Source organism: Astatotilapia calliptera, chromosome 17 (genome assembly GCF_900246225.1).
Source record: "Astatotilapia calliptera chromosome 17, fAstCal1.2, whole genome shotgun sequence".
NCBI classification, from domain to species: domain Eukaryota; kingdom Metazoa; phylum Chordata; class Actinopteri; order Cichliformes; family Cichlidae; genus Astatotilapia; species Astatotilapia calliptera.
This window is the reverse complement of record NC_039318.1, coordinates 5,022,784-5,166,962: the sequence shown is the minus strand read 5'-3', so window position 1 is coordinate 5,166,962 and position 144,179 is coordinate 5,022,784. Positions and strand designations below refer to the sequence as shown.

The 144,179-nt window shown below is 41.9% G+C and overlaps 4 protein-coding genes and 1 long non-coding RNA gene across 8 annotated transcripts; 3 read left to right on the top strand and 2 right to left on the bottom strand.

Moving 5' to 3' along the window:
* Positions 1-17,596: 17,596 nt before the first annotated feature.
* On the top strand, positions 17,597-28,185 carry LOC113009429 (mucin-2-like). The gene is made up of 11 exons (XM_026147707.1): positions 17,597-17,724; positions 17,938-18,042; positions 18,146-18,313; positions 18,434-18,550; positions 18,750-18,929; positions 18,981-21,243; positions 24,532-24,636; positions 24,740-24,807; positions 25,028-25,144; positions 25,344-25,450; positions 25,565-28,185. Exons 1-11 carry the CDS (start codon positions 17,676-17,678, stop codon positions 27,842-27,844), a joined length of 5,559 nt encoding a protein of 1,852 aa, XP_026003492.1. The 5' UTR covers positions 17,597-17,675; the 3' UTR covers positions 27,845-28,185.
* Positions 28,186-47,658: 19,473 nt separating this feature from the next.
* Positions 47,659-59,553, top strand: LOC113009373 (uncharacterized). The gene is made up of 3 exons (XR_003270169.1): positions 47,659-47,814; positions 50,403-50,537; positions 59,446-59,553. It is a non-coding gene; the product is annotated as an uncharacterized LOC113009373 (long non-coding RNA).
* Positions 59,554-73,445: 13,892 nt separating this feature from the next.
* LOC113009427 (interferon-induced protein with tetratricopeptide repeats 2-like) lies at positions 73,446-74,887 on the bottom strand. The gene is made up of 2 exons (XM_026147704.1): positions 74,883-74,887; positions 73,446-74,745 (listed from the first exon to the last, which is right to left on the bottom strand). The coding sequence occupies exons 1-2, from the start codon at positions 74,885-74,887 to the stop codon at positions 73,446-73,448; spliced, it is 1,305 nt and encodes a 434-aa protein (XP_026003489.1).
* Positions 74,888-76,581: 1,694 nt separating this feature from the next.
* Positions 76,582-97,384, top strand: pomgnt1 (protein O-linked mannose N-acetylglucosaminyltransferase 1 (beta 1,2-)). Of its 4 annotated transcripts, none has more exons than XM_026147213.1 (22): positions 76,582-76,926; positions 77,039-77,218; positions 78,036-78,138; positions 82,121-82,236; positions 82,902-82,967; positions 83,352-83,465; positions 83,567-83,684; positions 84,312-84,410; positions 86,136-86,263; positions 87,045-87,115; positions 87,208-87,283; positions 88,269-88,352; positions 88,514-88,555; positions 89,042-89,100; positions 91,382-91,454; positions 91,602-91,730; positions 92,088-92,213; positions 92,374-92,438; positions 92,529-92,573; positions 92,674-92,809; positions 92,898-93,007; positions 94,595-97,384. In XM_026147213.1, exons 2-22 carry the CDS (start codon positions 77,099-77,101, stop codon positions 94,674-94,676), a joined length of 1,962 nt encoding a protein of 653 aa, XP_026002998.1. In that variant the 5' UTR covers positions 76,582-76,926; positions 77,039-77,098; the 3' UTR covers positions 94,677-97,384. The 4 variants fall into 4 exon arrangements, with proteins under 4 accessions (XP_026002998.1, XP_026002997.1, XP_026002995.1 ...); XM_026147212.1 differs by having other exon boundaries at positions 77,018-77,218; XM_026147210.1 differs by having other exon boundaries at positions 76,997-77,218.
* A 2,202-nt stretch (positions 97,385-99,586) lies between these two features.
* Positions 99,587-115,019, bottom strand: tspan1 (tetraspanin 1). Its single transcript, XM_026148267.1, has 7 exons — positions 114,963-115,019; positions 109,095-109,301; positions 107,958-108,032; positions 102,513-102,611; positions 101,037-101,180; positions 99,788-99,871; positions 99,587-99,703 (listed from the first exon to the last, which is right to left on the bottom strand). Exons 1-7 carry the CDS (start codon positions 115,017-115,019, stop codon positions 99,644-99,646), a joined length of 726 nt encoding a protein of 241 aa, XP_026004052.1. The 3' UTR covers positions 99,587-99,643.
* Positions 115,020-144,179: the final 29,160 nt, after the last annotated feature.

Sequence of the window (144,179 nt, the reverse complement as noted above, 5' to 3'; positions counted from 1 at the left end):
TTCTTCTCATGTAACTAAATGTGTGCCTCATTAAAACTTCTTCACACACCAGAAACTCACAATCAGCTCACTCAGCTCACTCATTTAAGACCTCTCATCAGCATTCTGTTTTCTCCTCTATGATGCAACCATCTGTCCTCCTATAATATTCAGTCCACTAGTCTATGTATCACTTTCATCTTACTAGTGACTTGGACAAGATGGCAAACAGAATCTCATGCTTAAGATGCTGTCTGGTCTTCATGAATATCATTGTACATTCTATACAGGCGCTGTGGAGAGCATCCTCACACAGAACATGACATCGTGGTTTGGGAACAGCTGTGTGAAGGACCAAAAAGCTCTCCAGAGAGTGATCCGTACAGCAGAACGCTGCTGCAGGATTGCTCTCCCCCCGCTTCAGGACACCTACACCAGGAGATGCCGGACTAGAGCAGCGCAGATACTGAAGGACCCGTCCTATCCAGGCAACAAACTGTTCCAACTTCTGCAATCTGGTAGAAGGTTCCGCATCTTCCGGGCAAGGACAGAGAGACTCAAGAGGAGCTTCTATCCCCAAGCCATCCGTGCCCTAAACACACACACCCGCCCTCTCACATCATCTATAATTGACTGAGACAGGACTCTCTTCCAGACACTCTAAACCAAGGCACAATGTACATTTCAATTCCTTTAATTTTAAATATGTTTATATTGTCTATCCTGTAAAATAGTCAGATGTCTATTCATATTAATGTACAAAATTCACCTGCTTGCTGCTACTACTGCACATTCACCCAGTGTATATACTATATGTCTGTATATATATATATATATAATGTTCTTCCTCTACACCCCCCCCCCCCCAATTTTTGCACATGTCGAGGAGCGTGTCAGGCTACATTTCACTGTGTGTTATACTTGTATAACTATGCATGTGACAAATAAAGAACCTTGAACTTGAACTTGAACTTGTATGTATATATGCATGTAGGGTTAGTATAGTTAATGCATTTTCTGTATGTTTTTGTGTTCCTCTGTCATCACATTTGCATTATTCTCATCACTGCTTAAACAACACACATCTCGCTCTCTGTTTTTCTCCAAAACAGAAAATAGCATTACAGCTGTTTCAGGCTGAGAAACACCAAACACTCTTCATGTTATCATTCATCCACACAACTATTTTATTTCTTTTTGTCCACTGGGCAGGTGACCTTCAGAATCACATCTTCCCCAGCTGGATACCTTTTCACACACACCGTGACATCAGACACGCTAGCACTCACTTCTGCTTAGAGCACAATTTCACTTCATTCGTCAACGATCCACACACCACGTGCTGCCCAACAAAAGCTTTCTAGTGTATTTCATCCTCTTTCAAGGCAGACTTACACAGTTTATTCTCCATTACAAGACAACAATCAGCCACACCCACGCAGACCACGTCTGGCCCGCACACACACAACATAGGCCAATTGTCTCTACGCCCCACACAGCGGAGAAGCCTGCGTCTCTCTCACGCGGCTAGCGCGCTCCCGTACCTGCGTTCAATGCAGGGTCACGTAGCCGCTCTCTAAGGCCTTCTGTACTCACTGTTCGTGTTGTTTTCGTTCATGGGAAGAGTCTCTGGATCCCGTCAATTGCCATCCATCCCGAGTGGAGTTCAGGCGCAAACTGTCCGGCCGGGTGACAAAGTGAAACACCAGGGCTTTACGTCAATAGTCCCAGACGTTGCGGTGGCGTCCTCTCCCTCTCCTCGGTGGATGCGATGTGTTAGGTTCCGGCTCCGAAGGACCAAATAAATGTTGGGTCTGTGTTTCCACAAGCCCCGCTAATTCTAGAGACTTATTCATCATGAAGAAAACAAGACAGTCGATCGATCGATTAGTCGCGCAAGGGAGGCCTCGTCTGTGTCCACCACGGAAATGACCCCAACGACGGCCTCCTCTCACTGCCTTTTATTGAGAGACAGTTCACACAAAACACATCACAGCAAAGCAACACCCACATGGTTCTAAGACAAGGCATTGCATGTATATGTGTGAACTTCTGTAAAAATGTGTGTGTGTGTGTGTGTGTGTGTGTGTGTGTGTGTGTGTGTGTGTGTGTGTGTGTGTGTGTGTGTGTGTGTGTGTGTAAGAATGTGTGTGTGTTACCTCCTGCTGACCAAAGGGTCATAAAAGCAGGAGCAACATCACAAGAAGCAGATCTTCCAGATAGGATGTATCTGTAATAAAACATTACAGCCCCCCCACCCAGAACCTTGAGAAACTGGGGGGAAGGACACTGGAATTCCTTTCATCAGATTTGGCAAGCATAAAATGACAACATTTAACAATTCACTCTAACAATAACAACAGCTGCATCAACATCCATCACCGCAACTATAACTACAACCACTGTGTAGGTCTGCGACAAACTATTATTTTGATAGTCGACTGGTCACCGATTATTTTTGCGATTAGTCAGATCATGCATCCATTGGACGTAAAACGTACAGCTTATTGCACCAGCATGCACCTGCTTTTATATGACTATCATTAAATTACAGCTTTAAGTGTTTAAGGTATGTGCTAACTAAAAATAAAGAGAAGATGATAGTTTATTAAATTCTAATGAAATTTGCAGATTGTTTCGGTGGAGTTTAATAAACCTAGCTGTCTGCTCCTTGCTATCTAAAATATAACAGGACACCGGAGTATATTCTCTAGGATTTCACACTTCTGATAATCAGTTGTCTGCTTGATGTTTATTCAGCTGTGTAAAAACTATAACTTTAATCACAGCCAAACCGATTTACTCAGGAACAAATAAAACACCGAAAAAAAGGCAAACAATTACATTTTTAAGTCATCCGAGTGACTTATATATCATGTTTAACCTGAGTAGCAAAAGAGCGGGGATCTGAAAACGATGAAGTCGCGAGTCCGCTGTTCTTGCCGCAGAGGTGTGGACTCGAGTCACATGACTTGGACTCGAGTCAGACTCGAGTCATTAATTTTATGACTTTAGACTTGACTTGAAAAAATGTTCTAAGACTTGTGACTTGACTTGGACTTTTACACCAATGACCTGGGACTTGAATTGGACTTGAACCGGCTTACTTGAAAAGACTTGATATTTCACCCCAAATATAAAATTTAACATGCATATTATATAGAGATTGAAAATGTGACGTCATTCAGGCGTAAACCGCAAAGGATTCTGGGAACTCGTGGCAAGAGGTACTAGCGCACGCAGGCTTTCAATTGAAATCAGTGTCAGGTTCGACGGTGCCCCGACCGGCGACCTGTGTGTGTGTGTGTGTGTGTGTGTGTGTTTGTTCTCCCGCTCTGTTTTTGTCTCCGTTGTAGTTGTTACGCGGTTGCGTAGCAACGGGAGATGTCCGACCCGGAAGTTCCGCCACTCTGAGTGGTCCCACCTGCAACTGATTCCTCGCCAGCTGCTGCCAATCATCCACCATTGTGACAGAACTATTTAATGGTGTGGCTGAGTGACAGACAGCGCTGGAGTATTCCACCAAGCCGGGTAGTGACTCGAATTCAGCGAGTGTTAGACAAACGTTTGATAGCGGAGGGAGGCTAACCGCATCTGTTTGCCTTTTTTCCAGGCTACGAGTGAGACGGAGATACGAGAGGAGAGACGTCACTGTTTACGAAAGTCGTATGGACACACGAGGGGAGCACGGAAGGGACTTAGCACTATGGATTACTTTGGATTTGCTTCACTGTAAATAAAGACACTGTTCAATCTTAACGAGCGATCCGCGTCTGGGTTCTCTTACTCATCACTCCCGTAACAGAATACTCCAGCCACTTACATGGACCCAGCGGACGCCGCTCCGGTTCTGCGAGAACTCTCGATTCAAGGTGAAATGTTGGAACGCCATGAAAAAATGATGAAACATGTTGTTGAAGAACAAACTGTGTTACGGCAGCTGGTTGCTGAATTAAAAGGGATTTTGCTAACTCCCCCTGGGGCTGCAGCTGATGCTCCGTCGCCCGGGCCGTCTCTCAGCACAGCCGCGGCTTCTCCTCTGCCTCCTTCCCCTCCCACACTGCAGCGCGAGCACCCGCTGCCGGCCCCTGAGAAGTTTAGTGGGGATCTGGATAAGAGCCGCGGGTTCTTAACACAATGTTCGTTCATTTTTAGAGAACAGCCTTGGTCTTATTTCTCAGATGGAGCCAAGGTGGGGTTAATGGTGGAATCAATGACTGGACGCGCTTTACAATGGGCCCAGGCCGTGGTAAGCATGCAACCTGCTATCTCTTATGAAGATTTTTTGTGCAAATTTCGTTGTGTTTTTGACAAAGGCTCCAGCGCCGACAGCGCAGCACATCGCATGTTTTCCCTGAAACAAGGATGGAGGAGTGTAGCGGACTTCTCGATTGACTTCTGGATTTTGGCCGAGGAGACCGGCTGGCAAGAAAATGCACTACGAGGGGCTTTCATAAACGGCCTGAACGAAAATCTAAAACGTGAGTTGGCCTCAAGAGAACTGCCTAAGTCGCTCAGTGCTTTGGTGAATGTGTGCATTCAGTTGGATGAGCATAGGCGTGAGTTTGGACGGCGACCAGCGGGCGGCAGCAAAACCTCGGCAGGGCCCTCTCTCGAGTGGAGACGGGAGTGGGAGGAACAGCTGTTGGAAGAGGAGCAGCCCATGCAGATCGGTCGAGCCAGCTTTAGGTCTGTGGCCCGACGGAGAAGACCTCAGGGGGGTGAGTGTTTCACTTGCGGAAAGAGAGGACACTTTTCTGATAAATGCCCAGAGTCGGGAAAAGACGCTGCTCGTCAGTAGCCGTGGGCATACTGACGGGCGTTACCGCAAACATCTTGCCCCACCTCAGCTGTCCTGCCAAATTGATTTTCCAGTCCTGTATTCACCCATGTAGTGCTTTAATCGATTCGGGGGCCGAACAAAGTTTTATTGACGAAGCCCTGGCCCAGACGTTGGGCATACCTGTTGAACCCTTACCTGAGGTCCTCCAGGTGGCGGCGCTGAATGGTGCCCCCTTGGCCAGTATAACACATCGCACTACTGATTTGACTCTTTCTCTTTCCGGAAACCATGTTGAACAAATCAGCCTGTTTCTGTTCAAGGCTCCTCACACTCCGCTAGTTTTGGGCTACCCCTGGCTCGAACGCCATAACCCGCAGATCGATTGGGAGAACAGCAGGATAACTGGGTGGAGTCCTAAGTGTCATGAACAGTGTTTACGTTCTGCTACAGTTAGCCAGACGTCCACTAGCCCATCTTCACCTGACGCTCCTCCCGATTTGACTGCAGTTCCAGCTGAATATCACGACCTAGCCCAGGTGTTCAGTAAAGAAAAGGCCCAGTCTCTTCCCCCCCATCGTCCGTACGATTGTGGGATAGACTTGCTACCCGGCGCTCCCTTGCCCACAAGCCGTCTATACAGTATTTCGAAATCAGAGCGAGAGGTAATGGAGGGCTACATCACCGACTCGCTGGCGGCCGGGATAATCCGGCAGTCCACCTCTCCTCTCGCGGCAGGTTTCTTCTTCGTTGAGAAGAAAGACAAAACGCTCCGCCCCTGCATTGACTTTCGAGGTCTTAACAAGATAACCATTAAGAACAAATACCCGCTTCCTTTACTCACCTCTGCTTTTGAACTCCTTCAGGGGGCTGCCATCTTTTCTAAACTGGACCTCCGCAGTGCTTATCATCTGGTGAGAATCCGGCAGGGGGATGAGTGGAAGACGGCGTTCAACACGCATCGTGGGCACTTTGAATATTTGGTGATGCCTTTCGGGCTCACGAATGCTCCGGCGGTCTTCCAAGCCATGATAAATGATGTTTTACGGGACTTCATTAATCATTGTGTTTTCGTTTATCTAGACGACATCCTTGTGTTTTCTCGGAACCCGGCTGACCATGTCAAGCACGTGAGAATGGTGTTGCAGCGCCTGTTGGGGAACCGGCTGTTTGTAAAGGCAGAGAAGTGTGAGTTTCACGTGCAGACAGTCTCCTTTTTGGGGTTCATCATCGAGGAGGGACGGCTGCGGGCAGATCCGGCCAAAGTGAGGGCAGTGGTGGAATGGCCTGAACCCAAGAACCGTAAGCAGCTGCAGAAGTTTCTGGGATTTGCCAACTTCTATCGACGGTTTATCCGCAATTTCAGTCAGGTCGCCCTGCCTCTCACCAACCTAACCTCTCCTAAGCAGCCATTCCAGTGGTCTCCCGGCGCTGAACGGGCTTTTGTGAGACTCAAGCACCTCTTTTCCTCAGCTCCAGTGTTGGTACAGGCAGACATCAGTCAACCTTTTTTTGTGGAGGTGGATGCTTCAGACGCAGGTGTGGGGGCAATACTATCCCAACGAGTGAATGCAAAATTACACCCATGTGCCTTTTTCTCACGTCGCTTATGGAGACCGGGAGCTCCTCGCCATTAAGTTGGCGCTTGAAGAGTGGCGACATTGGCTCGAAGGCAGCGAGCATCCGGTGGTTATCTGGACAGACCACAAGAACTTGACCTACCTCCAAGCGGCCAAAAGACTGAATGCCCGGCAGGCCAGGTGGGCTCTGTTTTTCACTCGGTTTAACTTGACCATCTCTTACAGACCTGGCTCCCGCAATCTTAAAGCAGATGCTTTATCGCGCCAATTTTCCCCGGATCTCGACCCAGACGAGAAGGAGAGACCCATTCTGCCATCCTCGTGCTTCGTGGGGGCTCTGACCTGGGACATAGAGCGGGTTATTAAGGCTGCCCAGCGGTCAGAACCTGATCCGGGCACTGGGCCCGATGGGAGGATGTTTGTTCCCACGGCGGTCCGAAGTAAGGTCCTTCACTGGGTCCATACGGCCAAGTTTGCCTGCCACCCGGGTAAAAACCGCACTATCGCCTTTCTGCAACGTTTGTTTTGGTGGCCGACTCTAGGGAAGGACGCTCGGGAGTATGTGGCCGCTTGCCCCGTTTGTGCCCGAAACAAGGTCTCCTGTTCACCCCCTGCTGGCCTCCTTCGTCCATTGCCTGTGCCCAGCCGCCCGTGGTCTCATATTGCACTGGACTTTGTTACCGGTCTTCCCCCCTCCTCGGGTCACACAGTCATCTTGACCGTGATCGATCGCTTCTCAAAGGCTGTTCATTTCGTTGCTCTGCCGAAACTCCCTTCGGCCCTGGATACTGCCAAGATTCTCACGCAGCAGGTGTTCCGTCTCTATGGGGTTCCCCAAGATATCGTGTCCGATCGGGGTCCCCAATTCACGTCGCGAGTGTGGAAGGAGTTTTGTAAGGAACTGGGGGCCCAGGCCAGCTTGTCGTCCGGCTTCCACCCTCAAACCAACGGGCAAGCGGAACGGGCTAATCAAGAGCTCGAAGCGATGCTGCGTTGTGTGGTCTCTTCGAACCAGTCATCATGGAGCGATCAACTGGCGTGGGTCGAATATGCCCATAATGCTAGCACGTCGGCAGCTACTGGGGTTTCCCCATTTGAGGCCTCCCTGGGGTATCAGCCCCCGCTTCTCTCTGTGTCGGAGGGGGAATTGTCGGTTCCTTCAGTCCAGCACCACCTGCGGCGCTGCCGGCGGGCATGGCACGCCACCCGGACCGCCCTCTTGAGGACCGCTGAGCAGAACAAGAGACTTGCGGATCGCCGCCGTGCTCCGGCCCCTGCATACCAGGTCGGGCAACAGGTACGTTTCTCTCTTCCCCGTTCCATGAGAATTCACAATGTCTTTCATGTGTCCCAGGTGAGGCCTGTCCGGACCAGCCCTTTGTGCCCGCCCTCCGGGCCCCCGCCACCCGCCCGGATTATCGACGGCTCGCCGCCGTATTCCGTATCGCGGATATTGGATGCCCGGCGCCGCGGTAGGGGCTTTCAGTTTTTGGTGGACTGGGAGGGGTACGGTCCGGAAGAGCGTTCTTGGGTGCCGCGGTCCGCGGTTCTCGATGCTGCCATGGTGAGAGACTTCCGCCGCAGGCACCCTGATAAGTTTGCTGGGTCGCCATTCAGGGGTACCCATTAGAGGGGGGGTACTGTCAGGTTCGACGGTGCCCCGACCGGCGACCTGTGTGTGTGTGTGTGTGTGTTTGTTCTCCCGCTCTGTTTTTGTCTCCGTTGTAGTTGTTACGCGGTTGCGTAGCAACGGGAGATGTCCGACCCGGAAGTTCCGCCACTCTGAGTGGTCCCACCTGCAACTGATTCCTCGCCAGCTGCTGCCAATCATCCACCATTGTGACAGAACTATTTAATGGTGTGGCTGAGTGACAGACAGCGCTGGAGTATTCCACCAAGCCGGGTAGTGACTCGAATTCAGCGAGTGTTAGACAAACGTTTGATAGCGGAGGGAGGCTAACCGCATCTGTTTGCCTTTTTTCCAGGCTACGAGTGAGACGGAGATACGAGAGGAGAGACGTCACTGTTTACGAAAGTCGTATGGACACACGAGGGGAGCACGGAAGGGACTTAGCACTATGGATTACTTTGGATTTGCTTCACTGTAAATAAAGACACTGTTCAATCTTAACGAGCGATCCGCGTCTGGGTTCTCTTACTCATCACTCCCGTAACAATCAGTCACACAGCGATAAAAAGAAACACAAAAATGTCAAGAAGCAGTTGTATTATTAACTGCAATAGCCGGTCGCATGACAGCCACGGGAAGCCGACGGGTAAAGAGATCGGTTGTTATCGGATTACGTCGTTGAAGAGAAATTGTTCAAGCCATGTTTCCGAAGTAACAAAGACGCGACGGATGGCCTGGATTGCAGCCATTCAAAGAGCAAATATAACGTCCCAGAACCCTCCAGCTCACAGGTTAGTCTGCTCCAAGCATTTCCACAAAGGTCAATCTGCTGTTGTAGTTAATACGTCATTTTTCTTAACATAATTGGTGATATAGGTTACAAGCAAGTCTGGCGCTGAACAGAAATTGTCGCGCTATGCTCCTTTGTTTATTGTGCATAAATAGTGAATTGTCCTGACTCAATATTGCGTTTCGCCTCTGTTATTATGGTACATTGACAAAAACATATACTTTTATTCACAGGATAAAACAGGTTTTTTGTATCACTAATTGCCCAGTACGATTACAGCATACAATATTATTGTCACTGCTACATTTCTGTGATGTGTACCAGAAATTATTTCCACTACTAATTAATTACCCTTGAGCTCAAAGGTCCTATTAATAAACGGTTAACGAATGTGTATTTATGAAGACAATTTGTGAGACTGGTAAACTTATGATAGGTACGATGGTCTTTCGTTCTACACGGTGCATTTCAAGGTCCTGTACCCATCCATCGGTAAACTGTACCTGGGCTTGTTGCAGTGACCTGAAGTTACTAAACTTCATGAGTGTATGCACTCACTCCAAGAACCGTATGATTATAAATATGCATATAAATATGCTACGATGAGATAGCTGACTTCATCTAACTAGCAAATGTTGTCCAGGCTACGTTGGTGATGCAGTTTTTTTTAATATGTATGATATTTTTGTCATGCGATTTTAAAGCCGGTCCTACAACCGCATCCAAGAATAACATGCAGATTATCTCAGAACTGTCGGTGAAAATTATTCTTGGAGCTAGGTTTAATTGAGCTGCATTTTAAAGAGGTGCAATTTCACAATTTGTGTATATTTTCTAAGTTCACTATTTTGTCATGTGTTGAGAAAAACACAGATTTAAAAATTACATGGTCTAATATTTACATTTAGCATATAACTGCAACATTCTTTTTTCGTTTTTTTTTTTTTTTAAAGACTCGAAAGGACTTGAAATTCAAAATTTCAGACTTGTGACTTTACTCGGACTTTTACACCAGTGACTTGAGACTCGACTCTGACTTGCCTGACATTACTTGAGACTTGACTTGGGACTTGAGGATAAAGACTTGAGACTTACTTGAGACTTGCAAAACAATGACTTGGTCCCACCTCTGTCTTGCCGGCTCGAGTGACCACTGCACCCCCCGGCTTGCTATCGGTGGGTAACAGACGTCTCCGAAAACGTCGGCGCACTTTTGCAAATATGCGATGTCTTGATAAACCAAGCAGATATTTGAGATTTACACAGCTACATCTCGCCTGAAAATATGTTTTAAGTTTATTTTGTGACCCAGAAAGAGTAATAAGACTAATTTTAAAACTTAGCAGCGGCCGCCATTGTTGGCAGCTGAAATTTTGCTGGGCCGCGCTATGAATTCTGGGATATGGTGGGCCACGAAGGACACACCCGACCCATCCTTCAAATTCGGGGAAATGAAGGATGCATTTGTTGGCCGCATTTGAAGGAGTCGACGATTTGGGACAGCCTTCGTCGCCTGACTGTGCAGCCTTCGTCGCCTGACTGTGACGTAATTGGCCTTCAAATGCGGCCTCCGGAGGATGCAACCGACGTTTTGGGACACAGCGACAGACTCACAGGCAGGCACTACAACAGAGGGAACAGAGACGTGGGACCAGGGCAGACACAGACACTGACTGGACACGGGGATATAGCAGACAGGGGAGACAGCAACTAAGGATTACACAGAGACATAAACCACAAGACAGAACTCTAACAAAGAAACCAAAGACTAGAAATGATAAATAATATAATAAACTCAAAAAAACTCAGTGTATAAAGTGTGTAATGAGGGGTTTTACAGCCTTAAAACATCTATAATATTTTTAAAAAATAAAGCTGGCTACTTTGCAGATTTAATCTGTCGCAGGCTGTTTCCAAAACGTAACTCCTGCGATAAATGATGGACCATTGTGCAAGAAGTCCATTTACCATTTACCAAAAATCTAAGTTGTGTCAATTATGACTCATGAAACAGGACATGAAGTCATTCTTATTTAATGAAAAGTTAACAACGTAAAAGAAAATTTCTGAGCTTGTTTTGATGCATGAATACTTGTTGTTTAATTGAAGAAGAAAGGCGTGGTAAGATGCTTTGACATCATGATTTGACGAAAGAAGACTTGACTGTATGAATGATCATGCTGTAAAAATGTAAACACACCCAAACCTGATGTCACCTGTTCAGTATATAAAGTGCAGTGCTGCTCCTCAGCTTTAGTATCACAGTCCAGGGAAACTAATCTGCAGAACTGACCTGTTCATCACAATGAAGCTGCTGTTTTCTCTGTTTCTTCTCTGGGCACTCTCCACCACAGGTAACTACACTCATTTCACCTGCAGGTAGAAGGGAGTCTAATTTAAAGCTTTAAATCTTTTTTATCTTACATTGTAATTTTTTTCCAAAGTTAGTGAGTAGTATTGACTCAACTGTAACCTGCTGTAACCCAATATGAACTTTCAAAACATCTCCTATTTGCTATATATTTAAATTGTGATGATCATTTCTGTATTCCTCTCCTGATTGCAGCTGGAGCCCTCCAGTGCCAAACCTGCACAAATTCAGCATGTTCAAGCACAGCACTACTTACATGCTCCTCATCGGAACCAATGTGTGTTACAGCTACCATTCTAGGTAATGTTTTCTCATATAATATTTAATATTTTCACTAAATTACATCCACTGTGAAGCTATTTGTGTTCCATCAACATTAACAAACTGGACTTTGCCTTTGTAGCTACTTCATCTGGAACTCCGGTCACACAAATCTACAAGGCATGTGCATCTTCCTTCCTGTGTCCAGCCGTAACCTCTCAGACATTTTCAGTCGACCTGGGTTTTCAAAGTGCTCTGGCTTCTGCTCAATGCTGCAACACAGATAACTGCAACTCAGTAACTCTGCCAAGTAAGTTAAATACTACATTGCTCATTGATGACAAAAGAATAATATAAAGAAATAAAAACAATAATCTGATGTTGTAAGAGTCTCTGTTCTGAAATGAAATGGCCTTCTTTTCTGTTTCAGATCCTGCTTCTCAGTCAAATAATGGTGGAGTATGCAACTTTTGTGACCCTTCCACTGGTCAGTGCTCCTCCACATTACAGTGTCAGGGAGTGGAGAACCAATGCTTCCAATCAACGAGTAAGTCTTTATGTTGTATCAGTTGTGTCATCGGTTTTCAATCAAAGATGATTTCAAATTCTTTTGTGATACTTCTGACATATAAATGAGCGGAAAATTTTAAAAAGCTGTTAAGTTGTTTTTTGCATGAAATATATTAAGCTTCCTGGAAAGTAGCCAATTTAAAACATATCCTGAAATTCTTCTTTTTCATCTGCAGTCAAAAGCAGCACCGGCACGTATCCAGGTTACGGCTGCGCATCTGCAAACCTGTGTGCAGCTGCTTCAATGCTGGGTTCTCTACCTTTCATGCAGAGCGTTGGTACAGTATCAGGTGTTGCCTGTTCTGCAGCACCAACTACAACTGCTGCCCCAACTACAACTACAACGACCACCCCAGCTACAACTACAACCACCACCCCAACTACAACTACAACCACCACCCCAACAACAACCACCACCCCAACTACAAGCACAACCACCGCCGCAACTACAACCACCGCTTTAACAACAACCACCGTCCCAGCTACAACTACATCCACCGCCGCAACCACAACCACTACCCCAACTACAACCACTGCCGCAACTACAACCACCACCCCAACAACAACCACCACCAATGACCCAACTACAACAACCGCCGCAACTACAACCACCGCTGCAACCACAACCACCATCTCAGCTACAACTACAACCACAACCACCATCCCAACTACAACCACCGCCGCAACTACAACCACCGCAACTACTACCACCGCAACTACAACCACCGCAACTACACCCACCACCACACCAACAGCTACAACCACCGCCCCAACTACAACAACCGCCGCAACTACAACCACCGCTGTAACAACAACCACCGTCCCAGCCACAACTACATCCACCGCCGCAACCACAACCAATGTCCCAACTACAACCACTGCCGCAACTACAAGCACCACCCCAACAACAACCACCACCAATAACCCAACTACAACAACCGCCGCAACTACAACCACCGCCGAAATAACAACCACTGCTGCAACCAAAACCACCATCCCAGCTACAGCTACAACAATTGCCACAACTACAACCACCGTCCCAACTACAACCACCGCGGAAACTGCCACAACTGCCGCAACTACAACAACCACCCCAACTACAACCACCACCCCAACTACTACCACCGCCGCAACCACCACCACCGCTGCAACCACCATCCCAGCTACAACTACAACCACTACCGCAACTACAATAACCACCCCAACGACAACTACAACCACCGCGCCAACTACAACAACTGCCGCAACTACAACCACCGCTGCAACCACAACCACGATCCCAGCTACAACTACAACCACCGCCGCAACCACAACCACCGCCCCAACTACAACAACCGCCACAACTACAACCACCGCTGTAACAACAACCACCGTCCCAGCTACAACTACATCCTCCGCCGCAACCACAACCACTGTCCCAACTACAACCACATCCACAACTACAACCACCACCCCAGCTATAACCACCGCCCCAATTACAACAGCCGCCGCAACTACAACCACAACCACTGCCGCAACTACAACCACCACCCCAACAACAACCACCGTCGCAACTACAACCACCGCCGCGAAAACAACCACCGTCCCAGCTACAACTACAACCACCACCGCAACTACAACAACCACCCCAACAACAACTACAACCACCGCTGCAACTACAACCACAACCACCGCTGCAACTACAACCACCACCCCAACTACAACCACCGTCCCAACTACAACCACCGCCGCAACAACAACCACAACCACCACCCCAACTACAACCACCGCCGCAAGTACAACCACAACCACCGCTGCAACTACAACCACCACCCCAACTACAACTAGTGCTACGACAACCACCACCCCAGCGACAACCATCAACCCAACAACAACCACCACAACTACAATCACCGCTCCAACGACAACCACTACAACTACAACCACCGCTCCAACGAAAACCATTACAACTACAACCACAGTCCCAACTACAACCAGTACAACTACAACCACCGCCCCAACTACAGCTACATCCAGTATCCCAACTACAACAACCAGCTCAACAACAAGCATCCCAACTACAACCTCCGCCTCAACAACAACTACCATTGCAACTACAACCACTACACCAACTACAACCACCACCCCAACTACAACCACCGCCTCAACAACAACCACCGCTCCAACTACAACCACCGCCTCAACAACAACCACCACCCCAACTACAACCACGGCTACAACTACAACCACCACCCCGACTACTATCACTACAACTCCATCCACTACCCCAACTATAACCACCGCCCCAACTACAGCTACATCCAGTACCCCAACTACAACATCCGCCTCAAAAACAACCACCACAACTACAACCGTCACCCCAACTACAACCACGGCCACAACTACAACCACTACACCAACTACAACTACAACCACGGCTACAACTACAACCACTACACCAACTACAACCACGGCTACAACTACAACCACTACACCAACTACAACCACCACTCCAACTACACCCACTGCCTCAACTACCACAACCACTACCCCAACTACAACCACTGAAATTACAACCACTACCCCAACTACAACTTCAACTGCAGGATCAAGTACAACTACTGCCTCCACAACCAAAAGTGATGCTTGTTCCATCAGACTGGGAATGATCCATCTGCTGCTTGGACTCCTTCTCTTTACCTTTCATTGAAGTCTGAATAACACAAAAACAAACAAAAAAACATATGATGTCACAAACCTTTTCGAGATTTGAGTTGTTTAGAAATCACTGTTAAACTGAAGTCCATGAAAAAAGGTAATAGAGTATTGTTGAAGCAGACTTGGAATAAGTATGCAAGACTTCTTTGTTTGTTGGCATAGTCAATTGTGTCAGTTCAATACTTAATATTATTTATAATATTTATTTTAAATATGTGTTATATGCATATTGTTTTCCATGTATGTATATGTCTGGATTTTAGTTTATACCAAGTGGGTGAAACAAAGGAGTCCTTGTAATAATAGCAAAGCATGCTTTGTAAATAAAAGAAAGAAGCACAATTATATTTATTTATTGTTTATTTGTTTCCCTTTGTCCCTTTGATTTTCTAAATTTCTCTCTCTACTTAATCTGCTGTATATTACTTGTGATCAAGATACAATGAAGTGTTTCAAGGCCATTTCCTAAATCTGCTGTGTGACCCACGGGTCACACATGTATACCAGTCGGTTAAAATGGGTTTAATTTTAAAAATAAAACCCAAACAAAATTGACAGCCGCAGCCGCCACAATATGTCAGATTACACCAGGTTAAAACAAATTAAAATACACCGCTGTATCGGGTCCTCGGCCCGCAGCCAGAAATCCACTCGGCAAAGCAGCAGCTCTGTACTCTGTAAATAAAAGCAGGAGATCACTTATGCTAGACAGTAAAACGCAGCGGGAGTATCTCTCCAATTATTTTGCTTTCATTACCTGTCCACAAGTTCGCGTCACACTAGAGCAGGGTGATATGACCAAAAATATTTATCACGATATACATTTGAAAATTTGCGATAACGATATAACTGACGAAAACCAGCTCTGCTTATCAGGGGCAGTTCTCAGGACTCACCTATCTCACATGCATTTGGTGCTGGGGAGGCTGCTGCTTACAATCCTCTGTACAGTTTTCATGACCATCAGCAGGGTCATCTTCTGGGAGGAGGGCAGGGAACTCTCCACCACAAATCTGAGTGATATTTTGCAGCATTCTCTATTGTCCAGCCTTTAGTACTTAAATGTTATAGAGTTTATACACTTACACAATAAGGCAATGATCCTCTGTCAGGACCTTGAGGTTTGACTGGAAAGTTCCATCATTCACCCGAGTTCCTTGGTCTCCACCCCTGGGCGGAGCCATCATCTCTCCTGCACTCCTGTACACCTGAGGCTGATTCTGGGTAATCAGGTTGAGGATTTAAGCTCCACCTAGACTCTCGTTCACCACCAGTTCGTCAACAACCTCATGTTGGTATCGTTTTTTCATGCTCTTGCTACTTCTTTTTTCGTTTACTTTGAGATTAGATTAGGACATTTGGTCAGGGAATTTTATTCCCATATTGATTATAGGGTGGGACCCGGGCATCAGATAATAAACTGGCGGTTAGAGTCCACAGTGATGCTTCCAGAGTTATTTAAAGTACTTAGGACGGGAAGTTGGACTTCCTAGGGGCGCAAAATGTTCTGAGGGTTATGCCTCCCCTCTGTTCCGGATGCGGGACATTGTCCTTGGGCAAGAGGGTTAATTCGGTTGGCCACCGCGAGCACTAGGGACACACGTTAATAGCTAGTGGTCAAGCACCACTTTACTTGCACCATTTGATGTCACACTTCTGATAATCAGTTGTCTGCTTGACGTTTATTCAGCTGTGTAAAAACTATAACTTTAATCACAGCCAAACCGATTTACTCAGGAACAAATAAAACACAGAAAAAAAGGCAAACAATTACATTTTTAAGTTATCCGAGTGACTTATATATCATGTTTAACCTGAGTAGCAAAAGAGCGGGGATCTGAAAACGATGAAGCCGCGAGTCCGCTGTTCTTGCCGGCTCGAGTGACCACTGCACCCCCCGGCTTGCTATCGAGCGGGTGGGTAACAGACGTCTCCGAAAACGTCGGCGCACTTTTTCAAATATGCGATGTCTTGATAAATCAAGCAGATATTTGAGATTTACACAGCTACATCTCGCCTGAAAATATGTTTTAAGTTTATTTTGTGACCCAGAAAGAGTAATAAGACTAATTTTAAAACTTAGCAGCGGCCGCCATTGTTGGCAGCTGAAATTTTGCTGGGCCGCGCTATGAATTCTGGGATATGGTGGGCCATGAAGGACACACCCGACCCAGCCTTCAAATTCGGGGAAATGAAGGACGCATTTGTTGGCCGCATTTGAAGGAGTCGACGATTTGGGACAGCCTTCGTCGCCTGACTGTGACGTAATTGGCCTTCAAATGCGGCCTCCGGAGGATGCAACCGACGTTTTGGGACACAGCGACAGACTCACAGGCAGGCACTACAACAGAGGGAACAGAGACGTGGGACCAGGGCAGACACTGACTGGACACGGGGATATAGCAGACAGGGGAGACAGCAACTAAGGATTACACAGAGACATAAACCACAAGACAGAACTCTAACAAAGAAACCAAAGACTAGAAATGATAAATAATATAATAAACTCAAAAAAACTCAGTGTATAAAGTGTGTAATGAGGGGTTTTACAGCCTTAAAACATCTATAATATTTTTAAAAAATAAAGCTGGCTACTTTGCAGATTTAATCTGTCGCAGGCTGTTTCCAAAACGTAACTCCTGCGATAAATGATGGACCATTGTGCAAGAAGTCCATTTACCATTTACCAAAAATCTAAGTTGTGTCAATTATGACTCATGAAACAGGACATGAAGTCATTCTTATTTAATGAAAAGTTAACAACGTAAAAGAAAATTTCTGAGCTTGTTTTGATGCATGAATACTTGTTGTTTAATTGAAGAAGAAAGGCGTGGTAAGATGCTTTGACATCATGATTTGACGAAAGAAGACTTGACTGTATGAATGATCATGCTGTAAAAATGTAAACACACCCAAACCTGATGTCACCTGTTCAGTATATAAAGTGCAGTGCTGCTCCTCAGCTTTAGTATCACAGTCCAGGGAAACTAATCTGCAGAACTGACCTGTTCATCACAATGAAGCTGCTGTTTTCTCTGTTTCTTCTCTGGGCACTCTCCACCACAGGTAACTACACTCATTTCACCTGCAGGTAGAAGGGAGTCTAATTTAAAGCTTTAAATCTTTTTTTATCTTACATTGTAATTTTTTTCCAAAGTTAGTGAGTAGTATTGACTCAACTGTAACCTGCTGTAACCCAATATGAACTTTCAAAACATCTCCTATTTGCTATATATTTAAATTGTGATGATCATTTCTGTATTCCTCTCCTGATTGCAGCTGGAGCCCTCCAGTGCCAAACCTGCACAAATTCAGCATGTTCAAGCACAGCACTACTTACATGCTCCTCATCGGAACCAATGTGTGTTACAGCTACCATTCTAGGTAATGTTTTCTCATATAATATTTAATATTTTCACTAAATTACATCCACTGTGAAGCTATTTGTGTTCCATCAACATTAACAAACTGGACTTTGCCTTTGTAGCTACTTCATCTGGAACTCCGGTCACACAAATCTACAAGGCATGTGCATCTTCCTTCCTGTGTCCAGCCGTAACCTCTCAGACATTTTCAGTCGACCTGGGTTTTCAAAGTGCTCTGGCTTCTGCTCAATGCTGCAACACAGATAACTGCAACTCAGTAACTCTGCCAAGTAAGTTAAATACTACATTGCTCATTGATGACAAAAGAATAATATAAAGAAATAAAAACAATAATCTGATGTTGTAAGAGTCTCTGTTCTGAAATGAAATGGCCTTCTTTTCTGTTTCAGATCCTGCTTCTCAGTCAAATAATGGTGGAGTATGCAACTTTTGTGACCCTTCCACTGGTCAGTGCTCCTCCACATTACAGTGTCAGGGAGTGGAGAACCAATGCTTCCAATCAACGAGTAAGTCTTTATGTTGTATCAGTTGTGTCATCGGTTTTCAATCAAAGATGATTTCAAATTCTTTTGTGATACTTCTGACATATAAATGAGCGGAAAATTTTAAAAAGCTGTTAAGTTGTTTTTTGCATGAAATATATTAAGCTTCCTGGAAAGTAGCCAATTTAAAACATATCCTGAAATTCTTCTTTTTCATCTGCAGTCAAAAGCAGCACCGGCACGTATCCAGGTTACGGCTGCGCATCTGCAAACCTGTGTGCAGCTGCTTCAATGCTGGGTTCTCTACCTTTCATGCAGAGCGTTGGTACAGTATCAGGTGTTGCCTGTTCTGCAGCACCAACTACAACTGCTGCCCCAACTACAACTACAACGACCACCCCAACTACAACTACAACCACCACCCCAACTACAACTACAACCACCACCCCAACTACAAGCACAACCACCGCCGCAACTACAACCACCGCTTTAACAACAACCACCGTCCCAGCTACAACTACATCCACCGCCGCAACCACAACCACTACCCCAACTACAACCACTGCCGCAACTACAACCACCACCCCAACAACAACCACCACCAATGACCCAACTACAACAACCGCCGCAACTACAACCACCGCTGCAACCACAACCACCATCTCAGCTACAACTACAACCACAACCACCATCCCAACTACAACCACCGCCGCAACTACAACCACCGCAACTACTACCACCGCAACTACAACCACCGCAACTACACCCACCACCACACCAACAGCTACAACCACCGCCCCAACTACAAAAGCCGCCGCAACTACAACCACCGCTGTAACAACAACCACCGTCCCAGCCACAACTACATCCACCGCCGCAACCACAACCAATGTCCCAACTACAACCACTGCCGCAACTACAAGCACCACCCCAACAACAACCACCACCAATAACCCAACTACAACAACCGCCGCAACTACAACCACCGCCGAAATAACAACCACTGCTGCAACCAAAACCACCGTCCCAGCTACAGCTACAACAATTGCCACAACTACAACCACCGTCCCAACTACAACCACCGCGGAAACTGCCACAACTGCCGCAACTACAACAACCACCCCAACTACAACCACCACCCCAACTACTACCACCGCCGCAACCACCACCACCGCTGCAACCACCATCCCAGCTACAACTACAACCACTACCGCAACTACAATAACCACCCCAACGACAACTACAACCACCGCGCCAACTACAACAACTGCCGCAACTACAACCACCGCTGCAACCACAACCACGATCCCAGCTACAACTACAACCACCGCCGCAACCACAACCACCGCCCCAACTACAACAACCGCCACGACTACAACCACCGCTGTAACAACAACCACCGTCCCAGCTACAACTACATCCTCTGCCGCAACCACAACCACTGTCCCAACTACAACCACATCCACAACTACAACCACCACCCCAGCTACAACCACCGCCCCAATTACAACAGCCGCCGCAACTACAACCACAACCACTGCCGCAACTACAACCACCACCCCAACAACAACCACCGTCGCAACTACAACCACCGCCGCGAAAACAACCACCGTCCCAGCTACAACTACAACCACCACCGCAACTACAACAACCACCCCAACAACAACTACAACCACCGCTGCAACTACAACCACAACCACCGCTGCAACTACAACCACCACCCCAACTACAACCAGCGTCCCAACTACAACCACCGCCGCAACAACAACCACAACCACCACCCCAACTACAACCACCGCCGCAAGTACAACCACAACCACCGCTGCAACTACAACCACCACCCCAACTACAACTAGTGCTACGACAACCACCACCCCAGCGACAACCATCAACCCAACAACAACCACCACAACTACAATCACCGCTCCAACAACAACCACTACAACTACAACCACCGCTCCAACGACAACCATTACAACTACAACCACAGCCCCAACTACAACCAGTACAACTACAACCACCGCCCCAACTACAGCTACATCCAGTATCCCAACTACAACAACCAGCTCAACAACAAGCATCCCAACTACAACCTCCGCCTCAACAACAACTACCATTGCAACTACAACCACTACACCAACTACAACCACCACCCCAACTACAACCACCGCCTCAACAACAACCACCGCTCCAACTACAACCACCGCCTCAACAACAACCACCACCCCAACTACAACCACGGCTACAACTACAACCACCACCCCGACTACTATCACTACAACTCCATCCACTACCCCAACTATAACCACCGCCCCAACTACAGCTACATCCAGTACCCCAACTACAACATCCGCCTCAAAAACAACCACCACAACTACAACCGTCACCCCAACTACAACCACGGCCACAACTACAACCACTACACCAACTACAACTACAACCACGGCTACAACTACAACCACTACACCAACTACAACCACGGCTACAACTACAACCACTACACCAACTACAACCACCACTCCAACTACACCCACTGCCTCAACTACCACAACCACTACCCCAACTACAACCACTGAAATTACAACCACTACCCCAACTACAACTTCAACTGCAGGATCAAGTACAACTACTGCCTCCACAACCAAAAGTGATGCTTGTTCCATCAGACTGGGAATGATCCATCTGCTGCTTGGACTCCTTCTCTTTACCTTTCATTGAAGTCTGAATAACACAAAAACAAACAAAAAAACATATGATGTCACAAACCTTTTCGAGATTTGAGTTGTTTAGAAATCACTGTTAAACTGAAGTCCATGAAAAAAGGTAATAGAGTATTGTTGAAGCAGACTTGGAATAAGTATGCAAGACTTCTTTGTTTGTTGGCATAGTCAATTGTGTCAGTTCAATACTTAATATTATTTATAATATTTATTTTAAATATGTGTTATATGCATATTGTTTTCCATGTATGTATATGTCTGGATTTTAGTTTATACCAAGTGGGTGAAACAAAGGAGTCCTTGTAATAATAGCAAAGCATGCTTTGTAAATAAAAGAAAGAAGCACAATTATATTTATTTATTGTTTATTTGTTTCCCTTTGTCCCTTTGATTTTCTAAATTTCTCTCTCTACTTAATCTGCTGTATATTACTTGTGATCAAGATACAATGAAGTGTTTCAAGGCCATTTCCTAAATCTGCTGTGTGACCCACGGGTCACACATGTATACCAGTCGGTTAAAATGGGTTTAATTTTAAAAATAAAACCCAAACAAAATTGACAGCCGCAGCCGCCACAATTTGTCAGATTACACCAGGTTAAAACAAATTAAAATACACCGCTGTATCGGGTCCTCGGCCCGCAGCCAGAAATCCACTCGGCAAAGCAGCAGCTCTGTACTCTGTAAATAAAAGCAGGAGATCACTTATGCTAGACAGTAAAACGCAGCGGGAGTATCTCTCCAATTATTTTGCTTTCATTACCTGTCCACAAGTTCGCGTCACACTAGAGCAGGGTGATATGACCAAAAATATTTATCACGATATACATTTGAAAATTTGCGATAACGATATAACTGACGAAAACCAGCTCTGCTTATCAGGGGCAGTTCTCAGGACTCACCTATCTCACATGCATTTGGTGCTGGGGAGGCTGCTGCTTACAATCCTCTGTACAGTTTTCATGACCATCAGCAGGGTCATCTTCTGGGAGGAGGGCAGGGAACTCTCCACCACAAATCTGAGTGATATTTTGCAGCATTCTCTATTGTCCAGCCTTTAGTACTTAAATGTTATAGAGTTTATACACTTACACAATAAGGCAATGATCCTCTGTCAGGACCTTGAGGTTTGACTGGAAAGTTCCATCATTCACCCGAGTTCCTTGGTCTCCACCCCTGGGCGGAGCCATCATCTCTCCTGCACTCCTGTACACCTGAGGCTGATTCTGGGTAATCAGGTTGAGGATTTAAGCTCCACCTAGACTCTCGTTCACCACCAGTTCGTCAACAACCTCATGTTGGTATCGTTTTTTCATGCTCTTGCTACTTCTTTTTTCGTTTACTTTGAGATTAGATTAGGACATTTGGTCAGGGAATTTTATTCCCATATTGATTATAGGGTGGGACCCGGGCATCAGATAATAAACTGGCGGTTAGAGTCCACAGTGATGCTTCCAGAGTTATTTAAAGTACTTAGGACGGGAAGTTGGACTTCCTAGGGGCGCAAAATGTTCTGAGGGTTATGCCTCCCCTCTGTTCCGGATGCGGGACATTGTCCTTGGGCAAGAGGGTTAATTCGGTTGGCCACCGCGAGCACTAGGGACACACGTTAATAGCTAGTGGTCAAGCACCACTTTACTTGCACCATTTGATGTCACACTTCTGATAATCAGTTGTCTGCTTGACGTTTATTCAGCTGTGTAAAAACTATAACTTTAATCACAGCCAAACCGATTTACTCAGGAACAAATAAAACACAGAAAAAAAGGCAAACAATTACATTTTTAAGTTATCCGAGTGACTTATATATCATGTTTAACCTGAGTAGCAAAAGAGCGGGGATCTGAAAACGATGAAGCCGCGAGTCCGCTGTTCTTGCCGGCTCGAGTGACCACTGCACCCCCCGGCTTGCTATCGAGCGGGTGGGTAACAGACGTCTCCGAAAACGTCGGCGCACTTTTTCAAATATGCGATGTCTTGATAAATCAAGCAGATATTTGAGATTTACACAGCTACATCTCGCCTGAAAATATGTTTTAAGTTTATTTTGTGACCCAGAAAGAGTAATAAGACTAATTTTAAAACTTAGCAGCGGCCGCCATTGTTGGCAGCTGAAATTTTGCTGGGCCGCGCTATGAATTCTGGGATATGGTGGGCCATGAAGGACACACCCGACCCAGCCTTCAAATTCGGGGAAATGAAGGACGCATTTGTTGGCCGCATTTGAAGGAGTCGACGATTTGGGACAGCCTTCGTCGCCTGACTGTGACGTAATTGGCCTTCAAATGCGGCCTCCGGAGGATGCAACCGACGTTTTGGGACACAGCGACAGACTCACAGGCAGGCACTACAACAGAGGGAACAGAGACGTGGGACCAGGGCAGACACTGACTGGACACGGGGATATAGCAGACAGGGGAGACAGCAACTAAGGATTACACAGAGACATAAACCACAAGACAGAACTCTAACAAAGAAACCAAAGACTAGAAATGATAAATAATATAATAAACTCAAAAAAACTCAGTGTATAAAGTGTGTAATGAGGGGTTTTACAGCCTTAAAACATCTATAATATTTTTAAAAAATAAAGCTGGCTACTTTGCAGATTTAATCTGTCGCAGGCTGTTTCCAAAACGTAACTCCTGCGATAAATGATGGACCATTGTGCAAGAAGTCCATTTACCATTTACCAAAAATCTAAGTTGTGTCAATTATGACTCATGAAACAGGACATGAAGTCATTCTTATTTAATGAAAAGTTAACAACGTAAAAGAAAATTTCTGAGCTTGTTTTGATGCATGAATACTTGTTGTTTAATTGAAGAAGAAAGGCGTGGTAAGATGCTTTGACATCATGATTTGACGAAAGAAGACTTGACTGTATGAATGATCATGCTGTAAAAATGTAAACACACCCAAACCTGATGTCACCTGTTCAGTATATAAAGTGCAGTGCTGCTCCTCAGCTTTAGTATCACAGTCCAGGGAAACTAATCTGCAGAACTGACCTGTTCATCACAATGAAGCTGCTGTTTTCTCTGTTTCTTCTCTGGGCACTCTCCACCACAGGTAACTACACTCATTTCACCTGCAGGTAGAAGGGAGTCTAATTTAAAGCTTTAAATCTTTTTTTATCTTACATTGTAATTTTTTTCCAAAGTTAGTGAGTAGTATTGACTCAACTGTAACCTGCTGTAACCCAATATGAACTTTCAAAACATCTCCTATTTGCTATATATTTAAATTGTGATGATCATTTCTGTATTCCTCTCCTGATTGCAGCTGGAGCCCTCCAGTGCCAAACCTGCACAAATTCAGCATGTTCAAGCACAGCACTACTTACATGCTCCTCATCGGAACCAATGTGTGTTACAGCTACCATTCTAGGTAATGTTTTCTCATATAATATTTAATATTTTCACTAAATTACATCCACTGTGAAGCTATTTGTGTTCCATCAACATTAACAAACTGGACTTTGCCTTTGTAGCTACTTCATCTGGAACTCCGGTCACACAAATCTACAAGGCATGTGCATCTTCCTTCCTGTGTCCAGCCGTAACCTCTCAGACATTTTCAGTCGACCTGGGTTTTCAAAGTGCTCTGGCTTCTGCTCAATGCTGCAACACAGATAACTGCAACTCAGTAACTCTGCCAAGTAAGTTAAATACTACATTGCTCATTGATGACAAAAGAATAATATAAAGAAATAAAAACAATAATCTGATGTTGTAAGAGTCTCTGTTCTGAAATGAAATGGCCTTCTTTTCTGTTTCAGATCCTGCTTCTCAGTCAAATAATGGTGGAGTATGCAACTTTTGTGACCCTTCCACTGGTCAGTGCTCCTCCACATTACAGTGTCAGGGAGTGGAGAACCAATGCTTCCAATCAACGAGTAAGTCTTTATGTTGTATCAGTTGTGTCATCGGTTTTCAATCAAAGATGATTTCAAATTCTTTTGTGATACTTCTGACATATAAATGAGCGGAAAATTTTAAAAAGCTGTTAAGTTGTTTTTTGCATGAAATATATTAAGCTTCCTGGAAAGTAGCCAATTTAAAACATATCCTGAAATTCTTCTTTTTCATCTGCAGTCAAAAGCAGCACCGGCACGTATCCAGGTTACGGCTGCGCATCTGCAAACCTGTGTGCAGCTGCTTCAATGCTGGGTTCTCTACCTTTCATGCAGAGCGTTGGTACAGTATCAGGTGTTGCCTGTTCTGCAGCACCAACTACAACTGCTGCCCCAACTACAACTACAACGACCACCCCAGCTACAACTACAACCACCACCCCAACTACAACTACAACCACCACCCCAACAACAACCACCACCCCAACTACAAGCACAACCACCGCCGCAACTACAACCACCGCTTTAACAACAACCACCGTCCCAGCTACAACTACATCCACCGCCGCAACCACAACCACTACCCCAACTACAACCACTGCCGCAACTACAACCACCACCCCAACAACAACCACCACCAATGACCCAACTACAACAACCGCCGCAACTACAACCACCGCTGCAACCACAACCACCATCTCAGCTACAACTACAACCACAACCACCATCCCAACTACAACCACCGCCGCAACTACAACCACCGCAACTACTACCACCGCAACTACAACCACCGCAACTACACCCACCACCACACCAACAGCTACAACCACCGCCCCAACTACAAAAGCCGCCGCAACTACAACCACCGCTGTAACAACAACCACCGTCCCAGCCACAACTACATCCACCGCCGCAACCACAACCAATGTCCCAACTACAACCACTGCCGCAACTACAAGCACCACCCCAACAACAACCACCACCAATAACCCAACTACAACAACCGCCGCAACTACAACCACCGCCGAAATAACAACCACTGCTGCAACCAAAACCACCGTCCCAGCTACAGCTACAACAATTGCCACAACTACAACCACCGTCCCAACTACAACCACCGCGGAAACTGCCACAACTGCCGCAACTACAACAACCACCCCAACTACAACCACCACCCCAACTACTACCACCGCCGCAACCACCACCACCGCTGCAACCACCATCCCAGCTACAACTACAACCACTACCGCAACTACAATAACCACCCCAACGACAACTACAACCACAGCGCCAACTACAACAACTGCCGCAACTACAACCACCGCTGCAACCACAACCACGATCCCAGCTACAACTACAACCACCGCCGCAACCACAACCACCGCCCCAACTACAACAACCGCCACAACTACAACCACCGCTGTAACAACAACCACCGTCCCAGCTACAACTACATCCTCTGCCGCAACCACAACCACTGTCCCAACTACAACCACATCCACAACTACAACCACCACCCCAGCTACAACCACCGCCCCAATTACAACAGCCGCCGCAACTACAACCACAACCACTGCCGCAACTACAACCACCACCCCAACAACAACCACCGTCGCAACTACAACCACCGCCGCGAAAACAACCACCGTCCCAGCTACAACTACAACCACCACCGCAACTACAACAACCACCCCAACAACAACTACAACCACCGCTGCAACTACAACCACAACCACCGCTGCAACTACAACCACCACCCCAACTACAACCAGCGTCCCAACTACAACCACCGCCGCAACAACAACCACAACCACCACCCCAACTACAACCACCGCCGCAAGTACAACCACAACCACCGCTGCAACTACAACCACCACCCCAACTACAACTAGTGCTACGACAACCACCACCCCAGCGACAACCATCAACCCAACAACAACCACCACAACTACAATCACCGCTCCAACAACAACCACTACAACTACAACCACCGCTCCAACGACAACCATTACAACTACAACCACAGTCCCAACTACAACCAGTACAACTACAACCACCGCCCCAACTACAGCTACATCCAGTATCCCAACTACAACAACAAGCATCCCAACTACAACCTCCGCCTCAACAACAACTACCATTGCAACTACAACCACTACACCAACTACAACCACCACCCCAACTACAACCACCGCCTCAACAACAACCACCGCTCCAACTACAACCACCGCCTCAACAACAACCACCACCCCAACTACAACCACGGCTACAACTACAACCACCACCCCGACTACTATCACTACAACTCCATCCACTACCCCAACTATAACCACCGCCCCAACTACAGCTACATCCAGTACCCCAACTACAACATCCGCCTCAAAAACAACCACCACAACTACAACCGTCACCCCAACTACAACCACGGCCACAACTACAACCACTACACCAACTACAACTACAACCACGGCTACAACTACAACCACTACACCAACTACAACCACGGCTACAACTACAACCACTACACCAACTACAACCACCACTCCAACTACACCCACTGCCTCAACTACCACAACCACTACCCCAACTACAACCACTGAAATTACAACCACTACCCCAACTACAACTTCAACTGCAGGATCAAGTACAACTACTGCCTCCACAACCAAAAGTGATGCTTGTTCCATCAGACTGGGAATGATCCATCTGCTGCTTGGACTCCTTCTCTTTACCTTTCATTGAAGTCTGAATAACACAAAAACAAACAAAAAAACATATGATGTCACAAACCTTTTCGAGATTTGAGTTGTTTAGAAATCACTGTTAAACTGAAGTCCATGAAAAAAGGTAATAGAGTATTGTTGAAGCAGACTTGGAATAAGTATGCAAGACTTCTTTGTTTGTTGGCATAGTCAATTGTGTCAGTTCAATACTTAATATTATTTATAATATTTATTTTAAATATGTGTTATATGCATATTGTTTTCCATGTATGTATATGTCTGGATTTTAGTTTATACCAAGTGGGTGAAACAAAGGAGTCCTTGTAATAATAGCAAAGCATGCTTTGTAAATAAAAGAAAGAAGCACAATTATATTTATTTATTGTTTATTTGTTTCCCTTTGTCCCTTTGATTTTCTAAATTTCTCTCTCTACTTAATCTGCTGTATATTACTTGTGATCAAGATACAATGAAGTGTTTCAAGGCCATTTCCTAAATCTGCTGTGTGACCCATGGGTCACACATGTATACCAGTCGGTTAAAATGGGTTTAATTTTAAAAATAAAACCCAAACAAAATTGACAGCCGCAGCCGCCACAATATGTCAGATTACACCAGGTTAAAACAAATTAAAATACACCGCTGTATCGGGTCCTCGGCCCGCAGCCAGAAATCCACTCGGCAAAGCAGCAGCTCTGTACTCTGTAAATAAAAGCAGGAGATCACTTATGCTAGACAGTAAAACGCAGCGGGAGTATCTCTCCAATTATTTTGCTTTCATTACCTGTCCACAAGTTCGCGTCACACTAGAGCAGGGTGATATGACCAAAAATATTTATCACGATATACATTTGAAAATTTGCGATAACGATATAACTGACGATATAATTGACACTAGACAAAATACTTTACAACTCCACAATTTTATTAGTGCAAAAAAACCCATCAATGTATTTTCATTCAAAAACTGCAGTCGTGGTGCTTTCGATTGTACTCAGAACTCAGAAATTCTGCCTTCTGAATAGGAAGATGTAGGCAACACCAGACTGCAGATGAGCTGCATACAGGTCTGGACTGGGACAGAAAATTGGCCCGGGCATTTTGACTAGAGACTGGCCCACCATTATAGGAAAAATCTTAAAGCCTTTGAATGAAAACAAACGCTGTTGTGACAGTGATGTACACTGTTTTGATGGTATATATGCATCAATCTATCAATCGTTTGTTGTAAGATTCAGATAATTATTTTTTAAAAGCTAGACATTTTAAATGAGAATAAGAAAGAAAAGTATTTCCTTGTGCCCACCTCTCCCTGTTAATGCCCTACATTTACAAACCAATTCTGGTTCATCCGTTCCATTCAACGGTCCGCTTTGGCCCTTGTCATTTCTCCATCGCCGCCGTGCCTTTTTCGCCATGTGCGTATGAAAACAAAGGCACTGCGCATACGCGTTTTACCCATATTCTATCGCAATATTTCATTTTCTTGTCGTTGCCCAACATTATACCGGTATTAACGTGAATGGTATGATATGGCCCAGCCCTACGTCACACCCTAATAAATATTGGTCAGTGGCGGTGGACTCCACTACACATCTCTCTGCCAGAGTAGCGCAATGTTTCCCACCTACAAGGGTGCAAATAACTTTAAATCTCTGCCAAAGAGCCAGACCTCAAGTCAATAACAAAAGTTTGATTAGCCTGTAGAAATAGGAAAGAGAGAAACAGAAAAACATGAGTCTGTGTGGCGGTGTGTGTGTGACAACTTTGCACGCCCATAAAAGGACACTGGCTGATGTGCTTAGTGTGGGACCAGAGAGAGAGAGACTTAGTGTTAATACAGGTGCACTGAAAACGTGAGTACAGCGGCAAAAGCATAGATTAACAGAATTGGGAGTTAAACAGGCCAGGCTTTGGCTTAAATTTTGACAGCTTCACCACTCATTGTCTCCTTATCCTGAGAATAATAATAATAATAATAATAATAATAATAATAATAATAATAATAATAATAATAATGGATTGCATTTATATAGCGCTTTTCGGGGGCCTCAAAGCACTTTACAATTCCACTATTGTAAAGTGAAGAAAGAGAAGAAACTTAAAGGACAGTCAATCTCCTGATGAAGACAGGAGACAGACAGAACACTGTGTACTTGAATAATTACCAGCAGGCAAAAAGACAGTGCAATTGAACTCCCCAATCAACAGGACCAATTCTGTTTACATTATACATGCTTCCCTTAGGCAGTATCATTAGAAGACATAGCATACATTTTCACTGCTATGCAGATGACACCCAGCTCTATCTGTCCATGAAGCCAGATAACACACACCAATTAGTTAAACTGCAGGAATGTCTTAAAGACATAAAGACCTGGATGGCTGCTAACTTTCTGCTTCTTAATTCAGATAAAACTGAGGTTATTGTACTCGGCCCTGAAAAGCCTAGAAATATGGTATCTAACCAGATTCTTACTCTGGATGGCATTACCTTGGCCTCCAGTAACGCTGTGAGGAACCTTGGAGTCATCTTTGACCAGGACATGTCCTTCAATGCACATATTAAACAAATATGTAAGACTGCTTTCTTCCATTTGCGCAACATCTCTAAAATTAGAAATATCCTGTCTCAGAGTGACGCTGAAAAACTAGTTCATGCATTTATTACTTCCAGGCTGGACTACTGTAATTCATTATTATCAGGATGTCCAAAAAAACTCACTGAAAAGCCTTCAGCTAATCCAAAATGCTGCAGCAATAGTACTGACAGGGACTAGAAAGTGAGAGCATATTTCTCCTGTTTTGGCTTCCCTTCATTGGCTTCCTGTTAAATCCAGAATTGAATTCAAAATCCTGCTCCTCACATACAAGGTCTTAAATAATCAGGCCCCATCTTATCTTAATGACCTTGTAGTACCATATCACCCAATTAGAGCACTTCGCTCTCGCTCTGCAGGCCTACTTGTTGTTCCTAGAGTAATTAAAAGTAGAATGGGAGGGAGAGCCTTCAGTTTTCAGGCCCCTCTTCTGTGGAACCAGCTTCCAGTTTGGATTCAGGAGACAGACACTATCTCTACTTTCAAGATTAGGCTTAAAACTTTCCTTTTTGCTAAAGCATATAGTTAGGGCTGGCGATTTTGGTTCTGTTCTCCTCTAATTGGTGTTTACCCTGTTCCCCCCCGTGTGTTCCTGTTTTATTGTGAAGGTCTGCGTCTTATGTGAGTGTTTTCAGTTTGCCTCCCTGGTCTCGTCATGTTAATCACTCCCAGCTGTGTCTCCCACCTGTGTGTAATCTCCCTGTGTTCTCTGAGTGTATTTAAGTTGTATTTTCTGTCTTAGTAATCGCTGGTTCGTCTGTGTTGTTTCCCCTCGGTCTCCCGGCGTCTCCCCGTATGTATTTCTCCGGACCTCCCTGCATCCTCATTCTGGTTTGTCTTATTAGTTTACCCAGTTTAGGTTTCCGGTTTCATGTTTTGTCGCCACCGCTGTTTGTACTTACACCCCTGTAAATAAACACTCACCTGCACCAGAGCTGCTGCCTTTTGGGTCCTTTTCTACATTCCACACGGCTTGCCCCGGCAATCCGTGACAGTACGAACCAGCCACCATGGACCCAGCGGCAGTAAATCCGTCCGAGGAGCTCCGGGACGACATTACGTATAATGTGGAGATCCTCCTCGGGCTGTGGCTGGAGAACCCCCCAGAGGAGCTGCGTCGCGCCGTGGAAAGACGGCTACAACGGCTCTTTTCCGGCCTGCCATGGCTATTGGAATCGCTTCCCCCGACCGCGCAGGCCTTTCTCCACCTCACACCTCACCTTCTCTCCGCCACAACTACCTCGCAGCCCAACTCGCTGGATGTGATCTTGCCCGGCCCGTCGGAGCCATCTGCGGGGAGGAAACGCCGATCGCGCCGCGGGCGCGCCACCCCACAGCCGGACGTTCGGACTTCTAATTCACCGGCTGTGGTGAGTGAGGACTCTTTTTCATTTTCGGACTGTATGACTGTTCATTCTGGGGCGGTGTTCTGTGCAGCAGATGATATTGTGAATAGCATGTCACCTGCCCCGCAGCCATTCTCAGCTCAGCCTCCAGTGTCGCTTTCAGCTCAGCCTCCAGTGTCGCTTTCAGCTCAGCCTCCAGTGTCGCCTTCAGCTCAGTCTCCCGTAGCTCCAGTGTCGCCTGTAGCGCAGGCCCCAGTAGCTCCAGTGCCGCCTGTAGCGCAGGCCCCAGTAGCTCCAGTGCCGCCTGTAGCGCAGGCCCCAGTAGCTCCAGTGCCGCCTGTAGCGGAGGCCCCAGTAGCTCCGGTGTCCCCGCTACCCGTAGCTCTGGCTCCGGTATCCCCGGTTTCACTCATTCACTCCATGCAGGGAGAAAGTCTAATTTCACCTCAAGGTGCTTTTCATGGTTCAGCCGCCATTGGCACAGTTTGCCACTCCAGGGCTTCCCCAGAGGCTAGGTCTCAGTCCCCGGCTGATTCTGGACCCCTGAAGTCTAAGCAGCTACCTGAGAACTGCGCCATGTCAGCATTGCCTGTGCAGAGCCCGTGCTCAGCGCATTGCCAGTTGCCTTCATGTTTGCCAGAGGACTCCATGACTGCTGGCTTAGTGATGACTTCTGCTGGAGGGTCCGTAGGACCACTCCGGCCTTTGTTTCTAGTCTCCGCTGGTGGGTCCGAGGGACCGCTCCGGCCTTCGTCTCCAGTCTCCACTGGAGGGTCCGAGGGGCCCGTTCAGCCTCCTGCCTCCGCTGGAGGGTCCGAGGGGCCCGTTCAGCCTCCTGCCTCCGCTGGAGGGTCCGAGGGGCCCGTTCAGCTTCCTGCCTCGTCGGCTGGGGGGCCCGAGGAGCCCGTCCAGCCGCCTGCTGCAGCTTCATCATCATCCTCGCCTGCTGCAGCTTCATCATCATCCTCGCCTGCTGCAGCTTCATCATCATCCTCGCCTGCTGTGGCTTCATCATCCTTGGTGGCGCTGTCACTTGGCGTTCGCTCGCTCTGCGCTTCATCATCCTCGTCTGGTCCAGCCTCCGCGTCTTCAGCCTCGTCTGGTCCAGCCTCCGCGTCTTCAGCCTCGTCTGGTCCGGCTTCATCCGAGTCTTGAGCCTCGCCTGGTCTGGCTTCATCCGAGTCTTCATCCTCGCCTGGTCCGGCTTCATCAGAGTCTTCATCCTCGCCTGGTCCAGCCTCTGCAGCCTCACCTGGTCCAGCCTCTGCCTGTGCTTCGCCTGGTCCAGCTTCTGCCTGTGATTCGTCTGGTCCAGCTTCTGCCTGTGATTCGTCTGGTCCAGCTTCTGCCTGTGCTTTGCCTGGCCCAGCCTCTGCAGCCTCACCTGGTCCAGCCTCTGCCTGTGCTTCGCCTGGTCCAGCCTCTGCAGCCTCACCTGGTCCAGCCTCTGCCTGTGCTTCCCCTGGTCCAGCCTCTGCAGCCTCACCTGGTCCAGCCTCTGCCTGTGATTCATCCGGTCCAGCTTCTGCCTGTGCTTTGCCTAGTCCAGCCTCTGCAGCCTCGCCTGGTCCGGATCGCCATTGCCTGAGTTGCCGCCATTGCCTTCCGCGCGGTCGGCCCCCTGAACTGCTCCGTCGTCTCCCTCGTCGCCGCCGTTGCCTTCCGCGCGGTCGGCCCCCTGAACTGCTCCGTCGTCTCCCTCGTCGCCGCCGCTGCCTTCCGCACGGCCAGCCCCCGGACCATCTTCGCCTGAGTGGCCGCCGTTGCCTTCCGCACGGCCGGCCCCCGGACCGCCATCGCCTGAGCCTGAGTGGCCGCCGTTGCCTTCCGCACGGCCGGCCCCCGGACCGCCATCGCGTGAGTGGCCGCCGTTGCCTTCCGCACGGCCGGCCTCCCGAACTGTGTCCACGTCGCCGCTGTTGCCGTCCGCACGGTCGGCCCCCCGAACTGTGTCCACGTCACCGCTGTTGCCGTCCGCACGGTCGGCCCCCTGAACTGTTTGGACTCCTGTGCTGTCGGCCCCCTGGCCAGCCCCCTGAACTCTTCTGTTTTGGACTCCTGTGCTGTCGGGCCCTGGCCCCCTCCTGGGTCCTTTTGACCTAGCGTTTTGTGTTTTCTCTTCGCGATTTTGGTTCTGTTCTTCTCTAATTGGTGTTTACCCTGTTCCCCCCCGTGTGTTCCTGTTTTATTGTGAAGGTCTGCGTCTTATGTGAGTGTTTTCAGTTTGCCTCCCTGGTCTCGTCATGTTAATCACTCCCAGCTGTGTCTCCCACCTGTGTGTAATCTCCCTGTGTTCTCTGAGTGTATTTAAGTTGTATTTTCTGTCTTAGTAATCGCTGGTTCGTCTGTGTTGTTTCCCCTCGGTCTCCCTGCGTCTCCCCGTATGTATTTCTCCGGACCTCCCTGCATCCTCATTCTGGTTTGTCTTATTAGTTTACCCAGTTTAGGTTTCCGGTTTCATGTTTTGTCGCCACCGCTGTTTGTACTTACACCCCTGTAAATAAACACTCACCTGCACCAGAGCTGCTGCCTTTTGGGTCCTTTTCTACATTCCACACAGCTTGCCCCGGCAATCCGTGACATTTGGATTACGGACATATTTCCCCATTACATGAAGCTGGACCCTTAAAAAAAATGAACTTTGAAAAAGAAACTTTTAAAAAAGGACCAAAAGGACACTTAACAAAAGGACTCTTGCACAGAAAAAAATCACAGAATTAATTTATTAATTAATTGTGGGCAGGGGAGAGGTCACTGAGGCAGTTAAACAACTCCTTGGTGGCAGAGTCTCTGGTGTGGATGAAGTCTGCCCCGAGTTCCTGAAGGCTCTGGACGTTGTAGGGCTGTCCTGGTTGACACGCCTCTACAATGTTGCGTGGGGATCAGGGGCAGTACCCCTGGACTGGCAGACCGGGGGGGTGGTCCCCATCTTTTAGAAGGGGGACCGGAGGGTCTGTTGCAACTACAGGTGGATCACACTCCTCAGCCTCCCTGGGAAAGTCTATGCCAGGGTGCTGGAATGGAGAGTTCATCCGCTAGTCGAACCTCAGATACAGGAGGATCAATGCAGTTTTCGTCCTGGTCGCGGAACACTGGACCAGCTCTTTATCTTCTCAAGGATATTTAAGACTGCATGGGAGTTTGCCCAACCAGTCTACATGTGTTTTGTGGACTTGGAGAAGGCATTCGACCGTGTCCCTCGGGGTGTCCTGTGGGAGGTGTTGCGGGAGTATGGGGTGTCTGGCCCATTGCTACGGGCCATTCGATCCCTGTACAACCATTGCAAGAGCTTGGGTCGCATTGCCGGCAATAAGTCGGACTTGTTCCCCGTGGGTGATGGGCTCCGCCAGGGCTGCCCTTTGTCACAGATTCTGTTCATAAGTTTTATGGACAGGATTTCTAGGCTATTTCTTGGCTTCATAGAGTGATGGCCTCCAGCTCTCACCAGAACGGTTTGTAGCCGAGTGTAAAGCAGCGGGAATGAGGATCAGCACCTCCAAATCTGAGGCCATGGTTCTCAGCCGGAAAAGGGTGGAGAGCCCACTCCGGGTCAGGGGTGAGTTCCTGCCCCAAGTGGAGGAGTTCAAGTATCTCAGGGTCTTGTTCGCAAGTGATGGGAGAAGGGAGCCGGAGATCGACAGATGATTGGTGCTGCGGCCGCAGTGATGCGGTCTGTCGTGGTGAAGAGGGAGCTGAGTGTTAAAGCGACGCTCTCAATTTACCGGTCGATCTACGTCCCTACCCTCATCTCTGGCCACGAGCTGTGGGTAGTGACCGAAAGAATGAGATCGTGGATACAAGCGGGGGAAATGAGCTTCCTACGAAGGGTGGCTGGGTGAGAAGTTCAGCCATCCGGAAGAGGGGCTCAGAGTAGAGCCGCTGCTCCTCCACATCAAAAGGAGCCAGCTGAGGTGGTTCAGGCATCTGACAAGGATGCCTCCTGGGCGCCTCCTTGGTGAGGTTTTCCGGGCATGTGCCACCGGGAGGAGGCCCCGGGGCAGAACCAGGACACGATGGAGAGATTAGATCTCTCGGCTGGCCTGGGAGAGCCTTGGTGTTCCCCCAGATAAGCTGGAGGAGGTGGCTGGGGAGAGGGAGGTCTGGGCTTCTCTGCTTAGGCTGCTGCCCCCTCAACCCGGCCCCAGATAAAGCGGGAGAAGATGGATGGATGGATGGATGGATGGATATTTCAGTGCTTTTTTTCCCTGAGATGTCATACACTTCAGATTCTAGCCAAACATTTTACCTTTCCAAGGATAGTAGGCGGGCCCAGGTACATATGTTTACTTTTAGAGCAGAGCTACAGATTAAAAATGCCCAAGGAAAAGCGGTCAACAGTCTGGCTGTACTTCACAGCAAAAGATGCAAACTCAGCAGCCTGCAACAAGTGCTTTTAGGTGATACTGTGCAAAGGAGGTAACACCTCGAATCTGATAAAACTCCTGGCGACGCATAGCGGGTTTTTTTAAAGCCAAGAAATGCACGGTACCTACTACGGATGTGGTGCCTGTTATCGGACCTGGAGTTAGCAACATTTGTTTGTTACAGTCAGCTTTATAGAAGTGACCCCATCATAAAAACCCCATGGTGTGTTGGCAAACTCTGTGTTTGTGTGTGTATGCACGAGCACATGAGTGCCTGTGTGTGCGCATACCCGTATCGTTAGCTTCATAGCATAAGTGCTTAAGTCATTGACTTAGTCAAATGACTTAGGCACTTATGCTATGAAGCTAACGGTATGTCTATGTAAGTGCACGTAAGTGAATGTGTTTGCGTACCTGTGTGTATGTGTGAGTGCACGCCAGTGAGTGTGGATGTGTGAGTGTAACAGTTTAAGCACTGTGTGTGTGTGTGTGTGTGTGTGTGTGTGTGTGTGTGTGTGTGTGTGTGTGTGTGTGTGTGTGTGTGTGTGACTTCCTGCCGGTCAAAAAAGTAATCTCCCCTCTCCCAAGCTACACCAAATTCCTCTACACAACATACAAAACAGAGTTAACAGATTACAAACACTGAGACCCCCACTCTGCATCCACTGGGCCATTGCCCTCTTGTTGTCTTACATTTACAGATAAGGATGTGGAGAGTCTCCTGCAAACCTACTTCTAAGTTATAACAATTATGAGTTTTTATTAAAGGTACAAGCATCAGCATCAGCAACCCCCAACTGTAGCTCCCTGTCTCCTTTTATGACAGCAGACCCCCAGTGTCAATAAATGCCTTTCCCTCTAAACAATTACACACACTCGCAAGCCTACAGCTAACCCAAACTGAAACACACACTGTTACAAAAAACATCTTTTAAAAAATGGTAATATTCCGGCAGCTGGGGCGCCAAAATACTACCGTAACATAACAGAAAATGACTTCCTCATAAAAATACGGTTATTTCCAGTAATGACAATACAGTTTGTTGCGCTAATTTTACATGGGATCTTGCCTTTTCAATTAATTTTAAACATTAAATTAGGAACATGGTAATGTGATTAAACAATGAAATTATCTATAAATAGGGGGGGGAAAAACAAATCTTAAAAAAACAGTAATATTCCAGTAGCTGGGGCGCCAAAATACTACTGTAAAATGACAGAAAATAACTTTCTCATGAAAATACAGTCATTTTCAGTAATGAAAATAGAGTTTGTTGCGCTAATTTTACATGGGATTCTGCCTTTTCCAAGTGTTTTTAGACATTAAATTGGGAACATTTTAACGTGATCAAACAATGAAATTACCTATAAACAAGGTCAATGAATGTGGCAATATGAATCATAATACGTAAAGGTACAGAAATATACAGTTAACAGTTGGTTTAAATAATAATGGATTGCATGACAGAAGCAAGGCTGCCATATCGCACCATCGGCCCCTCTGGCCATCACCAGTAGGTGAAGACTCTTGACCACAAACACAATACCGAGCGCGTCCGAGCCGGGGCTCGAACCGCCAACCTTCTGACCACAAGGCAAACTGCCAACTCTTGAGCCACGATCGCCCTAAATAGTGATGATAATAATACTGTGATGTAACTCAAGCTTATAGGAATCATGTTATATACTTTTCCATAGCATTACATTTGAATTCAACAGTTCAATCTTTCAAATAACGGACAGATATTTGTGAAATCATGATACATTTGTGAATGTATTTTAACAATCTAAATATGCATATGTACAGACAGATACATTTAATAATCATGAAAATTATGTTTTATTACATTACAGTGATTTAACATTAATTTACATTTGAAATGTGAAATCACAGTCTATTTACGTAACTTTAATGATATTCTAGAAGAACAGAACAAAACTGTAAAATGCACAGTAAAATACTTTTATATTAGGATTTTTTCCTACAGTGCAGCCATACCCGCGACCTTGTGGTTGTTAGTTCACATTCATTGGCTGATGCTTAGCGTCATGTTATTATGTCTCCCAACACCCAATGGCATGTCACATTGTTTTCATGGCCACACCCTCACCCCAGGTGCAGAGGCCTACAGGGTGTTAGATTTTGTATTGTTGATTGTCATTTATGCTTAGAAATATTTAACCATATATGCTTAGAGGTGTATAATCAATTGTGTAGTGATAGGACTGTGATCTTTAGCAGGCTGTAAAGGCTTGGTGTGTATTCCACACTAGAATGCACACCCACAGTCTAGGAACATCAGAGAGGTCCTATCTTCTCATTGTTGATATATGGTATAGCAAACACACGTATATCTCTTTAAGTATAAGAGCCTTTTGTTTAGATAGATCTGCTAGACGCCTGGCACCAGCTTTGGGGAGTCTTCACAGGGTCACATCTTGACCTCACACAAATCATTCCACACACACACACACAGGCAAAGTACTCTTTGTGTGTATGTAGACGTCATATGTTAATGAACCTATGCATATTCATGTAACCTCAATAAAAGGGCAGTGTTACGGGAGAACGGACGAGAGCAACTGGGGTCAAGCGAAGGAACGGCGTTTGTCTGGTTATCTCCCGTGCACGAGAAACATGAAGAACTTTGCCTACTTCGTGTCTTGCTTTGCAGTGTAATTATATTGTCTCCAATGTTCCAGCGGATGGGTTCAAGCTACAAACCTATCATTAATTGGTCCTTCGATGTCGGATCCCTGGAGTCGGCATTCACCGAGGGGAGAAGAGGCACGCTGAAAGACTGACGTCAGCCAGGAAGTTCCTGTGGATTAACTGTCTATCTTTTCTCCTCGATGAATGACGATCGGCGGGATTCGAGGCTGTATTACACGCTAAGCAACGCCGAGTAAGTTGAGAGAGCGACTCTATAACCGCAGAACTGGGTTAGTGTCCCGAAAAAGAGGTTTTGGTAAAATTGCCCAAAGGCCCAAGTGTCCGGTGTGTGTCCGGTTTTGAAATCGCCCTGGGTGTGTGTCCCGAGCGTCCCTTCATTGGGTTTTGAAATCACCCTGGGTGTGTGTCCCGAGCGTCCCTTCATTGGGTTTTGAAATCGCCCTGGGTGTGTGTCCCGAGCGTTCCTTCATTGGGTTTTGAAATCGCCCTGGGTGTGTGTCCCGAGCATCCCGCATCCCTTCATTGGGTTTTGTCGCGCGACTGGGTTAGCGTCCCACAACTGGGTTAGTGTCCTGAGCGGTCCGGTGCGAGTCCGGATTAGGCCTATTTTGTGTTGTTGTCGTTGTCGTTGTTGTCGTTGTCGTTGTTGTCGTCGTCGTTGTTGTTGTGTGAGTGTGTGCGGAGCAGAACACGTGGTCTGTGACACCGACTGTTGTTGTTATCATGGGTTCCTAAGCAACCATGAGTGTGTCAGAGGGTGACAGACGTTTGTGCTGGACTTTGCTCCTGGCAGCACAAAGTATTTAAATAAAAATGAGAGAGAGTGACGGCTCCTTAGCTGAGCGGGTTCACGCGAGCGCGGTCGCGCGGGTTTCACGCGGACCTGAGCCGTGCGGTTAATCGCAGGCTTATAAATGGAAGAGATTCAAAGTTTTCAGAAAACACACCAGCCTTGAAGAGCGTGTGGAGAAGGCCTGCCACATCAGCAGCACTTGAGATGTGCTGTGGTGAATGGCTTTCCCCCACCCCCTTGCTGACACAAAATGTTTATTCTTTAGCTTGCCCTGATCGACAACAGCCTGTGTGCCAGACCATAGATTTAATTGAGGTGGATAATTGTTAAAAGTTGCTCAAATTTATTACAATGACATATGAGGTGAAGTGATATAGATAAATATTTTAACTAATGATGTGCATAGAGGCACTTGACCTGTGTGAAAGACTGTCGTCTTATTATGAGCCATTGTTGAGATATAGAGCACACCTGTGAAAACAACTAATATGTTGAACCCTGTATGAAACATCTAAAAGTACATGATGGAGAAGCTGAATTGAATATGAAAGTGTAAGACTTTGCCACTGTGGGCAGAGCATGCAACTACTGTGTGATGTTGCGTTGCAGTCTCTTCTGAGCTGATGAGCAAGCTACACATTATCAGATCGAGAGTTGTCTGAGAGCTACTCAAAGAGAGGGAAACAGAGCTATGATAACTGTGATAACTGGAGTGTGCAGCGTTTCCGTGAGCAGTTTTCCTGCATCTTGACTCATGTGTGTAGAGTGTTCATAACATCAGCATCATGTTTTGTTATTTGTTTTGTTGGGTCGAAAATAGGCAATAAAATGGCAATAAAAGAGACAGTGGGACAAAGAGAGACACAGGACAAAGCTGAAGGAGAACTGCCGGCTATTGGACTGTTGAAGTGGGAGAGGACAACAGAGTGAGAGGACAACAGACAACAGAGAGGAGTGGTGAGAACACAGAGGAATGCTGTTATTTAAATGTGGGAAATCAAAATTTGGGTTAGCAAACCTGGGGAAAAGAAAACTGACTGCTTAAGTTGGAAAATTGAGAAAGAGTCTGAAACACTGCGAAAATAGAAACATATACAAATCACACAAACAAGCAGAACATGCATTAACCCTACTAATACAAACAAAAGAGAGCTCATGAAGATTAGACAACATCTTAAGCATGTGAGTCTGTTTATCATCTTGTCCAGGTCACTTAGTGTGATGCCAATACCAGTGGACTCATAGCACATTGGTTAAGAAATGATCAAATAATAGTAGAGAAGTGTGTAGGAAAGGCAGCTTTAAGAACATGCCCTGCTGGAGATGCAGCTCCACAGACATGCATTAAACCTGCCTAATAACACAAACACATGTAATGAAAATCAGCTTGTTATCTTTCATCAGTGTTAAAATAGTGTCAATTTAGCAGACACTTGTTATCAAATACTGAATTTATCCAATTCAAAAAATTGACTCTCTAGGTTGCAGGGCAACAGTTTAACTTTTGTGGGAAAAAAAAAAAAGATCCTGGTTTGACCAACCAGTGATCAGACAATAACTTTAGTTGTTGATATAGTAAATTGGGAGATGCTTCCTGCTTGATTGATGCAGCACAAGTAATTTACTGTATGAGGGAAATTCTATTTTTGTGAGAACATTTTGAACATGCATTTCTGTTGTCCTGTCATCTTAGTGTGTTAATAGCTGATATGCAAATTAGTTGATCGTTCTTAGATTAATGAAAGGTGACTGAATTCTAGCACGAGTGAATGGAATGTGTTGGAGTTTGTTGTGTGTTGAGTGGAGACTCTAAAACACTGAGTTTCCTGTTTTGATGTGCGAGTGAATCCTGTACCTAGATACACAACTCTGAATACATAAGAATAAACATCTTTTGTGAAGTACATGACAGCATGTCACATGTTTTATGATGAAGGAAAAAAGGAAAATAGGACATTAGGCTTATGTTGTGTGTTGTGCAGCTGATGGTTGGTTTGGAGTTAATCTAGCTGATGATTTTTCTTTTGTTGTGAAGTTGAGCCTGCCAATTAGTATGATGGTATGATAAACCATGCTAATGGTATGATTTACCCTCCTGAGATGAGGAGCTTGTGTCATGACTTAACAAGGCCTTTTTATTTTGATACTTTCACAGTGCACTGAAAGTTTTGTTTGATAATCTCTGTCGTTTGAGCAGATCTGCACGATTAGAACAGAAAGCGCTGTACGACACGTCGTCGAGGAAATTGTTACAAGTGAGTTTCTCCACATTAAAATGGGCTCTGGAGAAAGTCACTTACCTGGGACAATTAGAAAGTAAGTTCCTGTCCGAAAAGGATTCAGCGATGTAATCCGAACAAAAGTTCTTCTTTTTCTTTTTGAAATGATGTCATTTTGCTGGAAGTGGAAACTAAATGCGACGACAGGTTCCACTATCAGCAAGGAATGAATGAATGAGTGAAAGGAAAAAAAAAAACAAAAACTGACTGACTGACTGGTAAAAGCTAACAAAAGCTGACAAGACTTTACTGATGTAACACGACTGTGTGAAGTTAACCCCCACTTGACAAAGGTGCAGATGAATCTATGTGTGTTTCCTTTTACAGGAGCAGAAGATGACAGCCACTTTCGAGGTTGTGTGATGATTTAACCTTTTAAGTGCCACTTTCTGTGTCGGTGCATCTACCAGGCGTGTTATTCACTACCTTGTGTTGCTCACAGAGGAAACTGTGAGAAAGTGTGTATACATCTGCGCAGCGCTAACATTTGCATTTCTTTTCTACAGCATGCCAGTTCTTCATGTGAATTGATGATGCGATTTATACCAGGACAACTGGTTGATGTTTTTTTCCTACTACAGGATTTCTGGGTTTATGTGTGAAGAAAACTGTGTTTATAGGTTATGAGTGGTGATGCTGTTACACTGTGTTTTTGGGAAAATGTGACGGTTACTTTGATGATATGAATAACATTCTTTCCACAGCAATGGATGGTTGATTTTATGGTCTTTTTTATGGCACCTCTGGAACCTGTTGACCTGTGTCTGACCTGCGTCTGACCACAGTCAATGTGTATTGCTAATGTTTGTTTTTCTGAGACTGCATGTGGAAGATTCAGCGGAAGCGGACAAGTGACATGAGAAAAACAGATAGGAGATGCAGTGTTTATGGAAAAGTTGAATATGGGCTCTTAGCTGGCCACTTTGAGCCCATAGTAATATATGAGCGGAGTGACTTTGCTTAAGAGCAGTCACCGATTACGTTAATGTTGCCTGAGTACATGGGATTATCCATGTCCGAGGCGACTTATGGAAATAATTGTAGTTTACTGATTTGAGAAAACCTGCACATGACACTTGTCTTGCTGATGTTGAATGCTTATTGTTCTTATGATACAATTGTTTACAAGTGTGAAGTTTGATTTCACTTCCAGATTTTGCTTTCCAGGCCATGATGGTGTGTATGCAGGCTCCTGGGAGAGCCAGGTGTTAAGCAAACTTAATATGCAAAACACACTAACATCTTTTATTGCAGGGTTACGGAGTTACTCCAGCGGAGATGCCCTGATGTTGCCTGGGACATGATCTAGCTAACCTTTTTCTTTATGACAGGGATCCAGGTTTGATGAGTTGACGCGTGGGAGTGTCCATGCGTCAAGAGGTGGAGTCCAAGGATTAACATTAAACAATGTTTTCTATTATTGTTGCAGTGATTTGTGTGATTAACCGTTTATTTACAGGTATTAAACCTATGCAAGTGGTGCATCCATGTTCAGATGAGGCTTTGATGGCCTATAAGTGAAGTTCACTGAACTAAAGAATGTGGTTTGATGATTGTTGACATGCTCTCCAAATAGAAGTTTTTGCTCCTAGCAAGGAAATACAGGTGCAGCAGTAATCTACTGAGGAATCTTCAGAGGCCCAGTGAGAAGCGAGAACCATTCCAGGCATAGCTGACAGCCCAGGCAGTGGTTGAGGTCAAAGGTCAAGCTGGTTGGGGCCCATCATGAGATTAAACTTCGAAGCCACAGCAAGGACCATGAAACTGCGTTGGAATGAGAGCTGTGCCAAGGGGGCTTTTCCAGAGGCCAACAGAGGAGATTGTGGACAACAGACGGGCACCTGAAGGATGAGGGGAGCGTGCCAAGGTCCATCGACAACGCAGAGGGAGTCTAAGGATGGCATCATGATTTTGTGAAAGCACAGGAACCAGAAGCTATGGTGGTGATGACAGCAGTTTCCTATGAACATCACCTAATGCTGTGCCACTATACTGTGCATACGATGACACTCTGAAGGCTGCTGGGATCATAACAGCAGTAAGATAACTGAACCCAGCACCCTTTCCACAGAGGTGTTTTTCTGCAGAGCGTGGACAATTGAGGAGTCATAAATATCCCCCTCGCAGGACGAAGGCCTGAAGTGAGGTGATGGGGGTTGGTAGAGGCCATAAAACTTGAGTGCTGAGAGGTCTGCAGCTTTGGAAATAGCTGAGACCCATGTTGACAAACAACAAAACTAACTGGTATGTTTGAATGTTTATTCTACAGGACTCTGGTCCTATGGACAGTCATGGAAACAACTGGAAGAGACATTCATGACGCCCTGCAGAACTCAAACCACTCTGCAGAGAGACATGTGATTTGCACACCCGGAGGAAGCCCCACCAAGCTGAGATGTTGTTGAAAATGTTACTTTCTTATTTTAACTATTAAATTAACAATTTCTTTGTTTGCCTGTAGGATGCAGTTTGCCATTGGATGAGATCAATGAGGAATGGGATCACTGCTAATACATTTGTTAAACTGTGTACTTTTACAGTAATTTACGGTGATTTGACATATGCTGTGTATAAAAATGTTTGCATTGAAACTGTCAGACATGAGGTATTCATAACTGGGAACTTTTCTAGCATAAAGGTCAATAAAGGGGGGAATGTTAGATTTTGTATTGTTGATTGTCATTTATGCTTAGAAATATTTAACCATATATGCTTAGAGGTGTATAATCAATTGTGTAGTGATAGGACTGTGATCTTTAGCAGGCTGTAAAGGCTTGGTGTGTATTCCACACTAGAATGCACACCCACAGTCTAGGAACATCAGAGAGGTCCTAACTTCTCATTGTTGATATATGGTATAGCAAACACACGTATATCTCTTTAAGTATAAGAGCCTTTTGTTTAGATAGATCTGCTAGACGCCTGGCACCAGCTTTGGGGAGTCTTCACAGGGTCACATCTTGACCTCACACAAATCACTCCACACACAGGCAAAGTACTCTTTGTGTGTATGTAGACGTCATATGTTAATGAACCTATGCATATTCATGTAACCTCAATAAAAGGGCAGTGTTACGGGAGAACGGACGAGAGCAACTGGGGTCAAGCGAAGGAACGGCATTTGTCCGGTTATCTCCCGTGCACGAGAAACATGAAGAACTTTGCCTACTTCGTGTCTTGCTTTGCAGTGTAATTATATTGTCTCCAACGTTCCAGCGGATGGGTTCAAGCTACAAACCTATCACAGGGAGTGCAGAATTATTAGGCAAGTTGTATTTTTGAGGAATAATTTTATTATTGAACAACAACCATGTTCTCAATGAACCCAAAAAACTCATTAATATCAAAGCTGAATGTTCTTTGAAGTAGTTTTTAGTTTTAGCTATTTTAGGGGGACATCTGTGTGTGCAGGTGACTATTACTGTGCATAATTATTAGGCAACTTAACAAAAAACAAATATATACCCATTTCAATTATTTATTTTTACCAGTGAAACCAATATAACATCTCCACATTCACAAATATACATTTCTGACATTCAAAAACAAAACAAAAACAAATCAGCGACCAATATAGCCACCTTTCTTTGCAAAGACACTCAAAAGCCTGTCTTGACGTTTCAGCTTGTGTGTCTTGTTCAGTGGTGGTCGTCTTTCAGCCTTTCTTACCTTGGCCATGTCTCTGAGTATTGCACACCTTGTGCTTTTGGGCACTCCAGTGATGTTGCAGCTCTGAAATATGGCCAAACTGGTTGCAAGTAGCATCTCGGCAGCTGCATTCTTGACTTTTCTCAGTTCATGGGCAGTTATTTTGCGCCTTGGTTTTTCCACACGCTTCTTGCGACCCTGTTGACTATTTTGAATTAAACGCTTGATTGTTCGATGATCACGCTTCAGAAGCTTTGCAATTTTGAGACTGCTGCATCCCTCTGCAAGATATCTCACTATTTTTGACTTTTCTGAGCCTGTCAAGTCCTTCTTTTGACCCATTTTGCCAAAGGAAAGGACGTTGCCTAATAATTATTCACACCTGATATAGGGTGTTGATGTCATTAGACCACACCCCTTCTCATTACAGAGATGCACATCACCTAATATGCTTAATTGGTAGTAGGCTTTTGAGCCTATACAGCTTGGAGTAAGACAACATGCATGAAGAGGATGATGTGGACAAAATACTCATTGGCCTAATAATTCTGCACTCCCTGTATTTCTGTTCAGGAATGTTGTGAATACTTTGAGATTTATTGCAATTGCAATTCCTACCTCTACATTTATTTTTTTAAATATATAATTAGAACAGCGTGGCCGTGCAATGTTTATATGTTTTTTTTAGTTTTTATTCCTATTAATTATATTTTCACTTGTTACCTCTGAATTATTGAGTCAGATCTAGATGACCTGAAATTTTCAGCACAATTATAATTCAAATACTCCTTTAATTATTGATTATTCTCATTAATTTTTGATCATTTTATATATTTTTCCATAGTATTACATTTGGATTTAACAGATCATTCTCTCACATATCAGACAAATATTTGTGAAATTATGATACATTTGTGAATGTATTTTTACAATCTAAATATGCATATGTACAAAAAAATATATTTAAAAAACAAGTAAATTGTGTTTTACTATATGTACAGTGATGTTATGTTATTTTACCTTTGACATGTAAAATCACAGTCTACTTATGTAAATTTCATGATATTCTAGAAAGACAGTACAAAATTGTAAAATATACAGTAAGATACTTTGACATTACTATTTTTTGGAACAGTGCAGACCAATCCTTCCTTATTCCTCTGATGTAAACAAATTTAACACATCATATTATAATAATTATTTTCTTGTACTCACACTGGGCACAAGCTGCTTCCTGTCGCTCATAGAGGTCGGAATCCATGACACCCGTAGTAGACCCTTCTGAACAACTCTTCTTTCAGCTTCAGGAAGTAAAGTCTGAGCGGGGCGCTGAGGGCGAGCGGCTGAGGCGAGGCAACACGTGAGAGCTCCCTGTCGGGATGGAGCCAAGGCTTCCAACGCAGCTCCTCCTTGCGATAAGCCCGTAACACTTGCTGCCGCTCTTCCTCACTGAAGTCCGGCATCTCCATGCGCTGTGCTGTGCAGCTAGACAGTGGCAAAGACACGGAAGCCGATGAACCGTGATCCATCCTTTCCGGCTGTTTTAGGTTTAGTTCTGCGTTTAATCGGCATCCTGTCAGAGAGGATATCAGTAAAAGGATGGCTGCCAGTTCGAGGCCTGGCTTGGACAGTCTCGGTGCGCTGTCAGTGCGCCCCAGGGTGGCTGTGGCTCCAATGTAGCTTGCCATCACCTGTGTGTGGATGACAGGTTGTGTAAAGCGCTTTGGGGTCCTTAGGGACTAGAAAAGTGCTATACAAAACACAGGCCATTTACCTTTCTGTTCGTGAACATTACTTACCCATTTTCTCCTTCATATCCAGGAATCCTGTGGCATGGAATTGGAGAGAGTGCAGATGGGCAGGGTGAGGCTTCGTGAAACACTGCAATGTTTGAAGTATTTGTGCATAAACTGTATCAAGGCTTTGAAACAATCTGAAACCAATGTCACAGTGACACCTGCTGCCCAATTTGTAAACTGCCAAATCCTGATAGTGTTGTTCTGGGAAACAATGACACAGGCAAGCCCTGTACAATTTTAACCTCCTACACTGTAAAAAAAAAATCCGTAAAAATACAGTACAATCTACTGTATAAACGTGAAGGGATTTTCCGTATTAGTCATTTACAGGTATTTTTCTGTAGTTCTCAACTACTGCAATGCATTGTGGGAAAAAGAACCCGAAAAGGTGGGAAAAGTAAGCGCAAGAGCAGCCATTAGGCTTCTTTCAGGCTTCATCTGGATTTTGGACTCTGAAGTTGGAGAAACTGCCTTCAAATTTCTGTTGTAAGTATCAAAACTCATGTTTTCTTTTATTAAAATAATGTTTTTCAAAAGACTCCGCGTTTTTATTTAGAAAGAATTGTTAATTTATTTGTTAACTGGTTTCGGCTGTCTCCAGACAAGTCAGGAATATTTTGCTGACTCATTTTTTAAAATAATTGTTATTTAGGTTTAACATGACTTAAGCTTTCCATTTCAGTTAATGTTAAAATAATTTTTACTGTGATACCACCAGTTTTGCCCTTCAGTGTCTGAACCAGTTTTCATAAATATTATAGTTAGCAGTCTGTGTCTCTCTGGGTATTACACAGCTGTGACTGCTAACTAGCTAATTAGCGAAAGTCAGCGATGTGGATAACTGAGAAAAGTGAGAACTTCATGGTTCTAGAAATTATTCTAGGACTCTAATAAGTACTGTATCAATACCTGTGTTTTACAGTTGGCTCTACTGTACACTTTAAAGGGTTTCAGGCAAAGTTACACTAACCCTAGTTTAAGCCTCAGACCTTCCTGGCTGATGCTAGCAAATGCTAATGTTAGCCTCTGATTTGGGCTGCTAAAGTAAATACTTTCAGCTAGCTGACCAGCATAGATTATTTCGGTGGTATTATTATTGAAAGTATAGTTTCACCTCAGCACATTTACAATTATGTCTATTTTGTAGCACATAGAAATGTTTAGTTAATATTTACAGACAGACACATTTTCCCTGTAACTGTGTTTTTACTCCAACATTTGTTGAAAATGTAATTTATGAAATGCTGAGCAGCATTTCTAGTATGTGGAATATTTTTGTCACCCCACTGTGCTAATGTGATCAAATACTAGAGCAGGGCGATATGGCCAAAAATATTTATCACGATATATATTTGAAAATTTGCGATAACGATATAACTGACTATATAATTGATGCGAGACAAAATACAACTCCACAACATTACTAGCGCAAAAAGACAACCTTCCATTTATTTTCACTTAAACAAGAAGCTGGTTTTTATGTACATTAAAGCTTTATAAAAATGTAACAGTGCAAATGCAAATTCCTTGCTGAAAGTTTAACCAAAAGGCATTTCTAGCAGAAATGGGCTGACATATCCTGACCATAACCATGTATAATAGCCACTGAATTTAAAAAGAGGTGCTTTGCAACATTAAACTGCAGTACGTATTTTTCGGACCATAAGGTGCACGGGATTATACGGCACATTAAGCGAAACAAAGCAGTCAGATAAATCAAACTTTATTAAACTCATTCTTCTTGCGTCCTCCACTTCTGTGCCATTGATTGATTAATGTTGAATTCTCTGGCAGCTGCTCTATTCCCATGTTGTTGCAGTATATTAATGACTAACCTCGTATTGTGGATGGATTATCTCAGTTGTTCTCCTGACTGAAGTTTGGTCCGTTTACAGCATCCTGCCATGCGATTGCATTTGTCTCTAACCATGAGGAACCTTCACGTTAACTTTTATAAGTGGAAAAAGTGTTAGTGTTCGTCCTCCAGCTTCACTGTTTATGTTATGCTAAACATAGCTGTGTCGCTAGCGATCACGTAGCACATCATTGTATAACAGCTAGCCCAACTTCAGTAACCCTACAAACGTCACTGCTGTTTAGTTTCCTGTCTTCATTTATGTTGGAAATGACAGCAGAGCTGTACGTTTTAATTTTTTCAGAAATCTCTCAGTCAGAACATGCAATATCATGCTTAGGTAACTAACGAAACTAGCGAGCTAACTTCCGCTAGCTTTCTGCTAACTTCTAACTCCGTTAAATGTAATAAATTTTGTTTTCATGGATGCCTGGAAGTTAAACTTCATAGTTACACCTGGTAAAACAGCAATGCTGATCGTTTTATTAAAGATGAAAGAATTTAGACAGTTTTTAACTCTCAGTGATGCTGCAGTGTTCGTTTGACCTGAAGCATACGGCGTTTAGGACCCAGATTACTCCCAGATTTAAGAGCATCTTAGTCCGACAACTACGACAATAACGACGGCCGCTTGCATGTTCTGCAAAAAAAATGTGCTTTGTCGTGTATCTGACGGACAAACACCAAACCAGTTCCACATCACTGAAGTTGCACCATTTTTACAAACCAATTCTGGTTCATCTGTTTCACTCAACAATCGGCCATGTGCATGAAAACAAAGGCACTGCGCATGCGCGTTTTACTCATATTCTATCGCGATATTTCATTTTCCTATCGTTGCCTAACATTATACCGGTATTACCGTGAACGGTATAATATGGCCCGGCCCTATCAAATACTAATAAATATTACTAAAAAAAAATTCAATAATAAATCAATAATAACTATTTCTTGATTGAACTATAATGTAAGCGCAGTGCTAGTGTGCAGGGGATTTATATGCCTTGTGGGGGATGCTGACATATTATAAACTGTTGTGTCTATATCAAGCTTTTAGCCAAATATAAGCAGAGATATTTGTATCTTTCTTAAAAATTCAGATCCTTACATATTATTTGAGAAATTGATCAACAGCTATCACTACTTGAAGCACTTTAAAAATCCTGCAGTGGAAAAATATCCCTTATTTCACCTTTGGTCACACACTTTGATTTTCCAGTGCAGAGCAATGGCCAGGAAAAGGAAAGACTTCCCCCAGTGAAAAAAAAGATGAAGATACAAGCTGGTTATGATCCAGAGCAGCTGGTCTCAGGAAATGAAGAAAAACCCTGATCACCTTCTCTACAGAAACAAGGTGAGTTTAATGTTGTGGTTGATTTAGTTTTTCAAGGTATGTATGTTACTTTAATTATAAACTGTTTTTGTTGCAACAGAATGCTGTTATGTGTATGCAACTCTACGTGAATTATAATCCTTTGTAGGGCGATGGGATATGACCAAAATCTCACATCCCAATGTAAGACATCTCTCCTGATAACGATATATGTAGCACCCAACTCAAGTAGCTCTGGATTAACCCTCAGTTAAGATGGTGATAGTACTCTGAGCGGGGCCCTGGGTACGTTGCTTATTTTATTGGTAAACAGGAGAAACAATAGCTAACCAGTTTTAACCTTTGTACTTAGAAATCTTAATGTTAGCGGTGCCTCCACTTAGTGAAAATAATGAGTTCTGTTTAATCTTTATCTAACATGTTAAACCTCTCTTTTACCTTTTTAGTAACCCTTATCACTCATAAACTCTGTAAATCATAAATATGACACAACACAAAACTTTAAATTCAAAATGTAAGATTTAGTCAAAACAAAGTATGATTTAAATTAAAAAAAAGACAATATTCCAAGTTCCGAAGTGTTTCCTTACAATTCAATTGGATGGTTTTTTTCCTCTTCACAATTCACAGTCAATGTTTAGAAACAACATATTTATCCAAGATATTCCCCTTTAAGTTCAGTTCAAATTTGTAACCTTTTAGAGCTCTTTACTGAAACCGTTGCAGGCCTGATCGTTGCTCGGGCTCGTTGGGCCAGAAAAACACACAAATGGCGGCTTTGCTTGATAAACAAGCAGAAAACAAAACGCACGTGCTCATGGCTACTCACAAATCCTTCGGGCTAAGTGCGAGGACAAGCTGAGGGGCAGGCTCGGTTGGTGACCATGCGGCCTCCACTCGGCAACGTGGTTGGAATTAGCGGCATACATGGGCTGCTGAGCACACTGGGACAAACCCACGGAAATCCTATCCACAGCAGAAGGGTCCAGAGAATTCCTCTCGGTCCATCATCACAGGGTAAAACAGTCCATAACAGGAACGTAGCCTCTGCATCCACGGCTATTGTTTTGACTATTCTCCCGTTAGCTCTGGTACACAACGTCCTCCGGTAACGTGCTGCTGCCGACTCTCACTAGCTTAGTTTTTGTTTTCTTTCGCCTCACTTAGATCCCGCCTTCCTTACATCTGATCGGACAATAGGTTTACATCAACCAATGGGATAAAAGCAAATACAAGATTGACAACCCAAAATGAGCGTGTAAAACAACTTGAAGCAAATACAAAGTTTTCTTTGTTTCACATTAGATAACAAACCTTTGGGTTTCTTGTAACTTTTAACTCCATGAACACTTAAATTATGATTGACTTCTATTTATTGTGATTTTAAACACATTTTTAATGCATTTGAACTCTTTTTTGTTTTTTTAAACACATATATGAAATATTTACAATAAAGTTTTTACATGACAATATTTATATCCTTTTAACCTGTAGGGTCTAAAATAGATATTTGAGACCAGGCTGCACCCTCCCCGTCTAAAGTATTTAGATGTCCTCATCTAACGCAGGATTTTAGACTTGGGCTCAGAGTAATGCCTTGGGTGTTTAGAGCGTTTTATAAACTCAACAAAAATATAAACGCAACACCTTTGTCACTGCTCCCGTTCCCCATGGGATGGACGTAGAGACCTAAAATTCATTCCAGATACACAATATAACCATCCCTCCCAAACAGTGGTCACAAATCAGTCCAAATGTGTGGTAGTAGGCACATCTGCTATATTGAGATAATCCATCCCACCTCACAGGTGTGCCACATCAGGATGCTGATCTGACATCATGAGTAGTGCACAGGTGTACCTCAGACTGCCCACAACAAAAGGCCACCCTGGAATGTGCAGTTTTGTCTCACAGCAAAATGCCACAGATGCCACAAGCAATGAGGGAGCGTGCAATTGGCATGCTGACAGCAGGAATGTCAACCAGATCTGTCGCCCGTGCATTGAATGTTCATTTCTCAACCATAAGCCGTCTCCACAGGCGTTTCAGAGAATATGGCAGCACATCCAACCGGCCTCACAACCGCAGACCTCGTGTAACCACACCAGCCCAGGACCTCCACATCCAGCAGGTTCACCTCCAAGATCGTCTGAGACCAGCCACCCAGACAGCTGCTGGAACAATTGGTTTGCACAACCAAACAATTTCTGCACAAACTGTCAGAAACCGTCTCAGGGACGCTCAACTGCATGCCCGTCGTCCTCATCGGGGTCTTGACCTGACTCCAGCTCGTCGCCGTAACAGACTTGTGTGGGCAAATGCTCACATTCGATGGCGTCTGGCACGTTGGAGAGGTGTGCGCTTCACGGATGAATCATGGTTCACATTGTTCAGGGCAGATGGCAGCTGAGAATGTCCCAGTTCTTGCATGGCCAGCATACTCACCGGACATGTCACCCATTGAGCATGTTCGGGATGTGCTTGACCGGCGTATACGACAGCGTGTACCAGTTCCCACGAATATCCAACAACCTCGCACAGCCATTGAAGTGGAGTGGACCAACATTCCACACGCCACAATTGACAATCTGATAGACTCCATGCGACGATGTGTTGCACTGCATGAGGCAAATGGTGGTCACACCAGATACTGACCGGTTCTGGGTCCCCAGACCCCCAATAGCGCAAAAAACTGCACATTCCAGGGTGGCCTTTTGTTGTGGGCAGTCTGAGGTACACCTGTGCACTACTCATGATGTCAGATCAGCATCCTGATGTGGCACACCTGTGAGGTGGGATGGATTATCTCAATATAGCAGATGTGCCCACTACCACACATTTGGACTGATTTGTGACCTCTGTTCGGGAGGGATGGTTATATTGTGTATCTGGAATGAATTTTAGGTCTCTACGTCCATCCCATGGGGAATGGGAGCAGTAACAAAGGTGTTGCGTTTATATTTTTGTTGAGTGTATGATGGTTTTTATCTCTGGTGCTACTGAGGTTCAACTGTATAACCATGCCTTGGTGTACAATAGTCACAGGTTCCTCAGACTGCGTTCCAGGTTTGTCATAGGTCAAACGGATTACTGGTTTCACCTCTCGCATTGACTTTCGGGTTTTAGGTCTTGCGGGAGTCCTCAACTCCACTTCGGTGTCTGCAGCCGTATCACTGGTATCTCCTTCCACATTTGATGGCTGGCATTCCTCTTCATGAGAACTTTCAGAAGGTCCTTCCTCCAATTCCGGTTCACCCTCAGATGAGGGGGAATTATCAGAGGGAACAGATTCTGTGTTAGGTCTGTCTGACCTGAATTCATGTCTCTGAATATGGTCACTGGTAATGGTGGGGTACTTGTAGACATACTCATTCTCAGATTCGGAGTCTGGCAAGACATCAGATAACCGATCTTCTTGGTCTCGTATCTGACGTCTGTTGGCATGACGTCTTCTAGTAACTAGTGTTCTTACTCTTTCAGGTGAAACGGAGTTATCTGCGATTCTGACAAGATAACCGATTGGTAGCAGATGGTCTCTGTGTAGAGTTTTGACACCTCCAAATCCTTGTTCCGGTTTTACCTTGTACACAGGTAGGTTTGGCAGCTGTGTGATGACAATGTAAGGTATTGACTTCCATCGGTCTTGCAGTTTGTGTTTACCAGTAAGGCCAACGTTTCTTATCAGGACTCTGTCTCCCTCTTGTAAAGGTTGGTCTCTTACTCTTTGGTCATAACGTGACTTGTTCCTCAAATGGTTCTTTGTTGCATTCTCGGTAGCTAGATGGTATGCTTGTTTGAGTTCTTTCCTCATTTTGTCGACGTACTGCAGGTGAGTCATCTCCGCGTCATCTTCAAGAACAGCACCAAAGATAATGTCAATGGGTAATCTGGCATTACGTCCAAACATTAGATAGTATGGAGAATATCCAGTAGACTCATTTTTTGAGCAGTTATAGGCATGTACTAACTGGCTGATGTGCTGACTCCAGTTTTGTTTCTGTACATTTTCAAGAGTTCCAAGCATTGATAGCAAGGTTCTGATAAAACGTTCTGGCTGAGCATCTCCTTGCGGATGATATGGTGAGGTACGTGATTTTCGGATACCTAGCATAGACAAGAGCTCTTTGATAAGGCGACTTTCAAAGTCTCGACCTTGATCTGAGTGTATCCGGGCAGGTAATCCGTAATGCACAAAGTACTTCTCCCATAATACTTTTGCAACTGTGATTGACTTTTGGTCTTTTGTAGGGAATGCCTGGGCGTACCTTGTGTAATGATCAGTCACTACTAATACATTAGCAACGCCTTTGTTATCTGGTTCAATCTGAAGAAAGTCAATACAGACTAGATCTAAAGGACCTTTGCTAGTGATTTGACTGAGTGGAGACGACCGTTGTGGGAGAGTTTTGCAAGAGACACAACGTCCACACGTTTTGATGTACTGGTCCACATCAGCATTCATGCGTGGCCAATAGAAACGGTCTTTGGTGAGTTCTGTTGTCTTCTCAACTCCTAGATGTCCACATTCATCATGTAGTGATCTCATTACACTTGTTCTGTATCGATCTGGTAAAACCAGTTGTTTGTGAACTGTGCCATTGGCCAGTTTTCTCTGTCGATATAGTATTTTGTCTCTCAGTTCAAGTTTCCTGCTCTCACGACTTAACAAAGACATGTCAGGTGGTGAATTTTTGGATGTGATAAGTTGCTTTCCAGTTTGGATGGCTTGTTTGACTGGTCCAATGACTGGGTCCAGGGCCCTATTTCAGGAAGCCGGTTTAGTGCAAACTCTGAGTAAGTATACCCTGAGTTAACGAAAACTCTGGGTTTTCGGTTTAAAGCGAGTTCAGATTAATTCTGAGTGAGTTACTATGACGACACACTCCGTGAAGCTAACCTGCCCCCTAGCAGGTTTACTTCAACTAACCCTGACCTTCTCCGCCTCTTTGTCGGAAACCTGACTGTAGGAAGTGTCAGACATGGCGTGCTCCTTCCTTGAAGAGCCAGTAGATGTTGAAGCACAAATTCTCCGCAGAGCTCTCCGCCGGGAGAGAGTGATTAGAGCGCGTTCGGACATTTTATCATTTCCTGATGATTTTCTGTGTGAACGTTACCGTTTTTCAGCACAATCTATAATTTATTTGAATAACATCCTCAGGCCTAATATTGCTCATGTGACACATCGCGGACATTCTCTCAGTTCTGTACATATTATTTGTATTGCATTTCGGTTTTTTGCAAACGGGAGCTTTCTGTATAATATTGGTGACGCTGAGCACGTTTCCAAGGCTACCGTCTGTCGGGCAGTCAGGAATGTTACAGTTGCACTGAAACGTCTCCTGTACTCGTTTGTGGTGTTCCCCGGTCATAGACCCATAAGATTTATCAAAGAGGGATTCCACAAAATTTCAGGTATCAGGATGAACAAAACTTAATACATGATGTGGTGATACTTGAACTACTACTTAAATTTTACATTTATTCTCACGGTTCCCAGGCGTAATTGGCTGTACAGATGGCACTCACATTCCAATCATTGCTCCTTCAGTAAATGAAGGAGACTATGTGAACAGGAAGTCTTTCCACAGCATTAATGTACAGGTACATAGCTCCCTGTAGCATTTCAAACTAACAAATTATTTCATTATAGTAATGGATGCTAATTTGTGGTCTCTGCACTGTGAAGATCATATGTGATGCTGCCAACCTTATCACAAATGTGGAAGCCAAGTGGCCAGGCTCTGTGAGTGGTGGTGGTGGAGGACCCCCACCTGTTTTTCGGGCCTCCGCTTTTTTTTCTGTTGGCTATAACGGGTTACATTTGGGCATACAGAGTAAGCAAATATGTACTTGTAATGTGCTCAGATAATTTCAATAAGTGCTTACAGAGGGGAAATTAATGTAGCCTCTAACTGCAATTGATTTACATCGGACAAACAGACCAAGCACTATGGCTCATAATACAATTACACCTTACCTGTTTGGACTATATTTTTATATTTCATTTTTACTTGCTGCCAGGCACGTTTGGGGCCTGTTGGGTTGCACCTGCGCTCACATCACGTCACAAAATAAAATGTATAAAATACAAAATAAAATAAAATATAATAAAATAACGTGTTATATGGGTGGAAATCCCTAGATCAATGTTTAAATTAACACTCACGCATTGACTCTGTCGGCTATGTTTTGCCATGCATGCTCCCTTTCTTTTGCAGCTGAGGCTGTGTTACTTTTTTTCGGCAAAATTTGCATGTTATCGGCATATACTGCCATCAGAATTTCGGCCTCAAGCGCTGTAAAATACATTGACTGCGCCTTCTTTCCCTCCGTCTCCATGGTGACTCGCTTAATCTGTGCTCCACTAATCAGGGCTTTATGTATCCTCGTGCGCGCGCTTAATTTGGGGTTACAGCAACTCCGCGTTGACTGAACTAATTGTTATCAGCCTTTCTGAAACCGAATATTCCGAGTTGGACAGTTCGGGGTTACTCAACCCTGAGTATCGTTTTTCACTCTGAGTTTTCTAAACCGGCTTCCTGAAATAGGGCCCAGATCTTGAGCAACTTGTAAGTCTGTAGGAGTCAATTGATCTTCCAAAGTTGCTTTTAGACTTACTGGAAGGACATAAGCTTCTGGAATCACGGATGTAGGAACTCCCAGTTGGTCTACTAGCCTGACAGGGGACTTAGTAGCTTCATAGATAGATTCCTTTTTACAGATGGCTTTTATTGCAGACTGTGGAACATCTGTCCATTCAGTGTCATTGGTGTGTTGTCGGGACAATAGATCTGCGTCTATGTTGTGACCACCAGGACGATATTGGATGTTGAAATCGTACGTGGCTAAAGCTGCAAGCCAACGATGTCCAACAGCATTTAGCTTTGCAGTGGTCAACACGTAGGTTAGGGGATTGTTGTCGGTTCTAACCGTGAACTTGGCTCCATAAAGATAGTCATGAAATTTATCCACGACCGCCCACTTTAGTGCTAAGAACTCCAGTTGATGGACCGGATAGTTTCGTTCTGAGTCACTGATCTTTCGGCTAGCAAAAGCAACAGGCTTAAGGCCCTCAGGGTACTCTTGATTGAGCACGGCACCTAACCCGTTCAGGCTAGCATCCACATGTAGGACATAAGATTTTGTGGAGTCTGCAAATGCCAAAATAGGGGCATTGGTCAGACATTCAATGATTTTTCTGAATGCGGCTTGACAGGAGTGGTCCCATCGCTCTTTGAATGGCTCAGAAGGTTTGAGGTAAGTTTTGGTTGAGTATTTGGTTTGAGCTCACTTGTTTTTCTGAGTAGGTGGATAACCTTTGGTAAGCTCAGTTAATGGGCAGACTATGCTTGAATAATTTGCAATAAATCTGCGATAATACCCACAGAAACCAAGGAATAAGCGAAGGGTTTTCAGATCTGTTGGCTCTGGCCAGTTCCTGACAACCTTTACTTTTTCTGGATCGGTGGCTATACCATCTTTTGAGACAATATGACCAACATATTTGACTTGGGACTGACATTTGTCAAGCGACAATTTCAGACCAAACTCCTCAAGGCGATCTAAGACTAAGACTAAGAGGAGATGTTGCTCATGCTCTTCGAGTGTTCTACCAAAGACGATTATGTCGTCAAGGTACACTAGGACTTGGAGAAGGTACATATCACCCACTGCCTTCTCCATGAGCCGCTGAAAAGTGGCTGGGGCTCCTGTGATGCCTTGTGGCATTCGTTCAAATTGATAGAACCCCAGGGGGCAGATGACAATATTTATATCCTTTTAACCTGTAGGGTCTAAAATAGATATTTGAGACCAGGCTACATATATATCACAAAATAGTGCATTTTCTGTAAATTCTGTGATTCTCGGGCAACTTGACTTATGTGAAGTGTTTTCAGTTGGGCGTCGTGTACCTGGAGTCGAGTGTTTTGACCGATGTGTGAAACTATACATTTTTAGACATGAGTTTAAATGGCCGCCATTTTCTTTCTGAGTATTTATTACGCGGCGTGCTGCGAGGAAAAGCCTGTTCTAACGTTTGAGTCTAAGGATTATTTTGAGCACCTGACGGCTCTTTTTTGCTTTTCATTCATAAACTCTCTCGAAATTCTTTCATGTGATTCTTGTGTAGGTGGTTAGAGAGGTTTGTCATGTTTGAGTGGTGGTGGGGACCAGTTTGTGGCATAATTTGCATAGTACAGTTTTCTGGGGCGTGTCAGCCTTTTCATAACCAAACCATGTCCATGCTACAGAGCTAGCCCCTCGTTTAACAATAAGGTCCTCGATTTCCTTTGACTGGTCCTTCAGTTTGGAGCTAGCTGGTTCTGCCTCATCCTTGCTGGCCATGCTGGTATTCTCTGTGCCTTCATCTGCGTGGTGACTGTAAGCGCCATTTATAGTTACTTGATGTTTTTATTTGAGGTCATTTGTTTGATGCATATTCTGAAATTTTATGTTTGAGAATAATGTATATCATTTCAGTTTATTTTGAAAAGTCTCAACAGAAACTTGAGCTTTATTGTGAAAGGTTTATGTGGAAAATAAACAAGCGGACGGCGGAGCCACGCAATGATTTTACCGTCATTGTTGGTAACGAAAGTACGCGTAAAAACAGTCACTTGTCCGTCCATAGTGTGGTTATTGTAAGTATAAGAGAAGGAGAGAACTTTAAGAAATAATATAGCCACTACAGTGACCATCAAAACCATGAAAAAAATATTGCCGTAAAGTTTATTTTGCAACACCACAAAACAAACAATAGTGTATAATATGAAACGATAGACATTTTTATATCGTCATCTGATATATATTGTCATATCGCACAGCCCTAATCCTTTTTTTGTTAATGTTGTTTATGTTCTAGGTAAAAAAAAATTATAAAAATACAAAATTTTTAAATATGTCCTGTTGTTTCTCTTTTTTTCCTCAGAATAAATTGCGACTAGTCTCAATGGCTGACATGGAGGAGCAACACAGCGACACGTTAACCCCCACTGCTGCAGTTCCTGTATGAACTGAGCAACTCTGAAAATCCAAGGAAAAGCTGAGTGTAGTTTATTTAACGCTCAGTTGGACCTTGATGTACTAACATGCAGGTTGCATTCAGGACTTTGTCACACTGGTATATGAACAGTGGTAACAAGACTTTGTAGTAATTTGTCTTACTATTGTCTTATTTGTTGTGATTTAGGGTGAGTGCGCACAAGCAGAGGTTTTTGTTTGTAACCGTAACCTCGTTTTCAGAGTCTTGTCTAACATTTAATGGTCATGAAATGTGTCAGACTTTTTCCTCTACTTTAACAGCTAAGAGCATTTGAACACCGTGGAGAAAAAGGTGTGCATTAAGTAGGGCTGCACGATTAATCGTTAGAAAATCGCGATCTCAATTCAGACTTACGTGCAATCTCATTTCCAAATGACAAGGATTTTTTAAAAAAAAAGAAAAAGAAAAAAAAAGCGGACGACGATTGTACCGCATTTTGATCCGGGACGTAATCTGCATGAAAACAAGTGCTCACTCTTCCTGCTCAACAAATGACAAGGGCAGAGCCTTATACCACGTGATACAGAAGCTGTGCCGTGTGATGCTAAAATTAGCAGGGGAAAAACAACGGAGAGCACGTCAGGGATGACAAGAAAGTGACAGGAGAAAATCCGTCCCAGTCAACCACCCAAACATCAATAACGGGAACCTTATACAGTGCTTCCCTATACCCGTCGAACTTCTGCAGGCACAAAGAAATTACGGAGGCTATCACTTATCACCTGACCAAAGATATGGCTCCCATCAACACTGTGCAAAACGAGGGATTTAGGAAAATGATCAACACCCTAAACAAACGCTACACAGTGCTGTCCCGCAACTATTTTTCTATTGTTGCACTACCTGCTCTATACACGCAGTGTCGAGCAACGGTGGAGACGGAATTTCAAGCAGTACAACATTTTGCGGCAACCACAAAACGTGAGACATTTGTTGTTTTTATGTTTATTTATTGTTTTTATGTTCAGTCTCAACTGTTACGAAGTTGATGTGCAGTTAATAAGTGCAATAAATATTTATACTGGAAAAGAAAATCGTGAGAGAATCGTGGTCTCAATTCTAAGCCAAAAAATCGTGATTCTCATTTTATGCAAAATCGTGCAGCCCTAGCATTAAGGATTTTGAACTATGATGTTTAAGTGTTGTCACTGCTGAGGATTCGTGGACACAGATCCTTATTCACTACGCTGCTGTTTACAGTTTAACTTTTCATCAGAACAATCACTTCTAATTGTACTTTGCTCCTCACTGACAAAACAAGTCCAGTAAATACACTTTTATCTTTAAGTTTGGGACAGTAATCTGTCTTAATTTATTTTGTGTTGTAGTTATCATATGGGGAAAAGTCCTGAGGTTATCCATCCGTCCTGTTCGAATAAACCCAAAGTTCAGGCACATCTTCTTTGGATCTGTTCAGTTTTATTCATGTGGCACCACTTAAACAGTCAACAAATTTTGACTCAAGTATGTTATAGTATGTAAGGTAAAGACCCCAAAGAGTTAATTTCAGACAAATGTTCAGACAAATGTGAATTACATTCACTTCATTAATGAAGTGAATGCAATTCAGTAATCAAAGGTGTTTGGCTATAACTGACTACATGTGTATACTGTATCATAAGTTGACAGACATGGATGTAAACCACACCTTAACCATTTGGCTGAGGCAAAACTACCACAAGGCAGGGATTCTAACTAGAAGGTCCTCTGGATATTATTAAATGTGAACATATCGTTAAATATGACATTTTCTGTTTGTCAGGTGTCCTGTTTGAAGAAAACACTTGGTAGCCACTTGAATGAATGTAAATAAACACATTTACATGAGGGCAACCTCATTTCAAGGAAATAAAAAATTTGAAAGCTTGTGAATTATTTTGTTCATGTATCAGCTATTTAGTCGTTTTATGACAAGCTGGATGCTGTCATTATATTTTAGTATAGTGTTTGAGTTGAGGAGAATAAAAGAATATTTAACATTAATTGTACCAATGTTGTTGTGTACGAAGCACAAATTAATTTAAGTTTTAATTTAGGAATTTTTGAGTACATGGTGTACTAGGTTGTAATTGCATAGAAATGTACGTTTAAGGATATAAAGAACTATTTAATGAGTTACAGTGAAAAGAAGTGCTTGGAAATAGTAATATAAACAGAAATTTCAATTTTTCTATTAACGGAAAATATCAGTTAATGATACAGAAAATATACTGTGAATAAACGGAATTTTCCATTTTATAACTGAAGGAAATGTCCGTAAATAGTACAGAGAGTATACTGTAAATCTACAGAATTTTCCGTTTTATAGCTGAAGGAAATGTCCGTAAATAGTGAAGAGAGTATACTGTAAATCTACAGAATTTTCCGTTTTATCATTTACAGAAAAGTCCGTCAAACATCCATAAAAAAACAGAAAATGTACTGGCAGAAAATTACCAGGACATTTTCCTTTTTTATACGGAATTTTTTTTTACAGTGTAGGACCTGGCGTCCACATATGTGGACATCACATTTTGGGTTATTTAGACCAAAATACTCAATTTTGCTCTACAAGGGCCTGATATCCAGTTACGAGGACATTATACTGCTACTGTCCTATCGAAATTTTAAATGAATATCCTCATATGTGGCTCTCATTTTTCTTAGAAACAAAAATTAGGTAATAAAAAATCTGGTAATTCTTTGTTTTTACATTCATCAATGTAAAACAATGTAAAATCGTCCCAATCAGCCCAAATATCAAAGAGAAATTAAAAATGCATGCCATGAAAGAGTTCGGGTCTTAGGAGGTTAAACTACTTATTATACCAGACTCTAAATATTGATGGTCATCGCATGTTTTGGAAAAATCCCTGCACAAACAAGACAAGAAAAATATTGAGCCTGTTAAAGTGTGTGAAGCACACCAAAACCATTTTCAGTCATGGTCACATGATCTGGGTGTTTTGAACCATGCGTTGGAGCATAGTTTCAAAACATCTGTGCTTGAGAAGCTCAACACATGCTGTGCCCAAATTCGGGGGAACAATGCACCGAAGGATTCTACCTACCTACATCGCGTAGGTAGTATCCTTTGACAGACGGGTAGGCAGGAAGTGAGCAGCTGTGGACAGCCCCCTTTTTTCCATAGAAACTTTACTGAAAAAACAATGAGTATACAACATATAAAAAGCTATGGACAACCTGCCTTTGTTCAAGTCCGCCCTTACTTTTGTGTTTTCCGGTCGCTAGCACCACAGTGCGAGAACTTTTAAATGGACACAGAAATGTTGCTCCGTTTTTATATACATTTTTAATTCTGGAGGAGCTAAAAAAAACCTTTCTCATTGCCATCTCTTTGAAACCTTTAGAATCTAATTTTTTGGTTTCTTTTTTTTCATAGCACTTTATCAAACTGCTGTCTGCTGTATAGGAGTTTCTTTTACTTATGCATTAATCACATTATTTTATTGTATAATGCCTTGGTGCCACTGGATTTAAACATGTTCCACACCCATACTGTAAGACAAATGGTGGGGGTCTAGTAAGGAAGTTGGGTGGAAGCAGACAACTCCACAGGAAAAGTGGGTGACTTTTCCCTGTAGGCCCATCTTCTCCAGAATTGTCTTGATCACACACACAACAAATAAGAGAAGAGAGGAAACCATGGCAACTATGTTAATCCTTAAATCTAAAAGGTTTTACAGCAGAACACTAGAGGAATACCGTCAGGACACCACAGGTTCTGTACAGCAGCGGTCCGTTAGTCATTTGGTACCGCCGCGAGAGTTGAGGCTCAGGTGTGAAGTTTATGGGTTTCAGGGTTTTTATTGTTAACTCGGTTTCCCTGGGTCTTTTCCCGTGTGATAGTTGTGTGTCTTATTTTGAAAGAAATATTTCCGTGATACAATAGCGACCAGAGAGCGTTAAGGGGCAGAGAGGAGGATGTTACTCTCAATTTTGGCGAATTTTCAGGAGGATGCTGCTAACAAAGCTACATAATTACACAGTGAATTCATGTTTTTTATTATAGTTACAAAATACCACAGTTTTTGTCTTGGTCATATCATTTCATTTTGTTTTTTTCTGCGACACCTTAAAGGCCGGTCCTTGTCTGACATAAACCAGTCTGTGGCGCAAAAAACGTTGGGGACCGCAGCTGTACAACATTAGGGTTAAATGTGTAAATTGATTTATTCTTGTACCTCCATGTCACAGTGGTGAATTCTTCACCGCAGTAAAGTAGTGATCAGTGGCGGCTCCTGAAAAAAATCTCAGGGGGGGCAATTTTTATGATATCGACTAAAATGACCCATTTAATGAGTGCAAGTAAATAAAGGCCCTGGCCATAATTTCAGGAAATAGCCTATGGTATAGGCTACATCAAATCATTACTGGGAATATACTTCATCAAATATACTTAATCAAATATTTTTCATAAAATTACTTCAAAGGCTGATATAAATCAAAATTATCTGAATTCCATTAAACATTTAAGTCACAGAACACAGAATATATGCAGAGAATTTGATAGAATCTATGCATAGATAATTAACATTTATTCTAGGTTACATATTTATGCTTTTATGCCTACCTGATAGCCTGCACGCGGCTGATGAATGTCTGGGTGATCCCTGCGATGGTGACAGAATCGATGTTTCTCTTCTGTAGGTGGTTATACAGCATGTCTACATGTGGCATTATCTTGTGAAACAAGGCCAGGAAAAAACAGAAAGCTTCGTCTTCCAGCATTCTCACGAAACCACCGGCATCTCTCTTTGTAGGGGCATCAAATCCTTCACTGTTACGGATGGTCTGAAAACACCTCACCAGATCGTGAGCCTGTCAGCCACGACTTGCGCTGGAACCAACTCCGACAAAAAGTCCTGTTGTATGCTTTTGACTTCTCCTTCGTTGCCTGGGTTAGTTGAATTTCGGGCTTGTCAGGTCCCAACTCTTTAACTTGCAGTTTTTCTGCCATTGTCCTTCTGGCAAAAGGGTAGGTTAGAAGCGATCTAACCGAATTTGGGGGAGGCTGTGCCTCAACCGTTAACAATACCGCTGCCATCGTCTCTCTCTGACCTTATAGCTCACTTAGGCTACTGACTGAGGTAAAATTCTAGAACAGCAAATCTTCGCGCGTTTTCTGCAGGGGCGCAATTTTAAGCGCCCCCAAACCATTTAATTCAGCGACGCTGATAGGTCAAATATTTATTATTTTCCCCTGGCAACCATTTAATGATAGGCTATTTCGCTGCATATCAAGGGCGCTTTGACGAGCGCCCCAGAAGAAGAAAAACACCGTTTGTTGGTTGAACTTTAATGAGTCAGCTGGTGAAAATGTTAAAATACGCCTGGCTGTATATGGGCACACACATAGTAAAACTATCATTGATGAATTTTTTAAAAATATATATTTTTACTCCTCCACATTTGGGGGGGCGGAGCCCGAGCGCCCCCTATGGGCCAGCCGCCACTGGTAGTGATCCTTTTCTCCTCGTTTTAATCAATTGAGCCATTTGGTCTTTGTTCCCTACAACATATCACCAAAGCATGAATTTGTAAAAATCTAAAGTGGCTGTATGTAAGCAGCAATACATGAAAAACCGCAGAACCCACCACACAAGCTCGTTTACGGTTATTTAAATTAGAAAAAATCATGTCTATGCAGATGCTCATAGCTTAACAACACAACCGCTATAAAAATTTAACTTTTGTACCACCAGATTTTCACAGTGTTTTCCTCTCCTGCTTCGATCAACATTGTTATCAGAAAAAATGGCCCGCAATGAATCCTGGGATTAAGTAGGACAAGAAGGATACACTGGACCCACCCTTAAAATTCGGGGAAAAGTAGGACACATTTGTCGCCACATTTGGAGTACTCTTTGAGTACAGTCTTCGTGGCTTTGCTGTGACATCATTGCCTCCAAGTATGGCATTTGGAGCATCCTTCCCCTGAATTTGGACAAAGCCATCCTTCAAATTCGGGTAAAAGTAAGATGCATTTGTCGCCACATTTAAAGGACTCTTTGAATTAGGACAGAATTCCCCTGAATTTGGACACAGCTACAGTGTTAAAATGGCTGTTTCAAGCTTCCCATCCCTATAGTTCTGGGGAAACTGTGGAGGGAGTGTTTTTAGCATTGCACCAGGAGCTGGGGATTTTACTGCTGTGGATGTTACTTTTTTGTAACACTGGTTTTTGCCGGTCACTCAGGCACAGCTGGGGGCCGGCGGAGCTCATGGGCGCGTCACCGCAACTCCCCCTGGCTTCTGCTCCGCGGCTGCTGAGTGAACCCTCATCTGGGACTCTCCTCAGCTCTTACTGGAACAGTGGCGCGGCTGCCCCTCTGTTGGTCTTCTATGGTCTCTTGTGTTCTGGGGGCCTCTGGATGTCTGGAGTTTTGATCTCCTCCATACCCGCTTCACACCCCGGAGGACGGGGCTGTGGCCCCCCCACACTCCCTAGCAGATCGTTACATGGAGAAACCTTTGGAATACAAGCGCGCTGATCCACACAGGTATGCACACGGGTGTTCACTGCTCGTAGACCCAAATTACACCTTTCTTGGCTGCTACTTCGAAGCACATCTGTCCTGCGTGCTGCACAACAACATTGAATATTTAGTATTTACTGCTGTTTACACTTAGCTAGATTAATGCGATGGTGTTGTGTTTAGTATGTTGCTTTGTTTTTTTTGCTTGTTTTCTATTCTTCTCTCAACAGGTGATCCAGGAGATTTTTATTTTTTTTCTCCCCCCCTTGCTCACTGTCCCTCTCCCCTTCTGTTTTTCCTTTCCTTCCTCTTTCTTTCTCCCTTTCCTATCCCTCACTCATGTCTGTCCCGTCTGTAACATCTGTACCATTACATCGGAATCTGGTCAAAGTTCTGGTGAAGGGTGGGATATGAAGATCTCACAGAACAAAGCCTCTACCACACATTCCCAGCAACTTCATCTATGAGTAGATGCCAAAACACCTGATACACCTCAGACTTATATAGGACACTTTTGTTGCGTCAACTTTGTAGCTTGCTACAAAGTTGACGCAACAAAAGTTTCACTGTCTCACTGCTCCTAGATCCTAAGACTCAGTGTTACTGGCAGCTTCCAGCTGTCCAGGCTGCTTTGGTTTTGTGCATGTTCAATTAAAGGCTTGATCTGATAAAGCATAACTTCTGTATAGACATGCAGAAATAACAGCAATGCAGCACCCAAAGGTCCGATGGTCTTACAACAGGGTTAAATTCTGACATTGTCTGTCTTTGTTCAAAGGGCAAATAAACCAACTTTGTCACCTTCTGCCCAACATGCTGAGAAGACATACATTCTAAGTCTAGGTTTGCATTGAACTGCAATAGCATCTTGCCTTCCATAACTGTTTTTTAAGGAAGTGATTAGTTTGCCTGTAAGCTCTTCCAGTCCAGTGGAAAAGTGCATCCACATGGTGCCTGTAGCGCCATTTATAATTACTTCATGTTTTTATTTCAGGTAATTTCTTTGAGGCATATTCTAAAATGTTTGCGAATAATGTATTTTGTCATAATTTCAATTTATTTTGAAAAGTGCCAACAGGATCTTCAGCTTTATTGTGAAAGGTTTATGTGGGGAAAGAAAACAAGCAGACGGTGGAGGCACACGCTGGGTTCACCATTGTTGTTTCTAACGTCAACGTGTAAAAACAGTCACTGGTCCATCCGTAGTGTGGTTATTTTAAATATAAGAGAAAGAGAGAACTTTAAGAAATTAATATAGCCACTGCAGTGACCGTCAAACCAATAAAAAAATATTGCCGTAAACAGTTTATTTTGCAACACCATGAAACAAATTATGGCATAATATGAAACAATAGACGTTTTCATATCGTCATCCGATATATCTCGTTATATCCATCAGCCCTACAATGACGGTATATTGTCACCTTAAGGGATGGCAAAGTGGGTCTCCTGAAGTACCTATGGAACATGAGTTCCTCATGTTCCATAGGTACTTCAGGAGACCCACTTCCATAGGTACCTCATTTCTAGCACAACAGAAATGAGGAGACAGAATTGCTGACCCTTTCAGATTTAAGCCAACCAGGGAACAAGAGAATAACATCTATAGTGTATCTGTTGTGTTTTAGCCACTCTTCTCTTAACTTTATTATAATTATTAACTAGATTCTGTAAAATTGGGATTAAACATCATGATGACAGCTTTGACAGCTGCAATTACAGAAAAACTTGTGTATGTGCAGACGTACTTAGTAGAGAACTCAAACTCAAAAGAAGAAGTTGGTCTCGACGATACTGATCCGATACCAATACTTTGTACAAAAACTTAATGTGTTATTGTATTTAAAATTATAGCTTCATAATACTTATAGGACATCAGACTACTTGTTCTTATTGTTTAATTAAGAAGAATTATCATATAGAAATAAAAAAAACAGTTGTGTGTTAATTGACACTATTTGAACACGTATATCTTATCATTTAACATGTACTGTATTTTCGCTGCCCCATATCTCCTTGTAATAGTGGCACCTGGGCCCTATTTCAGGAAGCCGGTTTAGAAAACTCAGAGTGAAAAACGATACTCAGGGTTGAGTAACCCCGAACTGTCCAACTCGGAATATTCGGTTTCAGAAAGGCTGATAACAATTAGTTCAGTCAACGCGGAGTTGCTGTAACCCCAAGTGAAGTGCGCGGACGAGGATACATAAAGCCCTGATAAGCGGAGCACAGATTAAGCGAGTCACCATGGAGACGGAGGGAAAGAAGGCGCGGTCAATGTATTTCACAGCGCTTGAGGCCGAAATTCTGATGGCAGCATATGCCGATAACATGCAAATTCCGCAGAAAAAAGTAACACAGCCACAGCTGCAAAAGAAAGGGAGCATGCATGGCAAAACATAGCCGACAGAGTCAATGCGTGAGTGTTAATATAAACATTGATCTAGGGATTTCCACCCATTTAACACGTTATTTTATCATATGTTATTTTATTTGTTATTTTATACATTTTATTTTGTGATGTGATGTGAGCGCAGGTGCAACCCAACAGGCCCCAAACGTGCCTGGCAGCAAGTAAAAACGAAATATAAAAATATAGTCCAAACAGGTAAGGTGTAATTGTATTATGAGCCATAGTGCTTGGTCTGTTTGTCCCATGTAAATCAATTGCAGTTAGAGGCTACATTAATTTCCCCTCTGTAAGCACTTATTGAAATTATCTGAGCACATTACAAGTACATATTTGCTTACTCTGTATGCTCAAATGTGGCCCGTTATAGCCAACAGAAAAAAAGCGGAGGCCCGAAAAACAGGTGGGGGTCCTCCACCACCACCACTCACAGAGGCTGAGCAGTTGGCCCTCAGCCAAAACAGTGGGCGCCCTGTGGCCGAAGGCATCTCTGCGGGGACATCCTCTGAGTCAATAACCCCGCAAGACACAAGTGGCTACATAAGGGGTAAATTCAAAATAATACATGATGTGCATACATCCTTTCTTCACAGTCACCTTTGCAGTGCTACTCATTCATCTGATAAACTCTTTACCATAATGGATTATTTTGTAGTGAAGTTATTTTCCGACTGATTTTGCCTTCCCTCAGTCTTGGTTGTCTTTGAGAGCATAATGACAATGAAGTGTAAGGTGATTGGTATGTTTGTTAATTGCCATTTGGTCCCTTGTAAGTTATAAGTGACCTGTATAAACCTCATATTCTATCAGTTGATGGTGATGGTGTACTGCATCTGGTGCAGCCTCCTGTTGAGCCAGACCAACATGCAGTTGTGAGTAATACTCCACAGATTATATGAGTTTACAGTAGAACAGCAATGTTGTTTATTTCTTTACTACAGGAAAATAATGAAGAAACATTGACAGCTGTTACAGAGGAGGAAGCAACAGAGACACTTTATGAGGTTTACATCCTTTAATACTTTGTGTACAGGAAATACAGGCGACCAATAAAGCCAGTTGAACAAAAAATCTGTTTATTCTTCTTTCAACATGTTGAGGTGATGGGTCAAAAGAAATGATTGTGACATATGGTGTCTCTGACTGCTCTTCCATCTTGTATGTCCGTGGGAGGGTCAGGATGTTCATGGTTTGGATCACTGCTGATGTTTGGTTCAGAAGGACAGTGTTCTCCTCTAATTGTGGCAATGTTGTGAAGAATCACACATGCCACAATAATGTCACATGCCCTTTCTGGGGTGACCCTGAGTCTTTGCAGGCACTGGAACCGGGCCTTAAGCATTCCGATAGTCATTTCAATTCTGGCTCTTGTCCTGCAATTAGCCAGATTATATCGCTGCTGTGGGCCCGGTTCAGGGTCAGGGTAAGGGGTAAACATGGATACCCCCTATCACCAAGCAAGTAGCCAGTGAACTCTCCTAAGACTGAAGGATACACTTCAGTTCAAATGTCCCTGAAGCAATTGGTCTTTATATATTTTAAAGTATTCTCAACTCACCATGTCCAAATTTTGTGCTCAGTGTACATTCACGGAATATTTGTGAGTCATGAACAGAGCCTGGCCACTTGGCTTCCACATTTGTGATAATGTTGGCAGCATCACATATGATCTTCACAGTGCAGAGAACACAAATTAGCATCCATTACTATAATGAAATAATTTGTTAGTTTGAAATGCTACAGGGAACTATGTACCTGTACATTAATGCTGTGGAAAGACTTCCTGTTCACATAGTCTCCTTCATTTACTGAAGGAGCAATGATTGGAATGTGAGTGCCATCTGTACAGCCAATCACGCCTGGGAACCCTGAAAATAAATGTACAATTTAAGTAGTAGTCCAAGTATCACCACATCATGAATTAAGTTTCGTTCATCCTGATACCTGCAATTTTGTGGCATCCCTCTTTGATAAATCTTGTGGGTCTATGACCGGGGAACACCACAAACGAGTACAGGAGACGTTTCAGTGCAACTGTAACATTCCTGACTGCCCGACAGACGGTAGCCTTGGAAACGTGCTCAGCGTCACCAATATTATACAGAAAGCTCCCGTTTGCAAAAAACCGAAGTGCAATACAAATAATATGTAATGAACTGAGAGCATGTCCGCGATGTGTCACATGCGTAATATATGGCCTGAGGATGTTATCCAAATAACTTAGAGATTGTGCTGAGAAACGGTAACGTTCGCACAGAAAATCATCAGGAAATGATAAAATGTCCAGACGCGCTCTGATCACTCTCTCCCGGCGGAGAGCTCTGCGGAGAATTTGGGCTTCACGATCTACTGGCTCTTCAAGGAAGTGGCACGCCATGTCCGACACTTCCTACTGTCAGGTTTCCGACAAAGGGGCGGAGACAGTCAGGGTTAGTTGTAGTAAACCTGCTAGGGGGCAGGTTAGCTTCACGGAGTGTGTCGTCATAGTGACTCACTGAGGCTTCATCTGAACTCGCTTTGTGAAACCGAAAACCCAGAGTTTTCGTTAACTCAGGGTATACTTACTCAGTTTTTCCACTAAACCGGCTTCCTGAAACAGGGCCCTGATTGAAGTTCAGATTACAGTTTTCGGCTGTATTGACTAGAGTTGACATCTCATTTAAAGCAGTTAGAACATCCTGTGGCATCTCAGCTTGGCCTAACAATGACCTAAACAGTGTAATTTCCTGGTTCACAACAAACTGCTAATAGTTCACATCTACTGGTGGACACTGTGTTACATTGGTAAGTTTATCCAGTAGTCTTTGGCTAAGTTCATTTTAATTGCTCCTGGAACAAACAGCGGTTATTTAACACTACTGTATTAGCTTAATTTAATGATGACATTACAGACACATATATCGGGCAGCATAAAGGGTGGACTTAAAGATACTGTTCACATTAATGTCAACATTGGATACTCTGCCATTGTTTATTAAAAGTGTAATATCTAACAATATCACTCGAGGTTACCCTCAAATATCTCTCACCCTCAGTCTCCTCCCTTCCTCCTATATTAGTGTAAGTGTGACAAACAATGTATGAAATTCGTAACAAGTAATCATAAAATAGCATTAATATATGTGTGCGTGTGACAGACTTCTTGACACTGAATATGAGAATGAGCATGTGAAAGGAAAACAATTTATTCCAGCAACAGGGAATACTGTGATTTGATTGTTTGGTAGGTATATAAAATCCCCCACATTAAAACGCCTTTACACTTTGCAACATCTTTGATGTTACACAAAATCATGGTCAAAAGTCTGAAACTGCATTAAAAATGACCTGAAACTAAAAAAATTAGATTTGAAATAAAAAAGAAAATGAAGCAGAAAAATTGTGAAACTAAATAAATGCAAGAAAACAATTTATTCAAAGTAAAATAATTCATGTTTTCAACACATTTTTATTTTATTTTATTTTTTTAATTTTTTAAACTTCAAAACTTAGAATTTCTGTGTGAAATCGCTTGTTTAAATAAGTTTTAACCCTGATTTAGCTCTCTAGTTAGCTAGCCAGTTAGAGGAACTCAAAACTCCTCCTCATACGACGATAATTTTCTAAAAACATCACATGCCTTCAGAAATACGTATTTTCTTTTTTTTTTTTTACAATTTCACTTTTCTATGATGTTTTTTCATTACATTAAGCTAAACTACTAAGGGATACTTACTGTAGGGTCTTACAGTATTTCAAGCCAGACAGCCTCCCTCTTTGTGTCCTTTGTCAGAGTGGCATGAAGAAAGACCGCCCCTTTCCCGCTACTAATATGTCATGTTCCTGGGCAAGATTTGATTATTTTTCCAGCTTGTCTGTTTAAGCTTCTTTTAGTTTAATTTATTACCTATTCTTCCAAATTTAGTATACCATACACACCTTGGCCCACATTAAATCATAAAATATATGATTTGATAAAAATTAAAAGTGTAGGACTGTTAAAAAAACAATAATTGGATATTTACATTCATTCAGTTTATATTGTTAGAATATAATAGTTAATATACACTTAAACACAAACACATTAATCCTGAACTGCTTGTTTTAGATCCTGCTTTTGCTGGATTTTGAAAATAACACAAAAACAGTGCACATTTTTAAATATTTAGTGTTTTACACATTATATTAGAATTAAAAAATGTTTAACTTATTCTTTCTAAGAGTGGACCAGAGCTTTTTCAGTAATTTTACACATTTATTTCTTACAATTCAAGTCCAAAAAGACGTGGTCACAGAGTTCTTTCTTTCTCACAGCAGCTTTTTCTTTATCATGTAGAAAAGCAGTTAAAGATGTGACTTCTTTACACTAACAGAAAAAAGGGTGTCACTGGTCCACTTAAGATCAAAGTGGCTTTATGTGGCCTGTAATCAGTTTGATACCCCTGATCTGCTTCAGTCTTTGTCGATGTGCACATTTTGTAAACTGTCTGTGAGAAGCTGAGGACAGTACTGCTTGAAATCCACCGTGCAGCTGCTCACTTCTTTTTTTGCATCATGAGCCCGTGCCAGCTTGGAGATGTTCGCTGATCACTCTGCATTCCTTTACACATAACTGTTATGATCTCATTTCAGAAGGTGTCATACTGTTCCAGATCATTTTCCAGTAACTTCATTTGATTGTCTCAGCCGCAGAGGATAACAAGAAACAAATACAAAAGCTCTTAAAAAAAATTATTCAACCTTTTCAAAATTAAACCTTTTATGTAAAACACAATTAAATGAATGAACAAAAAACAAATGCAAACTGCAAAATTTGGGTAAGAGTCAGCAACATTAATGGAACAATATTACAATCAATAAAGTTCTTTTTCAGGTCATGTATGTTCTTGTTACTGTTATAACAATATCTGAATCAATAATAATTTATTATTAGTTTCGTTGCAAACATTTAGACTGCCAGCATAGTAAATGTTCTTTATCTTTATTCTCTTTCTTCTTCGTAACTTTAGTGTGAGCTCTTACTGTTGCAGCTTGATTAGAAATTCCTCTATTTCTCTGCTACCATATTTTTTAGTGTATTTCTCCAGCATTGTAATGCTGTTTTCACGATGGAAGGATTGGTGTGGTATCACTGCTGCCTTCTTGTGATATTCTATTGAATTTTGTCTATCAATCAACTTTCCGTTAAAATATAAATGTTTTGCATATTTGTTGTAAAGCATTTGTTGCTCCTTATATTCCAGGTCACTTTCTAGCAGTTCATTGTATATCTGGTCAGCTTTGTCTTGCTTATTTACCTTTACATACATGTCTGCAAGAGTTATTTTCATGTTAAGTGAAGAATGAGGGTAAAGCGAAATCACCTCCTTACAGAGACTGATGGCTTTGTCAATCATGCTGCGCTCGAGCAGATTGGTCCTTGTCTGCCTGGAAAAGATCCTACTTCTGTAGCAGTTCGCAGCACACCACTTCAGGTAACGTTCATCTGGATGTCTTTCCAGAGCTTCTTCTATCAAATCAATAGCTTCATGTACAGATAAATATTTACTGTAAAGCATAAGTACCGGATTGATACCACTGTAGCTGCTAACTGGCTTTTTTAAAACTCTTCTGGCCAATGTGCATACTTCATCTTTCATTTTTGTTCCTTTTTGAGGACATGCATCAAGGTAAAGAGCAGCAAGGTACAAGTTCTCTGGATCGTGTTCTTTGGCGATTCTCATTTTTTCCACGATGGCATGGTCGCTATTGTTATGAGCATTCACTAATGCTAACACATAGCTGGTCCGCCATGCCACCATGTCAGGCTGCATCCTGATGGCTCTCTGGAAGTAATCTATAGCCAGCAGCTTTTTTTCTTTGTTGAACTTCATCAGGGTCCAGGCTTTTTCTGCAGAGATCTCTGGATGGAGTTCATCCTGGGATGGAGATGGGTATTCATTCATCAGTGCATTAATTTTTGACAGGTAATTCTGACTTTGTACTTGTTCTCCCTGTTGGTTGTGTAGCCAAGCCAGGTTCCCATAGTTCACTACCAGCCAGGGACCCTCATCTGATACTGTGTTTCTCATCTGACGGAAGGCTTCTGTGGCTCTGCTGAAAAAACGCAGGGCATCTTCACTGAAGCCCAGCTCGTAGTGAATGAACCCCTGCAAGTTATAAATGTGACCCAACCAGCTGTACCCCTCTTCGGTGCCAATGTCCTCCAAATTGTACTTGAGACGGAAAAGTGTGGACCTGCTACAGTCCAGATTCCAGTTGAAGTGGCACTGCAGAGCCTCCAGTTTGGACTCCAACGTTGACTGACTCTGAGAAGAACTATGGGGATTCAAAATTAAAACAAATGCACATTCAAGAAATATAATGTTCTCTAAATATTCAAATCACATACGCCCCCCTCCCCCCCAAAAAAAACAAAAAACAAAACAAAACAAAACAGAAAAGCTGCTACTCACCTCATCTTCTAACTCAGTTGCTTTCTAAATAGCACTGGTGTCCTTTCTTTGGACTGTTTCTTTGGGTGTGGCACCATAAAAGTCAGTCATGTTTAACTTCTGTACTGTTGTAAATGATGAACTTTGAACTTAGTGAACTATTACTTCTCATGAAAAAATACCGCCACGTGTATGTTTAATTAGGTTAGCAAGATAGGTTAGCAAATGATTAATTTTGGGTGTTACCCAAAGTATTAGTCAGGAAACTGAAGTGTTGATTGCATACTTTTTTGATTTCTTTACCTGACGTAAGATATTTTAAGCCATCAAAAGGCTAAAATCCAGGTGAGGTCATACTAGATGATGTCTAAACTGAATTCCTCTTGAAATTATTTTTCAAAGTCATTCCATTCAAAGTGCAGTTTAAATAAATGAAGTTCACACAGTTAAAGGCTGAGCCCTACCCAATCAACTCTATCAAATGTTTTTTCTACATTTAGAAACAATACTGTGGTTTCAGTGTTTTTACTGTGTCTATCAAATTAAGTAATCTATGTTTATTCATTCATCTATGTTTATTATTGGGCATACTTTTCAGGGCTTCCAGATGAGTCTTTAATGGCACATATAGTCATTTTTTAATTTATTTTGACTGGTTAGCTAGAAATTGTCCTAATTTGTTACCATGTTCTTGGAAGGCATCCCTTCTATGTATGGAAATAGGGTGTTGGGCCACCCATCACCGGTCATTCGGTACCTTTATGTACGAGCTTGGATTATAATGCCAGCAGTCAGACTTATTTCCAGTAGGTGGTTATAAACTGCAGCAGTAGTGGGATTAAGAAGCCATTTTTATTTAATCTTGTTGTCTCTTTTTTATTGGTTAGGAGCATAGATAATAAAAATTGTCTTTCTTTGCCTTTTATTTTCAGTTAGGGAAGACGAGGGAACTTAAACCTTTGTTTGCTGTTTTGGCATTGTCCCAAATAAACTAGTGCCAGGCATTTCAGTTGTTCTGTGAAGCTGGCCTTTTCTTATGAGTTGTTGGAGTGGGGAGTTGCACCTCATCTCATTTTTTTAATTTTCTGTTTCTCAACATATATATATTTTTTATTATATTTTATATATACATGAGTGTTACTTTATGTGCAATTTGGAGTTTTTTCTATGTACAATATTTAGGATTCCATTGCCAGTAGTGATGTGCCGCTGTTATCTGTATATGACTAAAAACACTTGAAATGTATTCAAATGAAAGTCTGTCTCTGCAGTAGTCATCATTTTGCACATGGATGTTTAGCTTTAAAATATGTCACCTCTCTAAACATTAGCAACTAAGAAAACTTGGCAAAAGGTGGCCTGGTAAATAATAAGTAAATCAATTTTTTTTTTCTCCTATCTAATTTGGGGTCATAGGGGGCTGGAGCCCATCCTGGCTGTCAGAGTACACCCTGGCCGGGTCTAGAGTCTGTCAATGGTCTAACATGGACAGACAGCCATCATGCTTACATCCACACCTACAGCCAATCTAGAATCACCAGTTGGAGTTCCTGGAGAGATCGTGCAAGCTCAACACAGAAAGACTGTAAAAGCTGCAGTGCTATTTTGTTGTTGTTGTTATTGTTGTGACATTTCAACTTGAAATACACAATGCTATTGCTCCCATTAAGTCCTTCTAAGTTTTAAAATACGAAGGAAAGCGGGCTCTTACTTACCTTACTTACTTTAAAACAAACAAACAAATTAACGTCAATCATAAGCGTTAACTCGAATAACAACCAGTAGAGGGCAGAAATACACCAATGTCTTTTCTGCCTATTTAAAAAACGAAGAAGGAAGAGGACCTCTGTGACGTATTTTGCTCTGCGACAGAAACTCTGTGTATGTTGCGGTTTAAAGCTACTTTTCTAGAAGCAGCTGCTTACTATGGAATATAAATGACACTACAAGACTTACTGATGACTCCGTGATTAATGATGTTCATACGCAAACAGAAAAGAGGCGGCTGGAGCATGTTAAAGCCCCGTACAGTCACATGGCAGTTTGGTGTCGTCGGCTAAACTTGGTGACTATTTGTGCACAGTGCCTTTTTATTCGCGTCTCTTGTTTAGCTCAGATGAGCATGTAAGAGTCAGCCGTGTTTTGGTGGTGTGGAGTTGTGCATGTCCCGGTTGCAGAAAGTGGAGGAGAGCAGGCGGAGGGCGTGAGCTGTGTCCAGGCGGCTGTCGGTGTCCGGGATGGAGACCTGGACCCCCAATCCCCGAGCTAAGCCCTTCATCCCCCGTCAACAGAGGAGTCTCTATCTCACCTGGAAATACAAATTGACCAACAAGAGGACGATTCGCCGGTTCTGTCAGGTAAATACTGATAGAGCTCAGCAAAAGAGTGATGTTGCTGCTGTAAATCAGTAAAGTAAACGTATTGTCCTGGAGAATTGTTCTGTTTTCTCGCTTATTTTGCATTTAACAAGCCACATTAGCTCATATTTAAAGGTTTCATATTGCCAAAAAGTTTTGGTAAACGAAATGTCAGGTGCTCTTTCAAAGTAAAGGCTGCAAGACATATCCTGGCTTGATTATATCAGTGCCCGTTCCTAGATGCACTCACTGGGCACTTTGAAGGTTACACGTTACTCGTACTGGGTTGGACCCCTATTTTCCTTAATTTTTCATGGCATAGATCCAACAAGATGTTGGAAACACTCAGTGATTTTGATTTATATTGACATGATGGCATCACACAGCTGCTGCAGATTTGTTGGTTGCATGTTCATCTCAATCTCCCATTCCACTGCATCCCAAAGCAATCCACTGGATTGAAATCTGGTAACTGTGGAGGCCATTTGAGTACATTGAGATTATTGTCATGTTCAAGAAACTAGTTTGAGTTGATTTAAGCTTTGTAACATGGTTTGTTGTCCTGTAAACAGACGTCAGAATAAGCACACAGTAGTCATAGAGGGAGGGATGTGGTCCGCAATAATACTTGTTGGGTGTCGCATTTAAATGACAGTAAAATAAAGACCATCTGAATCTCACAACAGAAATCAAGACTCATTAGTGCCAGTAGATCAGCAATTAAGTGAACCATTTGTAGAGTTTAATAATATCAAAATTAACTAACTACAGACATCAAGATGAACACTGATACTTTTTTTTTTTTTTTATCCTACAGGCCAGTGCCGTGTTGTTTCTGCTGATAACCGTCATAGTCAACATTAAACTCATCCTGGATACAAGAAGAGTTGCCAGTGAAGATGCAGCAGCCCAAGAATATGGTGAGAAACATGTTCACATGTCATTTTACTTATACTTAGTACACTCAGGTTTAAGTGAGTGTATGTATAAATTTGAGCCTGTATGTACGATTTTGACCCTGTGTGGATTGGTGAAAATCCTAAATGAATTCACACTAATGCGTCTAATTCTAAGACTTTAAAGATCTGTGCTGTATAATAACTCCGCAAAAAAAACTGCTACAAGCAACTCATTACCATGACATTCTACCCAGAGTGTAGAATGTCGAGTGACCACAGCTTTAGCTTTGAGTTGTAGCAGACTTTTGTGATTAGTAGTATTTCGGCCTGATAGATGGATGTCTCATCCTTTGACATGTTAACTTGAACTTTTTATCTTGATTCGTGATTTCAGAGTAAACTTTAACTTTCACCCATCAGTATACTTGGACAGACGCTGCGATTTTGTCATGGATTTAAATTCAGTTTTATTTATATAGTTTCCTCAAGGTGACTCTATAAAATATCTCATCTACAATATATGTGTACAGTATACAGTACAGTCTATAGTCCCCAAATGTCTAACTCTGTGACTCTCTGGACAGTAATGCAGCTTTCAGTCAATTCCTCTGAAACGTTTACTGTATGTTAATGTAACAGTCAGTATTTAAATATGTACAAAATCAGTTTAATAGAAGAGTTGAGGGTTGATCTGTCTGTTGCTATCTGACATATTCACTAGGGGTGCAACGATACACAAAATTCACGGTTCGGTTCAGTTCGATACTTTGGTGTCACGGTTCGATATTTTTTCGATACAAAAAAATGTTCATGCCTTTTTTTAATTTGTAATTTATTAAGATTATAAATATTTCTTTTAACTCAAAAATACAGTTTTTAAATGAGATGTTGCTGAAACAACAAAATAATAAAAGAATAAAGGAGTTTGGAAACGAGTTTATTTCAGAGAAATGTCCTTTTCCAAAATAAAAGCTATGCTATACCCTTCTTCTGGGGTAAATTCTCACGAGCATATTGAACATATCAGGTCCCCATAAAATGAACCACTCTCTGATGGACCTCACCTCACACACATCTTCTGGAGTGCTAGCACTTAGCTGCATATACAACAAAAACAACTTAAATAAAAATGTATTGCACAGAAAGGCCTTCCTAAATATATTTTTAAACATTTGAAATGTTCTAAAAACAAGGTATCAACCACATACAGTTCTGCATTGTTTGGGAATCCCTGATGGTATTTTCTATTCTTGGCAGAATATAAAACAAACACACCCAATCCCTGACATGAAAATTTTTTTAGAACCATGTTCTATAGTGTACAGAAAACACATGAAAACTTAAATCTGGTAAAGCTATACTTCACATATTTTCTGTTGTGCAGACTTGGCACCATGTAAAACAAACAAACAAAAAAAACCCCACCATGTAAAGAATAAAAAATAAATACAAATAAAAGCTATTCTATACCCTTCTTCTGGGGTATATTCTCAGCAGCATATATAACAAATCAGGTACCCATAAAATGAATCACTCTTTAATGGACCTCCCCTAACACTCATCTTCTGGAGTGCTAGCACTTAGCTGCTTATACAGCATAAACAACTTAAATAAAAGGTCCTGTTAAATACAAACCAAAACATATTTTACTCAATTTCCATGTTCTTCTTCAGAAAAATTAGGATGTCCACATGTTCTGCTGACAGTACAGATCTACTTGCTGTGACAATGTCACCTGCTGTGGAAAACACCCTCTCACTTGGGACAGAGGTTCCAGGTACAACCAAGTAACACTGTGCCAACTTGGAAAGATGAGGGTACAAGCTGTGATGTTCCTTCCACCATCTCGGTGGGTTATCATCTGTGGGAATGCAGTCTGCTAACCTGTACAAGTTAATTTCCTCCTCTGCCACTTCGGCTGCAGACCTGGTCCTTGGCTTCTGTGCAATGAACAGTTCTCCAAACAACTCCTTCATGGCCGACTTTTTCTCTGGTGGAGATGCTGATGGTGAATCTGAAGAGTTTGCTGCTTGAGTCTCTGCGGAGGTCGCAGTTTCTGTGGTGCCTGCGGCTTGGTCTTGAGGAAATATAAACAACCAAACTGTTAATTGTATTTGTTTAAATAATATTTATAAATGAAGCAGTAGCTAAATAAAATTTCAAAAATAAAAAAAAAGAACACCTACTTGTTCAATGCTCAAGACAAGTTCTGTGGCGAGTGCTCCATAGACTCTCAGCTGAGTGACATTATCCAAGTGTTGCAGGGACTTGAATCGAGGATCTAAAGCTGTGCACTTGTGTAGGTAATTCTGAAGGGCAGGATCAGCGTATCTCTTCTCCAGGTCCTCCCTGATGTTTTTTTTTTTACATCTCTCACTGCTGGGCTGTCATCACCAGACTGCGCCATAGAGTTCAGGATGTTCATTTTAAGTGGTAGGATCATGGATGCTGTTGGAGATGACGCTTCACACATCATGACTGTCACAGTTTTTAGGGTTTTCATGACTGTAACAAGATTTTCAGCCAGTGCATGTTCTTCCTGAGTTAGATTCTGAATGTTCTTCATACTCTTCTTCACAGTATTGTCGGCCATAGCAGCAAACACTGCAGCTTGCTGTTCAAGGTATCTTTCCATCATATCATGAGAGGAGTTCCACCTAGTTGGAACATCTTGAATCAGTTTTTTTTCACTAAGCTGCAGCAGTTGCTGTTTTTTCTTAAACACATTGCATCCTGTTGTGCTTCTGTGAAAGAAGGAGACAATTCTTCTCATCTTTGCTAGGAGATGGGAAACCTTCTGCACTGCCATTCCTTTCTGAGCAGCTATATTAATTGTATGTGCAAAACATCCGATTTGTGGCCCCAGTCCAGCAGCTGTGACGGCATTAACTATGTTCTTAGCATTGTCAGTAGTTACAGGTATTGTCACATTTGGTCGCACTAACTTCCAGCCTTCCACAGCTTCAGAGAGACCTTTGGCTAAGTCGTCAGTGGCGTGACTTTCGACCAGGTGTGTCTGCAAAACACAGTTTTTCATGTGCCATTCCGGATCAATGTAATGCGCGGTGACAGTGAGGTAGCTCTTGACGTCCAGCCGTCTGAGGTCAGAGCAACAGCGGGTGCTGCTGACACTGCCGTCTCTAATTTAGCTTTTGTCTCCTTGTACAAAGCGGGAACTGCGATATCGGTGAAATAGGTTCGTGAAGGAATACTGTAACGGGGCTCAAGTACTCTCAGCATTTCCTGAAACCCGGTGTTTTCTACAACAGAAAAGGGTCGCATGTCGACAGCAATAAAAGTAGCAATTGCCCTGTCGATTTCTTTTGCCCTCTTAGAATCATGCGCTAACGGCTGTCTAAATGACTCTGGCAAAGTGTGTAGCATGTGTGTTTGTTGTTGTTTTTGGCTGCCTTCACTCGTCTTTGCACTAGGGTGATGTCGGCGTAAATGTGCATTCATATTTGTTGTTGCCACCGATGTAATTAACCATGGCGTGGCACATCCGACATACTGTTGTAGTTTTGTGCACAACGGGCTTACCATCAGGGTCATACTTCACACGAAAGCCAAAAAAGTTCCAAACGCCAGATTTCAATGACTGTGGAGGAGGTTCAACTTCGGGAGGCATTAAGGCAGTTGCCATGTTGCAATGAGCTTAGCTTCTGTCTCGCTAGCTTGATTGAATGCATGTGGGTGGCACTCAGTGGATCTGTGCTCGACAGTGCAGCCTAGGCGGAGTAGTCGAACGCAGATTCACTGAGCGCTCAACACAGACAGCATCGTCAGAAGAAAAGTTGATAAAATAAATTGAAAAATTGTTCGATACACATGCGTACCGAACCGAAAGCACTGTATCGAACGGTTCAATATCGATACGAGTATCGTTGCACCCCTAATATTTACCCATCACTCATTAACCTTCTGATACACGGTGTTCCATTAAAGTGTAGTTTTATTATGAAGTGCATCATTTTGATCTTGATGTTTGTTTTTCTCTCTTTAGAGGATGTTATTCCTAACATGGAGACAGCACGCAGGCCGGCTAATGGACGCAAAGTCCTCGACATTGAGGTGTACTCCAGCCGCTCCAAGGTCTACGTGGCAGTAGATGGCACCACGGTGGGTGATTAACTGGTTAACTGGCTGATGCCTACTGACAGGTTACTTGAGACATCCTGCTTTAATACTCAAAGGGGCTTAGCTAATATAACAGACTCACACAACAACAGAGGGTTTGGTCTCACTAACTTTCCAGGTGCCTGAAGACAACAACAATCTTACTCAGACCAAGTAAGCTGCTGCTTGGGCCTCTCACCATCGCAGTTTTCAAGACAATCTATACATCCTAGACTAATCTTTCCTCCCACTAACCTTCATTTTGTTGTTAGGTTTTCAGTTGAATTCTATTTTGTCAAGGGAAATATTGGTAATGCAAGGTGTTTAGATTTTGGCTTTTTAATGTCATTGAACTCATGTTCAAAATGGTAATAATCCTTTATAATGAATTTGGTTAATGATAGACACAAAGCGTCAGACTGTTTCTTCTGGCCGAGCATTCACATGCCACATTTCTCACAGAATTATATTGTATTTAATAAATAATACCATGTACAGCAACAACAATACAAATTAGTCTCCAGTAAGTTTCTCATCACGTGGATAACTTTACCATCTTAGACTGCCACTGGCAATGAAGTCAGTGTGTCAGACACTAATAAGATTAGTGTCTGACACACTTGGCTCAGTAACAATATTGTTTTTCTTTATTTTACTTGTTCCTGCAGGTGCTGGAAGATGACATGCGAGAACAAGGCAGAGGGATCCATGTGATAGTTCTCAACCAAGCAACTGTGAGCATGTGCTGCTTATTCTTCATATCATGACGCATGTCTTTCCACTGGCAACTCATATGTAAATATAACAAACTGCAATTACGGTACATACTAGAAGTAGGAGGAAAAAATGGATGCATCATATTATGATTTTTTGCTAATTGTGTTTCACTGTTTTTATAGCTGTATTTATCACAATACAAACAACGTTGAAGTTAAACTTATCAAATGTCAGTAGTATATATATATATATATATTTTTTTTTTAGCAATTTCAGATTTTTAAGTAAGCCAGTAAGTGTGTGTGTGTGTGTGTGTGTGTGTGTGTGTGTGTGTGTGTGTGTGTGTGTGTGTGTGTGTGTGTGTGTGTGTGTGTGTGTGTGTGTGTGTGTGTGTGTCACAGGGTCATGTGATGGCCAAGAGGATATTTGACACCTACTCTCCCCATGAGGATGAAGCCATGATCCTGTTCCTCAATATGGTGACTCGTGGTCGAATCCTCATCTTTACCATAAAGGTCAGGAGCTTCTAACTATCTGAGGAGTGAAGGGGATATTCATGTTCCAGTCATAAACCATACCTGTAACTGTGTTTTTTGGGGGCTTATTTGTCCTGCAGGATGAGGGCACATTCCACTTGAAAGATGCTGCTAAGAACCTGCTCAAGAGTCTGGGCAGCCAGGTGTCCCTCAATCTGAGCTGGAGAGACATGTGGACTCTAGTGGTGAAGAAAGGAGGTAGAAAAGCAGACCTTCATTTTTAACAATGACATTGAGGACAGCCATTATACAGGAAGAGCTTCACTAAATCGATCAGTCACAAAACATCTGAGGAGCTGGGGAGAATTATGATTGGTTGTTTAGAAACATTAAGAAGATTTGATTATGAGATTTCACAAAGTCAGCCCAAAGTGCACCATTTTATCGTGGATTGACATATGAGTTTTATTTTATTTTTATTTTTTTAAACTAGAATCAGCCTAGATTGTTTTCAGGACCACTACAACTTTACTGTGTATGACTGAAAGAAAGACTTTTTTTGTTCTACATATTCACATTTGTGTCTTGACCTTTGTGCTTGAGGTGTTGTCACTAATGGCTAAACACTTTTTCTTAGGCTGAAATTAATCATCTTTGATTTACAAGAAACAAAACAGATGGATATATTTAATTGTCTGTGCAGTTTTTCATCACTATTTTCTACATAAACTTGGATTTTGTTGAGAAGTTATCAGTATAAACCATAAATAAGGCATCTTTGATCAAATAAATCAGTCAGTAGGGGGGAAGAGACAAAAGGAAAAACAAGAGTTTACACTTGCCCTGAGATTACCTCTCTTGACTTGATGTTGTGTTTGTGTTCAGGTCAGGTTTATGGAGAGAAGCATTCAAAGTCTCCAGCTCTGTCTACCTGGGGAGACCCAGTGCTGCTCAAGACTGAAGTGCAACTTACTGCCTCTGAAGGTAAGAGCCAGTTTTAGCATGCTTGACAAAGGGTGAAATATTTAAACTTGATTCCCCTGTCGTGCACAAAATGTTATAAAAAACTAAAAGACTTGTAGCTTTTTTTATGAATAATCTTTTGAAAGTGCGATGACATGCAGTAAAAGTTGGGTCCTTGAGAAAAAAGTCAAAGTTGGGGATTTGCTTCTCCTTATATTAAGATGTTTTAGTCCCGGCGGTGTAGGGACCAGATGGGTTAAAAGTTTGAGACAAAGACTGTATATGAATGATGGTTGAATTCACCGGTAGTTTTGGATTTCACATTTTGTAGGTTTAGCATGAGCATTTTGGCCACAGTTGGGGAAACTGTAAAATGTAAATTTAAAAAAAGATGATGATTTGAAGGTCTCAAACACATTTTATGCACAAAATAACACAAATGTTAAAACTGAGAAAAAATATTAGTTCAAACCAGTTGCTGAACTTTGGGGAGAGGAAAGTTGCTCATTCTTGTTTGATACAAGAGCCGAGCTGCTCAAAAGTCTTGTGTCATCTTTGTTGTATTTTTCATTTCATCATGTGTCAAATATTTTTAGCTAATTAAAGGTCTTGGCTCCAGGCAGGCCAGTTCAACACCTATAATTCTGACCAATGTATTTTGCGGTTTAGCATTGTCTTGCTGAAATAGGCCTCACATGGAAAAAAACGCGTTCTCTTTGAGAGCATATGTTGCTCTAAAAGCTGTGTACACATTTTAGCATTAATAGCGCCTTTTCAGATGTGCAAGTTGCCAGTTCTAATGCACCCATCTATATACCATCAGAGATGCAGGCTTTTGGACTGAGTGCTGATAACAAGCAGGATGGTCCCAGTTCTTTTTAATTCAGAGAATGCAACGGCAGCCATGTTTGCAAATAATAATTTAACATTTGGATTTGTCTGACAAGAGAATAGTTTCCCACTCTGCCTCAGTCATTTTACGTGAGCTTTGGCTCAGAGCAGAACACAGTATTCCTGGATCATGTTCATATACATCTTCCTCTTTTGCATGATAGAGCTTTAAGCTATATTTATGGATGACACAGATGCAAGTTTGCCTCTCAAACATGTTCTTTTCAGTCATGTTGCTGGCCTGTTGACAGTTAACCTAATGTATTGCAACATGTTCCGCCTGCTCTATCTTTTTAGTATTATTTACTTCTTCAGCCTTTTTCCCCACCCCAACTTTTTTGCTGATATAGAAATCGGAATACTTTATGAATCGTCTGTGAAGGTTCTCAGTCATCCAGGTCATCGTAGTCAAAGGAGCTTGCAAAGAAAAGCGTCTGGACTTCTTTAAGTTGCTTGAAGACGTTTCACCTCTCATCCGAGAAGCTTCTTCAGTTCTAAGGTCAAATGGTGGAGTTGAGCCAATGAACACACCCGAAACTCTGGCTGATTGGGACCCACACCCAGTTTCACACCTTGGCTCAGGCGATTAGAGCATCATCAGGGGGTCCTTTTGTCCCTCTGTGGGGGGTTTCTCCCACTAGGTTTATATCTGGGACTCTCCACCATTTGACCTTAGAACTGAAGAAGCTTCTCGGATGAGAGGTGAAACGTCTTCAAGCAACTTAAAGAAGTCCAGACGCTTTTCTTTGCAAGCTCCTTTGACTTTATGAACCCATAAGAGAATAAAGTTCAAAATAATTTTATATGTTACAAAAAACTGTAAAATAATTTGGGATGTGTTCTTATGTTCTGCAGAGGCAGAGTGCCACTGGGCAGACACGGAGCTGAACAGGAGGAGGAAACTCTTCTGCAGCAAGGTGGAAGGATACGGCAGCATCTGCAGCTGCAAAGATCCGGCACCCGTAGAGTTTAATCCTGACCCTGTAAGACATGTAACAGACACGACTCTTTAGTTTCACCATGTTTTTCCTGCGTGGGGAAGCACAGGAATGCCAAGCTGTAAGGAGGGAGTAATTTCCTTGCATCAGTCAATGATATTTATTTATTTTGCTATAATTTGTATGGTTTTTTTGGTCTTGGATGAAGACAGAATCCCACAGAAGTGAGAGTAGCATTTGAGCGAGTAGTGAGGCACTGAGCACACTTGCTCGTATGTTTGAGTATGCTCAACTTCACTGTCTCGATGATACTTCCTGTGCTGCTCTGTAGTGAGCCCAGGATTTTGGCGTTAGTGCTCTTCAGGCTCAGTTAGAGTGACCCTCCAGTTTGCAATGGATCTCCACAACAGAACAGAACACACTGTCATCATCTGCAGTCCAAAATGGTGGAGCTGGAATTTGTCTGAGCATGTTGCGAGGGACTCAAGACAGTTGAATGACATAAGGGGCCTCCATCCGACAAACAAGCCCGAAGGATGCCACAGAACAGGAAGGACTGAGTTAGCTTAGAGTCCAGTAGTAAAACAACCACTTCTTAGACAGATGGAAAAATAAAGGTAAATTGACGAATTTACCTGGCCAGCTGTCCGAATACATGAGGCTGTATAGTCTATGTAAAGTGTCATTGTTAAAATGCTCATATACTTGGATTTAAGTAGTCAGGTGTATGCTTTACCGATTCTTGTCTTCTTGTCCACTAATTTGAGTTTCTTGTGTGCAAGTATAGATTCAGTATGATCACATTTTTACTGTTTCGTCATTGCAGCTCCCCATCAATAATGTTTTCAATGTCCCAGTGGCCGTTATTGCAGGAAACAGACCTAACTATCTCTACCGGTAAGATCTGAAAAATACTCTTCTGTCATACAAGGAAGTAATAAATCTCTGTCAAAATATAACTAAGTGTTTGGCTTTTTGTTGTTGTTTAGTATGCTGAGGTCACTTCTTTCAGCCCATGGTGTTAACCCACAGATGATCACAGTCTTCATTGATGGATATTATGAGGTACCTTCATTATTATTATTGTTATTATTATTATTATTATTTGTTTATGTATGTATGTATTTATTTATTTTGATTGCTGCAGTTTACTTCTGCCAGTGATTGGGGTGTACCTTTGCTGGTGTTAGGTCATGTGACTATCAAAGTCATACAATTTTAAGATCTTAATCAACACATCATATTTCAATACCTTATTTTAAACAAATACAACAACCATAATTTTATTTGCAGAAGTCTTTATAGATAGTTTAGGTATCTATATATCTTTTTCCTTGTCAGAGACTTTGAAGTTATTGATAACTTTTTACACCTTGGCTGTAAGAGGCTGATGCGGATTTGGTGTTAACCTGCCGGGCAGGCAGCGTTGGCACCGAAGTTGTGAACGCGATAACTCAAGTAACTCGTAGGAATTTGAAATTGATAATATTGGTGCTCCTAATAAAAATGTTGGATGAGTTTGAATCTCAGTGACCTCAACCTCAAGGTCAGAGGTCAAGTTTTTTTAGAAAGCCTTGTGAATGCAATAACTTGAAAACAAGGCTTTTGAAATTGATACTATCTCTAGGAGACGAAGGGGTACCACTGACCACTGCCCCCCAATTTTAAATTTTTTAAACATTTTTATTGGGAGTCTGTTTGACTTATAACGATCACGTGTGGTTTACCAAATGAATGAACTGAATCTATAAATTATCTTGTTAAATGTTAAAAAAAACTAATTAATCTCTACAGTGTATCCTCGTCATAATTACCACGAGAGTAGGATTAAACTGCATCCTTTGTGAGATTAAAAGAATTTAAACTAGAACTACAGAAATCTGTTTTTTGGATGTTTTTGTGTTTTCTCTTTAGGTTTCTATTTCTTTTAGAAACAGAATTGTCATTTCAGGTTATACTCACCACCTCAGTGGATTTTGTTCAGGGAAACAGTTTGCAAATTATTAAAGAATCTTTTTGTAGCTCTCAAACATCTGCCTTTTTGACTCAGGAGCCAATGGATGTTGTTGACCTGTTTGGACTGAAGGGAGTTCAACACACACCTATCAGCATCAAGAATGCCAGAGTGTCTCAGGTAAGCAACAGCTTCTCATTCAAGGGTTAACACATAATTCAGAGCAGTACAAGCATAGATTTTAAAGAACCAATGTTTCCTTTACAGAAACGTTGAGCAGTGTTGTTATTAAATTATTCTTTGTTACTGTGAAACTCAAACATCTCTTTCCTCAATCACAGCACTACAAAGCGAGTCTGACAGCAACCTTCAATCTTCACCCAGTAAGGACCAACATCAAACACTCAGCTGTATCATGTTAATTCAGTTTGTTATAACTCTTATTTGAATTTTTCATCTTTTATAATAAGTGCATTGTACAGCCTCAATTTTACATTGCACTTCAGCATTTCTTTAATTAAGAAAAAAAAATCATCTGGCACGTCCAAACAGAGGTTTCACAGTGCACACTCAGTTGCTCCAATTCATTTGTTTCTCTGACCATCATAACTAACCTGCAACTTAACCAGAGGTAAACCCTCTAACATAAGTCTGAATTGTAACTGTATACATATAAATTTCTGCTTCCACTCAATATTAATGAGACTTCTGAAACTCTTACTGTCAACACTGACATTATGATTTTATGCAGTGAACTCTGTGAATGCACTGTGGGTGTTTTAGTGTGTGCAGTTGCCTGGGGTAGAGTCTGTATGCACCATATGTATGCGCTCATTAGAGTTTGTTGTGTCTGTTTTATCTTTTCCCAGGATGCTAATTATGCCATTGTACTAGAAGAAGATCTTGATATATCCATTGACTTCTTCAGGTATTTCTTCCAGTCTACATTACCACTACTAAAAGCAGCCAGATGTCCATGTTAGTTCCAGAAAAGGGCTCTTACTGATTGATATCTAGTCACTCTCTACTGACAACTTTTTATGCAGCTGCTGTTTTTGGTTCTTAACCTGGTAGTCTCATTCTGTTAGACTCTACTCATGCTTATGCTTATGGAAGCTGTGCTAAAAATTCTCCATTATTTCAGAGCAAAGTCCCTTTAAATTGATTTTACATTTAATGTTATTGTGAAGTTTATTTAATTGCTTATGTATTACTTAATTACTTCAGTGTAGTAAGCTGTAAATGCTTTAAACTGCTGTTAAAAGTTCAAAATGTACGCCCCTTACACTTTTTCTTGCTTGGCTGATTGGTGACTCCCCCCTTGTATTGTCCTGAGCAGCCTGGAGATCAGGCTGGCTGGATGATGATTAGAATGAAGAATAGGCCTAAACAGAAGTTCACGGTATTCCACCATCTTGAATTCCCCCCCCCCCCCCCCCCCCCCCCCCACCCACACACACACACACACACACACACACACACACACACTCAGTGCCACACCCGCCAAGGAACAGACTCTGATTATTGGTGATTCAGCAACCATAATAGATTGTCTTCCAGGGGAAGATATCATACGGGATATCATAGTGTGGCTCAAGCACGTTCATCATAGTTTAAACCCCTTGTTTTGCACAAGGGAATACGGCCTCCCGTCTGCAGCTAAACACTCCAGTAGCTTTTGTAATAGCTTTAGCCCGGTCGGATTGGGCGGCAAAGGGCTGCTTAAATACCGCAAACTCCTCTGCTCCTCCACTTGGACCGCTAGCGCCGGCCATAACTATCGCTTGACAGACCCACCACGCGCACCATACACATACCTTTTTTCCTCCTTTTTCGGAATAACGTGCGTGCCGAACCGTGGAGTGGGTTCGGATTACGGATCAACCGTGATCCGTTGCACCACTACATCTCTCTGTATAATTTGTGATCTCTGAGCTTCTGTACTGAGACGTTATTAAAATTACAGTAAAAACTGACAGTCCTACACTTGTATCTTCGTCCTGGCTGCAGCGGCAGTGAAAGAACGCACCAAGGTGCACGACCGGTCAAAACGACATCAAACCAGCAACTTGCACCAGTACTCTAGTACTTCCATATGGGAGGGTGGGGATGTGAAGCAGAATCACGTCATAAGACACTTCAGGCCCATTGAATAGAACTCTGTATTTTCATTTTTAACCTTGGAGATGAACTCACAGTGCACTTTCTTGTGAAGGTTGCTTGTTTCAGTCCTCTCATAACAAAGCCACCTTTGGGTTTGAATGTAGGCACACATTAAAACTGGTGCTCAATCTCTTTCTCCAAGAGAAAGAGAGCTTGTGCATTAAATGAGATGCTTACTCTTAAGGACCCAAATGTATGCTAGGAATATGTGTCCAAACTGTGTGCTGTTGCTTTTCCAGCAAGCTGTGGTTTATAGTTAGCCACAATTTAATTAAGAAATGATGAGGAGAGAAAGTGGAAATACATCTTTATTTTTTTGTTAAAGGAACTTTCTGCATAGCATCCTCAGCTCTTCTGTGAAATTTTTAAAGATGTTTTTGATTCTATAATGTCAGCTGAGACGGCCCTTTAACACGCTGACCTGCAAGATTCACCACCAGATGGCAGTAGAGGGCAGTGATAATAATGCTCTGCTCTGTTAGAACCTCTAGCCTTCCTTTGTTGGACAGGCTGTGCTTTGAACTGTGTGTTTGCTGCTGTGAAAGCTCCAGCTTCCCTCCTGGGCTGACCAATCTGTTTGAAGCTCTGACTTCAATAGTGGAGAAGAACTTGCGGCCATCATCTGTGTTTGCGCCAGTTTGCTTTTGAGCTTCAAGCTTTCAGTTAGAGAGCAGTGAAATTAAAGCTTGGTTCTATTGACAAAAACAAGCCTGTTATTTCTTCTTTATGTCCAATAGTTGTAGTTTCTTGAAGGAATATCTACAAGTCCAGTTCAGAAGCTCCCCGTGTCAGCTGTCAATCACAGTGACCACTTGCTATGAAAGGTCTGGTAGAAAAGCTCAGTGTAATCTGTTGAAGTACCAGAACAATGTTCCTGTTCAGTGATCAGACGTCTGTATGTTCGGGTCTTCTGTTTAGATCAAAGTTTTCTTCATGTTTTTTTGTTTTGTTTTTTTTCTAAAATCATAACTGCAAACTAGACCCCTTTTTATATTCAGTCTATTGTCAGAAAACGGTTACATTATCAATATTTTCGGTTTCTGTAGCTTTCTGAGTCAGACCATCCACCTGCTGGATGAGGATGACAGCCTGTACTGTATTTCAGCCTGGAACGACCAGGTGAGTGCTGACTATCATCTGTATTCCTTATTTTCACACTTAAGTGACTTCACTATTTGACTTCTCTAAGCCTGCTTTTCATGAACATTGTCCTGCCAGTCTTTGTTATGTAGATGATAACACTCCCCTATATGTGGTGTTGATCAGGGCTATGAGCACACAGCAGAGGACCCGGCCCTGCTCTACAGGGTGGAGAGTATGCCCGGCCTGGGCTGGGTGCTGAAGAAAAGCCTCTACAAAGATGAGCTGGAGCCAAAATGGCCTACACCCGAAAAGGTGCTTGAAGTTGTCTTTTCTTTTGTTGTGATATTTTATCACAGATTGATTCTTCCAGTGGTCATAAATAGATATGTGAAGTGAATAATCTTCAATAACTTTTAATTATAAATAAAGTTTGTCATTTAGAAAAGTGATTAAAAGGAGCTGCATGAAAGGATTTTTAATATATTGTGTTGTTGATTTTATTGTCATGTTGTAATTCTAAAAATCTTGAATAATATCTATGTAGCCCTTAAAAAGAATAGTGTCTAGCTGACAAGTAAAAACAAATGCAGGAACACGCTGTGCATGCATGTGAGGCCGTGGCGAAAAGATCGTGACTAAGTGCGTGCCTGCGCTCTTTCTGGCTTGTAGCTGTGGGACTGGGACATGTGGATGCGAATGCCAGAGCAGAGGAAAGGCCGAGAGTGTATCATCCCTGATGTATCCCGCTCCTACCACTTTGGTATCATCGGCCTCAACATGAATGGCTATTTTCACGTAAGATCTGAAAGGAAAATGCTTTTTGTTATCAGCTTTTCATTTGTGTATTCCTGACACAAAGCGACAGGTCTGAAGGCAGCACTAGAGCAGTTAAGTCAGCTGTATCTTTTTAGCCCGCTGTTAAAGATTGCTGTTTTTGTCTTATCGTGTCACATAGGAGGTATATTTCAAAAAGCACAAGTTCAACACTGTTCCCAATGTACAGCTGAAGAACGTGGGCAGGTGTGTACAGCCATGTGATTAAATGCTATTGTTTTTTTGTAAGTAATCTGGCTACATGGTGACAGACTTGGTTTTAATTGGTCTTCACAGCTTGAAGAAAGATGCTTATGAAGTTGAGATCCAGAACCTGCTGAAGTGAGTACAAACTCTGGCATCACTCAGCGTGTTTGCTTATGGTTGTTGTAAACCACAAAAAGTAAATTTTGTGTGTGTGTGTGTGTGTGTGATATTCCAGAGAGGCAGAGGTGCTAGACCACACCAAAAACCCATGTGAGGACTCATTCCTACCTGACTCTGAGGGGAAGATCTACATCATGTTCATTAAGATGGAGTCTGAAACGGACACATCCACTTGGACTGAGCTTGCCAAGGTGGTCATATTTACATAAGTGGTCTTGCTTGTGATTTTTACAGGCAGTGATTTAAGCCCTAATAAATTCAATCATGTCTCTTGTTTAGTGCCTGCACGTTTGGGATCTAGATGTTCGGGGATACCACAGAGGTCTATGGCGGCTCTTCAGAAAAAGGAACCATGTGTTGGTCGTGGCTGTTCCGATCTCCCCATACTCGTAAGTAACTCTCAGATTATATGTAGCCCATACCTGTAATCTTTCTGGGAAAACAAGAAAGTCAGAGATAGAGACATGGAAATCATATGACCATTATCTGATGGTTTACAGCAGTTGCACCCTAAAGCAGTGTGAAACAAGATGAAACATTTTCACAGCCCTAAGAGGAAACCGTAAAAGATCCTGTTTATTACCTAAGAGCAGCTTCTGTTTGTTAGAGCAGCAGGTTCTGTGTGACGGCCTGTAAATGCAGAACAGAAAATGGAGATGGAGAGGGATGCAAACAGCAGAGATGTGGCCTGGTTGTTACATGAATAATTCAGGGTTTTCAACACAGTGGAAACACAGGCAAACAATGACCTTTTACGTGACAGGAAAGGGAGAAAGGAAAAGTTTCAGGTACTTTGGATAGATAAAGGGCTATGCAAATAACTTATGCAATCTAAACAAAATATTGTCTCTGTTTGCTGCCTGCCTATGAAATCAGGCAGTCAGTCTGCTATCACCTGCAGTCTTCTGTTGGAATGGATGTATTCAGGTCCAGGTCTCAAGTGTTTGGCAGTCCAGCACACATTCTGTTACACAGTTGGTATTTAGCTTTGAAATGCTTAGAAGGTGCATTCTCCTAATATGTAGGCTAAAGTTTTAGCCCTATTGTTGATATTTTGGTGAGATGCTGCATCTTTCACTTGTTTATAGTTAGATTGATTCTCATAGCAACACAAGGAGCAGATTTATTAATTGTAAACATGATTAAGTGAAGGATCTAAGAGTTCATGTGGGAGGTACTGGTTACAACTGGTGCTTTTAATGAGAAGAGCATTTCAGGAAGGCAGACTATTGAAACACTCCTGAGTACCCTGGCTCATTTCTTTTAAAGAGGTACCTTGTTGGAGGGGAGGGAATAATTCATAAATAATTAATTAGCACCAATATTTGAAGAAAATGTTTGATTTCCTTCCATTGCCCATAAACTTAATTTATATAATTATATAAAGGTTATATAAACTCCACCTCAAGACATGATGTGAATACGATAGGATACAAAGAAGCAAAGTCACTCCTGCTGCACTGTGCCAGTCATCAGAGGGAGAAAGGGAATTTATTTCAAAAGTAATATGATAACTCCTGTGATTGTTTACACTTCCTTTCTTCAACCATCCAATTGTTTTTGTTTTATAAAACTTTATTTCAGTAAAATAACTTTAAGCCCTTTAACAGAATCTCTAGTTGGAGTGAGAATTTTTACCCTGTTTTTGCATTAATTACTGATTTACTGATAATGTTTCCTATCAATATATGTTTTCTTTGTCAGTGACCACAAGAGACAAAAATCACCATGGTTGATTAATCTGCTTCAGATTCACAACAACCAGAACAGCCAACTACAGTTGCATTCTTAAAGTCTTTTGCTTTTAATTCTCATTTTAATAACCATCTTGGGTAAATTCACACCAGATAAAAAAAACAATTTGCCTTAATTCACTTGTATTTCTGTGTAGGTTCTCTGATCTCTGCTTAATGTTATCATCGCTCCACTTCCTTTTTTGTAACCTCATGTGTACTCTCTTATTTTATTCTGATCAGTGTGAGGAAACCAGCGAATGTCACTCCCATTCATTTAGAGCCTCCTCCTAAAGAAGAGGGAGCACCGGTGGAGCAGATGTAGATCTGATGTTACACACACACACACACACACACACACACACACACACACACACACACACAAACAGAGACTTCAACAAGCCCTGGCCTTAACACTACTACTTCTCTCCATCAACGAACATTAATAATCCAGCCTGGGGCCCAGAGCTACAGGTCTGTCTTGGGTACAAGAGGATACCTGGGACACAGAGTCTATTTTTTATGTTGGAGGAAGAATTAACACTACAAACAGCACTGGTGAGTCCGTCCAGCAGTGATGGTAAAACTAGTTATAGTTAATTGTGATTGTTCAACCACAACAGTGTACAGCTGCCAACAGCTGTGTCTTTTTGTGGATCGATCACTAAGCTACATCTTTGACAGAACAGTACAACTGACATAATCACACTGACCTGAAAGAAGGCAGTGCTCCTTATAGTTTGGTATTTTAACTACTGAGTGTTTGTCCATTTTTGTACATACATTTTAACGAATCTCTATTTATTTTACATCTGTCAAAAGTTAGTGTTTTTTTCTAAATAAGAAAATCCACTTTGATCAAGTTCAATGCATTTTTAAGAGTCTGACTTTTACAATGAAAAAATGTAAGTGTGTGTGTGTGTGTGTGTAAAATCTAAAGGTTGGCATTTTTCTCAGCATTAGATATCGAGTGTAAAAGCCCCATGGGTTTGTACCGTTATTGACTGTATAGATCACTTGCCTCGGATTAGTCTTGATGATGTAATCCGAAAGGTGGCTGAGAGACAAAAACCTGAAAAGTCATACTTTTAACATGTGCTGCATCTGAAACCAGAGAAATTGCAAATGCTGTGATGTTAATGTGTGCTCACCTACAAAATGATGCACATTGAACAAATCACTTTAAATTCGGGCAGTTTTTTTGTTTGTTTTTTTTTTTTAAGTAAATTAACCTTTTTCCATGTAATTATCTGTTTCTGGCATAGTTCACTACTGGCTTTTGCTCTGTCAGGGGAAAAAAAAGCACGTGGCCCTTCCAGTACCAACAAGTAATAATTGACACAGGAACTGAAAATCATAATTAACAATCATTAGGAACGAAACCTTTTTGTTGTGTACCCCAAAAAAGGAGGAAAATCCGTGTCTAGGATCAGATCTAAATATGCAAACGTGTGCTAAACAAACAGTTCAGGATATTTGTATCCTAGCACAGCATTTACGTGTGTACGCATTTTTTTTGTTGTTGTTTTGTTTTGCTTTTTCCTGAAGCAGACGCACTTTTTTTCTGTGCTTGCTGCTGTTTTTGATATACAAGAGACAGCGGCAGCTGCATGAGGTGCTGAACGTTCAGTTGCTTCTTTGTTTCCTGATTGAACAGTGTTCAACTACTGAAGCTACTAAAACTGAGCTCAACACTGTTACTTTTCACACAGCCATCCAGTCACGTAGGAGAAGGGCTCAGATAACAAGAACACCTGGTATAAACACTAAAGAACCGAGTCAATTTCTCTGCTTGTACCAAATGAAATCCCCAAACTAGCACTTTAGTCATATATTAATTAGATCATTGTGGGTCAGACATCACAGCAGGCAGGTACTTGCAACCAGCTACTTCCTGGAAGCAGCATGTGTTAAAAATGTATTTTTTCCCCCTCCTAATTTCTTAGTGTGCGTATAAATTTTGGTCTCTCTCAACCATCCTGGAGGCCAGAGGCTCCACCACTTCCATCCACTGAAGGTAGCAATGTGAAAAGAGTACTAAATCTTCGTTACATATATTTATCTGAGTTTCTAATTGCAGTGTTCTTCATTTTTAAGAGTAGTAAATACGTGAGAAGATTTTTTTTTTGATAATCTCACTGGCCGCATTCAATGCCCTGAGATGCAGCTGAGAGAGAGAGAGTGTGTGTGCGTGTGTGAGAGAGAGAGAGAGAGAGAGAGAGAGAGAGAGAGATTTCTCTTGTAAAGCTTTTCTAACTGGTGGTCAAATAGAAACCAACCCTTTAAGAAAATGTTATTCTTTATGGTAAGACATGCAAAAGCAAACAAAGTATTATCTGCTTATGGATACATTTATTTTGAAAGTCACACTATAGAACTGTCTAAGCATTTATTCACTCTGTACTGGTCATGTTATCATTTCAAACAACTGTTATGGATGTTTCAGGCAATTAAAAATGAAAAGATAATTGAAATATTTGTTCCAATTGAGGTCTAAAAACACTGACTTTTAATCCAGATGTTGATATTCTGCCAGATGTTTTAAAAGAACGTGGAGTTTTCAACCATGTTAACAGAGAGGTGTGAGCGTGAGGAAGAGATACTGGACATGTTCTTACCAGCTGATGTAAGAACGCATTAACCAAATGAGTGTGAATTTTAATTCTGTTAGTATTTGCAGTTATTTGATTGGAAGGTGTTTACCTGTCAGAATGAACCACTGACGTTGGGGCTAAGTTTAAGTCCTAGTGTGTTTCTCTGGTTTCAGATCTCTGCAAATTGTCTTTTTTCCCCCTCTGGTTTGTTCTTTCATTTCACTTTGTGGTGTTCCTGCTTTTCTGGGTTTCAAAGGTTAAATTAAATTGAATCATTGTTTCAATAGCAATACAGTTGATTTAATACTGTGGCAGGATTCTGAAAATACTGGAAAGCGCTTCGTATGAGTGACAGAGGAGGATTTGTGGACTTGAATGCAGTTTGACATGTATGAGTTTCTTTTATCTTGGAGATGAATAAAGATTTTTTTTAAACTCACTCTCATGCTTTTTTGCTTTTCTTTTTTTCCCCCCTCAAGGCTGTACTGTACAATATTTTAATAATTCAGAAATAAAGATTTATTGTGTGTATAATATTCATGGAATAAACCAGAAGCTCTTGTTGTTCTGAGAGTGTGTGTGGGAGAGAAGAGAGCTGCCTCCAGATTTCCCATGAGAGGCATGCAAAGGAACTGGGAGGCAAAAACCACATAGGGAAATGTATGCAAATCCTCAGGACTCGGTGGATTTCTGTATTCATTGTGGCTGACCAAGGATGAGTGCGGCTTCCTATCCTTTGAGGTCCAACTTTTGCAGCTAAACTGTTTGTTTTTGGTGATTAACCCCACTGACATCAGTCTTTTCTTTTGTTCAAGGAGAGCCACATGTTATGATGCATGTATGTGTGTGGAGGCAGACTTCTAGAGGCGTTTTAAATTCTACTTTATATTTAAGCCAGCAATCAAAATGAAACGGATCTGAGGCTTTACACTCATCAGAGTTTGGCTTGTAGATGCTGCAGAGGACATGCATCTCTTTAAAGGACCATTGTTCAACATTGTGAAATTTTTTGAAACACTGAGATTATTTGGGCATGACAAGGGGGATCTGAATTGAATTGCATGTCAGTAATAGTATTCTTTAATCTTTCATTTATTATTATTATTGTTATTATTATTATTATTTTCAAATGACTTTGTAACAAAAGCAAAAGAAAAGGATCTTCACCCGTGGTCTCAGATCAGTTAGATGTTAAACTTTGAAATGGTGCAGATGAGGGGGTTCTGTGGGAACAAGAGCAGTTGCAGAGATGAATGGAAATTCTCTGTGCATTCATCATTATGAGTGACATGTTTCATAGCATACAAAGACATTTTGTTCATGCATCATCTAAATTATAGATTAGTGTGCCTGCTGAAAATTTAAGGGTCTCCTCACTCTCACTTCACTACACAACTGCAGCCATGACAGAAGGAACTCGATCAATTTATACAGAACTCTACAACTTGTAGTATAACTGTGTAATAAATATAACATGATCTCATTTGATCAAATATCTTACATGCTGTTCCTTTTTCATTTGAAAGTCAGCCATGTCTGTACTTCTTGCTGTTATTTTTTGGTTATAAATGACTGTTTGAGCAAGGCTAATGGATAATGTTTGAAAGCATTAATTCAAGAGCAGTGAATAAACAGTTGAAATTAAAATAGAGAAAAAATGTCTTAAAAAGGTAAAAATATTAAGTTGCAATATTACAATAATACAGCGAAAACATAAACATTCAGACTACGCCGTCATCTAGAAATTTGATTCTGGATTTAACAGGGACCCAGTGAGAAGAAGCCAAAAAGTTACATCAGTACTCTGCAGCATTTTGGATCAGCTGAAGGCTTGAATTTAGAAGCAGGACATTAATGATCATCTTTGTCCTTAAGACATTCCTGTAGTTTAAATAATTGGTGCGTGTTATGTGGTTTCATGAACAATTCAAGCTGCATATGTCATCCACATTCTTGTGTTGTGGCATTGTTATGCAAGGCCTTCTAATTATACTCCATAGAGGAATCATATATAATGCAAATGGTATTGGTCCTATCTAAAAATCCTTTTTAAAAAAAAACATTTATTGTAAATTCCAGTACTTTAGATTTTCATTTTCATCGTCAATATGATGTCATGTCCGCCATTTACGTTTCTTTCACATCACATTTAGCATATGTCACCTGAAGCAATTTGTTTCCACAGCAGACTTTTGTTCAACTCTCCACTAAATATGGGTAAATATGGGTAAAGGTTTTTGTTAGTTAAACTAAATCATTTTGTTCTGGGTGCTCGCTGACTGAACCTCTTCAGCTCACAGTTTTTCGTTTGCTTCTACCTTTAGGTCCTTATACTGAGTTGACTTTCTGACTTTTGTTGCAGATCTGAAACTGTGGCCACTAAATGTGGATATTAAAAAAAAAGCAAAACCCAAAAGGTGTTGAAAAAAATAACCCAACACTGAAACATATTCAACAAATGTTTGAAATATTTTATTTTATACATACATTCTTTTTGAAAAGGCAACATTGAAAACCAAGGATGATATTGGTAAAAGTGTACTACTTCTAACAGAAACTTATATATGATGTTTTTTTTACATAATAAATATGACTTTATAGCTAATTATTGCATAAAAAGAATAAGAGTGATGTTAATATAGATTTGATTTTTAATTAAATTATCTGTCACTCCCAAAATGTTCTCTGTGAAGACCTCTCAGCTATCTTCGTTATCCAGGTGGCAGTACAAATTAATGGATACCAATATGGCAGCAATCTGGAGAAACAAAAGTGTAAGAGTCCAAACAGAATGACATAAACAGGTTTTGAATGCATCCTTAAGCTTTGCATGAGTTTTTACCTCCAGTAATCCAATTCCTGCAGCAGTGCCTCCCATGGTGCTAGCGTTCTCTTTGATGATCATCAGGATCTGCTGAAAACAGCCCTAATAGGAAATGGGCTCTGGTTAATTCCTAATGCATCATCATAACACGCATGGCTGACACTCATGCAGACACTAATGCAAAAATAACAATCGCAAAACTGCAAAATAATGGTTGGCTCAAAATCCACTACATTTCTAGGCCAGAATCAAGATGCTTGGGGCAGTCAACACTTGGTCCAGAATCAAATATTTTAACTGTTGCTACCGTCATAGAATTTAGACATACATGGTCCCCCACTGTTAAAATCTTAGTGACGTTTTGGTGTTTTTCATTTGTTTGCATAGCTCTGAGGTTATGCAAAAAGAATGACTGTGGAATTTCAATCCATGCAGGAGCTACAATGAGACTTCAGTTGAAGATAAGTTAACCTGAAAAAATGTTAAAGCTTAAAAACGTATGGCAAAAAACAAAAAAATAGCTGCAGTAGACAGTTTCCATTGTTTTTACTGGACATTGTTGTCATTGGGCAGGATGTTCCACACATTTTCACACCACTACATGTGTCAGTAATGAACTACAATGTGGGTGGCATGGTTTCAATACCAGGAATATAAACTTTATTTATGCTTAGCACCATTTATGTCTATGTAAAAATATTTAATATTACAGCATTAAAAAGGTCTTTTACAGGTTTTGGTCTCTATAGTAAGTTCTTATCTAACAACCATACTTAAATTGCACTTTTCTTCTAGAATTAAACCCTCGAAATGCAGTTTAATAATACAAGTCTCATACTCCCAATCACTCACACATTCATACAGTGCTTTATTCTATGCCATACCATCTTGTCTAGCACACATACTCTAATATAAAGCCATCAGAATCTCGGCCGAGGATATTTCAACATGTGAACCGGAGGAACTGACAATCAAACTACCAACTTTCAAATTAGTAGGAAACCTGCTTTACTTCCAGGCCCACAGTCCCCAGACAACTTCATAGCATGACAGAATATTTGTTTTCACTTCTTTTGATTCTATTTTGATTCTAATTAGTGGTCACTAACAGCTACATATGTAGCTGGCAGTTGTCTGCTACATATCAGTGAACTGGACCTGGAACGCCACAGAACATGGCAAACAGTATTCCTGCTAAACACTAGCTTGTTTGAATTGTCATTGTTTTCATGCCAGAGCTGCACAATGTATAATATGGTAATTTCACCTGCACATTGCTGTACTCTGCCTGGGCTGGGGTGCAAGTGTTGTTGTTGGTCCTGCAACAGATGGAAGGCAGGCTGCCTCCAGTTGCATTTTGGAAGTTAGAGCCCATGAAATCAGTGTAGTTGGAGAAACCACAGCAATGTAGCTGAAAGAAGGATGACATTCTTGTGTTATTCATGCTGCAGGAAAATATGTGAAGAGGGTTATCTACATAATGGTCCTTTCTTAAAGGCACTGTCTTGTCTTGATGTTAGTGGTTTCTATCTCCTCTTTCAGACATATATTCCAGCAGGGTGTAGGTGTTACTTGCCTAAATCTCATTCTTCTCTTTCAGCTAACTCTTCTGGACTTGCCTTAGTCTCTGCAGGTATTTGGTGGTTGCAACTTTCCTGGCAGCCGCTTCATGATTCCCACATCCCTGTGAGATTGCCCTGTAATTCTCGCTATTCTTAGTGTCTGCAATGTTCCCTTTTGGTTTTGCAATCCCCTCAGTTCTGACTACCATCACTCTCTTTGTTTGTTCCCTCTCCAGTTCGAATAGCATTCCACTGTCACTGGTGTAGATCTTGGTGGGATGGATAAGTGAATCGATGTCCTGTTTACTCCTGGCATACAGCTTGATATCATCCATGTAGAGGAGGTGGCTAACGATTGCTCTATTCTGTAAGCAGTGTGTGTAATCAGTCTTGTCAATCACCTGGGATTAAAGAGTTCAGGCCTACAAAGAACAGTGGGGGGAGAGCATCTTGAACAACTGCTCTGTTTACCAGTAGCTGATGTTTTGCCCCTCTGATCCCCAAGGATCTGTGAACATTGGGGATCAGCACTGTCCAGCCTTCAATTATCCATTCCAGCTACGTGTTGTCCATTATCAACCGGTTCATTTCTGCTGCCAGGTGCTCATGGAGTGCAGTTAGTTCTTCAGCAAGCAGATGTGAATCATGTTGGGGCCTGGTACTGTCCAACTGGTGCTGTTCATGCTTGACACTCTTTGTTGGATGTTTGTAATGGTTACTAGATCCTGTTCAGGCAGCAGAAATCCAGACTCATCCGACAAGACAATGTGTTTGCAATTGTCTGTTATTTGAGTTAGTGTTGCTTTCCTACCAGCTGAAAGCATCCCAGCCAACCTTGTCTGACTTCCAACATTCAAGGAATTTCACTCCCTGGATATTTTCTCTTTTGAAGATCATTGTCTGTAGGATGACTATGTTCTAAAATACAGGTAGATCAGCGATTTCTGAAATACTCAGACCAGCCTGTCTAGCATCAGCACCTATGCCATGTTCAAGTCCCTTAAACCACTTTTGTACATGACTAAATGCATTTGTTTCTGTCATGTGATTGGCAGAACAGATATATATGTTAATATGCAGTTAAGCAGGTATACATAAATCAATGGTGAATGTATATACAGTTTATATATATAAAGTTCTAAACACATATAACAAGAATAGGAAAACACAATATCCTGTACCTGTGTCATGGTGCTGTTCCAGAGCTTAGTGACAGCAGGATCATTACCATATTGATTCTGTAGAGCAGGAGTCGCCCACGCTCTCAAGATCCCCTCAGCCTGTGGAAAAAACTGATTTACTGACATCATATATAAACAAATATATCCTCACTGGACACATCTAGTCTGAATTTTATATTTTGTTTCTAAAGTCACTGGGTCAAAATTACCCAGTGACAATCCTTTCTATCTATACTCGCTAGGTTGTTATGTTTAGTTTTAGTGTCTTGTGATGTCTAGGTAAACTGTGTCAGATGTGTCCTCACTTCCCACATTATCCCTCTTGTATTTAGTGTCTGTGTCTTCCTTTGCTCCGTGTCGCGATCCATGGCTGTGTGTTTACTTGTGTGCCTCTCCGTGTGTTTAGGTTATATTTTCCCAGTTTACTTTTGTATCGTTTTCCCCTTGTGTCAGCAATAAAGCTGCCTTTTGAGTTCACTTTCTTGCCCCCGTGTAGTCTGCAATTGGATCCTGCCTGCCTTTCCTGCCTGCACAGAGCCGCATCATGACAAGGATAGCTTGCCCTCATGTCCTCCCTTCTTTGTTTCCTTTCCTTTGCAGATTGCTATTTCTGTTTTGATAAATAAACCTATCACGTACTGTCACAAAGACCTAATTGATGGGTAGGGAGGGTCAGAAATGTACTCTAAATGCATGTAGCCATGTACAGCCCTATTTTCTTTTCTTTTTAGCTTCTCTGTGTGGGTGGACATGTTTGAATGCGTGCACAGTGAATGGGATACATGGGGTATCCCAAGGGGATGCTGCGATACAAGTCACGATTAAATGTGCCCCCCAAGTGAGGCTAAAATCAGAAAGATATATTACTAGGAGGCTAATTCAATACTGTCAATTGCCCTGCGCCTTGTCACTTTCTGTTGGATGCATACACGTGCATTCGCCCACACACGCACGCACACACGCACGCACGCACGCACGCACGCACACACACACACACACACAGTGGATAAGCAACAAAGAGCTTGAAGTAATACACAGTTCAGCGATGCAGGAGATGTTAGCACTGTACATCTATCAATGTAGAGTGGTATGAACACATTTACACATGATCAAAATCTCCACCTTCATCTTTTATTAAATTAGTGATCTCTTGCTCTATAGTATGTTGCTGTTTTTCAAATAATTAACAGTATCTTTTCTTGTATGGCATACATGTTAAGAAGAAAGCAATAAATAAAAATCAAAGCAACTAATTCCAAAGAAAGTGATATACTCATTTGTTCATAGGAGTGGGTTAGTTGTCATAATTGTCATAATTGTCATATTTAGTCATGTTTTTGCTCGTTGGGTTAGCGGGTTGTTGGGTTAGCGCAGAGGTTCCCAAAGTGGGGGAACAGAGCCATTGCGGGAGGGGGGGGGGGGGGGGGGGGGGGTATGATAATAAAAAAAAAAAAGAGAATGCTTGGATACTGCTAGTATAATGGACAGAGTTTTTTGGGGGGCTTCCAAACATCGCCAAATATGTTTCCAAACCAACTTCTGTCCAAGCCAAAGATTAGAAAATATGATGAAGCACATCTTGCCGTTGGCTTCACCTACGTGGCTTCACCACCTATGTGTTGCCTTCTGTTCCTAAAAAAAGCAACAGAGCACTTGGTGGTCTCACAAACTCAGGTGGGATACTGTCTGTCCAATCCAAAGTAAAGTCCGGGTTCTGTCTGAGGTTGATGTCTAAAAATGATCAGTGCATTGCTGGAAGATGCAATAAGACGGTAGTTGGGAGCACTGTGCCACTGGATACGTCCATACGTGCCAGCAAGAAGTAGCTTTCCAGAAGTGGTCCTTGATTCTTGGAAAACTCTGACTCTTCTAACCCTTCTGAGAATTCTGTTCACTGCTCTGTGTGAACTCTTGTGGGGAACACCTGACCATGGCTGGTCTATGGTGAAATTACCCTTTCTAATGCGCTCAGTACTGTTTAGTAACATGGACATGTATGTTTTGGTTTATTGCATGTGTGGGTTAGAATGGATGTTACCAATATCTAATCAGAATTTCATGTTAATGGCACATTTAGAAATATATTTACTTAGAAAATTGGTGGCATGTTCAATACTTTTTAAAAAAATCTGTTGTACATGTATCAGTACAACATACATTTATATTCCTCTTGTTTTTTGGGGTTTTTTGTTTGTTTTTTTTAAGGCATTTGGTTTTTAAACATTTTCTAAGTAAGGATAAGAATTAAGAATTAAAGTGGCGCAACTGTTGTGTCACTAAACATCACAGCACATCTATTTCACAGCACATCTATTTCATGTACTCATAACTCATATCATATCAGCCCTGTAATATATCTCCACTTTGGTCACTTTGTACAAACAGAACCATGACAACAACCACTGACAGCTTCTCATAATACATGCTGGAAATCTCAGTTACTCTGACTACCTGAAGGTTATTGACTTCCTGGTTAGATGAGCAGCAGAGACCCAGAAACCAAAAGGCAGATTTATGCTGCAGATAAGTAATACATGATAGATCAGGTCTTTATTTATATCCTCCTTTATTTGTACCCTCCTCTGTCTTTTACATATTTACACAGGCAGCTATATATATGCATATTAGATGTATATTGTCCATTTTCATTATTCCACTGGTATACTGTTTATTGTGTCTTATGAAAAGCAGGAGATGGAAAGCTGGTCTCACACATTAATATCCACGATGGAACTTACCATGTCTGCAATGAACAAATGATGCTAAAGATAACAAAGAGCACATTAAATTGTTTTAATGAAAACAAAGCTGAGTTATATCTTACATTTAATGGGGGTTCAGGCAATAGCTTGGACCCACTCCTCACTTTCTCTAGACAAGCATGCTCTCTGTTGTCAAAACGTGTCTCACCAGTTGCCGTTTACATGGTTGGCTTTGGTTTGCTCAGCTTTTGGAAATGAGAGTGGAGAGATTGAATTTAACAAACTCAGAGAACGACAGCAGGAGAGCAGCTCAATGTTCAGTCTCCAAGGACAACCACCAACACACTTGCCTATAGCTTCTTTGTTTGATAGGTGGCACACTCAGGATTGAACAGGAACATAATATATTACATTCCACCCAGAGAAAGAAGTTAAATGCAAACCTGGACACTGCAAAAAATAATCTTTAACAGAACATCAGGGCAACTGCATAAAAGATTTAAATCGCTCAACATATATATACATATATATATGTATATATGTCAATTTAGTTCAAAAACTGCTGATTCAAAAGCCTCAGTTTTAAAGTATTTGCACACACATACATCAATGAACGAGAAGGTCGCTTCCCTTTGCCTTTTGGGTCAGAGAATGGGTTCTGTCATTTGTGCTTATGCACAGAATGGCAGTTCAGAATACCGAACCTTCTCCTACTGGGAGACTTTAACACTGTGGGCAACAACAGTGAGACCTAGAGGGGTGTAACTGGTCGGAACAGCGGGTTACCCTGTGGGACTTCAGAAGTAGCTCATGGGTACAGGCAAGCCAAACAGAATGTGGCTCAGCAGTAGCTGAAGCCAAAAAATCTGGTGTGCAGAGGGTGTTCCTGACCTCAACTGAAGATATAGTCAACCAGTGGAAGGAATACTTTGAGGATCTCCTTAATCTCACTGACACATCTTCTGTAGAGGAAGCAGAGTCTGGGGACGAGATCACTGAGGTAGTTTATCCTTTATTGGCCAAGATTTGTACAGGTCCAATGGATTATTTTGTTATTTTGGGTGCAAAATGAAAAAATAATTAACATCTTTTAGGAACCATTTGAATTTTCTCTCTAGCCCAAAATGGTTGAGGAATATGAAAATGTGAAGCGCGTGTGAAATAATCTAATCAGACCTGATTTTTTTTACATCCATGTTCAGACAGTACTACCTTGTGGATGTCTTCTGCTACCATGATAACACAATATCCCTGTAAAGCTCACTTTTTCTTCTTTCCAAAGCATTTTGTCTCTAGCACAAATGGTAACAGAGTTATTGACATTTAAAAACTCCTTGTAAAATGGGCCTGCTGGTGGGCAAATGGTAAATTATAATGGCCAACAATAAGTCTGTTTGGTTTCCACCGCAGATGCCCTTTGTCACCAATTCTAAAGGTTAGCCAGGTGGCACACCATTTGTCATCATCACTATACATGAGATTGTTGTTTTCACTGGATTATCATACAAATGATATGGGGCAGCTCTGTCTCAGGAGGTACAATAGGTCATCAACTAATTGGAGCATAGTGGATGGATCAGTCTGTATGTTGAAGTATCCTTGGGCAAAATAATGCGTTGCCCTCTGAGTTACAACCACATTCATTGGAGTCAGTGTGTGTGAGTATGAGAGTATGAGAATGTTATGTCATAGAGTAGTAAATGCTGTATGAATGTGTATGTGACTGAGTAAATTAGTAGAGAAGAATCAGTAGAAATTTAGAGTAAGTTAAAGAAATAAATGCAGCAGCCACTTGGCAAATAATAATGAGCCAGTCAAACTGTACAGTGGAAGCCCGACTTACGAAACTAATTCGTTCCAGAGGGTAAGTCAAAATGTTCGTAAGTCGAAGCACCTTTTTCCATCGCCTTTTCCCAAAACCAAAAACGTCCTCCAGTTTTTGGTTTTGGGAAATATTTTAGTAGTTATAATCTACAGGACTTTCTTTTGCTTGTTTTGTTTGTTTTTGCTTGTTTTTGTCCTTTTTTGTGATACTTTTTGCAGTGTGTACCTGCAGCTTAAACTGGTTTATCAATAGCAGAAGTTCAAACAAATTAAATGAAATTTTCAAGCACTGCAGAGTTCCCTCTGCTCTATTCCCCATTTCCCAGCTGCAGAAAGCCAAGTATTAGATTACCATTCTTGCCTCTGGAATTTCAGGAACAACCGATTTTCTCTTAGGACCCCAGTCTTCACTAACCTCCCTTTTCACAGCGCCTTTGAATTCCTTTTAATTTTTACTTGGTGTGGCACTAAATGAAAATGGAGTATGCATGTATGCAGGTGTGTGTGTGTGAGTGTGTGTGTATGTGAGTGAAAGAGAGAGAGAGAGAAGGCAGACAGAGGGGAACACATATCTAAATAGGCTGTTTTGCATATAAAATGCTTTAGGTTTTATATTTCAGAGTAATATATTGTTCAAAGTGAGAGACAGTGCACACAGCCCCAGGCTATCCCAGAGTCATTAAGTAGCAGAAATGTAGTGAGGTGGACATAAAGCCCATAATTCAATAATAGTCCACTGCTAAGATAGAAAATTTATATTGAGATAAAATCCAGACAATAGCACAATGAGGTGAAAGGGTGGGAGAAAAAGCAGAACTAGATGAGAAAAATAAAAAAAGACAAAAGAAAAAGGAAAAGGAAAAGGAATGAGAGTAATGGACAAAGAGAAAAAGGATGGATGCAGGAAATGAAAACTTACAAACGAGGTGTAGGTCAAAGCTACGACTCCAGTAGCCACTTCAGAAATGAATATGATGAGCATGATGGAGGCAAACTGCAGGGAGAGAAGAAGAGGGGAATGTGTCAAGGTTTTTCAAATATACTGATTAAAAAAAAGCTTATCTATAGTCGCATTGTTGTAAAATCAATGGACAGTGAGTACACGGGTCTATGCTGAAAGGACAGAGCTGATGATCCATCTTCATTTATTATGTTTAGTTCATTACAGCAGTTTCTCAGGTAGGCCAAATATCTGCTGCTAACTGTGATGCCAGTTGTAGAATATACTCCTCTGCTGTCATTCAACTCACCAGGAGCTGTAGACATGATGGGGGCGCTGCAGGGGCAAAATGTGCTGCCTGTGCTCCTCATTACTCACTGCAGTGGGCTAAGAGGTAGTTAACGTCTTCGCTAATGAGTGTAATAATGTACAATGTGTTGTACAAGGGTTGGTGGTGTTGCTGATATGGATGAGGAAGGAGGGTGGCTGATGAACCCAGTGTAAAAGCAAGGATGGGTGGGATACCAAAAAAAATGTGGGCCACTTCATGAAACCACACAGTATCATTTTTAGTGTTTTTGATCTTAATATCAGTGTCCTCATTTAAAAGCAGTGAAGCAATACATATATGGATTATTAATCCATGATTGCTGTTTTATTCCATCTAATGAATTGAAGTTTAACATTTAGTCTTATTTCTTTAGTTGCTCAAACTTTCCATTGAGATGTGATTGAGATATGATTCCACTGAAATAATATTTAAGCAATTACAGGTGACAAACTTTTATTGACTCTGAAGACAGACTGAAACGACTACCTGAAACTGTGCATGATATCAGTGACTGACGTGACAGGGTAGTAAAAATATTAGAAGATTGTCTAGGCCTCCGGAGCCTGGAAAATCTATTAGTGACTCATTATCAGCTTCAAAATTCTGCACACCAAGTGAGTTTCTCCATCTGAATGCACACAGAGAGTGACTCTGCGTGCACCCTATGGTTTTCCTTCCAGTATTTGTTCTTTTCCTATTTGTTACTGTTTGCTACACACTTATTTGTTACGCCAGTGTTCAGGTACTTTATTAGCCATCGTCTAAAGCAGGAGTTGTCCACTTACTGTAAGGAGTAGACACTTGCTCTTCTTATGGGCTGCATAACAGCCCAAGATTCCCAGCAGCACCAGCGCAGCCCCGATGACAATGCAAAAGAAGCCAACATTGACCACCTGGGTACTTTGTTTGGAGAAAGGTCTCAAGATCTGTAGCAAGGAAGCCCCATCACTGCTCACCCAGATCCCCAATGCCAGCAGAGTGAGGCCACCCATCTGTAGGAGAAACAAGATCCATATACTGTACACTTAAGAAAAAATTGTGTTCATTGCAAATTTCTGTTAAGTATGTGCAAGTAATTCCCATTTGACAAAATAAGTAAATTAAATTGTTTAATTGAAAATGGGATGATCTGTTCAGTTCACTTTTTTATTTCTTTATTGACTTCTGCATTTACTTTGCCATGCGTCAAGAGCAGTGCATCAATTTTAACATAGTATGTCCGTTTCTGTTTCCCTCACTCTCACTGTTATTTTCAATGTATTCTACTAGTACAGAATCATTTAAATTGTATTATTGGATACATTAATTGGTTACATTGTTTTTTTTAACAGAGCTGACAAATCAACAAGTTATAATCTCAGACAGACAGCCTCACGCTGATCTTGTTATATCAGATTACTGCTTTCCCCAGGGTGACTGTAGCTTAAGCTATGCATTGTAATGTTAACTGTAAAGTAGTATTTACAGGTAAAAAGAAATTATGAAATAACTACTACAATGACACTTACTTGTAGCATTCCTTGTGTTTCCTGCATTTTTTATGTTTGAAAAGACAAATAGGGTCATCATCATTATTATGCACTAATTTGCATATATTTCTAATACACAGAGTGTAGTCAAATAAGTAACCAAAAGTGTATCTTGGATATTTCTTTGCACTAATGAGAAAAATGGCTATGTAGCCTAATAGAAGGAAACCAGCTTAAAATATAAAAAAAAAACTGCTTGGTTCATGAAGTCTTCAACCTGTAGTGTCTCACACTGGTCCACAATCAAGTAAGCCTCCCTATGGATATAGCCATTGCCGTTACTTAAGAAACCACATTACAAAACATTACATGCTGCACCAATTAGATTGATGCATGAGCATTACCGACAACAGATAAATTCTTTCAACCACAATTTCCGACTATTTAATGATGTGTTATGAATCCAAACAGAGGTGTCACCAGACAGTGTAGTAGTCTTTGTGTCTAGATTTCATGCCAGCAGCCCCTGAGGGTAAAAATAAAAGTTCTTTTCCTCTTTCCATCTTATAAAAATCCCAATTAACTTCAATGTCTGCAGCAGGCTGCTCTATATGTTTTATCAGTCTCTTGTTGCAGGCACCATCTTCTTTGCTGTAGCGTGCTGGGTTGCAGGCATCAAAGCAAAGGACACAAACAGACTGAACAAACTCATCAAGAAGGCAGAGTCTGTTGTTGCCATGAAGCTCGCCACCCTGGAGGAGGTGATCAGTGACAGAATGCTGGCAAGACCGCAGGCAATGATGCAGCCCCCCCCCCCCCCCCCCCCCATAACACACTGGACAATCTGAAGAGCAGTTTCAGGAACAGGTTCCTTCAACCTCGCTGTTGAGGGAACGTTACAGTAGGTCTTTCCTTCCCGCTGCTATTATTTATATGTATATTTATGTTTATACCTATCTCTATTTATGTATTTATCTTAATATTTATTATTCTTAACATTTCTTAATATTTATTCTATCAATATTTCTGTTTCTACACTCATTTTATATGAGTGCTTGATGTTTGGTGTATATTTGCTGCTATGACAACTCAGTTTCCCTCTGGGATTAATATACAGTAGTTTCTCTGACCTGTGTGAAGGCATCTGCAAAATGACAGCATCTTTATGTCACTACCTTTAATTCACACAGGCTCATTGACCAGGAACCGATTCAATAATCATCCAATGCTGTTTGAGAAAGCCAGCCTTCAGGTTTCTGGAGGAAGGCTCCAGGATTACCGCTTTGCCCGTAACAAAGAGAGAATGTTACTATCCTCCATTAATTTTATGGACTGCAGTGTAATTTTTCCATCTCCAGCTTTACAAAAACTGGACACTACGTATGTGTCCAGTATCCCCATGGGCATTCACCGAATAGCTTAGTAGTTAACAGCACTGTTTCACAGAAACTGTTATCTCCAGGTGCTTTACAACACAACATCAAAGTGAAGCCCAGTGAATATTAGTCTCTAGGTTTGGTGAGCGAGATAAATATGGATAACAATTGAAAAAAGGTCAATATGATAAGGGCTAAATGTGATGTTGTCTTGCTGCTGTATTAATCATGTAAAAATATTTAATACATTTTCATTAACATGACAAAGAGTTATGGCAAATTTAAAATTGGATCACATTTTATATCATGTCTTGCTGTCATAAGTCAGTAGTCAATTCAATTGCTGATTTCACTGCTGCGTGATACTTTCTGGTGAATTTCTGTTCACCAGATAGCTGTTGTACTTTGATTCTACTTGCATTTGCTAACAAACTACTGTAATGCTCTCTTTGCAGAACTCTAACTATATGTATGTATGATAAAATGTGCTCTATAAATAAAATGTAATTGCCATGATCTCTCCGGCTCCTCCTTCATGTCTCCATCTTTGACTTTCTCTTCACTTTCTTTTATACCCTTTTAACCTTCTCCCTCCCCTCTGTGTATTTCACCCTCCACTCACCCTACTTTGAAGCCTCATATGAGCAGTCAGGCTCTATCAGACTGGTTTCAGTCATGGGACCCCCTTCTGCTCCACATCAGGAACCAGCACTCCACACTCCAGCACTCTTTCAGACACTGACATGTCCCTTATGGGAAAAATCTCCTGCTTCCTGTCTTTGTCTTTCCTACACATTCTCTTTGTTTTTGACTCTCTCATTTATTCTTGTTTTCACTCTCCACCTCTTACTCTGGGGTGTCTCTTCAGCCTGTTCAGTTCATCATAGCATTGTCGACTAAATGTAATGCAAGAAGCATATTTCCCCTCAAACCCCATTTCTGTCACCATCATGCCCCATCTACAAAAAAGTGAAAAGTGTGCCAGCTATAAATACACTTATCACAGCTGGCACAGTTTTCACCTTTTTTGAGACCTTTGACGGTGTGTTATATGCATTTGGATGTCTTTTTCAGGATCTACATTGCAAAGGGAATGGGAGTAAACCAGGTTTTATGAGACTGAGAATTGGTGCTAGTGGTGGAGAAACAATATCTTTGTCATCTATAGAAACAGAAAGAGTCTTACAGTTAGTGGACTGTGACTGAATAACAGGCTGCAGAATGAGAAACAAAGGCTCCAATAAGGGGAGAGTAAAGCTACAGTGGGAATGAAAAGAGAACCTCAGGGGAATTAGTTCACTTTGAAAAGCTTGGAAAGTGATAGAAGAATAGACAGATAGATTTATCTTTATTAATGGGCTATGTACCACAGCCCTTTAAGGTGGCAGTATTAAAAAGCCATCACTTGACCCAGGAGTTATAATTTTGGATATTGGCCTAATTATAAGGTAAATTATAGAATAGTTGTAAAACAGCTAACTGGTTTGATCATACTCATCACATACAAAAAGTGCAATAGTGAAGATCAAAAATGATCTGCTTATGGCCTCTGACAGTGGACTTGTCTCTATGCTTGCCCTGCTAGAGCTCAGTGCAGCTTTCACCACTGTTGACCATAATATTTTATTACAGAGATTACAACATGCCATAGGTAATGAAGTTGCTGCACTGCAGTGTTTTGAATCATATCCATCTATAAACTCCAGTTTTTTTCATGTAAATGGAGAGTTTTCTTCACACACTGAGGTTAACAGGTATCTGTGCTAGGACGCTTAGGCCATATCATTAGAGGATGTAGCATACATTTTCATTGCTATGCAGATGATGCATACCTTTATCTATCAAGAAAGCCAAATGACACACATCAAATACTTAAACTACAGGAATGTCCTAAAGACATAAAGACCTAGATGCTTTAATTTCCTGTTTCAAAATTCAGATAAAACCATGAGGATTCTACTCTTCCCTAAAGTCTTGGTGTATAAAAACATGGTGTACACATGGTGGATGGCATTACCTGGGCTTCCAGTAACACTGTGAGGAATCTTGGAGTCATTTTTAACCAGGATATCTTCTTCAATGCGCACATTAAACAATTATACCATCAGTCAGTACTGATGCAGAGAAGGTTGTTAATACATTTCAGCTCCATTGGTGTTTATTAAATTAACAACGGGTTCACTAGAGGGGCCAAAATGAGATATCCCCACTAGTTCACCAGTTTTCCTTTTAGGGCCGGTGTAACTACTGGTAGCATGAGGTGTTACGTGGAACCTACGGACATTGGGCAGGTAGTCCAACTCCTGGCAATGCAACATATTGATGTGCCATCCTGGAGGCTTGCTGTTTCTCCTAGCACAGCGGTCCCCAACCGTTTTTGCGCCACGGACCGGTTTATGCCCGACAATATTTTCACGGACCGGCCTTTAAGGTGTCGCGGATAAATACAACAAAATAAAACTAGTACCGGTACCGAAAAAAGAAGATTTATTCATAACACACGTGAAAAGACCCAACGATAAAAACGATAACAAAATAACCTTCAAAACCGAAAAAACCCCTGAAAACCATACATTTCACACCTGAGCCTCAACTCTCGCAGCCCGGTACCAAACGACTCACGGACCGGTACCGGTCCGAGGCCCGGGGGTTGGGGACCGCTGTCCTAGCACACTCTCAAGCCACTTACTAGTGTTTTGATCATGAGCAACACATTCACAGATTAGAAGATTCAGTGGAGAAGTACAAATCATATGTTAAGATAATCTTGAACAGTTAAACACTTTGATTATTAAGTGTGAGATTCAGATTTTGTTTGGACTCTACTATAGTAGTTTTGCATGATTAGCATTTTGAAATAACTGGGCTTTTGAGCTGCCCCTCATTTCACTTCTCTGTCCGATGTGACATATTTTAGCTGCTTCCCTGTTCCCTATGAGATTTATCTCTCTTTAACTAGCATTTGATTACCTGGACCTTGTATGCACCTGAACAGCAGGAAGGGGCTTGTGTGCTCATAGCTCTCGCTTTTACTACATTTAATACTTATGCATATGTACTCACACTATTTATTTATCACTGAAGATAAGGAAACACAGTCTTAGTTGCTATCCGTTAATGTTCCTATACGTGCTCACTTATTTAGTTTTCTCCTGCCACTATGAACAACAGGGTTTAGTTCTTGAAAAAACGTCTGCTTTAGATATGTTTTGAAGGGGGCTGCAGTTGCAAAAATATGTTTGAGCGTTCACATTAAAGCAAGATCTTCATGACCAATAAATAACTGTTACATCATTCTCCTGTGCTGTCTTAGATTTCAGATGGACATCACAATCGCCGCACCTTGAGAGCTGCTGCACCAAATTTATCAAGCAGCACTCAGCCGATGATTTCCATTTTGAGGAAAATGGCTCATGCTATATCTCATCTATAGCTCACCTGGGAGAGCAAGAACCCAAGTGAGCCCAGACCCCAAGCAAACTTAGCTTAACATTGGTAAGACTGAGGTGAAGATGTACGTGGCATAATTAATGTACAGCCTTTAAAGTTAATGAGGTAAAAATTGCAACAACCAGGCAAAATCTTTGGTATAGAAAAAGTATTATTTAGGCCTTCAGAGTGGTCAGAGATGATTATGTAACATCTCTTTTTGCACTGAATGGGAAAGGGAAATTATTTTCCAGGTTGTTTGTTTGTTTTTTTTAACTTTTTTTCTACGAATGTCACTCAGTAAATGAGTGTCTCACAACCATGCCTCAACATCTTCCTAGTCATGCTGTATGTGTAATCAGAGTGGAAACATACTTACAAAGATAAAGAAGTTGAATAGCACCATCATGAATTTGAGAAACATGAAGGAGCACATTTTAATCTGCAAAAGGAGGAAATTAATTTTAGGGTTTTGTACTTACATTACTGAGGACTCTTATCTAACACACACGCAAATGTTATTGGAAGGTTATGAAAAGGAAAATTAGAGAAAAGATAAAGTTCAAAAGTGGCAGTGATCTTACCTCTTTCTGTAAAACCAAAGTAGAGAAAAATTAAACCAGTTGGCTTTCTGAATTAAATAGTGACTAAAAATGCAGCAGAAACTTAAACACAAATGATCATCTGTCTCTTTAGTTTATCTCTTTCCAGGAACTTCCAGAGATGCAGGTAAAAAGTGCATGTCTGAGATCACAAATCTGAAATTTGTTTCCTCTTGGTGGAGCAAGAGGAGTGCTGGGTGTGTCTTGGAGGATACAGGTGACTGCAGGTGAAGGTGTGGTGCTGCTTAGGTGGCAGCTGTGAACCCTGCAGGGACAGGGACACATTCAAAGCAGTGGATTTCTTTTTTTCCTTTTGTACATTTTTACATATTCATCACACTTACATATATCATTTACATTTCCTTCATTTGTGGATATGGCTGTCCATGTGGTTTACTAGAGTCCCAAATCCTTAGAAATGTGTTTTTGAACCCTTTCCAGACTGATAGAGGTCATTAACTTGTTTACTCATTTGTTATTGAGGTTGTTTTTTTTTTAGATTGTGGCTTGACGTATGTGTCTGTGGTTTTTCACAGCATTGAAAAATGAATTTGCAATAGACCTTTAAACCTGTGACAAGATTAAAACAACCCACAAATCCTAGGACAACAGATTAAAGTGAAGACCGAAAGGTGCTGTAGGTAGCGCAGTATTCGACTTAGAAAGACAGAACCTTTCAATTCTAGCTCGTCAAAACTTGCAGCTGTGTCACGCTGTGTGAAACTTGTTGATGTTTGAGCTGTTCATATACTTTACCATCCAACTCTGAGGTCCCATTTGTACTCGAGCTGAACACTTTTACCGTTCCCATCTTGGTGTTTGAAATCAGAGCATAATAAGCAAGGTGAATCTGCTGACACACACGCACAGATGCATCAGGCCAGCTTAGGGCTCACTATCTCGCCCCAGGATCCTTCAAGATGACTTGCTCCATCTCCTCAGCCACATCCATCATTTTTGAGTCCATCTGTATAAGCAAGACCTGCCCTGTAAAATAAGTTTTCTCAACCTCAACATATGTTGCATACATCATCCTACATTACTACAACTAAATAGGTCAGAGTCTTAAGAAATCAGTAAATCCTAATAAATGAACAAATAAACGATACAATTGTTCCATTATTTTATTACTTCTGTTTTTGATGTCTTCAACATTCATAGATTTGCAAACTGCCCTGTTCAGCATTGTACACAGCCTCTCTCTCGCATCTTTTGGAAATATTATTACAAGACTTAACAAAGTACACTTATTTTATATGATGAACCACACTCTGCATATGTTCAGTTACTGTCACCACATTAAAACGTTGCTCACACTTGTTGGCACTCTCCTTGTCTTTGCTGTTTAATGGTTACTATCAGAGCCACAGATCAGCAGTATCTGATCTCTGTTACTGCTGCCTGCTGTCAACTCTATTGTTCATCTCTGCTTTCTTTGTTCTGTTTCTTACTAAGCACTGCAGCATCCCGTCCTGACCACCAGAGGGGAGCAGTGAACTACAGAGGTACCTGTCAGAGCTTTGTCTCTATTGTCCTGCAACTTTTACTGGCTAACCGGTCTTTCTCTGAGTGCAAGAATGTGCCTCCCTTTTTCTTTGTTCTTCATTTTAACTAGCTGTGTGCACCTTTAGCAGCCAATCAAATGTAACTGTCTAAATAATACTTCTCCAAAATAAAACCTAGTATATAATTAGGAGTGTTGTATGTTGACCGTTTTCCCATATTGTCTTTTATGTTTAAAGAACAAAAGCTTCCTTGTCTCCCTTTGTGTCTTTCTGATAGTCTTTATTTGAAACACATTTCTACAGCGCTACAGCGAAGGGGGGGGGGGGGGGGGGGGGAGAGAGAAAAATGACAGGAACCCTCAATCTAGTGCCACCTTGTTGGGAAGTTGAGTCCATATCAGCCAAAGTCTTTCTCAGTAATATCATTTTAATGGTCTTATTGTGAGTTATGACAGTCTCACCCACAGGGTCGTTAACCCACTGGTCCTTAATCTCAGTGAGTGAAGCACCTGTCAGGCTTTGTTAGCCATTAAACTGTTAATAATCTCTGCTCACGTCCAAGAACGCACGTACTCTGCAGCCACTGTGTGTGGAAAAAGAAATGGTGATTTTTCATCACCTCTGATGAAAGAAGTGGCAGCTTTGTAGATGTCTCACCGAGATGAAAAAGGTAAAAAAACAAAGGTCTCTTAATGAGGTCATTTAGACTGAGTATTATCAGTGGCCCTCCAGGGCAGCCACCACAGTTATACATCTGCTGTTGCTGGGCTGTTTCCATAACATGTATACCTTATAAATCCCATGTGAGCATCGACTCATCTTTTACCTTGATTTTAAAATTGATGTAATATCAGCCAGTATGTGATCTTCTGATCATTAAAAGTTCTCAGAATCCTCAATGGAGTTTCAGTCTAGAAATAAATTATTACACTAAATTGCAGAGCCATACCTATAATTTGTTGGCGAGACATAAAAATATCCTTTACCTGTAAGTTTTAGGGAAATGTATTTTTTGGCCCTGACGGTTTCGCTGTACGTTGCAAAACAACATGTTTGATTACAAAGATTAGTTAATAACTTTAATGTCAACCATGGAAATACTGGGAGAAGTATTTATGGTTGGTGTCTTTTACAGGAGTCACTTTGTGTTAAAAAGTGATCATCATTGTGGGAAAAAAAATCCATAACAGCTCAGCAAAGGCTATCACAAAGACAGTATGAAAATTCTCAAGCTAAAATGCAAAACACTGACTGCACACCTGACTGAACACCCATAGGCATCCTGACCACATCAGCAACATTACGTCAGTCGAATAATGACAGTGTACCATTCAGTCTAAAAAGCAGCACTGTTTGTTTATCAAACCATTATTGTTACAGTATTACATTTTAATGCCCTGAAAACCAGCCTCAGCCTGAAAGCATGTCTTCCCCTGGGGTTGATCTCAGCCATTCAGGAGAGGCTTGGTCATACGGAAAGTAGAGGCGCTTAGTTCCTCACATGGAAATGAGCTAGGTGAGCTGATATGGGCAAATACTATAACCCCTTGAACACCTACAGAATAACTAGCTGTTGTCTCTTAGCTGCCTTGAGCATGCATTGCTACACCACTGAATGAGGTGACTGGGGTCTGCACATCTCTGCTTCTTTAAAAGAAAGAAAGTTGGATGGATGCATGGATGACTCACCTAAAAGATGAAAACAAAAGAAAAGAACAATTTTGATGGAATATTGTTAGAAATTTTGGCCTCCTACAAATAAACCTTTCTCAAAGCATATTCCTGTTATTATTATACATTTCTTGGCACACGCTATTTTTTAGAACTACCATGAGCGTGCTCCAACTTTTGACTGTTACTATGTTACTGCATTATTATATTACCATTTTAGTACACTTTTGATATGCACACTGACCATCCACAGGATTAAAATCTTGCACCTAATGTTATGCCCCCCAAAACAGCTGTTAGGACTGTTAGAACATGAAGACGGGATCTCTGAGCAGCTCCTGTAGTGTCTGAAACAGAGAAATTGGAAGCAGATCCATTAAATTCTAGGGTGGAGCCTCAGTGGATTGGGCTTATTCAAGCACATGCCACAGATGCTTGATCGAATTGGGATCTGGGGAATTTCCCTGGCTGGGTCAATGCCTTGGGCTTTTTGTCATGTTACTCGAGCTGTTCTTCTGTGAAAGGCCCCTACTGTTGGAAAGCACTATTGCCATGGGATGGGTGTGTGTGTGTGTGTGTGTGTGTGTGTGTGTGTGTGTGTGTGTGTGTGTGTGTGTGTGTGTGTGTGTGTGTGTGTGTGTGTGTGCGCTTGTCTTCTGCAGTTATGTTGGGTGAGATATGTCAAGCTAAAATATAAATGAATTTAATCTGACACTGAATGAGTGATAAATCATCAAATGTCTCTGTGCTGTGTAGAAAAATCTCCAAGATCTTTTCCCCTTTCCATAAGGAGGAAAATGTTTGTTCCAAAAAAGCGAGCATTGGCATTGTGAAGATGAAATGTTTCCACCTGACAGTGATGATATGCTGTCCGTGTGTGTGGGCAGAAAGGGACTAACAGGCCCCCTTTCAGACAGTGTGAAATATGGCCTTCAGAGTTCATGACCCTGCTGTAAACCACCAACACAGGGCCTCTTGATTTGTATTGGAGCAAATAGCCTCCGGTCATAGCATGTGAATTACAAAAATCAGATGACGATGATGATAAGGGTGATGATTGTGATGTATGCTAGCACCTATCCTGACCTCTCCTTCCTGCTACCCCAAGGCAGGCTGTGCTGCTAATCTCTGAACTCAGCAACAAAGAGGATGAAAATATGAGCCGATGAATCATCTCTGCAGCCCGGTGATGCCCTTTGTTCGCACAAATAACAATTGCAGGTTTCACTCATTATGAAAGGACTAATTATTTCCACATGCTAATGATATTGAGAGACTTTAAACAAGCACTCCAGTCACTCCATTATTGTTCATAATCTATTATGTCAGGATTACAGGCAGATTTTTTTTTTTCAAGAGAGGGACCGACCAGCACCAATTTAAACACAGTCAGTATAGCAAGTGATACCTCTGTGACCTCTATTGTGTCTCCTGGTCCTTAATTTATCTCCCTGTCTTACACACACATGCACACACACAAAAGCATTGCATATTAAATTCACAGCCATCCATTAGGCCATAGGCGGCCCATGCTCTATAAATCAAAACTAAAGGGCCAGCTAATTGACTCACACACAAAGGAACAGGATCGCTAGATCGGGAGATATACGAAGGGGGAGAAGGGATGAAGACGAAGGGATGAGGAGGAAAGGGTTAATAGAAAAGGAAATGTATGGGGGGGGGGGGGGGGGGGCAGGGACAGAAATGAAGAGGGGTGGAGCAGCAAAATCCAGGAGTGTATTGCTGCCTTTGACCTGGGTGCCTCCTTTGTTCTATGACTGATGGTGTTCGCCAATGACACACATTGCTTGTGAGCCCCCGTGGCCACAGAGTTGATCTCAACACCTATAGGGCCATGGTGCAGCAGGGGCAACTCTCAGAGGGCCCTTAGCAGCACTGCTAATTAGTTAAAAGGGGTCATTTTTATGCAGTCTCTCCGTCTCTTTATCTTCAACTCTCATGCTCTCTCTGCCTCCCTCTATATTTCTCTCAGCTATCACTCCATTTCCCTCACACCCCTCTTGCACTTTGTCACTGCCACTCTAATTGTATCTGGTCTAATAACCAGTGTGACTTGGGTCTAACATGCTGGTCGTTAGCTCTTGATTTAAGTTTAGAAACTTTAACTTCCGTCCCTCACTGCTTTAGACTAATCTGTTGAATATAGGAACCAGAGTGACATTATTCTTTCTACAAGTAAGAACTCTATAATTAATGAATGGAGATTGAGAAGGCCCAGTGAGTTACAGGTCACCAGGGTCTGATGACTAATCCAGGACTTGAGCTGGCCAGAATTATAATTATATCTGACTATAGTTGGAGAAATCTACTGTCCCAGAGATCATATTTCTCTGTAAAATTTTGAAATGTTAGTGATTTGTGATGTTTAATAAAATTATTCATGGTGGTGTTCTATAGACATTCAGGCCTAATATGTACAGTGCATACAGAAAGTATTCACAGCGCTTCATTTATTTCACATTTTATCATATTACAGCCTTTTTCCAAAAATGTCCAATATAATTTTTCACCACAAAATTCAGCACACAATATGCTATGAAGATAAAGAAGAGAACATTTTTGTGTATTAATTAAAAATAAAAAACAAAGTGTACATAAATATTCACAACCTTTGATCAGTACTTTCACATGCTCTGTAGCATCTGACCTGCTGCTCTTATAATGTACCTTTAATAAAATGTATTAAAGGTACACAACAGGGTTATTGACTGCACTTCTATATTGCAATGAAGTTACAAGGTAACATATTTTCACAACTTTTCAAATCCTCCATTTTTGTTCACTTTGCTACAAGTTTTTCTATTTTCCTTTTCTAAAAGCAGAGCTGAGCGTTTCAAATCCAGAAGTTTGTCACTAGGCTTGACAAAAACCTTAGCGCAGCATATAAAGATTTATTGTTCCACATTTCCTCAATTTTATCTAAATATTAAACTAGTCCAGCCTTGAATCTTTTAGTCAGAACTGTAGCCTGTATAAGAAGGCTGGTGTCATGTCGGTTTTTTTGAAACAAGAAGTAACTTTTATTTAAATATGGTTACTTTAGGTTTAGTGCTCAGTTATCAGCTAACACAAACAAGCGCCACTTAAAACTGTATGAATGAACATTACTAATTAGTGAAAATGAAGCATCTTGGTAATTTTCAAAAAAATATTACCAGATTAAGTATTTCAAGTTTTGATTTCAGGTAACCAATTGAATCATAAATGTTATGCTTTCATTTGTAAATCATTTGTATAAAGACACTGAAATCATGAGTATGTGTCAGACAGTGTGTCAGCCCCAGATTTGCTTTGTGGTCTCTTTATGCCATTCAACAAGTGATGATGATGAGAGATGATGAGATAGCCTTTATTTGTCAGTTGCAGTTGCCCACAACCGAGATGACAGACCTTGCCAACCGTACATACAATACACAAACATCACATTGGGGAGGCTAGGTAGCAAGGGGGGGAAAAAACCATCGAAATGTGTAACACAAAAGGATAATACAGAAAAACTCCTCTGCACAGAAGCACATAAATGTCCACAGCACAATATTATGAAGCACGTGACAAGCAACTGGGGTGGGTAGGGGGTGAGGAGTAATCCCAAGCAAACACAGCAGCCATCCTGCCCTGCAGCTATTTTTCCAGCGCTGGGCCCAGACCCGCCGTGTTCTCCAGGAGGGAACAAGCATCGAAGGCGTTTGGGAAGTGAAACAATGCTAATCAGATAAGTTTGAGAGAGATACAGGTCTTCTTATTGAGGCTACAAGATGCTTCAAAGAAGAAAACAAAAACAGATGACCACGTGGCACAGATGAAGCTAACACAGTTAAACAGCATGCCAGATGTTTTAGAGATCTTTTGTATCCGTTTGCATTGTGCCTGCACCGCGCAGGTCATTCTGCTGCACTCTGTGAAGGTCACATCTCCACACTCGTCTCTACTCAGTGCACACGTCCTGGGCCAATCGATGCATGAAGCCATTTCTGGGATGTTGAGCATGTAGCTCGTTGACTAATGACATAGCTCTATCACGCATGAGAGTTGCAAAAGGAGTTGCCATAGCAACAGAGTCTGTTTATCTAAACCCGCAAGATTAATAGCTTGAAAATGAGTCTTCTCTATAGGGGAATATTTTAACAGACGATCGTGGCTCAAGAGTTGGCAGTTCGTCTTGTAATCGGAAGGTTGCCGGTTCGAGCCCCGGCTCAGTTGACACTTCACCTACTGGTGTTTGCTGATGGTGTGATATGGCAGCCTTGCTTCTGTCAGTCTTCCCCAGGGCAGCTGTGGCTATAACTGTAGCTTGCCTCCACCAGTGTATGAATGAATAGTGGAACTGTAAAGTGCTATACAAATGCAATCTATTATTATTATAGGTAGAAGGTCCCAAGATGGCATTATCTTGACATTTTTAACCAAAGGGGCCACAACATGCTACACTTGTAGAACAAGTCAAACACTGGGAGTTAAAGATTTTATAAAGGGAAAGGTGCCGTCGAACAGTTTGGTAGTTCTACTGTTAAAGGAAGGAACAGGCTCAAGAATTCCAAAAATCTTTAGCCTTGTTGATGTCTCATGAGCCTCAGTAAAAATGGGACTAACTCTTTGTTTTGCTCTATTTCGTCAGATGCATATTGTATCAGACCTCATTATCCTCCGGTCAGTTTCTGACGATAACTCACTAACCTCACGCCCCTCTGTGGGTCTCTCCATGTGAACTGTGGTTTGTGCTTATTTTCTGGAGCTGTTTCTGGGATGTTCTTCCTTTCCTTTCTCCTTTTTTCTTGCTAAGATGTACCAATACACACAGTGTCTCTGCTTCATTCCCTCTTCTGTCATTTCCCACCTTTAGAAGGAGATTGATGGAGATATGGGAGGCTGTCATGCAGTAAATAGCATGGACATCGGCACCCCGCCATAAAATTGTAATAAAGCCCTCTTTGTCTCCTCCTAACACCTTCCCTTTACTATAAGCTTCCAGTGTTCCTCTCCAATTCCTCGCACACTGCCTCCTCACCTAAAAGTACAGACCATGGAGGGCAGCATCACCAAGCCTCCCTACCCTCTCTCAATCTCATGCATTAGCCAATCTGTTATCCCAAGCAAAGGATTTTCCACCAAATCACTCTTTTTTCCTCCTCCTCTACCTCATTTATTCTGCCTTCTTTGAACTCCTTCCTCTCCATTTCTTTGTCTTGTCTCCTGAATGCATTATTTCCCTGCATCATTTCATCAGGCATACGAACTGTTTCTTGGCAGTACCGTGGACAATGAGTCCCCATGGCTCGTGAAAGGTTAAGGCTTTGGGGTGTGTGAATGTAAACAGTTTGGACTATTTTAAAGAGCTGTGAAAATGAATAACTCAACCATAGAATTTGATTTGCTGCTTTCCCTCTCTTCGTCCTCCAACTCTCATCTGCAGCACCCGTCACTTCCTTCAGTCGTTCTAATTTTAGAGGCATGTTTTGATTTTCCATCACATATGGAGGCAACTTAAACAACAAACCTGGTCATTCAACTTGTCCTCTCAAAATGCGGGACATTTTCAGATGCTGTGTTTTTTGTGAAGACAACAGTTGTGATTTCCAAAGTTAAACATCAGCTAAGAAAGAAAGAAAGACTACTTCTCTATACATGTCAAGATTAATAGAAAATCTGTCCCTTGTTAGATAAACATGTCTAATGTTATATTCAGTGAAATCACAAGAGTCGATGTGTTCTTTTTTATTTTATCATATAGATAGTAACTCTAATCCTACCCGTACTCTACCCACAGACTTTTTCAGAAAAAAAATATGAATTATTTTTTAGCTTTGTCAGTTGAAATAACCTGCTTTATTTAACTCCCTGGTGTGTGTCTTCAAAAAAAGAAAAAAAAAGAAGTCAAAAGACTAGTTTATCCTGCCTGGTATGAGGGGCTAATGGGAGAACACCTGGTGGTCAGGGTTTAGGCCATGGACTGCAGTCAGTCGCAGCCCAAAGAGGTGACATGGACTCAGGAAGGAACCACCACCCACAGAAAGACCCGTAGGCGTCGGGTTGGGCTCACCTTAATGCAGCATAGAAAAAAGTGCTTATATGAATGACTGAATGAGGCAAGTTGTATAAAAATGCTTTGAGTGGTGATTTACCATTTACAATATTAAGCGCCTTGAGGTGACTGCTGTTATATAAATGGTGAATGGACTGGTTCTTACCGGTATATAGCGCTTTTCTACTCTGTCTGAGCACTCAAAGCGCTTTATACAGCTAATTCATTCACCCAATCACAATCCATTCACACAAGCACTTCTAAGCTTAAGTGCTAAGTATCTAACATTCATACTCCGATGGATGCATCGGAGAGCAACATGGGGTTAGTATCTTGCCCAAGGATATTTGGCATGCAGACTGGAGCAGCCTCTGATTGAACCACCAACCTTCTGGTTGGTGGCTGATCCGCTCTGCCACCTGAGCTACAGCTCAGGGCTCAGGTGAACTGAACTGAATTGAATGAATTTCCACTATTGGAACAGGAGTGACCATCATCAGTCTTTCACTGATTAGGTGTTTTGGTGATAGTGGTGTCCAGCACATGAAATTTTGACATGTTAGTCAGTATTTCCCATAGGTAACTTGAGATGTCATAATTGGAAGTCCATAGCATGTGATTTCCACCAGTTACCTCTTTGTTAAGCCTTTCAGTCGGTGATAAAGACAAATTTTATCAGGACGGAAACGTTCCATTACAGGGGAAAGATACAGTAACAACCCCAACCCTCACTAATGGGACCCATGATAAACCACAAATACAATAACAGGATTTGGTCACCTGCTTGTAGGGGTCAAGGGATCAAGCCTCCCCCTTTTCACTCTTCCCATATCACCCATCTTTGAAAGGGATAGAAAAGCAGAGTTATTCATAAAGGCAGAGTCTCATTTGGTCAAGCAGCACCAAAGGTCAGGAAGGAGTAATGAAGTAAAAAGTTCAAGGAGAGAGACAACAAGCAGCAGAAGATGCTGCCTGAAAGATGTACTATGACAGAGGAGTTAGGAAAGGAGCTTGTTACCAGCAATAGACAGATGTGTGTCAGAGAGGGCTGGGAGTGAGACATTTCATGGGTAAATGACAGGAGAAGACAAAGAAAAGAAGAACAAAGAGGAGGACAAAGAGAAGGTGTGCGAGCACAGATGGAGATAATGAATCCATCAAGGTCGGCTCATGTGATATGACGTATCAGAAAGAAATTGCCTCCTATGTCCTTCACTCATATGTCCATCCCTCAATCTGTGATGGCACTGCAATGTTTTAATACCACACTTTTGGCACTTGAATACATATATCGGGTCTGATGAGAGCTATTCATTAAGAGGAGGGGGGCTTTTCATATGGGGTGCCACTACCTTGCAATCACCTCCACGGCATTCCCATTACCTCCAGTCTAATTGATGTTAGATTTATTAAAGTTAATGAGCCAACTGGCCATCTGTTGAGCAGCTGAGACAGCACGAGGGACGATTGGCAATGTGAGGGCAGAAGACAGACGATGGAAAAGCTACAAGGGCAGATCTGGTTCGCATGGGGAAGGAGAAAAAACTGAGTGGAGACAGACAAAGAGCTTCACTGCCAGCTCCTCCCTCCTCCCCTTCCTCTCCTGTCCTGTAATCAAAGACAAGCTCTCACATCAGTCTCTGTTTTTTCCATACTCCCATATGTCTTGCATCTGTTTTATGGGATTCATATTTCAACTATATGGCTCTCTATATATCCAGTATATATATATTAGGGGTGCAACGATACACAAAATTCACGGTTCGGTTCGGTTCGGTACTTTGGTGTCACGGTTCGATATTTTTTCGATACAAAAAAAATGTTCATGCCTTTTTAATTTGTCATTTAATAAATTTTCACGGCACATTCTGCACCACATCTCTGTGCGTTCATCATTTGTTTGAAGCCAGCTCACCTCCTGCAACCACTTTTCCGAGAATACGTGCTTCTTTTGCGGTTCGGACTCCTTCTGACATTTCTTTGGAGATGGAGGAACATCACAGTAATTGCTTAAGGGAGCTTCTTTGACATCTTTAAGAGTTCTAAACAAATGTCTGTCCTCCTCCTGAAAATCTTATGTACGCAAACACGCGTTGCAACTTCTTATCTTGTGCACGTTTTTTATTTTGACAGCAAATGCGCACCTGCGGACCACTTATGTGCAGCCCTGGTTATTTAGCTCGTCATATTGCAGCCACAGAAATTCTTTTGTCCATGAAACCATAAAGCTGCACTTTCTTTTTACCTTATAGTCTGATTTGTCATAACTTCTCCGTTTTGTGGTAAGCTTTTCTTTGGCTGTCACTTCTTCACGCTGACCTGTCTTATTTGGCTCAGCAGAACTAAAATATATATCGTGCTGCTTTTATACACGCACTCACATAAGCTCAGCGATTCTCTGCGCGATCAACCTCTCACATGTTTAAGCTTGCTGCGGGAGATTTCACTTGTCATGTTTGCATAGTAAGCTAACGATTAATAAGACGATGTCAGAGGAATTGGTGCACAAATTATCATCACTCACAGATCAGTGCTGTCGCTCTCTATACACAGTTCGCGCGATTGCAAAGTGAAAGCAAAAAACAAGCGCAAATTCAAACGCGATTTCAATATGTCACATATTGACAGTGGCTCACCGATGCCAATGACATAATTACCCAGCTACATTTCTGAAAGAATGCAAAAGCATTGACATATATTTTTCCTTCCTGAGATAGATTTTGGTAGCCCGACTGGAAAAATCGCTAGCGATTTTGCGAGCCCTGTATCTGATTGAGGAATCACTCATCTTTGGAAAAGAGAGTTTATTACAGAGAAATGTCTCTTTCCAAAATAAAAGCTATACTATCCGCTTCTTCTGGGCTATATTCTCAGCAGCATATTAAACATATCAGGTCCCCATAAGGAGAATCATGTGCTAACGGCTGTCTAAATGATTGTAAATGGTAAAGTTTGTAGCATGCCTGCTTATTGTTTTTGTCTGCTTCCACTTGTCTTTGCACTAGGATGATGTCGGCGTAAATGTGCAGTCATATTCGTTGTGTTCCCACTCAGGGCCGTGCAGAGAGGTTTAAAGGGGCGGGTGCTCAAAGTTAAAAAGGGGCACATTGAACCAGGCTGAATAACAAAAACACACATTCATCAAGAATCTAATATGGGCAACAAGGCAAAGCAAACGTCACCGATGTTTTACCTGATGGGTACAATGTTGCTGTTGAGGGGTTGCTGCTGATAGTGCTGGAGGGCAGGGCTGTGTTGATCTGAGACTGTAGACATTAAAAAGTCCATAGGAGAGATGGTAGCTGATTAAACAAGTATCATGAGATAATAACAAAATGCAAAGATTGGTGACAGCGCTTGGAACCATAAGGACACAAAAAACTGAGAAATAATTTAGGCTCTGCCTGTGAATCACTCTTTGCTTCTCTTCTTCCTTCCATCCCATCATTTCATATATATCTCTCCACTTGCTGTCTATGTGAGAACAAGGCACAACTTGCTATTGCAATAAACTATAATTTAATTGTCCACACCTAACAACTCTTGCACTTAATCTATAATAAAATGATGACAGAAAAATGTTATAGCACTGCCTTTAGTAGCCTCACACAGCTCCTGCTGTTTCCTCCTCATGTCCTTACCAGGCATGTCTGGACAATGTTATATCATGAGTAATATTTTTTTTAAAAATCCATCTAAATAAAACACACACACATGCAGGCTCACACAGTGACATTTTAGACCTTCTTCAGAATACTGTATATACTATGGGCATCATGGTGCTGAGCCAGAATCCTTACATTATTATTTATTACTAGAGCTACAATAATAAAGCAATGAGGAGGGGGAAGTAATAAATATGATATAATGTATTTATGATGATTCCATTTGTTTCACTATCCACTCTGTGCAGGGGCAAAGCTTATTACATTTTTAAACTGTAGAGATACAATCATTTTACTGCTGTAAAATCCAAATTTTGTCTTATTTAAAATATAAATCTAATATAATCTGCTTCTTAATGTATGTTCTTTAAAATACAGCGTGTGTTTTTTAATATATTATATTATAATAATGCATATTAGATCGTTTTTTTGTGAAATATAATCCCTCCAGAAAGGCAGGAAAAGCCCGGAAACTTACTTTAAAACTAAATATGGTCCCTAAAACGGTGGACAGAGCTACAGACCCATGACAGCCTTACACAGGTAGCCAGCAGCTATGACCAGCACTACTTGTGCAGTTAATAAAAGGACAGGTAATGTTTGTCGCGCTGTTGCACACACAGCACGCTCGTTTGTTTCAGTTCGTCAGTTGCAACAAGACAGCTTACCAACGTGTACGTAATAAGCTAATACTCCTGTGTGCTATACACTACAGTGTACGCTGTACACCCACTTACTGGTTTTGTCGCATCAGTCTGTGTCTCTGAGTTAATTTGTGTCTCTCCTACAGCTCCGGACTGCAAAACATGCGCGTGCTCTTCGTGAACTCGTTCCCGGCTCGTAACCAGCGCTTTCTGCCGTCAAAGGCGATCATTGGTTAATAGTGATCATGTGACTGATGCTAGCCAGATCCTTTTATTTAGCAAAACTGTGATTAATAGTTAAATATTATTGTTGATGGGCACAGACAGGACTCCGCACGCCCACACACATTAAAAAAAAAATAATAATAATTTTTTTTCTTAAAGTTGCCTCAACAAAAGGGCACTTTGGGCACCCATCAGGAAAGGAGTGGATGCTCAAGCCCCTCTAGCCCACCCCGCACGTGCCTGTTCCCACTAGTGCTGTCAGCGTAAATCTCGTTGAAATGACATTAACGCCACAACACGGCAAATCTCCGTTAACGAGCTACCGCGGATCGCCCCGTGCATGGGGCTGGACGGCCAACACGTTAACGAGCTAACTGCGCTAACACACTGGCTCCCACCCATGTAATTGAGCATTGCGTGACACATCCAACATACTGTTTTACTTTACTCCATGACGAGCTTACCTTCAGGTTCCTACGTCACATGAAAACCAAAATAGTTCCCACTGAGCACTCAACACAGCATCGTCAGAAGTTGATAAAATAAATTTAAAATTTTGTATTGTTCGATACATATGCGTACCGAACCGAAAGCACTGTATCGAACGGTTCAATAGCGATACGATTATCGTTGCACCCCTAATATATATATATATATATATAACACCCAGCACGCCCCTGCGGGCGGTTTATCCTTCAAGCTCGGGTCCTCTACCAGAGGCCTGGGAGCTTGAGGGTCCTGCGCAGTATCTTAGCTGTTCCCAGGACTGCGCTCTTCTGGACAGAGATCTCCGATGTTGTTCCCGGGATCTGCTGGAGCCACTCGCCTAGCTTGGGAGTCACCGCACCTAGTGCTCCGATTACCACGGGGACCACCGTTACCTTCACCCTCCACATCCTCTCGAGCTCTTCTCTGAGCCCTTGGTATTTCTCCAGCTTCTCGTGTTCCTTCTCCCTGATATTGCTGTCATTCGGAACCGCTACATCGATCACTACGGCCGTCTTCTTCTGTTTGTCTACCACCACTATGTCCGGTTGGTTAGCCACCACCATTTTGTCCGTCTGTATCTGGAAGTCCCACAGGATCTTAGCTCGGTCATTCTCCACCACCCTTGGGGGCATCTCCCATTTTGACCTCGGGACTTCTAGGTTATACTCGGCACAGATGTTCCTGTACACTATGCCGGCCACGTGGTTATGGCGTTCCATGTATGCCTTGCCTGCTAGCATCTTGCACCCTGCTGTTATGTGCTGGATTGTCTCTGGGGCATCTTTACACAGCCTGCACCTGGGGTCTTGCCTGGTGTGATAGACCCCAGCCTCTATGGATCTTGTACTCAGAGCTTGTTCTTGTGCTGCCATGATTAGTGCCTCTGTGCTGTCTTTCAGTCCAGCTTTGTCCAGCCACTGGTAGGATTTCTGGATATCAGCCACCTCCTCTATCTGCCGGTGGTACATACCGTGCAGGGGCCTGTCCTATATATATATATATATATATATGTATGTATGTATATATATATATTAGGGGTGCAACGATATATATGTATATATATATATATATATATATATATATATATATATATATATATATATATATATATATATATATTAGGGGTGCAACGATATATATGTATGTATATATATATATATATATATATATATATATATATATATATATATATGTATGTATGTATGTATAAACTATTCACATTTCAAGTTTTAACTATTTAAATTTTCAGCTTTTTCCTTTCACAAATTTAAAGTGAAAAGAACACAAAACACTGCAAACCACAACACAATTAAATATAAATTATAATATGAAAACTAAAAGAACATGTACATTCTCTGTCATATGGACCTGCATGAATAAACTTTCTCAATCCTTTATCATCTGCAACCGAAAATAGTTGTGGATGATTACTATACCTTTCTAATGTTGTTGTCCCTGCCTCTCTTTCTCTCTCTCTGGCTCTGTTCCTGTGCTACTGAGTGTAACTACCGCCCCTCCCCCCTCTGCCCAGCGTAAAGCACAAGGCTCGCGTGCAGAGTGAAGCGGAAAAAAAGTGCGAGAGAGATCTGAGAGAAAGAAAAAAAAAAAAAAACCCACGTGACGGCTCGCGATAAGGAGCCGGCTCGCGTCGTTCACGTCAAAGAGTCGGCTCTAAGAGCCATTTCGTTCGCGAACGACCCATCACTAATGACTGCACATTTACGCCGACATCATCCTAGTGCAAAGACAAAAACAACAAGCATGCTACTAACTTTAGCCGAGTCATTTAGACAGCTGTTAGCACATGATTCTCCTTATGGGGACCTGATATGTTTAATATGCTGCTGAGAATATAGCCCAGAAGAAGCGGATAGTATAGCTTTTATTTTGGAAAGACACATTTCTCTGTAATAAACTCTCTTTTCCAAAGATGAGTGATTCCTCAATCAGATACAGGGCTCGCAATATCGCTAGCCCGACGTCCTGGGGCTAGCGATTTTTTCAGTCGGGCTACCAAAATCTATCTCTTCCCTGCCTGTCGGGCTATTGTAGGAAGGAAATGTAGCTGGGTAATTATGTCATTGGCATCGGTGAGCCACTGTCAATATGTGACATATTGAAATCGCGTTTGAATTTGCGCTTGTTTTTTTGCTTTCACTTTGCAAGCGTGCGAACTGTGTATAGAGAGCGACAGCACTGATCTGTGAGTGATGATAATTTGTGCACCAATTCCTCTGACATCGTCTTATTAATCGTTAGCTTACTATGCAAACATGACAAGTGAAATCTCCCGCAGCAAGCTTAAACATGTGAGAGGTTGATCGTGCAGAGAATCGCTGAGCTTATGTGAGTGCGTGTGTAAAAGCAGCACGATATATATTTTAGTTCTGCTGAGCCAAATAAGACAGGTCAGGGTGAAGAAGTGACAGCCAAAGAAAAGCTTACCAAAAAACGGAGAAGTTATGACAAATCAGACTATAAGTCAAAAAGAAAGTGCAGCTTTATGGTTTCATGGACAAAAGAATTTCTGTGGCTGCAATATGACGAGCTAAATAACCAGGGCTGCACATAAGTGGTCCGCAGGTGCGCATTCGCTGTCAAAATAAAAAACACCCACAAGGGTTAGGGTTAAATTTAAAAACTGTACTTTTGAGTTAAAATATATATTTATAATTTTAATAAATGACAAATTAAAAAGGCATGAACATTTTTTTGTATCGAAAAAATATCGAACCGTGACACCAAAGTATCGAACCGAACCGAACCGTGAATTTTGTGTATCGTTGCACCCCTAATATATATATATATGTATATATATGTTTATATATATATATATATATATATATATATATATATATATATATATATATATATATGTATATATATATATATATATATATGTATATATATATATATATATGTATGTATATATATATACCTACACCTACCACGATTACCGACACTAACAGGCTGATCTACAATACGGCAGCAGTGATCAGTGAGATGCTTGGCTACAAGTTGAACAGCCACAAGGGGCAGTACCCTCCATGGAGAAGGAGGCTAGAGAACAAGATCAAAGTAGCACGGGGGGAGGTTAGCCAACTAACGGAGTTGCAGAAAGGTGCGACAAAGAGAGATAGAAGGCAGGAGAATAAACCAGCTGTTCTCCACAGAACCAGCAAAGGTGTACTCTCAGTGGCAAGGGAACAATAAGAGAACAGCACCACCAAGGCTGGAGACGGAGCAATACTGGAAGAGCATATGGGAGAAGGACGCAACCCATAACGGCAATGCTCAGTGGCTAGTGGATCTGAGGGCAGACCACAGTGACCTCCCTGAACAGGGTCCAGTAACCATCACAGTGGCAGATATCCAAGAAAGGGTCTCCAGTATGAACAGTTGGATAGCACCAGGGCCCGACATGGTTCACGCCTACTGGCTAAAGAAGCTGACTGCACTCCACGAACGTCTGGCAGCACAAATGAACCAGCTGCTAGTTAACGGGAGACACCCGGAATGGCTAACCGAAGGTCGGACGGTCCTGATCCCCAAGGACCCCAAGAAGGGATCGGTCCCCTCCAACTACTGACCAATAACCTGCCTCAGTACTACATGGAAGCTCCTGTCAGGCATCATATCGGCTAAGATGAACAGGCACATGGGTCAATACATGAGCGGGACACAGAAAGGAATTGGCAAGAATACCAGAGGCGCAAAACACCAGCTACTGGTAGACAGAACAGTCAGCCGAGACTGCAAGACCAGACTGACCAACCTGTGCACTGCCTGGATTGATTACAAGAAGGCCTACGACTCAATGCCCCACAGCTGGATACTGGAATGCCTAGAATTGTACAAGATCAATGGGACCCTAAGAGCCTTCATCAGGAACTCAATGGGGATGTGGCGTACAACACTAGAGGCCAACTCCAAGCCCGTAGCACAAGTCACCATCAAGTGCGGGATCTACCAAGGAGATGCTCTGTCCCCACTGCTGTTCTGCATAGGCCTGAACCCCCTCAGTGAGATCATTAACAAGACTGGCTACGGATACCGACTACGAAACGGAGCAGTTGTCAGCCACCTCCTGTACATGGATGACATCAAGCTGTATGCCAAGAGTGAACGAGACATCGATTCACTGATCCACACTACCAGGCTATACAGCAATGACATTGGAATGTCGTTCGGACTGGAGAAGTGTAGTTGGATGGTAACAAAGAGAGGGAAGGTAGTCAGAACTGAGGGGATTGAACTACCAGAAGGCAACATTGCAGACATAGAGGACAGTTACAAGTACCTGGGGATCCCGCAGGCGAATGGGAACCATGAAGAGGCCGCTAGAAAAGCTGCAACCACCAAGTACCTGCAGAGGGTCAGGCAAGTCCTGAGGAGTCAGCTGAATGGTAAGAACAAGATCCGGGCCATCAACACCGTGATCAGGTACCCTGCTGGGGTAATAGGCTGGCCAAAGGAGGAGATAGAAGCCACTGACATAAACACAAGAAAGCTCCTTACCATGCATGGAGGGTTTCACCCCAAGTCCAGCACCCTGAGGCTGTACGCTAAGCAGAAGGAAGGGGGCTGGGGACTGGTGAGTGTCAGCACCACAGTCCAGGATGAGACAACGAACATCCAAGAATACATTGGGAAGATGGCCCCAACTGACCGAGTGCTCGGTGAATACCTCAGGCAGCAGAAACCCAAGAAAGGGGAGGGAGACGAGGAACCATCATGTAAGGACAGGCCCCTGCACGGTATGTACCACCGGCAGATAGAGGAGGTGGCTGATATCCAGAAATCCTACCAGTGGCTGGACAAAGCTGGACTGAAAGACAGCACAGAGGCACTAAGCATGGCAGCACAAGAACAAGCTCTGAGTACAAGATCCATAGAGGCTGGGGTCTATCACACCAGGCAAGACCCCAGGTGCAGGCTGTGTAAAGATGCCCCAGAGACAATCCAGCACATAACAGCAGGGTGCAAGATGCTAGCAGGCAAGGCATACTTGGAACGCCATAACTAAGTGGCCGGCATAGTGTACAGGAACATCTGTGCCGAGTATAACCTAGAAGTCCCGAGGTCAAAATGGGAGATGCCCCCAAGGGTGGTGGAGAATGACCGAGCTAAGATCCTGTGGGACTTCCAGATACAGACGGACAAAATGGTGGTGGCTAACCAACATAGTGGTGGTAGACAAACAGAAGAAGACGGCCGTAGTGATTGATGTAGCGGTTCCGAATGACAGCAATATCAGGAAGAAGGAACACGAGAAGCTGGAGAAATACCAAGGGCTCAGAGAAGAGCTCGAGAGGATGTGGAGGGTTAAGGTAACGGTGGTCCCCGTGGTAATCGGAGCACTAGGTGCGGTGACTCCCAAGCTAGGCGAGTGGCTCCAGCAGATCCCGGGAATAACATCGGAGATCTCTGTCCAGAAGAGCGCAGTCCTGGGAACAGCTAAGATATATATATATATATATATATATATATATATATATATATATATATATATATATATATATGGCATTTGATTAATGACCCTCAACTGACCCAATATGCCCAATGAATCTTAAATACATATACTTTGCAGACTTCTTTGAAATGGAGATAAAACTTTAATTTGTGTATCAGTGATGCTTGCTGGCCAGTATGTACTGTTTTTTTCCTCTGGTCTTAATGTTAACTGACATGATGCTAACTTGACTGTTGGGGATTCCTTTTTTGCCTAGTGCATGGATGTCAAACATAAAGTCAGGACTGGCCCACTGGAGTCCAATACAACCCACTGAATGCATATGCAAATAATAGGAACTGCAAAAGGTAGGTATTTTGCAGCCCAGGGCACTGTGTTACATTGCGTTCACCGTGAATTAACAAATAGGTAACTGAAATAACTGAGATAACTTCTTTGCACTAAAAGAATGGGGAACAATTGGGAGCCATTTTGTTTTTTTTTTTTTTTTTATTTGTTTGTAGCTCTCTTCACGACAACACAGACAGAGGTCGGTTCTTTGAAATGGCCGTTTATTACTTGGACTTTCTCTCCCCCTTAGCTTCACCATTGGCAGTATGTCAATACGCCGATACACTGTGAGAACTGGTTACGAGTGAACAGTACAATCCAATTAGCAAAGTTACAGTACACATATTAAGTCCAAACACAAATAAAAACATTTCTCAAATGACAAATACCTCGTTGACTGCTTGTCCTGAAAATAAGTCATTAAGTCCTTGTGTTACTAAAAGGTTTTCTTTTAGTAAATCTTTCGCTTAACACGCTTCATGAGAGACAGCTGCTCCCTCGCAGTCCATGAAAAGTCTCGTGTACTCTCGTTAAGGGTATTCTCACGAGACACTAGCTCTTACATATTACACATGTACATTTCAAATAAAGACATTTTAACACAAACTATATATATTCATGAAATTGTTTAACTAATTATAAATCAATCATGCACATCATGAACTCTACACAGAACATTTTTAACAGCATTTACAGGTTGGATACTTGGCGTGCATCAAGTCAATTATTAGGCAGTAGTTTTAGTGGTTTAGTGGTTATTTATCGGCTTGTATTATGTGCCCAATGAACACCACCATTATTTTGAAAAATACATTTCAAAACCAAACAGATTTTCTGAGATTTATTGAAAGAAACCTTTGCACCAGGATCAATAGCTTAACAGTCATTGCACCAGCAATGATACCGAAAGGAAAAATAACAGCTCATTCATACTTATTGGTGAATAAAATCTTTGTCTATTCACACTGTGGGGAGATTTCTTCCCACTGCCACAGTCACCTGTCTGATAGCAAAGACACACAAAGTGCGCCATGACCTTGAACACAGCTTACAATTAGTTGACTTCTATGTTAGCACACACACTCTTTTCATACAAGGGAATAACTTTTTAGAAGAAAGTCATAGAGTTTGAAAGGTGAAACACAAATATTTCACTAGTACATTACACTGCTGATGATTTTCCTTTGTTAGCCTGCTGCAGCATTATGTGTGTCTGTGTGTTGCAGCCATAGTGTTTCCAGATTCAGCTAGCTAACAAGCCTTCCTCCACGCTTGTTTTAGAGATCATGAATTAAAGACTAAACAGGGGAGAGTCCAGAAACATATGGGTGACATTAGAGTGGCTACCTCTATTTTTTTTTTCCATTCTCTGGTTTTCTCTGTAATTTGTCACCATTTCTGCTTCAGTTCTCACTATGTCACAATCAGGTTTTTACTGCAAAGTTATCTCAAATCTTTTCACAAAAACAATGTTTTTGTTGAACTTTTAGTCAAAATCCTTTTTAACATTTTAATTGTGGTATTTCATGGATCACGAGATTTTATACAAGGCAATTTGAACCAGGTGAGTGCAGCGTATAATAACATCAAAGTTTAGAAATCATCTTGAAACATTAAAAAAAAGAAAAAGGTGGGTTAATTCAGTTTTGTCCCCAGTCAGGCAAATATTAACTGTGGAAAGCCTTCCATTTAACTGTCACAGGTGTCTGCTGATTCAGCTAATCGATACTATGTGTTTTCTCCAAGAAGCAGATGCATCTGCCAACCTGCCAGGGTAGGACATAAATGCAGAAACATTGCATGTTAAATTTAAATGCCAACAAAACATATGCCTCATTATAACTGCTCCAGTTTGGAGCCCAACTAGTCCCAAGGTAAGGAGCTAAATCAAGTGTATCATATGGCAGCAGCTGATCTCAGCTCTGTGGGTTTCATCATCAAGTCCACAGAATTAGTTGATTTGCAGAACAAAGCACATCTGCTGAGCTGCTGTAGTGAGAGAATGAACTAGATTTCTATTGGCTCTGTGAGAAAAGAACCCTAAATTGTTTGAGCTAATTAAAAGTAGAAAAAGTCATCCCCTCTTCACAGGATTCAAGCACATGCAATACCTGAAGTCAACACTGGCTTTGAGTGTACTCCTAGTGCTGTTGTCAAGGCTGAATAAATTTAGAGGCTTGTATCTGGAAGGGCATCCAGTGTATAATCTGGGCCAAGTCAGACATGTAGATCATACAGAATGACATTTCCATTCCTTGAGACCAGTGTTGAGTTCCATTCAGTTCAATTTTATTTATTTAGCACCAAATCACAACAACAGTTGCCTGAAAGCTGAAGGCTCTGCCTCCCACTTACTTCTAAATACTCTAGGAACCACAAGTAAGCCTGCAGTCTGAGAGCAATGTCCTCTAATGGGATTATATGGTATTATAAGGTCATTAAGATAAGATGGGGCCTGCTTCTTACTTGGGAATTTAAATTCAATTCTGGAATTAACAGGGAGCCGATGAAGAGAAGGGAATATAGGAGAAATATGCTCTCTCTTTCTATTCTCTGTCAGTACTCTTGCTGCAGAAAAGGTGGGATTGTCAAGGAGATGAAAAAGTAAACAGGAGTACTGGGAAGCCAAGAAGAGAAAGAGATGATATAGAAAAAGGGAAATGCTTCCAGTGAGTTTTATGTGAGGATGGACACTACAAAATGAGAATAGGAGTTATACTGACTGGCTAGGCAAAGAGATCAAGCTGGAAAGGATGTGCTTTGAAGAGGATGATGAGTGGGAAGGTGGTTTGTCCAGATCACATACCTGTGAAGGAATGAAGATGTCTAAGAGAGAGGATAGAAGACCAAATTGTTTAACACAATCTTGAGTCATACCATCAAGATATGGGAAAGAGCTGTTAAAGCTAGGTTAAGAAGAGAGCTGAGTATCAGTGAGTAGAAGTACTCCTACATGCTGAGAAAGAGCACTACAGGTTAGGAGTTACGCTGTGTTTTTGTGGATCTAGTGAAAGCATATGATAGGATGAGAGAAACTGTGATGCTGCATAAGGAAGGAGTAGCAGAGACGTATGTGAGGGTGGTGGAGGACATATATACAGTAATGACAGTGTGACAGTTGTAAGATGTGCAGTAGGATTGACAGATGGGTTCAAAGTGAACCTCTTCCTGTTTGTGGTGGTGATAGACAGGTTGACTGACGAGGTCAGGCAGGAGTCTCTGTGAACCATGATGTTTACAGACTATATTGTTTTGCACTACATCCTAGTGAGAGCAGGGAGCAGGTGGAAGAGAGCCTGCAGGGATGGAGGTATTCTCTGAATTGAAGAGGAATGAAAGTCGGCAAGGCAAAGCACGACAGAATACGTGTGTGAGTAAGAGGGAAAGGTGAATATGCAAAGCCTAGAGATAGTGAAGATTGACGAGTTTAAAAAAACGTGGTTCAACTATTCAAAAGTAGCGCAAGAGAGGTGGAAATAAGTGCAGGCAGAGTGGAGTAGGTGGAGACAAGTTTCATGGGTGATTTGTGAAAGGACAGGATTACAAGATGGAAGTGAGAACAGAGTGGCCGATTCACTTATTTCCAGCCATTGTGGAGAAGGCTGCTACACTATAACTGGCAGTTGGATACAGTATTCTTAATTCTGGTGCTGCTACCAGCTATAGCCTCTGTTCCGTTGATTGTGATATGATTGTCATATTTTTCTGTTTTTACAGGTAAGCTGGGTGGTTGATAATATAAAACAGAGCTAATTTCCAAGTTGATCCTGTTGTTAGCCTGCGTCGATCCAAGTGTTAGACTGTACCAAAACTCTGTGAGCTCGGTGCAGGTATTTTTGGGTTAAAGTCACAAGATATATATTTTTGCACAATAAGAGAAAATGTGAATTGCTTCATGTTTAGTTCATGAAGAGTGAATGCTATAGGAATATGTTAAGAAAAACGTTTATTTGAAAGAAATCTAGTTTAATAAATACAGTTAAGAAGACAGGTTCATAAATAGATTAAAACAGTAGTGAAAACAATATAAAACTGTAATCAGAGTTCACTATGTTATTCATGTGTATAGTAAAATGTATTTTTGTGATTTAAGCAGTTTATCAAAGTGGTGCATATGAATATGAAACTGTATAAGTTACTTGTATAAAGTAATGTTTTCTACACTGGAAGAAGTAGTGTCAGTGGTGAAGAGGCGGCGTACGGACCGCGTGCCAAAGAGAACTGATTGTCATATTTTTCTGTTTTTACAGTTTTCTGTAAAAATAAATATGTTGCACAGGAGATGAGTTGGTCCATCATTTCAGCGGTGTAACATATGTGTGATTTTCTTCTGTCATGGTCCTCAGCTACTGGTAAGTCTAGTTCAATATATGGTGGGTTTATTGAATTTAGGACACTACTACAGGATAGGATGTGCCGCAGTCCACTTTTATCATGCATTATTCTTTTTCTTTTCTTTTTTTTAACAAATGCAATTATTAAAGGTATATTAATACTGGAGCCAATCTCCCTCAGTAGTGTATACTCAAACCTGTGTAATCTTTTCTGGTTGGTTTAAAAAGACTCCTTATATTTCCTAGGGGTGACATTCTCCTAGGTGGTGTTGTCACATTTTAGTCATAACCCCTCAGACCACCTCGACACACATTCAAAACCACTGTTCCAGGAAGTTGATATCATTAAAATTCTAATCATAAAAATACATTTTATGCACTCATCTTCATTCTGTCCTTTTGTCTTTCGATCACTGTGTATTAAATACATCTTGAAATTTTAAGCAGGGAACTGAATTTATTTAAGCAGGGTTTTCTCAGAATACACTTCATGCAGGGTTATTTAAAATTACATGGCCCTGAATTATTTATAACAGCAGCTGAGCACAGTGTAGTCAGCACAGGTTAATTTCCTTACAATTATTATCTCTTTTACTCCCAGGTTACACCAGACATCTGCAAAATGAATACCTGAAGTCATGTCTTCCCTTTGGGCTGCATTTTCAATGTTACCTTTTGATCCTTTTAAGGCTTACTGCATTCATGAATATTGCTGCTGTAATGTAAAAACACATATCTGCTAATAAATGCTAAATGATGAATTCTAAGTACACTATAAACTTAAAGGCTAAAATTACTTAAATAAATTAAGTAATGTAAACTTAATTTTTCCTAATTTAAAAAAAAAAACATTCCTAATAAGTCAGATAGCTTAAGTTTATCTACCATTTTCTTCCATTTGAGTTCAACTTATTATTTTTCATGAACTTCAAGTATTTTGCATATTATATGTAACATACCTTTTACTTAAAAAAAAATACTATTTAAGTATCATGAATTTATTTCAATTATACTGCAGACAATTGGAGGGTTGTGATTTCTTGGCTCAATTTTTTCCTGATGTTTTTTGTAATTTTTTTTTACTCCTGCCTTTCAGGTTAATCTTCAGCATCCTTGGTTTGAATCTGTGTACAGGGAGGGATAGTGGGTATAGTGGAAAATCTGAGGCCTTCCCACTCTATTGGCCACTTGGGTTTGGTGGCCTCAGAGCTGATTACTCTCTAGAACGCAGATCATCTGTTTTTCCATATGTAGTTCTCAAAACAATACAAAAATACAGAGTTGTAACTAAAATAATAGCTTCTAAACATAACTCCAACGCATCAAAAGTTGCTGGGTGATGCTTAAAGACATAAAAGTATGATGACTTGCAGAATCTACCAACTAGTGTAAACCACCTTTTTGATGAAGATGATGAATCGCAAAGGCAATTTTTCATAAACATCTTTGGGTTTGCAGCATAGTGTCACCCGTCAAACTGAATAACAAACAATTACATTGTTTGTAGATGCTTCTAAATTACGCAAGTAATGACATTTCTGGAATGAATGATATACACCAGGGCCCTGTTTCAGGAAGCCGGTTTGGAAAACTCAGAGTGAAAAACGACACTCACGGTTGAGTAACCCCGAACTGTCCAACTCGGAATATTCCGTTTCAGAAAGGCTGATAACAATTAGTTCAGTCAACGCAGAGTTGCTTTAACCCCAAGTGAAGCGCGCGGACGAGGATACATAAAGCCCTGATAAGCGGAGCACAGATTAAGCGAGTCACCATGGAGACGGAGGGAAAGAAGGCGCGGTCAATGTATTTTACAGCGCTTGAGGCCGAAATTCTGATGGCAGCATATGCCGATAACATGCAAATTCCGCGGAAAAAAGTAACACAGCCACAGCTGCAAAAGCATGCATGGCAAAACATAGCCGACAGAGTCAATGCGTGAGTGTTAATTTAAACATTGATCGAGGGATTTCCACCCATTTAACACGTTATTTTATCATATGTTATTTTATTTGTTATTTTATACATTTTATTTTGTGATGTGATGTGAGCGCAGGTGCAACCCAACAGGCCCCAAACGTGCCTGGCAGCAAGTAAAAATGAAATATAAAAATATAGTCCAAACAGGTAAGGTGTAATTGTATTATGAGCCATAGTGCTTGGTCTGTTTGTCCCATGTAAATCAATTGCAGTTAGAGGCTACATTAATTTTCTTTCTGTAAGCACTTATTGAAATTATCTGAGCACATTACAAGTACATATTTGCTTACTCTGTATGCTCAAATGTGGCCCGTTATAGCCAACAGAAAAAAAGCGGAGGCCCGAAAAACAGGTGGGGGTCCTCCACCACCACCACTCACAGAGGCTGAGCAGTTGGCCCTCAGCCAAAGCAGTGGGCGCCCTGTGGCCGAAGGCATCTCTGCGGGGACATCCTCTGAGTCAATAACCCCGCAAGACACAAGTGCCTACATAAGGGGTAAATTCAAAATAATACATGATGTGCATACATCCTTTCTTCACAGTCACCTTTGCAGTGCGACTCATTCATTTGATAAACTCTTTACCATAATGAATTACTTTGTAGTGAAGTTATTTTCCGACTGATTTTGCCTTCCCTAAGCCTTGGTTGTCTTTGAGAGCATAATGACAATGAAGTGTAAGGTACTTGGTATGTTTGTTAATTGCCATTTGGTCCCTTGTAAGTTATAAGTGACCTGTATAAACCTCATATTCTATCAGTTGATGGTGATGGTGTACTGCATCTGGTGCAGCCCCCTGTTGAGCCAGACCAACATGCAGTTGTGAGTAATACTCCACAGATTATATGAGTTTACAGTAGAACAGCAATGTTGTTTATTTCTTTACTACAGGAAAATAATGAAGAAACATTGACAGCTGTTACAGAGGAGGAAGCAACAGAGACACTTTATGAGGTTTACATCTTTTAATACTTTGTGTACAGGAAATACAGGCGACCAATAAAGCCAGTTGAACAAAAAATCTGTTTATTCTTCTTTCAACATGTTGAGGTGATGGGTCAAAAGAAATGATTGTGACATATGGTGTCTCTGACTGCTCTTCCATCTTGTATGTCCGTGGGAGGGTCAGGATGTTCATGGTTTGGATCACTGCTGATGTTTGGTTCAGAAGGACAGTGTTCTCCTCTAATTGTGGCAATGTTGTGAAGAATCACACATGCCACAATAATGTCACATGCCCTTTCTGGGGTGACCCTGAGTCTTTGCAGGCACTGGAACCGGGCCTTAAGCATTCCGATAGTCATTTCAATTCTGGCTCTTGTCCTGCAATTAGCCAGATTATATCGCTGCTGTGGGCCCGGTTCAGGGTCAGGGTAAGGGGTAAGCAAATAGGGTAAACATGGATACCCCCTATCACCAAGCAAGTAGCCAGTGAACTCTCCTAAGACAGAAGGATACACTTCAGTTCAAATGTCCCTGAAGCAATTGGTCTTTATATATTTTAAAGTATTCTCAACTCACCATGTCCAAATTTTGTGCTCAGTGTACATTCACGGAATATTTGTGAGTCATGGACAGAGCCTGGGCACTTGGCTTCCACATTTGTGATAATGTTGGCAGCATCATATATGATCTTCACAGTGCAGAGAACACAAATTAGCATCCATTACTATGATGAAATAATTTGTTAGTTTGAAATGCTACAGGGAACTATGTACCTGTACATTAATGCTGTGGAAAGACTTCCTGTTCACATAGTCTCCTTCATTTACTGAAGGAGCAATGATTGGAATGTGAGTGCCATCTGTACAGCCAATCACGCCTGGGAACCCTGAAAATAAATGTGCAATTTAAGTAGTAGTCCAAGTATCACCACATCATACATTAAGTTTTGGTCATCCTGATACCTGCAATTTTGTGGCATCCCTCTTTGATAAATCTTGTGGGTCTGTGACCGGGGAACACCACAAACGAGTACAGGAGACGTTTCAGTGCAACTGTAACATTCCTGACTGCCCGACAGACGGTAGCCTTGGAAACGTGCTCAGCGTCACCAATATTATACAGAAAGCTCCCGTTTGCAAGAAACCGAAGTGCAATACAAATAATATGCAATGAACTGAGAGCATGTCCGCGATGTGTCACATGCGTAATATATGGCCTGAGGATGTTATCCAAATAAATTATAGATTGTGCTGAGAAACGGTAACGTTCGCACAGGAAATCATCAGGAAATGATAAGATGTCCAAACGCGCTCGAATCACTCTCTCCCGGCGGAGAGCTCTGCGGAGAATTTGGGCTTCGATATCTACCGGCTCTTCAAGGAAGGGACACGCCATGTCTGAGACTTCCTACTGTCAGGTTTCCGACAAAGGGGCGGAGACAGTCAGGGTTAGTTGTGGTAAACCTGCTAGGGGGCAGGTTAGCTTCACGGCGTGTGTCGTCATAGTGACTCACTCAGGCTGCAGCTGAACTCGCTTTGTGAAACCGAAAACCCAGAGTTTTCGTTAACTCAGGGTATACTTACTCAGTTTTTCCACTAAACCGGCTTCCTGAAACAGGGCCCAGATCCAGAAAACTGTCTCCGATTAAAAACAAAAAACAAAAACTGAAAGAGGGCTCCCAGCCATGTTATTGT

What these genes read in the sequence shown, in the direction of transcription:
- pomgnt1 (XM_026147213.1), top strand. Translation starts at nt 77,099, where the DNA reads ATGGAGACCTGGACCCCCAATCCCCGAGCTAAGCCCTTCATCCCCCGT. An exon ending in AGACCTAACTATCTCTACCG is followed by an intron (nt 87,116 to 87,207) that starts GTAAGATCTGAA and finishes GTTGTTGTTTAG; the next exon opens with TATGCTGAGGTCACTTCTTT. An exon ending in AGAATGCCAGAGTGTCTCAG is followed by an intron (nt 88,353 to 88,513) that starts GTAAGCAACAGC and finishes CCTCAATCACAG; the next exon opens with CACTACAAAGCGAGTCTGAC.
- tspan1 (XM_026148267.1), bottom strand. Translation starts at nt 115,019, where the DNA reads ATGTGCTCCTTCATGTTTCTCAAATTCATGATGGTGCTATTCAACTTC. An exon ending in GCAAGTGTCTACTCCTTACA is followed by an intron (nt 108,033 to 109,094) that starts GTAAGTGGACAA and finishes CTCTCCCTGCAG; the next exon opens with TTTGCCTCCATCATGCTCAT. An exon ending in CAGGAATTGGATTACTGGAG is followed by an intron (nt 99,704 to 99,787) that starts GTAAAAACTCAT and finishes TTGTTTCTCCAG; the next exon opens with ATTGCTGCCATATTGGTATC.
- LOC113009429 (XM_026147707.1), top strand. Translation starts at nt 17,676, where the DNA reads ATGAAGCTGCTGTTTTCTCTGTTTCTTCTCTGGGCACTCTCCACCACA. An exon ending in CTGGGCACTCTCCACCACAG is followed by an intron (nt 17,725 to 17,937) that starts GTAACTACACTC and finishes TCCTGATTGCAG; the next exon opens with CTGGAGCCCTCCAGTGCCAA. An exon ending in TGTTACAGCTACCATTCTAG is followed by an intron (nt 18,043 to 18,145) that starts GTAATGTTTTCT and finishes TTGCCTTTGTAG; the next exon opens with CTACTTCATCTGGAACTCCG.